The sequence below is a fragment of the Micromys minutus genome (genome assembly GCF_963924665.1).
Source record: "Micromys minutus genome assembly, chromosome: 5".
NCBI classification, from domain to species: domain Eukaryota; kingdom Metazoa; phylum Chordata; class Mammalia; order Rodentia; family Muridae; genus Micromys; species Micromys minutus.
Genome location: NC_137974.1, coordinates 9,518,668 through 9,662,846, shown reverse-complemented (window position 1 = coordinate 9,662,846; position 144,179 = coordinate 9,518,668).

Sequence of the window (144,179 nt, the reverse complement as noted above, 5' to 3'; positions counted from 1 at the left end):
AGACTGAGTTGGCTAGTGTTCTATCTAACTCTATTTTGTAGAATAGTTTGGAGAGTAGTAGGTTGTCACTTTTGATGACTGCTTCTATTTTTTTAGGTGTTATGGGACTGTTTAGATGGTTTACCTGATCCTGATTTAACTTTGGAATCTAGTATACATTTAGAATTTGTCCATTTACTCCAGACGTTCCAGTTTTGTTGAGTATGGGCTTTTGTAGTAGGATCTGATGAATTTTTCAATTTCTTCATTTTCTTTTGTTATGTCTCCCCATTTCATTTCTGTTAATTTGGATACTCTTTCTGTGCCCTCTAGTTAGTCGGACTAAGGTTTATTGATCTTGTTGATTTTTCTCAAAGAACTAGGTTTTGGTTTTCTTGATTCTTTTTATAGTTCCTTCTGTCTCTATTTGGTTGATTTCTGCTATGAGTTTGAATATTTCCTGTCGTCTACTCCTCTTGGGTGTATCTGCTTTATGTTATTCTAGAGCTTTCAGGTGTGCTGTCAAGCTGCTAGTGTATGCTCTCTCTAGTTTCTTTTTGGAGGCACTCAGAGCTATGAGTTTTCCTCTTAGTACTACTTTCATTGCATCTCATAATTTAGGGTACATTGTTCTTTCATTTTTGTTGAGCTCTAAAAAATTCTTAATTTCATTCTTTATTTCTTCCTTGACCATTTTATTACTGAATAGTCCGTTGTTGAGATTCCATGTATATGTGGGCTTTTTGTTTTTGTTATTTTATTTGTTTTTTTTTTGTTGTTGTTGTTTTTGTTTTTATTAAAGACAAGCCTTATTCCATGGTGATCTGATAGGATGCATAGTAGTATTTTAATCTTCTTGTATCTGTTGAGGCCTTTGTTGTGATCAATTATATTGTCAATTTTAGAGATGATACTGTGAAGTGCTGAGAAGAAAGTATATTCCTATATTATTTTTACATAAGTAAGTAAAGTGGTCTTTTTAATGAATTGGAAGTCTAGATAAAATTGAATGACAGCACATGGTATAATTCCTCTTTTGTAAAAACAACCAGAAATTTTTATTTTAATTGTTTAGCTATATAAAATCAGCCTGCTCTCTGTTCTATTTCTCAATATTATTAAGAAATGCACCACTTATGAATATTTAAATGGAATTCTGTTTTAATTGGTGCTATTGTAGATAAAAATGAATAAACGAATTTTACTTGCAAATATTCATCTATACCACTTTAGACAATCATCTTTTTAAAATCAAACCATGAAAGTACATATGCATGCATATAGTTTTGACTCAGTATTCTACATTTATTAGGATCTGAAATTTAAAACATATTCTTCATAGTATTTATCTTTTGATGTTCTACTACATAATATAGCTTATGTTGATGGATTTTCTAATTGATCATCAATTTGATATCGTAAAGCATGATTTTAAATTTTATCAGAAACAAGAACTGTGTCTTAAATTTTTAATAATCATGAAGATTTTGAATATGCTTATATATACATATGACAATTTGTTTTACTTAATGTTTATTTGTTTGTGTGGATGTGTGTCTATGTGTGTGCCTACACACAGGTATGTGTGAGAGTCTTCAACCACACACATGTGTTTGTATCTCTATTTGTGACCTATCCTGATTATTTGTTTTTTCAGAAATCTATTTCTGAAATTTATGTAAATAAATTTTGCTTTTTCTTAAAGTAAGACTTTTTTCTTTTTTCTTTTTTTTTTTTTTTTTTTTTTTTTTTTTTTTGCTAGCACCTTTCTTTTCATGAAAGGTTTGTTTTCTTCTGTTTCCTTGTAAGAAACTAATGAAAATGAAACATGTGTGGGATTTTAGGACACAGAGATACACCACCTTTTGAAATTGGAAATTTGCTGTTTGATATGTCAAATCTCAAATACATTGGAAGCTTAAATATGAAACAATCATTTGTTCTGTAAATTATTTATACAGAATAGAAAATCATGTGAAACAAATTTTCTACTTTCTCTTAAAGTTTGAAGAATTTCTCTGAAACTTTTAGGATTTTTACTGCTGTGAACAGACACTATGACCAAGGCAACTCTTAAAAGGATACCATTTATTTGGGGCTGGCTTACAGGTTTAGAGTTTCAGTCTTCTATCTTCAAGGTGAGAACATGGCTGCATCTAGGCAGGCATGGTGCAGTAAGAGTTGAAAGTTATACATCTTCATCTGGATGCTGCTACCAGAATACTGGCCTTCAGGGAGCTAAGACTAAGATATTAAAGCCAACCTCAATAGTGACATACCTAATTCAACAAGGTAGTACCTACTCCAACAAGGCCACACCTTCTAATAGTGCCACTCTCTTGGCTCAGCATATACAAACCATTACACTGCCTTTCATAAAACATTATAGTTTCATCATTAAGTTAATGAATCATGATCCACTAATTTTGTATTTTCAGTACACTTCTGTGACTAAGAACATTGGTAAAATAAACTGGAACAATGTGTACTGCAGAAAAGAAAAGATGCCACCACTAAAAATATACAAAAACAATTATGTTGAGCACTGTTCTTGATATAAGCATATGTGTATGCATATACATATACACACAGAATATATATATATATATATATATATATATATATATATATATATATGTATGTATATATATTCTGACTAAGAGGATCACAGATTTTGTGCTTGTAATTGTATACTGTGTGAGGAAATGGAAGACAGATAGAGAACTTTCCTTAAAAAAATACAATATAGTTACTCAGGAATATAATGTCATTCTTTGACTTGGCAGATCAATTGGTTGCTATTTTATTTAATGCAATTTTGGTTGCAATAAAAACTTCTAGAAACATCATGTTTATTTAAATTTAAGCAGAAAGCAGAGTTTTGTTTATCATAACCAGTTAACTTTGTATTTTTTGGAATATATCTCATAGACATTGTTTGCCAATGGTGAAATAAACCTTCCCTATGAAGTTAGGTTTTTACAAATGTAACATTCTTTAACAGATTCTAGACACTCAGAAATAACTCTAATGAATTAGAGATGCCATATATCACTTCTATTTTTAATGTTTCATAATAAGATATGTCAAATTTATCTACATATTTATAAGTATCTAGTTCTGCAAAAACCTTATAGATCATTTCAAATTCATATATTATGTAGATTATTCAATGTGTGACATGGAGTTATAAACCTAAATTTAAGTGTTTTAATGTATTCATCCTACTCACTGACCCCTTCCTGGTCCCTCTTTCCAAAAATCTTTCACCATAACACACCTTTCTTCTCGGAGAGGGCAGGGACCCCCTGTGTATCCTTACACCCTGGTACATCAAGTCTCTTCCACTGAGAATAGACAAGGCAGTCAAGCTAGAAGAACCTATCCCATGAACATTCAACAGCTTTGAGATAGCCCCTGCTCCAATTATTTGGGACTCACAAGAAGACCAAACTGCACATCTGCTACATATGTGGGAGGAGACCTAGTACAAGCCCATGTACGCTCTTTGGTTAGTGGTTCAATCTCTGAGAACCAAGGGTTAGTTCTGTTGACCTTCCTATAAAGTTCCTATCCCTTTCTGAAGCTAAGGGCCTTTTCTTCACTCTTCCATAAGAGTCCCCAGGCTCCATCCACAATTTGTCTGTGAATGTCTGTGTCTGTCTGAATCACCAGCTGGGTGAAGCTTCTCAGGGGACAGCCATGATAGACCCTTGTCTGCAAGTATAACAGAATATCATTAGTAGTATCAGGAATTGGTGCTTGTCCATGGAATGTATCTCGAGTTGGCCCAGTTATTGGTAGTCCAATCCCTCAGTCACTGCTTCATTTCCTATTACTGCATTTCCTGTAAACAACATAACTTTGGTGGGTTTTTGTTTGTTTGTTTTTTGGGTTGCTATCCCCATTGTTACAGATGGAGTTTCTCCTTGGTTATAGGAGGTGGCCTCATTAGGTTACAAATCCCCAATGCTGTGAGTCACAGCTCAAGTAAATTCCACTGATTCTTGGATCCCAGGTTTCTGTCACATTCTGCAGATACTCCCTCTGCCCCACTGCCCACATACACACATCCTCACCTCTGTCAATTGTATATTTTCATTCATTTTTATCATCTTACTTGCCCCTTCTCACACCTGATCCTGAACATGCCCAATTCCAGGAATATTTCCAGATACCTGAAATGGAACTATAATTTTCCCCTAAAGATCTATGAAGTTGAATTTGTGTAGTATAAGAAAAACATCATATCTCAATGTATTAGTTGAAAGAACATAAAAATTATAATTCTTTTTTCCCCATAAGCAATCTACTAAAGAGATTGGTTCAAAACAAATTGAACTTTTGATATTCGAAACTTTCTGTAAAAATGGGTCATAGGCCCTAGAGGAAATCAATTACTGATACTCTACAAAATCAATATACTTACTAGCTTTGTTCTAAATAATTATCTTTATATTTGCAGACTGCTTTTTATTTTAGCAAAGTTTCATCTCACAAGATTGGCCAATATGAGAATAAATGTATATTAGGTACGTATTACCAATTGATTCATCTAAAATGTAAATGATACAAACATAGCAAAGGAAAATTATAGAAGAGACATTGAAAATTGTAAGAGCAACAGGACCAGTGTACCTGTTAAAAAGTATCTCTTTTTATAAAACAGGAAACATAATTCAATAAATTATCTACAAAATGTTTGCATAATACAGACATGAATAAAATCACCATCAGTGGGCATGCTGATGTTTCTTATTGGAACAAATTTCAAAATGTTACTTATTTAGATGAATGGCTTTATGGCTGCGAAGGTATGGATAATCTAGTTTGCAAAAGATAAGCTCTCCTTGATATAGTATTCATTTTAAAGTGCTAAGCTTCAACATATGAACATATGAATAACACTAAATGGACTAAAATATAATTGGTAACATTATGTGGATAAAGCAATTTTTGTGTGAGTGTTTGTGTGTATACAAAAACAATATCAAATAAAAAGGGTCCATGAATTTGAAATTTGAGTGAGAGCAGGCAAATGTAAACCAGACATTGGAGTGACAGAAGAGAAATGGGAAATGATGTAATTATATCATAATTTAAAGAATAATTATAAAAATTATAGCTAAATGTCACAAAGGGTAAACAAACAATTTGATTTTCTTATTCAATAAAATTGCATGTCTCTATTTAAATTTTTAATTTATAATTTAAAGTTTAGCAAAAATACTAACAATTGGGTTTCCAATATTAGTAGCTTATTTAAGTCTTAAACTGAGTTATTAGTTGCCAACAATCAATCATTTGATATGCCCGTGGTTTGAGAACTCTCTTTTTTTCTGCTCATGTCTTTCTCTAAATCAGTTGAATTAGGACTATGCAGTATGAAAGAGACTCCTGGAAATTTGAAACCAAAGACAAACTACAAATTTATGGAAATATATTGTCAAAGTGTTACAGTTTTATAAATCATCTCATGCAAAGTTGGCTACATATTGCTCATGGTCAGTAGATTTGCCTTTTTAATTTAATTTTGCTCCTCTTTAATTTACCAATATCATCTACGACTATAGATATCTAGAATGCATTTTCTGCTTCACATGAAATAAGTAATTATAATGAAATTAATGCCTTACTGATTTCATTTCACTTAAAGCCTTCCTTAAATAGTTTCTGTAGTTTTGTTGACCTCGAAACTGTTGATTTCTGAGATTTCTTTCTAGGTAAAATTGGTGTTATTATATATGATGATAAAAACTTAGACTGTATATCCTTTTCTTTGTCTTGAAAATGACTGTACTCTTTTTTTTTTTTAACGACTTTATTTTGCAAAACAAAGATAAATGTAAAGATTTTAAACATTTTTTGCTTAAAATTATACATTTTTGTCAGTACTGTTTTTTTAGACATTAAAATAAATTTTACATAAAACCATGTGAATATGTTTTTTAGTCAGTACTTGATTTTTTTCAAGGGCTTGACAGTATGCATTGAAAACCTACTAGTTTCAATAAGCGTAAAGTACATGCAAAACAAAACGCAACATGGAAATAGTCAAAGTCTTCTTGTTTTGTGAATATATGTATATTTTTTGTTTTCTTTATTTCTTGGACTTCATACAGTCTGTGAGTTGTTTCTGGGGGAGTGCAAGCCTCTGGGGTTAGCATCCCACTATCAGTGACTGAATATTATGTCTGTTCTTTTGTGACTGGGTTATCTCACTCAGGATTATCTGTACTCTTAATAGATAAAAATCTTCAGTGTTTGGTTTCGTCAAGATTTATTCAACCTTATAATTCAATTTTTAGCTGATCACTTAATACATTTAATATAATACAACTCTTTTCTACATATGATGGTTTCAAACACATTTCATAGAACTACAAACTTTTTTAATATATTATATTTTTGACTCCATGTAAGATTACTTGATGACATCATTGCAAGGTGTTTATATCCAACTAAGACTTGCTTTGTGATCTAGTTTGATCCTTGATGTTATTAACAGAACAAACTTTTTTTTTCCAGGAACAGGAACAGTTTTTTAAATTCATGGAAAGATGTTATTTTTGAATTTATAGATGTTAAATATCATTACTTCAAAGTATGTTTAATTCACTTACACTTTTTCCCCTTCAAATCACTTCAGGATGTAGAAAGCACAAAAGGAACAGGGGCATCGCAGAGCATCTGCTTTCTCAGCTCTTGTTAAAACTTGTGCTTAAATCTAAATCATCAATATGTCAAATATTGTTATAGTTTCTATAAATGCATTTTAACATACTGTAGAGACATGCTTTTTTCTGCCTATTTTTTGATTTTATATAACACTTCTTCACCTAGATTAATGGGTAATCTGCTTTCATTTCCTGAACCTTTCCAAAAACTATTTTAAATCACTAATTGTTATATAGAATAGACACAACAGTGTTGATCAAAATTAGTTGTCTTAGTTTTTCTTCCTGTTGCTCTGAGAAGAAAATATCAGGATGAAAGCAATTTAACTGAGAAAACTTTTTCTGGATCACAAATCAAGTCTATCATGTTGAGGAAATCATGGCTGAAGAAGCTTGACAAGGGGTCTTGTTATATTTTTAGACAAAAAGCACAGAGCCAAAAATTCTTGTAAACACATTGGAACATAATCTCTCTGCAACATAAGGACATGGCACATGAAAGTATTTGATAGTGCTGTGCACTATACAAACAACTTCTTAAGAAGAAAATTGTTTGTTTTTAAGCAGATCTTGCCCTAAGTTTATTTGTAAACACAGGATAGAACACTGGTCATCTGAAAATAGTGTGTAGGTGGGCGTGTCACAGCAGTTCATCTGTCTTCATATTGTCAGGAGCCTTTCCTATGAACCTTCATGGGGTTCTGGGCACTTTTGAGAGCCTGAGATGGAGCTAAATCCTGGTCCTTAGTTGGAACTTTGCCTCTGCTTTGGTTTATACCTTGGATTTGCTTGGACCTTATCCATGTAACTTTGAATTCACATCTCAAGCTTGGAGTCAGTGATGAAAGTCAGACGGCTGAGAGTTAATCTGGGGGCCCTTTGACATTTGTGGTTTGTAGGCCTTAGGCTCCCAAGCACATTGTTGTCCTCGGCATGTACACTCTCTACCTTTGCATTGCTGGTGTGTGTTGACTTCCGTCTTTTCTTGTCAAAATGCATGTTTCGCATGAACTTCGAGTCAACATCATTAAAAAAAATTCATATCTTTGGGCCTGGGATTTCTTGATGTTATTTCTGTGCCATGTTTAGGACTGGTTGTGGGTGATATGGTTCTTTAACTTGGCCATGTCTACAGGATAACAGGAGGTACCTAGAGTGCCTCAAGATGGAATCTTTCTCAATAGGCAGCAGTAAAGAAAAAAATTTGCGGTGGTCTGTTAAAGGAGACCAGATGCCAAATTACGCAACACTAAAATATAAACTTAAGGAGAAGTCAAAGGTTGATGCAGAATATTTCTAGAAAGATCTGTATACACTCCTGTCTCACAGGTGTCAGAGATGGCCACTTTTACAATGTTGATCTTTTCAATCAATGAGCATTGGAGATCATTTCATTTTTTGAGATATTCTTTGATTTCCTTCTTTAGAGGTTTGCAGTTGTTGTCATACAGGTCCTTTACTTGCTTAGTTAGATTAACACCCAGGTACTTCATAATTTTTGTGAATATTGTGAAGGGTATCTTTTCCCTAATTTCTTTCTCCACATATTTGTCCTTTTAGTAAAGGAAGGCTACTGATTTATTTTAGTTAATTTTATATCCAGCCACTTTGCTGAACTTGTTATTCAGTTGTAGGAGTTATCTGGTGGAAGTTGTAGGGTCACTTAAGTACACTATCATGTCATCTGCAAATAGTGATATTTTTACTTCTTCCTTTCTGATTTGTATCCCTTTGATTTCATTTTTCTGTTACTTGATCCAGCCAGGACTTCAAGTACTATTTGAATAGGTAGGGGGAGAAAAGACAACTTTGTAGAGTCCCTGATTTTAGTGGGATTGCTTCAAGTTTCCCACCATTAAGTTTGATGTTGGCTGTTGGTTTGATGTATATTGCTTTTATTATGCTTAGGTATGGACCTTGGATTACTGTTCTTTCCAAGACTTTTAACATGAACGGGTATTGAATATTGTCAAATGCTTTCTCAGCATCTAGAGAGATGACCTTGTGGATTTTTTCTTTGAGTTTGTTTATATGGTGTATCACATTGATGTATTTCTGTACATTAAACCATTCCTGCATCCAATGATGAAGCCTACTTGACCATCGTGAATGATTATTTTGATGTGTTCTTGGATTTGGCTTGCAAGAATTTTGTTGAGTATTTTTGCATCAATATTCATAAATGAGATTGGTCTGAAGTCCTCTTTCCTTGTAGGGTATTTTTGTGGTTTAGGAACAAGGGTTATTGTAGCCTAAAAAATTACTTAGGTAGTGTTCCATCTGATTCTATTTTGTGGAATAATTTTGAGAGTATTGGTATTAGGTTGTCAATTAATGTCTGATAAAATTCTGCACTGAACCCATCTGGACCTGGGCTTTTTTGTTTAGGAGGCTTTTGATGACTGCTTCCATTTCTTTAGGTATTATGGGATTATATAGATGGTTTATCTGGTCCTGGTTTAACCTTAATATCTGGTATCTGTCTAGGAATTCATCCATTTCTTCAAGATTTTCCAGCTTCATTGAGTATATGCTTTTATTGTAGGATCTGATAATTTTTTAATGTCCTCAATTTCATTCATTATGTCTCCACGTTCATGTATGATTTTGTTAATTTGGACACTCTCTATATGCCTTCTAGTTAGTCTGGCTAAGGGTTGATCAATCTTGTTAATTTTCTCAGAGATCCAGCAGTTGTTATTGGTGATTCTTGGAATGATCTTTTTGTTTCTATTTGGTCTATTTCTGCCATATGTTTGATTATTTCTTGCTGTCCACTCTTCTTGTATGTATCTGCTTCCTTTTGTTTTAGAGATTTCAACTGTGTTGTCAAGTTGCTAGTGTATGCTCTCTCCAGTTTCTTTTTGGAAGCACTCGGAGCTATGAGTTTTCCTTTCAGTACTACTTTCATTGCATCCCATAGGTTTCAGTATGTTGTGTTTTTGTTTTGAATTGAATTCTATAAAATCCTTAATTTCTTTCTTTATTTTTTTTGACCCTGCTATCATCTAATAAAGCATTGTATAGTTTCCATTTGCATATGGGCTTTTTGTTGTTTTTGTTGTTATTAAAGATCAGGCTTAGACCATTTTGATCTGAAAGGATGAATGGAAGTAGTTCAATCTTCTTATATTTATTGAGGCTAGTTTTTTGACCAATTATGTGGTCAATTTTTGAGATGGTGCCATGAGGTGCTGAAAAGAATGTGTATTCTTTTGTTTTAGGATGATATGTTCTATAGGTATATATTAGTTCTAGTTGGTTCATAACCTCTGCTAGTTTTACTGTGTCCTTGTTTGTTTTCTATTTCGATGATCTGTTCATTGGTGATAGTGGAGTATTGAGGTCTCCCACCATTATTGTGTGGGGTGAAATGTAGTTATTTTGAGCATTAGTTGGGTTTCTTTTATGAATATGGGTTATTCTGTATTTGGAACATATATGTTAAGGTTTGAGAGTTCCTCTTGACAAATTTCCCCGGTAATGCGTTAAAAGTTTCCTACCTTATATTTTTTGATAACTTTTTTGTTGAAAACCTAATTTATTTGATATTAGAATAGACACTCCAGTTGGCTTCTTGGGGCCATTTGCTTGGAAGTTTTCTTCCCAACCTTTTACTCTGAGATAGTGTCTGTCTTTTTCACTGAGATGAGTTTCCTGTGTGCAGAAAAATGCTGGGTTTTGTTTATGTATCCAATCTGATAGCCTTTATCTTTTTATTGGGGGATTGAGTCCATTTATGTTAACAGATATTAGGAAATAGTGGTTGCTGATTCTTGCTATTTTTGCTTTTGGAGGTAGAATTGTGCCTGTGTGTCTTTATTCTTTTTGGTTTTTGCTTAGGAGTTTTCTTGTCTTTACTAGGATGTAGTTCCCCTCTTTGTATTGGGTTTTCCAAGTATAATTCGTTGTAGTGCTGTGTTTATCATCAGTTATTTTGTAAATTTATGTTTGTTTGGAATATCTTAGTCTCTCTATCTATGGTGATTGATAGTTTTGCTGGGTATAGCATCTTGTGCTGGCACCTGTGCTCTCTTAGGGTCTGCATAATGTCTTTCCAGGCTCTTCTAGGTTTCATAGTCTCTGTTGAGAAATCGGGTGTGATTCTGTTTGGTCGGTCTTTATATGTTACCTGACCTTTTTCCCTTTCTTCTTTTAGTATTTTTTCTTTGCTTTGGGCACTCTGTTTTGTGACTATTATGTGTTGGGAGGAATTTCTTTTCTGGTCCAACCTATTTGGAGTTCTGTAGGTTTCTTTTATGCTCGTGGTCATCTCATTGTTAAGGGTAGGGAAGTTTTCTTCTACAATTTTGTTGAAGATATTTACAGTGCCTCTTGGTTGACATTCTTTGCCCTTTTCTATTTGTATTATCCTTGTGTTTGGTCTTCTTATTGTGTCCTGAATCTCCTGGAAATTTTGGGTTAGGAGCTTTTTGGTTTTTGCATCTTCTCTGTCTGTTTTGTCTATGTTTTCAATGTTGTCTCTGGCCCCTAAGATTCTCTCTTCCATTTTTTGTAGTCTGTTGGAAATGCTTGCATCGGTGACTCCTGATTTCTTTTTTGGTTTTCTACCTCTAGGGTTGTCTTTTTTAGTTTTCTTTATGTGTCCATTTCCGTTTTAAATGTTTTCTTCCATTCCTTCTCCTCTTTGGTTTTGTTTCCTCTAGTTCTTTGAGTTGAGTGTTTTTCTTGTTTCTTCTTTAAATGATTCTAATTCTTTTTCTTTAACTCCTGTTCTTGTTTAAGGATCTCAATCATCATCATGAGATATGATTTTTAGTCTTAGTCTTTTTTTCTAGGAGTGTTTGGCATTCTGCTTTTTGCTGTGTTGGGGGAGGTGTGTTCTGGTGTTGCCAGGTTTCCTTGGTTTCCCTGGGGTACATTCTTTCGCTTTCCTCTTGCCAACTTGTTGTCTGTGTTTATAAGTGGTCTTGTTGTCAGTGATTGTTTCTTACCTCTCCCTTGTACCTGGCCTCTGTCCCTTGATCTCCAGGTGTTCCTGATGGCACATGCCCTGAGTGCCTGTTCTGCACCCAAGGAACGCTGGCTCTAAATAGATAGCCCAATGCAGGGTTTCTGGTTCCCTGAACCAAGCAGGGGGGGGGGCACACTTTCTTCATGCTTGGCAGGAATTTCTCTGCTCCTGGCTACTTAGAAAGCCTTCTCACCCGGCCTCAGTCTGTTGTTCCTGGTGGCAGATGGTATGAGCCACCATTTAGTTCTATTGTGAGAGTCTTTTTCCTTACAAAGGCTTTGAAATTTTGTGAGATCCCATTTCTTGATTGTTGATCTTAGTACTGCTAGGAAAATATTTCTCTATACCCATGTGTTTGAAACTCTTTGCCATTTTCTTCTTTTAGTTTCAGCATGTGTTTAGGTCATTTGATCCACTTGGATTTGAGCTTTGAGAATGGATGGATTTGCATTCCTCTACCTGCTGACCTGCTGTCTGCCAGTTGAAAGGGCAGCATTTGTTGAAAATGCTGTCTGTTTTTTTTTTTTTTTTTTTCTTTTTTTTCCCTTTTGCACTGCATGGCTTTAGATCCTATGTCAAAGATCATGTGACCATAGATGTGAAGGTTCATTTTTGGGTCTTTAATTCTATTCCAATTATCTATGTACCTTTCTCTGTACCAATACCATATATATGTTTGCAGCATTGCTAGGTAACACAGCTTGATATCAGAGAAGGTGATTCTCAGAGTTATTTTTTTGGTGAGAATAGCTTACACTATTCTGTGTTTTCTTTTTAGGGGGTATTCTAAATAAATTTGTAAATTGCTTTCTAACTCTATAAAATATTAAGTAATACAGAATGACTAAGAAGCACCTAAAGAAATGTCATCAGGGAAATGCAAATAAAAACAACCACCTTACACCTGGCAGAATAGCTAAAATCAAAAATTTAGATGACAGCAGATGCTGGTGAGGATGTGGAGAAAGCGGAACACCCTTCATTGTTGGAGAGAATGCAAGGAAATACAATCACTCTGGAAACCGGTTTAGCAATTTCTCAGAAAACTGAACAGAGTACTACCTGAGGAAACAGCTACACCACTCCTGAGCATATACCTGAAATATACTCCAACATATAAAGAGGTCACATGCTCCACCATTTTCATAATAGCCTTATTTATAATAACCAGAAGCTGGAAAGAACATAGATGTTCTTCAAAGGAGGAATGGATACAGAAAAATCTGTTTCAAGTACACAATGGTGAACTACTTAGCTATTAAAAATAATGACTTCATGAAATTCTTAGGAAAATGAATGGATCTAGAAAATATTATCATGAGTGAGGTCACCCAGTCACGAAAAGAAATTCTATTGTATGCATTAACTTATAAGTGGATACTAGCTCAAAAGCTCAAAATAAACAAGATACAATTTATTTACTACATAAAGCTCAAGAAGAAGAACGACCAGAGTTTAGATGCTTCTGTTCTTCTTAGAAGAGAGAACAAAATACTCCAGGGAGAAAATAGGGGACAAAGTGTGAATCAGGGACTGATGGAAAGGCCACCCAGAGACTGCCACACCTAGGGATCCATCCCATATACAGACACCAAATCAAGACACCATTGGAAATTCCATAAAGTGCTTAGTAACAAGAGAGGTTCTGCCAGAAACTGACAAATACAGAGGTGGATGTTCACAACCAACCATTGGACTGAGCACAGGGTCCCCAGTGGAAGAATTAGAGAAAGACAAAAGTTGCTGATGGGGTTTGCAACCCCATAGGAAGAACAATAATATCATTCAACCAGACCCCCTCCCTCAGAGTTCCCAGGAACAAAACCACATCCAAAGAGTACACATAGAGGGACCAATGACCCCATGTGAATATCTAACAGAGGATGGACTTATTGAACATCAGTGGGAGATGTGGCCCTTGATTCTGAAAAGACTCATTGCCTCAGTGAAAATAAATGCCAGGATGGGAAGGTAGTAGTGGTTCGGTGGTTGTGGGAGCTACCTCAGAGAAGCAGGGGGAAGTAACACATAATAGGGGATTTCCATAGGGGAAACCTGAAAGGGGATAACATTTGTTATGTAAATAAATAAAATATTCAATAATATATTTATTGAAATATAAAAATACGAAGGCAGTTTGACATATATGTTAATAATAATCATGATAAAGGCTATCAGAGGGTGAGGACTGAGCATCGAGTGAATCTGATGTAGAGGACTTGGGTGACTGGAGGAAGGAGAGAAAGAAAGTTATTTAATTATAATTTACTTAAAATTTTATACAATTGCAGTTAGCTGAAGAACTGTCAGTTTCCTTAGAGATTATAACCTGAGATTTGGTTTTATACCAGATTTACTATGAAAATGAAACCTAGAAACAAGTGTCAGAGAGAGGAAGAGTGAAAGGTAGAGGGAGAGGGAGAAGAAGAGGAAGAGAGAGAGGGAGAGGGAGAGGGAGAAGAAGAGGAAGAGAGAGAGGGAGAGAAAATAGAAAGACTATATGAAAAAAATAAAGACACAGTGGAGGAAAACTTCAAGTTATGATGAACAATTTACAAATTTGTTCATAGGCACTGAATTAGATATTTTTATTTCTTATAGATGGAAAAAATAAGAAAAGTATTTTAATCTAGTAATAATTTTAGCATTGAATTTATTTTTTGTTACTTATTTCATAAAGATAAGTAATTTAGAATAAACACTTCTCTTCATTGTCCTCTAGGTTTATTTTACCTTATGAAGATAAATTACTTCATTGCTGCCTGAAACAATTTTAGTGAATTCACATGTCTTGATATATGAAAGCAGATTTACTCATAGACCTATTCAATACTACAATTAAATAAGTTAAATTGTTCATATTTTTAACTTCAATCAATGTTCAATTCCGTGTAGTAAACTAAAATAATTTGTATGGATTTTAAAGTCAATTTTAATTACAAATAAATTTTTTAAATTACCAAACAATTATTTATTAAGTAATAGATTGTTTGTTGTCTATTATTGAACCAGACAATCTTCCATTAAACATACCATGTAAACAAAGTTATTAGATAAAATAAAATTCAGCCATTATAAACACCAAAATTAATCATCAATTTTTAAATAAAAGCTATTTTGATTGCATTGTACTCAGCAAGTTATTGGCTATGATTAGATTTCATAGCTATCATAAAATATAAGTAAGAAATTTGCTTTCTTGATTTAGTGAAGGTGAACAGATTGTACACCTGAATAAAAGATTGTAAGTCTTCAGCTTTCTGTAATAACAACAAAACTTCTCTCCATATACAAAGCAAGTTCAAATAATTCGGAAATGACACTCTCTTGCTCTCTCTCTCTCTCTCTCTCTCTCTCTCTCTCTCTCTCTCTCTCTCTCTCTCTCTCCATATACATATATATATATATGTGTGTGTGTGTGTGTGTGTGTGTGTGTGTGTGAGTGTGTGTGTGTGTGTGTGTATTGGTGTGTGTGTGTGTGTGTGTGTGTGTGTGTGTGTGGTTGTGTGTAAATTATGTTTGTTTCAGCAAAGGCTTGTTTTCCCAGTGTAAGGGAACACCAAGGTGCTGAGGCCAGGTGAGGGTGGTTGGGAGAGGAAGTACCTTCATTGAGGCAATGGGAGGGGGAGGCAGGATGGGATTGTGGAAAAGAGATAAAATCTGAAATGTAAATGCAGAAAATTTCCAATAAAAAATTTTGGGGGAAAAGAATATAAGTAATGTTTATAATATGAATTAAATATATATATATATATATATATAAACTGAATATATACAGTATATGTTTATAGTATATGTCTGACTAAATAGATATAGTGTGAAATATAATTTATGTATATGACTAAATATACATATGACACTAATATATTATATATATGTATATATGTATATATGTATATATGTATATATGTATATATGTATATATGTATATATGTATATATGTATATATGTATATATGTATATATGTATATATGTATATATGTATATATGTACATATATATATGTACATATGTATATATGTACATATGTATATATGTACATATGTATATATGTACATATGTATATATGTACATATGTATATATGTACATATGTATATATGTACACATGTATATATGTACACATGTATATATGTACATATGTATATATGTACATATGTATATGTACATATGTACATATGTACATATGTATATATGTATATATGTATATATATGTTTTGTTCACTTTTCTAACAATGACTGAGGTATCTCCAATTTTGTCTTGCTTCTTTTTGAGCTTCATATTTTCTGTGAATTGTTTCTTGTGTATTAGGTACTCAGAGCTTTCTGGGGCTAGTATTCACTTATTAGTGAGTACATACCATGTGTGTTTTTTGTGACTGGATTACTTCACTCAGGATGATAGTTGCTAGTTACATCCATTTGCCTACAAATTTCATGAAGTAATTGTTTCTGTTAGCTGAGTGGTACTCCATTGTGTAAATGTACCACAGTTTCTGTATTCATTCTAATCTTTATGAATATCTAGTTTCTTCCAGCTACTGGCTATTATAAATAAGGCTGCTATAAACATGGTGGAGCATGTGTCCTTGTTATATGTTGGAGAATCTTTGAGGTATATGCCCAGGAGTGGAATTGCTGGATATTCAGGTAGTACTATGTCCAATTTTCTGAGGAATCACCAGACTGACTTCCAGAGTTGTTGTACCAGATTACAACCCCACCAAGAGTGGAGGAGTGTTCCTCTCTCTCCACATTCTCACCACCATCTGCTGTCACCTGAGTTTTTTTATCTTAGCCATTCTAACTGGTGTAGGTGGAATCTCAGGGTTGTTTTGATTTGGATTTTTCTGATGATTAGGAAAATTGAACATTTCTTTAGGTGCTTATAAACCATTTGGTGTTCCTCAGCTGAAAATTCTTTGTTTAGATCTGTAACCATTTTAAAATAGGATTATTCAATTCTCTATAGTCTAGCTTTCTGAGTTCTTTGTATATATTGGATATTAGCCCTCTATTAGATGTAGCATTGGTAAGGATCCTTTCCCAATGTATAGGCTGCAGTTTTGTCTTATTAATTATGTCCTTAGCCTTAGAGAAGCTTTAAAATTTCCTGAGGTCCCATGTGTGGATTCTTGATCTTAGAGCATAAGTCACTGGTGTTCTGTTGAGGAAATTTTTCACCTGTGCCTATATGTTTTAAGGTTTTCCCCAATTTCTCTTCTAATAGTTTCTGTGTACCTGGTTTTATGTGGAGATATTTCATCCATTTGCATTTGAGATTTGTACAAGCAGATAAGAAAGGGTCTATTCTCATTCTTCTGCATGCTGAGTGCCACTTGAGCCAACACCATTTGTTGAAAAGACCGTTTTTTTTTTTTTTTTTTTTTTTTTTTTTTTTTTTTTTTTTTTTCCAATGAATGTTTTCAGCTCTTTTGTCAAAAATCAAGTGACCATATGTGTAAGAGTTCATTTCTGGATCTTCTATTCTGTTCCATTGATCTACTTGCTTATCTCTGTACCTGTACCATGCAGTTTTTAACACAATTGCTTTGTAATAGCTTGATGTCAGGGATGGTGATTCCCGCAGATTTCTTGTTGTTGAAAACAGATTATTGTATTCTAGGTCTTTTGTTATTCCAGATGAATTTGCAAATTGCTCTTTCCAACTCTATGAAGAATTAAATTGTACTTTTGATGGATATGGCATTGAATCTGTAGATTTCTTTTGGAAAGATGGCCACTTTTACAATGTTGATCCTTCAAATCCATGTGTATGGGAGGTCTTTATAATTTTGAGATCTTCTTCAATTTCCTTCTTCAGAGAATTGAAGTTCTTGTCATACAGGTCCTTCATTAGCTTATTTTGGGCCACACCAATATATATTTTATTGTTTGTGACTATTGTGAATGGTATCTTTTCCCTAGTTTCTTTCTCCGAATGTTTGCGCTTTGAATAAAGGAAGGCTACTGATTTGTTTGAGCTAATTTTATATCCAGCCACTTTGCTGAAGTTGTTTAACAGTTATAAAAGTTTTCTGGTGGAATTTTTGGGGTCACTTAAGTTAGTATCATGTCAACTGCAAATAGTGATATTTGGACTTCTTCCTTTCCAATTTGTATCCCTTTGACTTCCTTTGGCTGTCTAATTGCTCTGGCCAGGACTTCCAGTAGTATGTTGATTAAGTAGGGCAAGAGTTTCTCACTGATTATTTTGATGTTGGATATTGGTTTGCTATATACTGCCTTTAATATGTTTATGTATGGGCCTTAGATGACTGTTCTGTTCAAGACTTTTAACATAAAGAGGTGTTGAATTTTGTCAAATTCTTTCTCAGCATCTAGTAAGATGATCATGTTTTTTTTTTTCCTTTGTATTTGTTTGTGGTGGATTGCTTTGGTTGATTTTTCATATATTAAATTATCCCTGCATCCCAAGGATATGTTCTTAAATTTGCTTTGAAATGATTTTATTGAGTATTTTTTCATCAATGTTCATAAGGGAGATTGGCCTGAAGTTTTCTTTCCTTGTATGGTCTTTGTGTGGTTAAGGATTGAGGGTTATTGTGGCTTCGAAAAATGAGTCTTGTAGAGTTCCATCTGACTCTGTTTTGTGGAATAGTTTGGAGAGTATTGGTGTTAGGTTCTTTATAAATGTCTGATCGAATTCTGTACTGAACTCATCTGGTCCTGTGCTTTTTTGGTTATGAGGTTTTTGGTGTCTGTTTCTATTTCTTTGGGTGTTATGGGATTGTTTAGATATTTTATGTCATCCTGATTTAATTTTGGTATCGGGTATTTATTTATTAGAAATTTATCCATTTTCTCCAAATTTTCCAATTTTGTTGAATATAGAATTTGTAGTAGGTTCTGCTGATTTCTTCAATTTTCTCAGTTTCTGTTATGTTTCTCCTTTCATTTATGATTTTGTTAGTTTGGATACTTCCTCTGTGCCCTCTAGTCAGTCTGGCTCAGGGTTTATTGATCTTGCTAATTTTCTTAAAGAACCAGCTCCTGGTTTTGTTGATATTTTGTATGGATCTTTTTGTTTCAACTTAGTTGATTTCTGCTCTGAGTTTGATTATTTTCTGCCATCTACTTTTCTGGGTGTATTTGCTTCTTTTTTTCCAGAGTTTTCACCTGTGCTGTCAAGTTGCTAGTATAAGCTTTCTCCAGCTTTTTGTTGGAGGAACTCAGAGTTATGAGTTTTCCTCTTAATACGTCTTTCATTGCAAACCATAGGTTTGGGAATGTTGTGCTTTCATTTTCTTTAAATACTAGAAAATCATAATTTTCTTTCTTTATTTCTTCTGTGGCCATGCTATCACTGAGTCAAGCACTGTTCAGCTTCCATGTGTATTTGGGCTTTTTGTTGTCTTTGTTGTTATTAAGGACCAGCCTTAATCCATGATAATCTGATAGGATACTTGGGAGTATTTAGATCTTCTTATATCTATTGAGGCTTGTGAACAATTATATGGTCAATTTTGGAAAAGGTGTTATGAGGTACTGAGAAAAAGGTGTGTTCTTTCGTTTTAAGGTTAAACATTCTATAGATGTCTGTTAACTTCAATTGGTTTATAACCTCTGCTAGTTTAACTGCATCTCTGTTCAGTTTCTGCTTCCATGATTTGTCCATTGATGAGAGTGGGCTGTTGAAGTCTATGTGGGGCAATGAATGTTTTGAGCTTTAGTAGGGTTCCTTTTATGAATGTGGGTGCTCTTGAATTTGAAGTATATATGTTTAGGATTGAGAATTCATCCCCATACATTTTTCTTGTAATGAGTAAAAATTGTTTTCCTTATCTTTTTAGATAAGTTTCGGTTAAAATTCTACTTCATTCAATATTAGAATGGGTACTCCACCTTGTTTCTTGGACCCATTTACTTGGAAGATTTCTGTCTCAGACTTTTACTCTGATATTGTGTCTTGCTTTGTCTCTGAGATGAGCTTTCTGTATGCAGACAAATGCTGAATTCTGTTTATGTATTTAATCTGATAGTCTATGTCTCTTTATTGGGGAATTGAGTCCACTTATGTTAACAGTTATTAAGGAATAATATTTGCTGTTTCCTGCTATTTTTGCTTTTAGTGTTAGAATTATGTCTGTGTGTCTTTCTTCCTTTGGTTTTCTTGCTTATTCATTTTCTTACTTTTGCTATGGTGTAGTTTCCTTCCTTGTCTTGGGTTTTTCATATTTTATTTTTGTAGGGCTGGATTTATGTTTATTTACTGTTTAAGTTTCATTTTGTCCTGGAATATCTTTGTCTCTCCATCTATGGTATTTGAGAGTTTTACTGGATATAGTAACCTGGGTTGACATTTATGTTCTCTTAGAGTCTGTATGAGTCTGTTGAGGATTTCTAGCTTTTATAGTCTCTGTTGAGAATTTGGTTGTATTTCTGATTGGTCTGTCTTTATTTGTTACATGAATTTTTTTCTGCTTTCCATATTCTTTCTTTGTTTTAAGTATTTCATGTTTTGACTATTGCTTTTCTGGTCCACTCTATTTGGAGTTCTATAGGCTTCTTTTATGCTCATGGTCATCTCATTCTTAAGGGTAGTAAAGTTTTCTTCTATGATTTTGTTAAAAATATTTACTATGCCTCCTAGTTGATATTCCTCACCTTCTTCTTTATACTATCTTTAGGCTTGGCTTTCTCATTGTGTCCAGGGTTTTCTTTATTTTTTAGGTTAGGAGCTTTTTTGGTCTTTGTGTCTTCTTTGACTGTTTTGTCTATATTTCCTATGTTTTCTTCAGCCCCTGAGATTCTCTCTTCCATCTCTTGTCTAGTGGTGATGCATGCATCTGCTTTCTCTTTTAGTTCTTATATCTCTACAGTTGTCTCTCTTTGTGTTTTCTTTACTGTTTCTATTTCTGTTATTAATTGCTTCACCTGTTTGGTTGTTTTTTTTTTTTTTTTTTCTGTAGTTCTTTGAGTGATTTTTCTATTTTCTCTTTTGAAGCTTCTATTTGTATATGTATATTCTCCTGTAATTTTTTAAGGCAGTTGTTCACATTTCTGCAAGATCTCCATCATCATTGTGAAGTATGATTTCAAGTCTAATCTTGTTTTCTGGAGTGTTTGGCAATCTACTTCTTGCTGTGGTTAGATGGCTGGGTTCTGATGATGCCAGGTTGACTTGATTTCCATTGCTTAGGTTTTTGTGCTTTTCTCTTGCCATTTTGTTAGCTGTGATTATATGTGGTTTTGTTGACAGTGTCTGGTGCCTGTCTCTCCTGTGGATCTGAGGGCCCTTGAGCTCAGGAAAAAAAAATTGCTTTTGAGTGTTTGTTTTTTGTGGGCAAGCAGGGAGTTCTGATGGTAGTGACTCATCTCTGTCTTTGTGGGCTCAAGTGTGAGAGCTCTTGTGAAGATTCTCTGGGAGCTCTGCCCTCTGCCCATAGGTCCTCAGTACTACTGACAGGGACCTGGCTCTTTCTCAAGGCCAAAAAAGACCGTTTCCCAAAGAGCATAGCACTCTCTGCTCTCTGAGAACTCCTAGTGTGCCCTGCCTGTGTCTATATGTCAGGCTTACCTGTGGTCCAGCTGTAAAAGCGCCTGTGGAGCTGATCTGTGAGCACTGCTTTTCCAGGGCAGATCCTGGTTCCCTATGGCAGAGGCCAGGCCCAAGAATGTTTTCCACAAGTACTGCCAAGCAATCTGCAACCTGGGTACTCAAGGAATAACCTCACCAGGCCTGTGTCCCAGGTTCTCTGCTGGTCCAGGTGGAAAAGCAATAAATATCTTTAAAATAAAAAAAATAAATTTTCCCAACGTCATAGTTTTAACATAAAATAAAAATTAGCATAAATTAATAAGTGTTGAGTAATTAATGTTTCAGTGATGTGGGTTAGTTAAAAAATATGTCTCTATGTAGCATTCTCTGAGTCAATATAATTGTATGAAAGAAAATTTAAACTCCTCTAAAAGAGTTGGAAATTGACTGAAAGTGTATTTTACTAATAGCTTCCACAATAAAAGTTAAATTTGGATAAACACAAATATACTTTTTGTTTTAACATTAAGTAAAACTTTAATGTAATGTTAATACTACCTCCTGGAACAGTAAATTTTATACACATATATATGAATAATATTCAAAGTTGAATAGAATGTACATTGACAGTATATGTAACATTCTTAAATACATAAAATCTTTTCACTAATGAAATCAATGATATTGAATTAGCCACTTATTAAAATTTCATATTAATTTTATAAATTTTTTATAAGACAAATTATTTTACAAAACAAGGATAAATGTACAGATTTTAAACATTTTTGCTTACAATTATACATTTTTGTCAGTATTTTTTCAGATTTTAACATAATTTTTACATAAAACTATATGAATATATTTTTTAGTCAGTACTTGATTTTTTTCAAGGTTTGATTGTACTCCTTGAAAAATTAATAGTTACAATGAGCTAAAGTACATGTAAAACAAAATGTAACATGGAAATGGTTAAAGTTTTCTTGTTTTGTAAATTTTTTTTGTTTTGTTTTGTTTTTTTTATTTCTTGGACTTCATACAGTCTGTGAGTTGTTTCTGGGGGAGTGCAAGCCTCTGGTGTTAGCATCCCAGTATCAGTGACTGCATATTATGTATGTTCTTTTGTGACTGGGTTAACTCACTCAAAATGATATTCTCTAGATGCAGCCATTTTCTTAAGAATTTGGTTAAGTCATTGTTTCTGGTGGCTGAGTAGTATTCCATTGTGTATATGTACCACAATTTTTGTATCCATTCATCTTCTGAGGGACATCTGGGTTCCTTCCAGCTTCTGGCTATTATAAATAGAGCCACTATGAACATTGTGGTGCATATATCTTTGTTGTGTATTAAAGTGTCTCTGGGGTATATGCCCAGAAGTGGAATAGCTGGGTCTTCAGGTAGTACTATATCCAATTTTCTAACGTATTGCAAGACAGATTTCCAGAGTGGTTGTATTACCTTGCAACCCCACCAACAGTGGAGAAGTGTTCCTCTTTCTCCACAGCCTCGCCAGCATCTGCTATCACCTGAGGTTTGGATCTTGGCCAATCTTACTGGTGTGAGGTGGAATCTCTAGGTTGTTTTGATTTGCATTTCCGTGATGGCTAAGGATGTAGAGCACTTCCTCAGATGTTTCTCGGCCATTCGGTGTTCCTCAACTGAAAACATTTTGTTTAGCTCTGTACTCCATTTTTAAATAGGGTTATTTGATTCTCTGGTGTCTAGCTTTTTGAGTTCATAGTACACTTTGGACATTAGGCCTCTATCTGATGTGGTGTTGGTAAAGATCTTTTCCCATTCTGTTGGTTGCCGTTTTGCTTTCTTGACGATGTCCTTAGCCTTACAGAAACTTTGCAATCTCATTAAGTCCCATTTGTTAATCTTTGACCTTAGAGCTTGAGCCATTGGTGTTTTGTTCAGGAAATTTTCTCCTGTGCATATGTGTTCTAAGGTTTTTCCTACTTTCTCATCTAATAGTTTCAGTGTATCTGGTTTAATGTGGAGATCTTTAATCCACTTACACTTGAGCTTTGTACAAGGAGACAAGAAAGGGTCTATTTTCATTCTTTTGCATGCTGAATGCCAGTTGGACCAGCACCATTTGTTGAATAGGCTGTCCTTTTTCCATTGAATGTTTACTGCTCCTTTGTCAAAAATCAGATGACCATATACATGAGGGCTCATTTCTGGATCTTCTATTCTATTCCATTGATCCATATGCCTATTTCTGTACCAGTACCATGCAGTTTTCAGCACAATTGCCTTGTAATATAGCTTGAGGTCAGAGATAGTGATTCCCGCAGATGTTTTTTTGTTGTTGAGGATGGATTTTGCTATTCTAGGTCTTTTGTTATTCAATATGAAATTGCACATTGATCTTTCCAATTCCATGAAGAACTGGGTTAGAATTTTGATGAGGATTGCATTGAATCTGTAGATTGCTTTTGGTAGGATGGACATTTTTAAGATGTTGATTTTTCCAGTCCATGAGCATGGGAGATCTTTCCATTTTCTGAGATCTTCCTTGATTTCCTTCTTTAGAGGTTTGAAGTTCTTGACATACAGGTCCTTCACTTGCTTAGTTAGAGTCACACCAAGGTATTTCATAGTTTTTATGATGATTTTGAAGTGTACCTTTTCCCTAATTTCTTTCTCCATACGATTGTCCTTTGAGTATAGGAAGGCTACTGATTTGTTTGAGTTAATTTTGTTTCCAGCCACTTTTCTGAACTTGTTTGTCAGCTGTAGGAGTTCTCTGGTAGAATTTTTGGGGTCACTCAAGTACACTATCATGTCATCTGATGTTTTTATCTCTTCCTTTATGATTTGAATCCCCTTGATCCACTTTTGCTGTCTAATTGCTCCAGCAAGGACTTCCAGTACTATGTTGAATAGGTAGGAAGAGAGTGGGCAACCTTGTCGAGTCCATGATTTTAGTGGGATTGCATTAAGTTTCTCGCCATTAAGTTTGATGTTGGATGTTGGTTTGCTGTATATTGCTTTTATTATGTTTAAGTATGGACCTTGGATTCCTGTTCTTTCCAGGACTTTTAACATGAAGGGGTGTTGGATTTTGTCAAATGCTTTCTCAGAGTCTAGTAAGATGACCATGTGATTTTGGTCTTTGAATTTGTTTATATGGTGGATTATGTTGATAGATTTCCTTATGTTAAACCATCCCTGTATCCCAGGGATGAAGCCTACTTGGTCATGATGAATGATAGTTTTGATGTGTTCTTGGATTCGGTTTGCAAGGATTTTTTTGAGTAATTTAGCATCAATTTTCATAAGTGAGATTGGTCTGAAGTTCTCTTTCTTTGTAGGGTCTTTGTGTGGTTTAGGTACGAGGGTTATTGTAGCCTTAAAAAATGAGTTGGGTAATATTCCATCTGATTCTATCTTTTGGAATAGTTTGGCAAGTGTTGGTGTTATATCCCCAATAAATGTCTGATAAAATTTTGCACTGAACCCGTCTGGACCTGGGCTTTTTTTGGTTGAGAGGCTTTTGATGACTTCTTCTATTTCTTTAGGTGTTATAGGGTTATTTAGATGGTTTACTTGGTCCTGGTTAAACATTGGGACCTTGTATCTGTCTAGGAATTTGTTCATTTCCTCCAGATTTTCCAATTTGGTGGAATATAAATTTTTGTAGTAGGATCTGATGATTTCTTGAATTTCCTCAATTTCAGTTGTTATGTCACCACTTTTTTTTCTGTTTTTGTTAATTTGGATACTCTCTCTTTGCCTTCTAGTTAGACTGGCTAGGGGTTTATCAATCTTGTTGATTTTCTCGAAGAACCAACTCTTTGTTTTGTTGATTTTTCAATGGTTCTTTTTGTTTCTATTTGATCTATTTCTGCCCTAATTTTGATTACTTCTTGCCTTCTACTCTTATTGGGTATATCTGCTTTCTTTTGCCTAGGGCTTTTAGCTGTGCTGTCAGGTTGCTGATATGAGCTCTCTCCAGCTTCTTTTTGGAAGCACTTAGCTATTAGTTTTCCTCTCAATCCTGCTTTCATTGCATTGCATAGGTTTGGGTATGTTGTGTTTTCATTGTCCTTGAATGCTAGAAAATCCTTAATTTCTTTCTTTATTTCTTCTTTGACCCTGCTATCCATTAACAGAGCGTTGTTTAGTTTCCATGTGTATGTGGGCTTTTTGTTGTCTTTGTTGTTGTTAAAGACCAGCCCTAGACCATGGTGATCTGAGAGGATGCATGGGAGTATTTCAATCTTTTTATATCGATTGAGGCTCATTCTGTGTCCAATGATGTGGTCAATTTTTGAGAAGGTGCCATGGGGTGGTGAGAAGAAGGTGTATTCTTTTACTTTAGGATAGTATGTTTTGTATATATCTATTAATTCTAGTTGTTTCAAAGTCTCTGCTAGTTTTGCAGTGTCCTTGTTCAGTTTCTGTTTCCCAGATCTGTCCATCAGTGAGAGTGGGGTATTAAAGTCTCCCATAATTATTGTGTGGGGTGAAATGTATTTTTTGGACTTTAGTAGAGTTTCTTTTATGAATGTGGGTGATTTTTTATTTGGAGCATATATGTTAAGGATTGAGAGTTACTCCTGACAGATTTCCCTGGTAATGAGTAATAAGTGTCCTTCCTTATTTTTTTTTTTTTTTTTTGATAACTTTTGTTTGGAAATTTACTTTATTCGATATTAGAATAAATAATTCTAATTGCTTCTTGGAGCTGTTTGCTTGGAAGTTTTTTTCTCACCCTTTTACTCTGAGATATTGTCTGTCTCTGTCTCTGAGATGACTTTCCTGTATGCAGCAAAAGGCTGGATTTTGTTTATGTATCCAGTCTGATAGCATATGTCCCTTTATTGGGGAGTTGAGACCATTTATGTTAATACATATCAAGGGTTAGTTGTTTCTGTTTCCTGCCATTATTGCTTTTTTGGGTTGAATTGTTTCTGTGTTTTTTTCTTCTTTTAGTTTTCTAGTTTAGGAGTTTTCTTGTTTTTACTAGGCTGTATTTTCCCTCATTGTATTGGGTTTTCCACCTTTAATTCATTGTAGTGCTGGGTTTCTGGTCAGATATTGTGTGAATTTTGATTTGTCTTGAAATATCTTCATCTCTCCATCGATGGTGATTGATAATTTTGCTGGCTATAGCAGCATAGGCTGGCACTTTTGCTTTCTTAAGGAGTGCATGATGTCAGTCCAGGCTCTTCTAGCTTTCATATTCTCTGTTGAGAAATCGGGTGTGAATCTGATTGGTCTGCCTTTATATGTTACATGATCTTTTTCCCTTACTGCTTTTAGAATTCTTCTTGACTTTGGGCACTTGATGTTTTTACTATTATGTTTCGGGGGGTATTTCTTTTCTGGTCCAACCTATTTGGAGTTCTGAAGTCTTCTTTTATGCTCGTGGTCATCTCATTCTTGAGGGTAGGGAAGTTTTCTTCTATTATTTTGTTGAAGATATTTACTGTGCCCCTTAGTTGATACTCTTCTCCCTCTTCTATTTTTATTATCCTTAGGTTCGGTCTTCTCATTATGTCTTTGATTTCCTGGACATTTTGGGTTAGGAGCTTTTTGTTTCTTGCATCTTCTCTGGCTGTTTTGTCTATGTTTGCAATGTTTTCTTCTGCCCTCGAGATTCTCTCATCGATCTCTTGTAATCTATTGGAAATGCTTCCTTCTGTGACTCCTGATTTCTTTTTTTGATGTTCTGACTCTAGGGTTATCTCTTTTAACGTTTTCTTTATTGTGTCAATTTCTGTTTTAATTTCCCTCTTCCATTCCTTTATTTCTTTGGTTCTTTTTTCCTCTAGTTCTTTGAGTTCTTTGAGTGTTTTTCTTGTTTCTTCTTTAAAAGCTTCTGAATCCTTTTGATTTTCCTCTCTTTCTTGTTTATGTATCTCTATCAGCATCTTGAAGTATGATTTCAGGTCTGTGTCTTCTTTTTCTGGAGTGTTTGGAATTCTGATGTTTGCTCTTATGGGAGAGCTGGGTTCCTGTGTTGCTAGATTGTCTTGGTTTCCTTGGGATATACTCTTTATCTTTTCTTTTGCCATTTTGTTGTCAGTGATATGTTCTTGTCTTTCCCTTGTCTCTGGTCTGTGTCCCAGGTTCTCCACTGGTCCAGGTGTCAGATGGGCCAAACCCTGTTTTATGCCTCAGAGTCGTCGGTTGTGAGCAGAAGTTCCAAAATTCTGTTTCTGGTTGCCGGATCAGGCACGGCAGGGCAGGACATGTAGGGGGTGCACTTTCCGTGTGCACTCCGCAGAGATCTCTCTGCTCCCCTGCAGCCTAGGTCTCCCACTCACCAGTTGCTCAGCCTCTATGTGCCGCGGTTCCGGGTGGCAGATGGGCCAGGCTTCGCTCTGAGTCCTGAAGTTGCCAGTTGCTCAGCCTCCCAATTTTATAAATTTTTAATCTTATAGTATTTAATTAGAGTCTAGTAACAAATTATAAAAATGATCCCTGAAAGTATAGTCTTATATAGAGTGTGTTTTTGGGATTCTGTAGCCTTATATTTAGCTATACATCAATTTTCTTAAGTAGTATATTGGAAAGAAATATAAGGAAGATTTAAAATGGTGGTTGAAAAGGGGAAATTATATAATTGTAGTATAATATCAAAAATTAAAGAAACAAATACTACTGAAATTGTAAATTTAAAAAAAAATAATTTTGGACCTTGAATTTGAATCTTTTCTTAAAATCGCTCAATGCTTCCTAAATGAGCTCAGTTGCAAGTTAATGTTTATTTAAATATGTCTTATTTTGATAAGTTTTTTCACTCTGTCATCCCCTGTTTTTACACTTTTATTAATATACCTTAGAGAATTCAATGATAAATCAATTGGTTTAAGCAAGAGTTTCTTCCATAAAGATGAAAGAATTCAGATTTCTCTTATATATTTTTTTCTCTTCAGTAAAACTCACAGACACTGCTTAGGTCAGGGCTGGAAATCCCATACACTGTTCTACGTGTTGAATGTAATATAGGAACTTTGGATTGAAATGATATTTCTTCACATGAGTTTAAAGAGATAAATTAAGCAACACCCATTTCTCATAAAATCTGGTTGTCATTATAGAAGCCATGAGAGACAGAAACAAATGGAAAGAAAAAAAACCCATAAATAATATGTTCTTGTTTTCATACAGAAAATTTCAGTAAAAATATACAATAAGAATTTCTAAGAAACTACATAAATTATCCAATAAAAAGATTTTTTTTAAAAAAAAGAGCATCTGTTTTCTGTTTTTCTTTCTGCAATCAGAATTTTGTGGTATTTTAATAAAAGAAACAGTGATCTGAAATTTCAGACACATACACAAAAAAGATATTCGAATATTATTTTAAAAATCAACTGAAGAAAATTAGTATGACTTTGTATTGTAGAAAAAGACCTAGGACAGATAAAGCTGAATTAGAATAGAATGACTGCTTCTGGCTTATTACTGTAATATCTGAGAAGAACTTATTAAGCCACCATTGAATTATTAGAGCTAGCCTAGCACTTGAACATGCTGACACATGGTATCTAACTTGGAGAAAGTTTGAAGTGTGGTTTCAAGTCTTGACATGCTTGATTCTTCTAACAATGCCTTCATGCTAATTAAACTTTTATGGCCCCTCTTAATTGAATGCATTATTTATCATCTGAACCAATAAGCAAGCAAAAGTCTCCAAGCAGCAGAACTTTATGCATTGTGTACCAGGTGTCGGCTTATAGAAGTTATATATGATTGGGAACACTCATTAGATAATAAATGCTTTCTGAAGTAAGGAAAGGAAGTCTTACTGACATCAGAAGGGGCATAAACATATTGCTGTTTAAGATGTGAGTTCCTGTCTTCCAATATAAACTTCCAATGATATAAGAAGTGATTCAATAGGAAAAGATTTATTTTCTTGAATTGTTGCGAATAACATGTACTTTAAGAACACAGAATTTTTGTTTATCAGTATGTGCATGTGTGTTCCACTTGGAAATCTTTTTATTTTTCAAGTGCAATGATCTGTATTTTTGCCTTTACTTTCCTTTTACAGGTTCTCAGCAGTCCCTGGATCCAGCAGTTTTCTAGTTATGTGGTTTGTGAATAGAATCTCGTACTTAGAATTTACAGATTTGGAACATATAATTTAATATCCTAACACAGGTTTAGTAAATTATCATCTGCAAAATCAATTCCTTATTTGTGCCTCCAAGGAAATTTTCTAAGAAAAAGACTTCTCCTTCTGAAACATTTTCATTCTAAATGTTATGGTTCAGTGTTATGCAGAGGGAGAAAGAGATGTTGATAAAAGGAGGGTTCAGAATATGTTGAACGTTTAGCTTTCAGGGAGAGAAGATTGATTACTTCTTTAATCACCTTCTTTACATTTTCACCAATATTCTTTTGTGTTTTAAAGTCCATTGTCTGACATCAATGCGAAGAGAGGCCTTTGGTCCAGTGAAGACTCATATTTCCCAGTAGAGGGAAATGGCAAGGTGCTGAGGTGGGAGAGGGTGTTGGGAGAGAGAGCACCTTCAAGGAAGCAAGGGGAGGGTGATGGAAGTGAGAGGAAAGAGAAAAACATTTGAAATGTAAATACATAGACTATCCAATAGAAATGAAAAAATGGGGAAAAATGTTTCTTTTAGCCTTGAATTCTTTTATCCTTTGGTTGCTGTTCATAACATACATGCAGTTATTTTACTTATGATAAAGGACTTCCCAACTAAACTGTAATATGTAAATTCACTGAACATTCATGAAACACAATGAGCCTAGATTTAAACATACCTCCACTTCATTTACAGCATGAAGACGTCAGACATAAGAACCAAAGTCAACTTTTTTATGTTTCCACTATTCAGTCTAATAGTGATTCTAATGAACAAGAGTAAGATGATGACTTACTTTGAAAAGAACAACTACTTACTCAGAAAAGCTAATCTATCTGGCTATTACTCCACATTAAATATAAAGACGACCTCTACAATTCAGATTCTAACTGATGAGTCAACCATATAAACATCATCTGGTTCAGTGTACTCTGCCCTTCAAGTTCTCCCATGTATTTATTTAACATTAGAAAAATCAAACAAGTGTGTTAATAAAAGAACTCCTTTGTAGGATAGACATATAATATTTTGCTGTTAATGTATGCAGTACCAGGTCATAAGCCTAGACATATTGTGAATGTCACTACAAATTTAGAAATCTATTACATTTAATTCCCAGAGTAGAACCAAAGACAAAACATTAATTTTTATCCTATCTCTCTACAGACAAAAATACTTACTATGACTGCCCTTATTGGTCATACTAGAGAAACCCCTATTTTAACAGTATGTTATGACTTCATGTATATACAGGATAGTGAACTTAAATCTTTTAAATATTTTAAAGTGAAAATATTTAATAATATACTTAGTTAATATAAAGAAAGTTATCTATTTTTTGCATAGTAAAATAAGAATTTTGCTTCATGGAAGGTAAAGGCAAATGGTGTTCATATTCTCAGGGAATGTGAATAAAAAGGGGGTATTCCTATCTGTCACATAATTGAAAATCAAATTCTAGTAAGGCATTGACAGTTTTACTTCATCCTGTTACTAAGTCCAGTTTATGGAATATATATGCAATATATGGAAATTCAATATTTTGTATATAAAAACCTCATAAGTAGGAAATGCTAGAAAGTTTCTAAAATAATAGAGTTCAAGACAAACATTGTACAGTATCAAGTTTCTGAATTTATTTTGAATTTTGTTTCTCATATTTGGAGTTAAAGAAAGAGATAATTTGTGAATGACAATGAACAATATTAATTAGAGCTTTGCAATACAGAGAACTTAGAGTAAATTCTTTTTTCTTTTATTCTTTTTTTTCCTTTCTTCTTTCTACTCATTCCTGTTTTTCTTCCTTCTCTTCTCCCTTCTTTTTTTTTTTTTAAGTAGATTTCTCCCTTTCTCAGATGAAGCAGCAAAGTAATTGTGACCTACTGAGATGTCTGTCAATATCACAGTATACTCATCATATCTTCTGGTATAGAAAAAAATTATATGAAATAGGAATCAACAGAAAAATACAAATAAACTAAAAACAATAATAAAATCCTACACTAGCAGATTTTGCCAAGGGCAGAGTATTAATCGCATTATGTTATTATATATTATTTTTCCTATGAAATTGTCAAAAAACAAATTATTCAATAAAATATTTTCAAATCCTTAAACAATAGCTGATTTTTAAAGTTGCATATCTATTTGAATTGTTTTGTGTGTTCATGTATTGTACCTCTCTTGAAGGAAAACTGTTTTGCTTTGAAAATACACTGGAAAAAATAATAACCAAAGTAAAACAAAATTTTCCACAGGAAACTCCCATTAGAAATGTTATGGAAATGTTAATGTATTCAACAAAGAAAGTTATATACTAACCTAGAGAGAATTAGAAATAACTGTAGACCTAAACTTCTGGTTAAAATCTATTTCTTTGGGTCATGAAGTCTCTGCAGGACTAGGTACATCAAGAAGTAGTGTAGAGGGAGATGGCATAAGAAACTCTGGAAAAGGAGGAGGAGTGCAACACTCAGTATGAAAATAGATAAAGTAATTAATTTTAAAAATTTCAAAAGTTTAAATTAAAACTAAATCAGTAAACATCAAAGATGATTATTGGCAACATATCTATTATTCAGCAAATATAATTGTCATCTGGGAGGTTTACTGCTAAAAAAGTTCACCATTTCTAGCTCTTTCTGAATTCTGGCCAGATGCCTCAATTCAGTTCTGGCTTAAAGTCCTTTCCATGCCAAAAGTTTCAATGTGAATTCTCTAAGGTCTCTGTCTCCAACTCTGCCTCTGTCTCTCACTGTCTCATTTTCTCTGTCTTCATCTCTCCCTTGGGTGCTCTCATGAAACCTTGCTTTTTTTTTTTGTTGTTGTTTGTTTGTTTGTTTGTTTGTTTTCTCTGTTGTCTTGAGAATTGGGTGTATTTCATCTCTGACTCACTCTATCAACTCTTTTCTTGATTCATCTTGTTGCCCCTCAGTTAGACATTAGTTTCAAACTTGGCTGTTTCTTTCTACAAATTAACCTTAACTTCATTGTTTCAGACTGAAAGCAAGTACTAAGGGCATGTCTGTATTCTAACCAGAGGGATTTCAGCCAGATCACTCAGACCTAGCAGGTCTGTGGATATATAATCCCTTGCCAGTGCAACTATTTTGCTGGATCATTACAAATGAAATGTTAAAAGTATAACTAAATTAAACATGATCAAAAAAGATTTTGTCAGTTACTACAGGCAAAACATTCTAATAATTGACTTTAACATCATAAATAACTGAAAAATAGAAGGTAGCACATAATTAAATTAGTGTTTTATAAAAACTAATAAAAGGAACAAGAGATAAATCTCAGAGGCCAGATCGGGCCCACTTGCATGGGGACAGGTGGCCCACCTGAGCACAAGTCCCTGGGACCTCAGAAGAACAGCAGGAAATCTTTCCACTCTGAGCAGAAGGGTGAGTCAATTTCTTCTGCCCACGGTCTACCTAGGCAAAAGCTGCATAGAATTCTCGAGGTTCAAGCAGCAAAACTGAACTGGGGTTCACACTTACAATCCAAGGCCAGAACTGGCCCACTTGCATCAGGACTGGTGGCTCACCTGGGCACAAGTCACTAAGAGCTCGGAAGAGTGGCAGGAAGACTTTCTATCCTAAGTAGAAGCAAGACACAGTACCCGTCTGCACACAGCTGAGACCAAAGAGAAGCCTTGCAAGTGCTCTCCAACTTGAGCCCATGCAAGAGAGTCAGGTGACTGCCATCAAGACTCAGTACCCAACCGCAGACAGCTAAGACCCGGAACAGCCTTGCAAGTGCTCTTCTGACTGAGCACACAGAGAACTTGCCACAGACAATTCATGCTCTCCTGGGAGAGATAGCCTGGAGCCCCTGCAGGGCAAATAGCATAGTGCAATCCTGGACTGGGTCCTTTCCAGGGCATCAAGAGGGCAGGGTGATCACCATCAAGATTCAGGATCCACTAGCACATGGCTGAGCTCCCAGAACACCCTCACAAGAGCTCTCCCACCTGAACCCATGGAGACAGCACAGAGTCACTGCAATCAGAACTCATTGCCTGTTTGCAAAGAGTCAAACACACAAACAAGCAGAAAAACTACTGATTTCCAATACAGAAGCTGTAAAACTGCAAAATAAATATTTATACAAATATTTCATAGTATGTTATTTGTTACAGAAATTTCCATGTAAACAACAGTGGGAGCTTTCTCAATAGTTCTTGCATGTATATTGTATATGTTCAAGGTGAGCTGACTTGTTTAGCTTTCTTAGGAGAGGAAGCACCTAGTCTTTAAGAGACTTGAAGTACCAGAGTGGAAGGTTATCTTGGGAGCCCCAATCATCTTAGAGTGGAGAGGGAAGGAGAGTGGGAGAAGAATTGTGGGAGGGTGTGAAGAGAAGTGTGCAATGTGAGGAATGTAAAGAGAATAAGTTAAGTAAAATTAAATTCAAAAGAACTTTAATATATATTTTTGATATATTTTTTCTATTTTAAACTTTAAAAAACAAAGAAAAATGTACAAATTTTTAAGCATTTTTGCATAAAAGTATACAAATACATATTGTAAGGTTGTATTTAAGTATTTGTGGGTCCATTACATACACATATGTGTATAAGTAATAATAATATAGGAAAAGAGGTTATTAATTTGAGAGGATAGGAGAAAAAATGGGAGGGGCTGTAGGAAGGAAAGGGGGAAGTGATACAGTTCTATTTTAATTTAAATATGTTCTTTTTTTTTTTCGTGATGTTCACACAGATTGTGAGTTGTTTCTGGAGTGTTCAGAGCTTTCTGGGGTTAGTATCCCATTATCAATGACAGTATATTATGTCTGTTTTTTTGTGACTGGGTTATCTCATTCAGGATGATATTCTCTAGATGCGTCCATTTTCTTAAGAATTTCATTAAGCCATTGTTTCTGATAGCTGAGTAGTACTCCATTGTGTAAATGTACCACAATTTTTGTATCCATTCAACTACTGAAGGACATCTGGGTTCTTTCCAGCTTCTGGCTATTATAAATAGAGCTGCAATGAACATTGTTGTGCATGTATCTTTGTTGTATGTTGGAGAATGTCTGGGGTAAAAGCCCAGAAGTGGAATAACTGGGTCTTCAGGTAGTACTATGTCCATATTTCTGAGGAACCACCAGACTGATTTCCAGAGTGGTTGTATCAGTTTACTACCACACCAGCAATGGAGATGTTTTCTTCTTTCTCCACATCTTCGCCAGCATCTGTTGTCATCTGAGGTTTGGATCTTGGCCAAACTGACTTGTGTGAGGTGGAATTTCAGGGTTGTTTTGATTTGCATTTCCCTGATGGCTAAGGATGTGGAGCACTTCCTTAGAAGTTTCTCAGCCATTTGATATTCCTAAATTGAGAACTTTTGTTTAAGTCTGTACCCCATTTTTTAATAACGTTGTTTGATTTTCTGGAATCTCGCTTTTTGAGTTATTTGTATACATTGGATATTAGGCCTCTATCTCATGTGGACATGGTAAATATTTTTTCCTACTCTGTTGGCTGCAATTTTGTTTTCATGATAGTGTCTTTAGCCGTACAGAAACTTTGCAATCTCATTAAGTCCCATTTGTCAATCTTTGACTTTAGAGCTCAAGCTATTGGTGTTCTGTTTAGGAAATTTTCTCCTGTGCCTATGAGTTCTAAGATTTTCCCTACTTTCTCACCTAATAGTTTCAGTTTACCTGGTTTAATGTGGAGATATTTGATACACTTGCACTTGAGCTTTGTACAGGGAGATAAGAAAGGGTCTGTTTTCATTCTTCTGCATGCTGAGTGCCAGTTGGAACAACACCATTTGTTGAATAGGCTGTCCTTTTTCCACTGAATGTTAATGGCTCCTTTGTCAAAAATAGGTGACAATATACATGAGGGCTCATTTCTGGATCTTCTATTCTATTCCATTTTTCCACGTGCCTATTTCTGTACCAGTACCATGCAGTTTTCAGCACAATTGCCTTGTAATATAGCTTGAGGTTAGGCATAGTGATTCCCACAGTTGGTTTCTTGTTGTTGAGGATGGATTTCACTAATCTAGGTCTTTTGTTATTTCAGGTGAAGTGGCACATATATCTTTCCAACTCAGTGAAGAACTGGGTTGGAATTTTTATGGGGATTGCATTTAATCTGTAGATTGCATTTGGTAAGATGGCCATTTTTAAAATGTTGATCCTTCCAATCCATGAGCATGGGAGATCTTTCCATTTTCTGAGATCCTCCTCAATTTCTTTCTTTAGAGTTTTGAAGTTCTTGTCATACAGGTCCTTCACTTGCTAGTTAGAGTCACACCAAGGTATTTCATAGTTTTTGTGACTATCATGAAGGGTATCTTTCCCTAATTTCCTTCTCCACATGTTTGTATTTTAAATATAGGAAGGCTACTGATTTGTTTGAGTTAATTTTATATCTGCCCACTTTGCTGAGCTTGTTTATCAGCTGTAGGAGTTCTCTGGTTGAATTTGTGGGGTCACTTAAGTACAATATCATGTCATCTGCAAATAGTGATGTTTTTACTTTTTTCTTTCCAATTTTTATCCCTTTGATTTCCTTTTGCTGTCTAATTGCTCTGGCCAGGACTTCCAGTACTATGATCAATAGGTAGGGGGAAAGTGGGCAACCTTGTTGAGTCCCTGATTTTAGTGGGACTTCTTCTAGTTTCCCACTGTTAAGTTTGATGTTGGCTGTTGGTTTGATGTATATAGCTTTCATTATGTTTAGGTATGGGCCTTGGATTCTTGTTCTTTCCAAGACTTTTACCATGAAGGGTTGTTGAATTTTGTCAAATGCTTTGTCAGCATCTAGTGAGATAACCATGTGTTTTTTTTTTTCTCTGAGTTTGTTTATATGGTAGATTACATTGATGGATTTCCATATGTTAAACCATCACTGCATGCCAGGGATGAAGCCTACTTGATTAAGCTGGATGATCATTTTGATGTGTTCTTGGATTCGGTTTATAATAATTTTGTTCAGTATTTTTGCTTCAGTGTTCATAAGTGAGATTGGTCTGAAGTTCTCTTTCCTTGTAGGGTCTCTCTGTGGTTTAGGAATGAGGGTTATTATAGCCTCAAAAATGAGTTAGGTGATGCTCCATTTGATTCTATTTTGTGGAATAGTTTGGAGAGTATTGGTATTAAATCATCAATAAATATGTGATAAAATTCTGCACTAAACCCATCTGGACCTTGTATTTTTTTGGTTGAGAGGCTTTTGATGACTGCCTCTATTTCTTTAGCTGCTATGGGATTATTTAGATGGTTTACCTGGTCCTGATTTAACTTTAGTATCCTGTATCTGTCTCGAAATTCATCCATTTCTTCCAGATTTTCCATGTTTTCTGAATATAGGCATTTGTAGTATGATCTGATGATTTCTTGAATTTCCTCAGTTTCAGTTGTTATGTCTCCACTTTTTTTTCTGATTTTGTTAATTTGGATACTCTCCTTGCCCTCTAGTTAGTCTGTCTAAGGGTTTATCAATATTGTTGATTTTCTCAAAGAACCAGCTCTTTGTTTTGTTGATTTTCTCACTGTTTTTTTTTTTTTTTTTTGTTTGTTTCTATTTGGTCTATTTCTACCCTAATTCTGATGATTTCTTGCAATCTATTCCTCTTGGGTGTAATGCTTCATTTTATTCTAGAGTTTTTAGCTGTGCTGTCAAGTTGCTGATGTATGCTCTCTCTCCAGTTTCTTTTTGGAAGCACTCAGAGCTATGTGTTTTCCTCTCAGTACTGCTTTCATTGCATCACATAGGTTTGGCTATGTTGTGTTTTCATTTTCATTGAATTCTAGAAAACCCTTAATTTCTTTCTTTATTTCTTCTTTGACCCTCTATCATTTAATATAGTGTTGTTTAGTTTCCATGTGTATGTTTGTTTTTTTGTTGTCTTTGTTGTTGTTAAAGACCAGTCTTAGACCATCGAGTTCTGAGAGGATGCATGGGAATATTTCAATCGTCTTATATCTATTGAGGCTCATTTTGTGACCAATTATGTGGTCAGTTTCTGAGAAGGTGCCATGAGGTGCTGAGAAGAAGGTGTATTCTTTTTTTTTTTTTCTTTCTTTTTTTTTTTTTTTTTTTTTTTTTTTTTTTTAGGATGACATGTTCTGTAGATATCTATTAATTCCAGTTGGTTTATAACTTCTGCTAGTTTTACAGTGTCTTTGTTCAGTTTTTGCCTCCCTGATCTGTCTATTGGTAAGAGTTGGGTATTGAAGTCTCCCACTATTATTGTGTAGGGCACAATGTATTTTTTGAGCTTTTGTTGTATCTTTTATGAATATTGGTGCTTTTGTGTTTAGAGCACATATGTTAAGGATTGAGAGTTCCTCCTGACAAATTTCCCTTGCTATGAGTAAATAGTGTCCTTCCTTATCTTTTTTGATATATTTTGTTTGAAAATCCACTTTATTTGATATCAGAATGGCCACTCCAGCTTGTTTCTTGGGGCCATTTGCTTGGAAGGTTTTTTTCCACTCTTTTACTCTGAGATAGTGTCTGTCTTTGTTTCTTAGATGAGTTTCTTGTATGCAGCAAATTGCTGGGTTTTGTTTATGTATCCAGTCTGATAGCCTATGTCTTTTTATTGGGGAATTGGGTCCATTTATGTTAACAGATATCAAGGAATAGTGGCTATATTTCCTGCTATTTTTGCTTTTGGAGGTAGAATTGTGCCTGTATGTCTTTCTTCTTTTGGTTTTCTTGCTTAGGAGTTTTCTTGTTTTTATTGAGATGTAGTTTCCCTTGTTGTATTAGGTTTTCCACCTATAATTTGTTGTAGTGCTGGGTTTGTTGTCAGATATTGTGTAAATTTAGTTTTATCTTGGAATATCTTAGTCTCTCCATCTATGATGATTGAGAGTTTTGCTGGGTATAGCAGTTTGGGCTGGCAACTGTGCTCTCTTAGTGTCTGCATGATGTCTGTTCAGGCTCTTCTAGCTTTCTAATATATATTTTCTATAATTCAATTTATATGTATGAAGTTGTATGTATGTATTTAATAAGACACATGATAAAATCATATATTAATTAGCTATGCCAAATTTTTTTTGCAACTTTATTTATCAAGTTAACTTACAACAAGCAGATGTAACAACTGTTTGATTTTGGAGCTTTCGTCACATCAATATTTTAAAAGTGTTTGCATATGAAAAACCTGTATGCAAACATTTATTGAAATTCTACTTTACTCAAACTGTAAACAATTTAAATGTCCCCCAAGAGGAAAGAGGTTAAAGAAATGGCAGAGCACACACCTCTTAACTTTTGTGAATCCCCAGTGTGTTCTGTGAGAACAATTCTCAACATCCAGTTATATGATTCTGTATTTATTTAGGGGAGAGTCTTCCAATTACATTTTCTGACACATATTACTAGAGATCTAAAGATAAGATCAGGTGTAAGGAATTAGAAAAGAGGTTAAAAATTTGAAGTAAATTCTATCTCAATGATAGAAAATATTTTCTTTTATCTAGGTGGTTCCTGAATTCATTTATCAGCATTTTTAAAAAATGCCAAGACACAATCGCAAATGTATTGTATTTGGTAATGTGATTGTAACTATGCTTTAGCTTAACTTAAGGATATAAACATAATTTTTATTATTTAATATAACTTGTAAAAAATAAAGTTTAAAGAAATTAGATAAACTACATACATGGTTTTCTGTAGTATTTTCTTCAGATGTACTTGGTTCTGCACTAAAATAGTAGAAAAGCATGTGGTTAAAAGTAAAATGATGACAGTGATGGTGATGGTGATGATGATGGTGGTGTTTGGTGATGATGGTGATGATTTGAAAATTTTGAATGAGACTAGACCTACACTTTCAAAACTTCTATTACATTTTGTTTTCTGGTTAATAATACACATTCCAATTTTTAATATGTTCCTAGTTTTAATAGATTAACTGTATGTTTTATAGTGACTTGAAAAAAATGAATAATTTTAAGTGTTTAATTATTTCAAGATATGTTATCCATACTAATAATAGCATATTCCATATACTAACAGTAGTCTATTCCATAAACAGGTCTGCCATTACAACTGGATGTTGAATTTCCCATTTTTTTTTTAACAATCCATATGAAGGTGGATTGGTTTCTAGTACTTGTCTCCATTGGAAGATGAAGTTTGTGAGTGTGTCTAGAGGGGAATGATTCACTCAGAACATTGTCTTCTTATTTATTTCTTGCTTTCTGGACATCATAAGGTGAGCCCCTCCTCTACAATGTGATACCACCTCAACAGAAACTTAAAGCAGTGGGAAAATTTAACTGCAAATGAAAACTTTCCAACTGTATGACAAAATAAATGTTTCCTCTTCTTAAATTATATATTAAATATTTTGTGGTTAAAAATATAATTAAAAATATAATTTTGCCTAATATATTGCATAATATAACACTATCTTTTTGGTTTCTTTTTTTAAAACATTTATTAATTTTTTGTGAATTTCACATCATATACTCCAAGACTAGTCACCTCACCTTCCCTTTGGATCTGCCCTTCACCACTGACACATTCCCTCCAACAGAAGATGATGATGATAATAATAATAACTATTATTATTATTATAATAATCTTCTCAGGGAACCTGTAGTGTGTCACAGTGTGTTACATAGTACACCCTTTGGCCAACACTACTTGCAAATGTTCATTGCAATGAGTCAATGGTGTGTTTTGAGGTCTTTGATTTCCGATACTATATTCTTTGAAGTCTATACTCTCCTTTCACCAGGACTCTTCTTAGATATCCTGGTGTTTTCCTGTCTCATGGACATCCTGCTCTTTTGTGTCTGCAGGAACAGTCCTTTCACAACTGCCAGCATATCATAAATGGGGTGGACGTTGGGGTAAGTGGACCAACTTAATGCCATGGATCTGTGCCTAGAATATAGTTGATTTGCTCAGCTCCTGAGTTTACCTGTACCCCTACCACCAGGGCAAGCTGTTCAGTACTGCCCATGCTAGCTCACCCCATGCTGCATGAGCTTGTGACAGGGTCAGCTCTCACATCCTCCACTCATGTACTTTGGCAGTTTTGCCAGAACCGTCACCACCAGGACCAACCGCACGGCCACCTTTACTGTCCAGGCAAGTTTCAGGACCTGGTCTCCAAAGTACTCCAGATAGTGATATATGTGGCCTGTACTTCCTCTCTACAGGTCTACCTCATCTGCCTGCTACAGGCAGCAATGGGGGCAAGAGATCAGAGCATTTCATAAGCTATCCCACAGCAGACAAGTAACAGAGCAATGCCACTCTTGTACTCATGGCTTGGTGCCAGCTTACCAGTTCCCACTCTGCCAAGCTGACCCCTACGGTGGTGCTCAGGAAATCTGTAGGGCCAATACTCCAGAGCATGGGAGCTGGCAAGGGTGGGGGCCAACTCAGCACATTGCCTCTGATAGCAATCAAAACAAGGGATATTTGCTTGGGTTTTTTTCTGGAAACGAACTTGTAACATTAAGACAGACCAGAGCTGCCATAGAACCATAGATCCAGCAATTGCATTAACTCAGATGTCCCTATAACCTAGGTAGCAGCACAGGCCACACAAATCATTATGTTGCTACTCAGCTTCTTGGCCTTCGGTTTTCCACATTGTCTCCAGTAACTGCCCAGAACAAAGAATATTCACTTAGCCTTTTGGTGATAACTTGGGGTACAAACATTGACAAACAATCCAGCTGCAGTAGGACCATGGACCCAGACATTGTGTTGGGGGCAGCTTGGGCCAGCATCTCACCATGATCTCTTTATATCTTTCTCTTCCTCACTACCCTTGGGTTTCCAGGTTGGCTTCCTCCACAGTGTATGACCCAACTCGTATTGTTTTTTCTTCTATCTCTCCATCGTTTACTTCATCTTTCTCAGCCCTCCATGACACAAATGTCTATCATATTAGTGCCTGTGATAGGAGCTTGGGAGGTTTGTTCCAGCTGCCCCGTTTTGGTGTGACCCTGCTCTTGGTTCTTTCTTCTGATCTCCCAGTGATGGTAGGGCCAGGGTACATGCTTGGCTGACCTTAACATAGATTATGGTACCATGTCTTCTCACCAATTACATAACTTTAACATTCACAACTTAATTTGAAGAATTTATACATAAAGAACAACCATGCAAATTATTTTCTGTAATTGTTCATGTGCTTTTGATTGGTACCAATAAAGCCTTCATTCAATTACTCAAATATCACTGTCATTTTTCCTTCAGAAGAACCTAAATTATCAATGAGGCTTTGCTTTGCAAGATGACCTAAAACTTTACTTCAGAAGTGTGGAATCAGTATTACACATAGACTGAAGTGCTCATATTTTTATTATTGGTTGTTGTTTGTATTGGTGTTAACGTAAGAGCAATGTAGAATCAAATTATATACTTATAAACAGAGAACTAATGTTCTTTTTTTATTAAAAAAAAGAGTGAAAAATTTTAACTCACCAATGTTTAAATATTTACAATTGGACATTTTGGGAGGTAATTGGTTTACTTGATGTTATGAAATTTAGTCTCTGACAAACTCTTTTCATGAGGCAGGTATCACTGGGTTCTGACTATAAGTTTTGATTCTATCTTGTATTTAAAGGAAAACAAATTTTGTATTTTATTTTCCCCTCTTCTCAGATTCTTACATTATGATCTTAGGCATTCAGGTTCCATAAATCCTGAAGTGTCACAAAAAAAATAACTTGTTTGGTTTTACATGGAATCTGTCATCCTTTTTGAAGTTCTAAGTCATTTTATTTACTGTTTATCCACTGAAACATTCTGAAGACTTACCCAGCCCATTATCAGTGTCTGGGCATTATCAGAGAAACTTTTGCCATTGGGTTCCATCACACCTTGTATTTGATTGGCACACTCTAGGATAATACAGAGCTACACAGATATGTTTTGTATCCTGGAGCAATTGATGGAAAAAAAATTTTTCCCCTTCATTAATCTGACGAACCCCTAATAGAGATTGTAATATGGTTTATTTAATTAAAAAATTTTATACTAAATTAATAAAAAGATATTTAGTCTTCATGATAGAGTTTGTGTCTACATGGTAAAAGAAACACCTGTTAAACCCCCTCCCCCACTTTTTTCCAGCTAATAAAAGTTTATTTTGTTATTTTATTTCTTTAGTTGGATATATTTAATTTACATTTAAAATGTTATCCCCTTTCCCAATTACCCATCCATAATCTTCCTATCCCATCCTCCCTCCAACTGTGTCTATTAGAGTATACCCCAACAACACCTCCTCATGCTTCGACACTTGATATTCCCCTACACTGGGGCATCGAGTATTGGCAAGACCAAGGGGTTCTCTTCCCAACAAGGTCATCCTCCACTACATATGCTGCCGGTGCCATGGGTCTGTCTATCTGGACTTTTCAGATAGTGGTTTAGTCCCTGGGAGCTATGGTAGGTTGGTATTGTTGTTCTTGTGGGTTTCAAACCGCTTCTACTCTTTCAATCCTTTTTCTTACTGCTCCATTGGGAACCCTGCTTTTAGTTCAGTGATTGTCTGTGAGCATCCACCTCTATATTTGTCATGATCTGGCAGAGCCTCTCAGAAAACATCAGTTTCCGGTCAGCAAGTACTTCTTGACTATCAGCAATATTGTCTGGGTTTGGTGGCTTTATATGGGCTGGATCAGTCTCTGGATAGCCTTTGCTTTGGGCTCTGCTTCAGACATTGTATACATATTTTCTCCTGTGAGTATTTTTGTTCCAAATCTAAGAAGAACTGAAGCATCTGCACTTTGCTCTTCCTTCTTGAGATCCATGTTGTTCGTGAATTGTATCTTGGGTAATCTAAACTTTTGGACTAATATCTACTTATCAGTGAGTGCATACCATGTGTGTTTCTTTGTGATTGGGTTACCTTACTCAGGATGATATTTTCTAGTTCCATCCATTTCATGAATTTCATAAAGTCATTGTTTTTAATTGCTGAGTAATATACCAGTATATAAATGTATCATATTTTCTGTATCTATCCCTTTGTTGAGGAACATCTTGGTTGTTTAGAGCTTCTTGGTATTATAAATAAAGCTGCTATGAACATAGTGGAGCATGTGTCCTTGTTATATGTTGGAACATCTTTGGGTATATGCCCAAGAGTGCTATAGCTGGGTCCTCACGTAATCTTATGTCCAATATTCTTATGAGCTGCCAGACTGATTTCCACAGTGGTTGTACCACACACAACATTAGAGGAAGACTTCAACCCCACACTCTCATCAATGGACAGATAATGGAATCAGAAACTAAATAGATACAATTTGAAATTAACCAAAACTTTGAATCAAATGAATTTAATATATATCCATAGAACATTTCATCCTAAAACAAAAGAATATAGCTTTTTCTCAGTACCTCATGTTACCTTCTTCCAAAATTGATCATATAATCAGTCACAAAGCAGGCCTCAACAGATACACGAAGATTTAAATAATTCCATAGATCCTATCAGATCACCAAGGACTAAGGCTAGTCTTCAATAACACCACAAACTTTAGAAATCCCATATACATACACATGGAAGCTGAACAATGCTCTACTCAATGAAAACTTGATCAAGGAAGAAATAAAGAAAAAAATTAAACACTTTTTAGAATTTAATGAAAATGAAGGCTTAACATAACAAAACTTATAGTATATAATGAAAGCAGTACTAAGAGGAAGATAGATATCTCTGAGTGCCCCTAAAATGTAACTCTAGAGAGAGCATACAAAATGATAAAACATTTAAAAAGAAGTATAATTAAGTCCAAAGAGCATGATAAATATGTATAATATCTGCAATTATAAACTATTTCCTAATGTAAAATAAAAAGACATAAAATGCAAATGGATATAGGTCATTAAAAAAATAAAGTGATTAGAGTATTCACTAAGATTGTTTTGTTTTTCCATTTAGCAGTATATCTGGAATGTATCCCTTTGAACTGAAGAAGCTATAATTGAGAAGAAAGATCTTGCAATAGTATTGAGGGGTAAAAACATGTAAGTGAAGTTATTACATTGATAAAAGAGAGAGAGAAATCTGTTGTCAGTGATGAACATTGATATATAATTTGATGAAGGAATTACAATTACATGAAAGAATTTCAATTTCTTTAAAGAATTAAATACCACAAGTATATATTAGTTAAACATAAAAAGAAAATCCAATAAAAATAACACATTAAAGTTATTTTAAGTCCAAAATGCAACAAGCCATAGCACTAAGTAAAAATAAATAAACAAAAATATAAATAAATAAACAAAAAAACAGCAACAGCCATGATGACATGAAGATATGAGGATACACACAGCAAATGTAATATGTAAGAAGAGTAAGAACCAACAGTTCTGGTGGGTAGACGCTTTTAGTTATAATGCCTAACTGAATATAACTCATTTCTCTCTATACTAACACTCACAGCTCTGACTGCCTCCCGGATCTGTTGAAGTGTTTTCCAGTTTTTTGCCTGAAGTCCTACTACCACCATTCCTTCACTTATAATTGGAAGTATTTTCTGAACATTTGATTATTTAGGAAATAAAATGTCTCATTTTAACTTATTTCAGATTACGATTAAGATCTAAAATGCTGTATATATTAAGTTAATATTATCATTTTTATGTTTGTATATAACCAATATATTTAAGTATTATAATAATGTTATGGTATAACATCTCTGTAAAATATGATTTATTTTCGTATACGAGTTACTATGTATTTATGTCAGAACTTGGTACAATGTAGTTCACTAAATTTTATTAACAATAATTTGAAAACTTAAAAGGTTGTATTGAAAATTTTTACTTATTCATTCAAAATATTCAATATTAATTTTTTTCTATAAGCCTCCCACTATGGTAAAATTTTTACTTATGAATATACTCAACTAGTACACTAACTTATTTATCTTGCACATATATTAGTGTGTTCTCATTCTTCATAAAGAAGGGGTTTATTTAATTTCCATAAACAGCACAATAAAATATTGATATACTTACATAAAAATAGGATGAGAAATAACATCTCCTAACTTACTAAAATTATTAAAAAATTTAGAGAAAAATTTAAGAATATTTAAGGAAAACATTTCTGATAAAAATATTTCTATCTGTACATCTTTCTTTCCAAGTATTTAATTCCCCAAATGTTTTATATGATTGCTCCAAATACAATGTGTTTTTTTTACATTTCTATCTTCACTTTCTAATATATTAATCCACACACCATTTATCATGAATCTGCTCTAGAAAATGTATCTATATCTTCTTATCTAGTTGCAGATATATAATCTTTGTCAAGTAACTTGTATTATAGTTTCTACATTTAAAGAGCCATCTTTATCTATGCCCCTACAATACTTGCCCAGCATGTTGCATTTAGCAAAATTTTATGAAACTTGTTGATATTATCTTATAGAACTGATTCTATCAGATAAAACTGACAGTTTCTGATTACACTTCACTGACCATTATAAATTGAAAATAACCTTGTTCATTTCTCCTAGGAATCTGTGAAGTCACATATGTAAAGGTACAGTACCTTAACCAGTAGAAGGTGTGCATTGTTTGGTGAAATAATCTAATCCATGAAAGATACAATAAATGATTTAGTACACCTATAGTGTGAAATACTCTTTGAAATTAATATTAATGTTAGTCTAATAGGATTGTTTAACTGCCTTGGTACTCAGTTTAATCTCAGGTCATAAAAAGAAAGGTATCATTACAGAGAACTCAGCTGCTTTTGCCAATAGAGCTGAAGGGCAGAGTACTTAAAATATTCTAAGCATAAATGTTTAGTGAGATAACTTTTATAAATATAAGCACTGTATGACTTCTGACACAGCCAAGGACTTGGCCTTATTAAATATCTAAGGTATTAATTGACAGACTACTTCCAAGGAAAGACAAGTGTAATGCTTGCACTTTTAAAGAAATAAAAGAACTTTGTTGTGGGTTACTCAGTGTTGGGGAAAAATCACAATGGATCCACCAGACATGCAGTTTACTCTGTGGACTGTGTTGATTTAGAACATATTCAGGGTCATGTTAAAGTCCACAAGTTGAGGACAGAGGATAAAGAAACCTGTAACAAAGTAGACATAGAGGTCTGTGAAAAGGGCAGAAAATTAACAATATGTCACTGCACACTAAAGTATGTTAGGCATGAACTCTCTACTGCTATATAATTGTCATTTATACAAGAATATCTACTACTATGGCTTAGAGACTGTTCTCTTTTTCCTTATCACATAATGGATGCAACTATAACTTTATATATCACGTTCTAGATCCTTTCTTTAATTGAAATTTAAGAAACACACACAGAAAACTTAAAGACAGAAATTCTGGAATGGGAATCGTGGCACACATCTTCAGGTTCACCATTAATCTTTAATGCTCATGAGAGGCAGAAGCAGGCAGATCTTTGTGGATTTTAGTCCAGCATGACCTACATGAGATACAAGACAGCCAGAGCTATGTAGATACCCTGTTTAAAAAAAGAAAATAACAGCTATAAAATCTATTATCCTCGAGGAGGTCCATAGATATTCACATATCTAAATGTCCTGAAATTATCATTTTTGACCTAAGAATTTAAATTGAGGAGATGAAATGGGTCAAATACTGCCAAGTACAGGCTCTGTTTGGATGGGATATCTTAGAAAAGTGTGTCTGGTATCAGCGAAAAAGAAAGAGTGAAGTCAAACCGTGGATCAAATCCTGGGTGGTCCCAATTGTGAGACAACCTGTGCTCTGCTTTATCCAGCATGTCCAGTCTGCTTCTTTCTGCGTTCTGTTTTTCCTCTGGAGATTTCTCTATGTGCATTCTGTTTTCTTCCTACTCGAAGAAATCTCTGTCCATATCCTGCTTTCCTATGTCAGTTCTACAAGCAGTTCTCTCTTTTTATTCTAAAAATAGTTCTCTGGATAGCTCATCTCCTGAAGAACACAAGTCCAGTCTTTTATGCTACATATCAGCTCAGTCATTTGCTTCATGCTTATTTTTAATTATATTATGATTGAGTATTCTGTGACAGCAACTCTTTGAATCTAAGGAGTGCATTTTTTTTCTTTACACTGCAAAAGTATTGAGAGATCTGTCTGCCTCTGTTAAGCCCAAAAGATAAGTTAGCTGCCTTGAAATTATCATGGCCCCCACTCCTAGGCCAAACCTCTCTGTGACCTAGTTTGACCCTGAACTCAACAATCAATAAATAAATAATAAGCATAAATGAATATCTGGGTGGGATCTCCTACAATCTCTTTATATTCTTTATTAGTAATTTTCTAACATGTTGGCTCATAGCATAGCTGCATTTGTTCTTTTAGACTTGTGAAACCCCCCATATGATACATATTGTATACTTATTCTTCATGTAGTTGAGAAACTATATATTTTTGAACTCATAAACTTAGGGTTTTTACCGGTAACCTTAAGGATGATTTAAAGTTTCCAGTGTTTACTATATTGATGAGACATAGCCACACCCTCAGCTCCTGGACTTGTGCTGTTTCTAATTCTCCTGGATTCTATAATGTCAACAGGGAAGACATTCCTCAGAAAAAAAGTGTTCTCTATTGCTAGTACTATTTCTCACAATTATGAACATTAGTGCACAAACCGGCCTTACCCTTACAGCAGCCATCAACACTTGTGGAGGCTCACAGCAGTGTATGTGTGTAATCCTCCCTAGCTCTAGTCATAAATACTAAATGAAGGGGGTGGAGGAATAAGTGTGATTCTGGAAACTTAGTCTGCTGATGATTTCTAGAGAGTCTTCAAAGGATGGTTTATAATCATTTCTGTTATAAAAATCCAAGACTGCAGAGTCCAAATCTAAATATCTGTAAAACCTTCTTAAAGATGACTTATCATTTGCAATTTATCCTTAAGTTTGGAAACGGAAGATTGATTCATTAGACAGTTTGGAGGAATTTGTTGAGAGCCCAAATGTTTTCTTAACAACTCTTAGTATAGAAATCAATTCATATGATTTGTATTGCTTACACAAAATTTACGTTAAGTAATATTTACCTTTACTCCATTTATTTGTACACATTGAAATTTCTAAAAGTATACTCTTATTATTATTATTTTTTGTGCATTTGAAATCTTTTTACTGAAATATTTGCGTGCACTGAGGCTAACTATATAAAATTTTTATTAAAGTTTATTATATTTTACTGTTTACATTGCATGCAATTTTGCTCATATTTACCTCGTCTTCTGTTCTGTACATGAGTTTACTCAAATTTATTACGCATTATGTCCTGTTTTCTAGTTACCATCATTACTCAAAAAGATTACAGTATTTGCTTATACAGGGTTCTGTAGCCTAGTATTTACCACTATACAAAAGCATGTATTATTTTTGACTGTGTAAACTTAAATTACTTTTTCAGTGCTAGTATAATATTAATGTTTATACAAAACTTATGATTTGCTATAAAATTCTATTACACACTGTACTACATTTACATCAACAAAATGTCTTTTTTCTGCAACACAGCACTAAAATTAGAGAAAAGGTACTGAAATTTTATTATTGACAAAGAATTCTCTACATTTTTTTGAGAACTCCTTGTTTCTATATACTTAAAATCTTGGGAAACGTAGACATTTCTAACTATATTTTCTTGGAGAATGTGAAGACATCAGAATATTTTTTTAAGTTTTAGCTGTCATTATGTTATTTTTTGTTTATTTAATGTGTGTGTGTGTGTGTGTGTGTGTGTGTGAGAGAGAGAGAGAGAGAGAGAGAGAGAGAGAGAGAGAGAGAGAGAGAGTGTGTGTGTGTGTGTGTTCCATGGAATAAATATGGAGATCAATGGAAAACTGGTAATAGTTGGTTTTATCCATTCACCATGTAGTTACTAGTGGACAAATCCAGGCTGCCTGAATTAGCAGGAAGTTCATTTTCTCACTAACCCATCTTCCTGCCCCATTAGAGCTAGAAACGATTTAAACATTAAATTTTCAATAAATAAGAAATCCCAAATAAGTGCATACACAAACTAAACAGAAAAAAAATCATCTATATTGGAACATAAGGATGTTATGACATAATGAAGTATTTTAGATGTGTGTGTGTGTGTGTGTGTTTGTGTGTGTGTGTGTGTGTGTGTGTGTGTGTGTTTGAGTGTGTGCACACTTTTATTTTCTGTTCTTTGAAATCTTACAAATGTTAATCTAATCTTCTTAGTTCTGCCTTAAGACCCTTTAATTAACCTGAAGTCATCCACCTGGGTTTACTTTCTGCAAACCAACAATTGCTGAATGATCCAATCTTGAAAGACTTCTTGTCTCTAAATTTCTTCCCATCTTCCTGATCTTGCTTTCTGCACCATTTTCCTGTTTGTTCTAAATAATGAACATATAAAGAAAAAATTGAACTCGTGTAGCTTTGGATTCTAAGTCTCATGTCAGTAAACGCTTGTTTTGTATTAATTTTAAGGTTGAGAGTGTCCATGTGTTTAATATTCAGATTTTTTTTCAAGGGATAGTTTGTAGAATCTAGATTACTGAGGAATATAAAGGATTTATTAGAAGCCAATATAAAAATATACATTTAAAATAAAACTTTGATATGCCACTTAGAGAATAGTATGTCTCTTTCTTTTGCAAGTTAGATTCTAACATGAAGTATGCAGAAAATATATATTGATATGCCCAGTCTTGTTCCAGAGTCCAGAGTTTTTCAATTTCTGAGATCCTTTTCCTATCTTTACTTGAAGCCTTTCCTATACATATTTATTTATCATTTGGTGTTTGGTTACTATCTGTAAATCAGCCATTACTTTATACACTTGGTATTCTCAGTCCTACACATAGATTAATTTCTCTTATACTTTTGCCTATAAAAATACATAACCACTTATATATTTCAAACATCATAGCTACATGTTGCAATAGGAACATTTTAATAACCTAAGATTCTAACTTATTTACTCTTTAAAGAAAAACATCAAACTTATTGAATAATAGTGCAGAAATTCTGGATTTTAAAAAATCCTGTTTTACATGAAGATATGAATTATTTAAAATGAAATATTTTACCCTACATATCTATGAATGAAACAAATTATATTTATGCAAAATAATGCATGTAATTTTAAATATGAGCACTGTGATTATAATAATTATATCATTTATTCAGAAAAATGAAGATTTTATTTAAAAATTAAGATATTGATGAATATCAATTGAATATTTCTTAAAATGATGATCTTTAAAATTGTTGATTATAATTAAAGAAAATCTTAGATGAAGTTAATTAAAAGAGTAACTTTTAAAATGCTATATTTGCCTACTTTAACTTAAGATGCTAGAATATTGAGCAATCAGTGCGCACATACAGGTTGGATTGTAGTATCTTGTATTAGTTAAATTTCTGTTGGGTTGGTAAACACCATCGCCATGGAAACTTCTAGGAGAAAGAGTTGGATGGTAGTATCTTGTATTACCTTTCTGTTGAGTTGGTAAACACCATCATCATGGAAACTTAGAGGAGAAAGAGTTTACTTTGCATGGAGGCTCCAGTGTGTTACAGTACACAGCAATAGAACTAATGGCAGTATGCAGTAAAATGGCAGTAGAAACAGAAAGACGTGACCTTACATCTTGAGGCAGAGGCAAAGAGCACAGCGAAAATTAAAAATGACATGAAGACTTTAAACTCTCAAAGTCTGCTTCCAGTGACATACCCCTTTTTCTAATACCCCTTAAAACTTTCCAATTATAGGAATAATTGTGTCAAGTCTTGAACAATCTGAAAATGCCCAGTTTATCCCCACTCAAATTGCCTACCACAGGGATTATGTTAATAGAAATGATTTACTTTATATGTTCAACATATATTACAGCATACAGTCTCAGATCTTGAAGCAGCATCATTTTTTAAGATTATATACTAAGTCTTAGATGTTTTGTAGTGGTTTGGGGATTTATTTAAGATCAGAGATGAAATACTGGAATATTGTTTTGATTCCTCTTGTTAAACAATATAAATAAACTAGAAATAGTTCTTACTACACTAGTTGACATGAACTGTACTATTGAGTTCTTCCTAAGATATGGAAGTGAAAATTTCCTCCAGTACTGGAAACTCAAAATAAATCTCTGGACAACATTAGGACCCACTGTTCAGATTTGTATGAAAGTACAGGAAATGATTTTTTACTTCTACTAAACTATTCTCTTGTAATAAGATGTCTGCCATCTAGACATTCCCAATCCTGATGGTGGCAGAGGCACAAACCAGACATGCATGTCTCATGTGAGGGATAGGGACTTGTTTACATTAACCAGGCATGTGTTAGGGGTAAGCAAATTAATTAATTAATTAATTAATAATGTAGCTCTTTATTTTAGAGGCTGACACTCATTACATTTCTGCAAAAGTTATGTAACCAAAAGGAGAAGATTAAATATGTCTTATTAAGCATTTGAGATCTTGATTATTCCCGCTTTTCTTTCACACATTGTGATTTTAAGAATATAGATTTGAGTCTCCGTCCTTTATTTGTAAAGTTAGGGTAAAGTTATCAGAGTAAATAAAATTTTTGAAAAGTTTATATGAAGAATATTGAATATAAAACTGTTATTATCTAAAACATTACACAAAATGCCTTATATAAATAATTTATTACCAGAAACAGTTTTCACAGAACATATCTGCCTGCTTCTGGAGGAAGTATATGTGTATTTATCTAACTTTGCCTTTTCTGATATTTCTTTCATTAGCCATGTCACTAGATTGCTTACTTTTTTATCTCTCTCTATCTTGGTAAATAACGGCAGCAAGCAATAGTTTATGACCTTGATCCATCAGGTTTTATAGTCCTCTCTGATTCTTAGAAATTAAATACTTGAGGAATATATGAATGCACGATATTGGAATATTTGAAAGAGAACGTCAAAGACATAAGGGTCATACTAAATCTATAATGCTAGTTTTTAAAAATAAAATCAGTTTAGGTTGGGGATATGTCAGAACATAAACTAACAAGTTTTAAAGTGAGGAAGAAATCTACTTTCCTACAAGCTAATAATTTCCAACTTTAAAATTTTAATATATATAAATCTGAAACTCACAGTGCTATATTTGGTCAATAATTTTAAATATTTAAATGTATGGGTTCCCCACATATTATTTTGAAAGAAGGGATATTCTTACAGCTTACAGCTATCTTAACAATTGAAATCTGTATATCTGTCATCTTACAATGACTCCCATGTACGCCCATGTTGAGGTACTTGAAGGGGATAGATAAGACAGTCTTGACAGACACGGTCTACACAGTAACTTTAAATAGTAAGATTATCAGAGTCCCTGCCAAAGCCATTCTAATACAGATGAGGATATTTGCAGCTAACCATCGGACTGTGCATAGGGACACCCATGAACGACTTAGAGAAAGGACTGAAGGAGCTGAAAGGGTTTGTAACTCTATGAAAATAACAATATTATCAACCAAGCAAACCCTCCCAAGCTCCCAGGATCTAAAACATCAAACAAAGAGTACACATGGAGAGACCCATGGATCCACCCAGGGTCCAGTTGCATATGTAGCAGAGGATGGCATAGTCTGGCATCAATGGGAAGAGAGGCCTTTGTTCAATTGAAGGCTTCTTTTCCTAAAATACTGAGGTAGGGGTGTGCTCAGAACATCTGCCACTAAAAAGAGCGAGGATCTAGGGACACAGGCCTAGTGAGAAGGCGTTTCGACTAGCCGAGGTGCAGAGAGATCTCTGCAGAGAGATCTCTGCCAAGCACTCAGAAAGTGTGCAACAGCCCGCTGCTTGGTTCAGGAAACCACAAGCAGAGCATCAGGCTATTCCCAGCCAGAGGACTATGAGTGCAGTACAGGAGCTCAGATTACCCACCACCAGGAAGAGCAGAGATCCAGCAACACAGGCCAGGTACAAAGGAGAGGCAAGAACAAATCACAGACAACAAGATGGCAAGAGGAAAGTGAAAGAATATACCCCAGGAAAAAAAGACAACCTGGCAACACCAGAACCCAGCTCTTCCATAACAGCAAACATTGCAATGCCAAACACTCCAAAAAATGAAGACGCAGACCTGAAGTCATACCTCAAGATGCTAATAGAGATACTTAAACAAGATACTTAAACATGAGGAAAAGCAAAAGATTCAGAAGCTTTTAAAGAGGAAACAAGAAAAACACTCAAAGATCTCAAAGAACTAGAGGAAAAAAGAATCAAAGAGATGAAGGAATGGAAGAGGGAATTTAAAACGGAAATTGACACAATAAAGAAAACACAAAAAGAGATAACCCTAGAGGTAGAACACCTAAAAAAGAAATCAGGAATCACAGAAGCAAGAATTTGCAATAGATTACAAGAGATGGAAGAGAGAATCTCCTGGGCAGAAGATAACATTGTAAACATAGACAAAACAGTCAGAGAAGATGCAAAAACCAAAAAGCTTCTAACCCGAAATGTCCAGGAGATCCAGGACACAATGAGAAGACCAAACCTAAAGATAATAGGAATAGAAGAGGGAGAAGAATATCAACCAAGAGGAACACTAAATATTTTCAAAAAATTGTAGAAGAAAACTTTCCTACCCTTAAGAAAGGGATGACCATGAGAATAAAAGAAGCCTACAGAATTCCAAATAGGTTGGACCAGAAAAGAAATTCCTGACCTGCCAGGCGGAACGGCTGCTCATAGAGGCTGAGCAACTGCGATTGGGAACAGAAAAATAGAACTGTTTCCGCCCGGAGGCGACTACCAGACGCAGAGTGTAGCCTAGCCTACCTGCCACCCGGGTCAGCAGCTCATAGAGACTGAGCAACTGCGATTGGGAGCAGAAAATTAGAACAACTGTTTCCACCTGGAGGCGACTTCCGGATGCAGAGTAGGAGCCTGGCCTACCTTCCATCTGGATCGGCAGCTCATAAAGGCTGAGCAACTGGTGGGTGGGAGACCTGGGCTGCAGGGGAGCAGAAAGATCTCTGTGGAGTACACAAGGAAGGTGCACCACCTGCCTTGCCCTGCCATGCCGTGCCTGATCCAGCAAACAGAAACAGAACGTTGGAACTTCTGCTCACACCCTATGACTCTGAGGCATAAAACAGGGCTCGACCCATCTGGCACCTCAACCAGTGGAGAACCAGGGTCACAGACCAGATACAAGGGAAAGGTAAGAACATATCACTGAAAACAAAATGGCAAGAGAAAAGAGAAAGAGTATATCCCAAGGGAACCAAGACAATCTAGCTACACCAGAGCCCAGCTCTCCCATAACAGCAAACATCAGAACTCCAAACACTCCAGAAAAAAAAGACACAGACCTGAAATCATGCCTCAAGATGCTGATAGAGTTACTTAAACAAGAAAGGGAGGAAAAGCAAAAAGATTCAGAAGCTTTTAAAGAAGAAACAAGAAAAACACTCAAAGAACTCAAAGAACGAGAGGAAAACAGAACCAAAGAAATAAAGGAATGGAAGAGGGAAATTAAAACAGAGATTGACACAATAAAGAAAACACTAAAAGAGAGAACCCTAGAGTCAGAACACCAAAAAAAGAAATCAGGAGTCACAGAAGCGAAGCATTTCCAATAGATTACAAGAGATCGAAGAGAGAATCTCGGGGGCAGAAGACAACATTGCAAACATAGAAAAAACAGCCAGAGAAGATGCAAAAAACAAAAAGCTCCTAACCCAAAATGTCCAGGAAATCCAAGACACAATGAGAAGACCGAACCTAAGGATAATAGGAATAGAAGAGGGAGAAGAGTATCAACTAAAGGGCACAGTAAATATCTTCAACAAAATCATAGAAGAAAACTTCCCTACCCTCAAGAATGACATGACCACGAGCATAAAAGAAGCCTTCAGAACTCCAAATAGGTTGGACCAGAAAAGAAATACCTCCCGACACATAATAGTAAAAACAACAAGCGCCCAAAGTAAAGAAAGAATACTAAAAGCAGTAAGTGAAAAAGGTCAGGTAACATATAAAGGCAGAACAATCAGACTCACACCCGATTTCTCAACAGAGACTATGAAAGCTAGAAGAGTCTGGACATATATCATGCACTCCTTAAGAGAGCACAAGTGCCAGCCCAAGCTGCTATACCCAGCAAAACTATCAATCACCATCGATGGAGAGTCGAAGATATTTCAAGACAAATCAAAATTCACACAATATCTGACCACTAACACAGCACAACAACAAATTATAGGTGGAAAACCCAATACAGTGAGGAAAAATACAGCCTAGTAAGAACAAGAAAACTTTTAAACAAGAAAACTAAAAGAAGAAAAAAACACAGACACAACTCAACCCAAAAAAGCAATAATGGCAGGAAACAGGAACAACTATTCCTAGATATCTATTAACATAAATAGTCTCAACTTCCCAATAAAGAGACATAGACTATCAGACTGGATACATAAACAAAATCCAGCCTTTTGCCGCATACAGGAAACTCATCTCAGAGACAAAGACAGACACTATCTCAGAGTAAAAGGGTGGGAAAAACACTTCCAAGCAAACAGCTCCAAGAAGCAAGCTGGAGTGGCTATTCTAATATCGAATAAAGTAAATTTCCAACCAAAAGTTATCAAAAAAGATAAGGAAGGACACTTTTTACTCATTAACGGGGAAATCTGTCAGGAGGAACTCTCAATCCTTAACTTATATGCTTCAAATAAAAAATCACCCACATTCATAAAAGAAACCCTATTAGAGCTCAAAAAATACATTTCACCCCACACAATGATAGTGGGAGACTCTAATACCCCACTCTCACCAATGGACAGATCAGGGAAACAGAAACTTAACAAGAACACTGCAAAACTAGCACAGACTTTGAACCAACTAGAATTAATAAATATATACAGAACATACTATCCCAAAGTAAAAGAATACACCTTTTTCTCACCAACCCATGGCACCTTCTCGAAAATTGACCACATAATTGGACACAGAACGAGCCTCCATCGATATAAGAAGATTGAAATACTCCCATGCATCCTCTCAGATCACCATGGTCTACGGCTGGTCTTTAACAACAACAAAGACAACAAAAAGCCCACATACACATGGAAACTAAACAATGCTCTGTTAAAGGATAGCAGGGTCAAAGAAGAAATAAAGAAAGAAATTAAGGAATTTCTAGAATTCAACGACAACGAAAACATAACATACCTAACCTATAAGATGCAATGAAACAGGATTGAGAGGAAAACTCATAGCCCTAAATGCTTCCAAAAAGAAACTGGAGAGAGCTCACATCAGCAACCTGACAGCACAGCTAAAAGCCCTAGAACAAAAAAAAAGCAGATATACCCAAAAAGAATAGACAGCAAGAAATAATCAAAATTAGGGCAGAAATAGACCAAATAGAAACAAAAAGAACCATTGAAAAAAATCAACAAAACCAAGAGTTGGTTCTTTGAGAAAATCAACAAGATTGATAAACCCCTAGCCAGACTAACTAGAGGGCAAAGAGAGAGTATCAAAATTAACAAATTCAGAAAGGAAAGTGGGGACATAACAAATGAAACTGAGAAAATTCAAGAAATCATCAGATCCTACTACAAAAACTTATACTCCACAAAATTGGAAAATCTGGAGGAAATGGATGAATTCCTAGACAGATACAAGGTCACAAAGTCAAATCAAGACCAAGTAAATCATCCAAATAACCCTATAACACCTAAAGAAATAGAAGAAGTCATCCCAACCAAAAAAAGCCCAGGTCCAGACGGGTTCAGTGCAGAATTTTATCAGACTTTTATTGAGGATATAACACCAATACTCGCCAAACTATTCCAAAAGATAGAATCAGATGGAATATTACCCAAATCATTTTTTGAGGCTACAATAACCCTCGTACCTAAACCACACAAAGACCCTACAAAGAAAGAGAACTTCAGACCAATCTCACTTATGAACATTGATGCAAAAATACTGAACAAAATCCTTGCAAACCAAATCCAAGAACACATCAAAACGATCATTCACCATGACCAAGTAGGCTTCATCCCTGGGTTGCAGGGATGATTTAACATAAGGAAATCCATCAACGTAATCCACCATATAAACAAACTCAAAGACCAAAATCACATGGTCATCTCACTAGACACTGAGAATGCATTCCACAAAATCTAACACCCCTTCATGTTAAAAGTCTTGGAAAGAACAGGAATCCATGGCCCATACTTAAACATAATAAAAGCAATACACAGCAAACCAACAGCCAACATTAAACTTAATGGCGAGAAACTTAAAGCAATCCCACTAAAATCAGGGACTCGACAAGGCTGCCCACTCTCCCCCTACCTATTCAACATAGTACTGGAAGTCCTGGCTTGAGCAATTAGACAGCAAAAGGATATCAAGGGGATACAAATCGGAAAAGAAGAGATAAAAACATCACTCTTTGCCGATGACATGATAGTGTACTTAGTGACCCAAAAAATTCCACCTGAGAACTCCTACAGGTGATAAACAAATTCAGCAAAGTGGCTGGATACAAAATTAACTAAAGCAAATTAGTAGCCTTCCTATACTCAAAGGACAAACATGTGGAGAAAGAAATTAGGGAAAACGTACACATCACAATCGTTACAAAAACTATGAAATACCTTGGTGTGACTCTAACTAAGCAAGTGAAAGACCTGTATTACAAGAACTTCAAACCTCTAAAGAAAGAAATTGAGGAGGATCTCAGAAAATGGAAAGATCTCCCATGCTCATGGATTGGAAAAATCAACATCTTAAAAATGGCCATCCTACCAAAAGCAATCTACAGATTCAATGCAATCCCCATCAAAATTCCAACCCAGTTCTTCATGGAATTGGAAAGATCAATGTGCAATTTCATATGTAATAACAAAAGACCTAGAATAGCGAAATCCATCCTCAACAACAAAAAAACATCTGCGGGAATCACGATCCCTGACGTCAAGCTATATTACAAGGCAATTGTGCTGAAAACTGCATGGTACTGGTACAGAAATAGGCATGTGGATCAATGGAATAGAATAGAAGATCCAGAAATGAGCCCTCATATATGTGGTCACCTGATTTTTGACAAAGGAGCAGTAAACATCCAATGGAAAAAGGACAGCCTATTCAACAAATGGTGCTGGTCCAACTGGCACTCAGCATGCAAAAGAATGAAAATACACCCATTCTTATCTCCTTGTACATAGCTCAAGTGTAAGTGGATCAAAGATCTCCACATTAAACCAGATACGCTGAAACTATTAGATGAGAAAGTAGGGAAAACCTTAGAACACATAGGTACAGGAGAAAATTTCCTGAACAAAACACCAATGTCTCAAGCTCTAAGATCAAAGATTAACAAATGGGACTTAATGAGATTGCAAAGTTTCTGTAAGGCTAAAGACATCGTCAAGAAAACAAAACGGCAACCAACAGAATGGGAAAAGATCTTTACCAACACCACATCAGATAGAGGCCTAATATTCAAGGTGTACAAGGAACTAAAAAAGCTAGACACCAGAGAATCAAATAACCCTATTAAAAAATGGGGTACAGAGATAAAAAAACGTTTTTATTTGAGGAACACCAAATGGCCGAGAAACACCTGAGGAAGTGCTCGACATCCTTAGCCATCAGGGAAATGCAAATCAAAACAACCCTGAGATACCACATCACACCAGTCAGATTGGCCAAGATCTAAAACTCAGATGACAGCAGATGCTGGCGAGGCTGAGGAGAAAGAGGAACACTTCTCCACTGTTGGTGGGGTTGCAAGCTAATACAACCACTCTGGCAATCTGTCTGGTGATACCTCAGAAAATTGGATATAGTGCTACCTGAAGACCCAGCTATTCCACTTCTGGGCATATACCCCAGAGACACTTCAATACACAACAAAGTTATATGCACAATATTTTCATAGTGGCTCTAATTATAATAGCCAGAAGCTGGAAGGAATCCAGATGTCCTTCAGAAGATGAATGGATTCAATAATTGTGGTACATATACACAATGGAATGCTACTCAGCCACCATAAACAATGACTTAACCAAATTCTTAAGAAAATGGGTGCATCTAGAGAATATCATCCTGAGTGAGATAACCCAGTCACAAAAAAACAGACATAATATGCAGTCACTGATAGTGGGATCCTAACCCCAGAGGCTTGCACTCCCCCAGAAACAACTCACAGACTGTATGAAGTCCAAGAAATAAAGAAAACAAAAAATATACATATATTTACAAAACAAGAATACTTTGACTATTTCCATGTTCCATTTTGCTTTGCATGTACTTTACGCTTATTGTAACTATTAGGTTTTCAATGCATACTGTCAAGCCCTTGAAAAAAATCAAGTTCTGACAAAAAAATATATTCACATGGTTTTATGTAAAAATTATTTCTATGTCTGAAAAAACAGTACTGACAAAAATGTATAATTTTAAGCAAAAAATGTTTAAAATCTGTACATTTATCTCTGTTTTGTAAAATAAAGTCATTTAAAAAAAAAAAGAAATTCCTCCTGACACATAATAGTCAAAACACCAAGTGCTCAAAGCAAAGAAAAAATATTAAAAGAAATGAGGGAAAAAGGCCATGTAACAAATTAAGGCAGACCAATCAGAATCACACCCAAATTCTCAACAGAGACTATGAAAGTTAGAAGAGCCTGAACTGACAAAATGAAGACCCAAAGAGAGCCCACTTGCCAGCCAAAGCTGCTATACCCAGCAAACCTCTCAATTACCATAGATGGAGAGAATAAGATATTCCAAGACAAATCTAAATTTACACAATATCTGACCACAAACCCAGAACTACAACAAATTATAGGGGGAAAACCTAATACAACAAGGGGAACTACATTCTAAAAAAACAAGAAAACTCCTAAGCAAGAAAACCAAAAGAAGAAAGACATAGAGGCACAATTCAACCTCCAGAAGCAAAAATACCAGGAAACAGCAACCGCTATTTCTTGATATCTGTTAACATAAATAGACTCAATTCCCCAATAAAAAGATATAGGCTATCAGACTTGATACATAAAGAAAACCCAGCATGTTGCTACATATAGGAAACTCATGTCAGAGATAAAGGAAGACACTATCTCAGAGTAAAAGTTTGGGAAAAAAAAAAAAAAAAAAAAAAAAAAAAAAAACCTTCTAAGCAAATGACCCCATGAAGCAAGCTAGAATGCCCATTCTAATATTGAATAAAGTAGATATTCAACCAAAAGGTACCAAAAAAGATAAGGAAGGACACTTTTTACTCATTACAGAAGAAATTTGTCAGGAGAAACTCTCAATCCTTAACATATATGATCCAAATAAAAAAGCACCCATATTCATAAAAGAAACCCTACTAAAGCTCAAATAATACATTGTGCCTCACACAATAATAGTGGGAGACCTCAAAACAGCACTCTCACCTATGGACAGATCATGGAAACAAAAACTGAACAAGGACACTGCAAAACTAGAAGAGGTTATGAACCAACTGGAATTAATAGATATCTACAGAACATATATCATCCTAAAACAAAAGAATACACCTTCTCCTCAACACTTCATGGCACCTTCTTGATTGATTGTTGACCACATAATTGGTTGCAAAATGAGTCTCAGTAGATATAAAAAGTTTGAAATACCCCCATACATTCTTTCAGATCACCATTGTCTAAGGCTGGCCCTTAATAACAAAAAAGACAACAAAAATCTCATATACACATGGAAACTAAACAATGCTCTATTAAAGGATAGCAGGGTCAAAGAAGAAACAAAGAAAGAAATTGAAGGTTTTCTAGAATTCAATTAAAATGAAAACACAACATACCCAAACCTATGGGATACAATGAAGCAGTACTGAGAGGAAAACTCATAGCACTGAGTGTGTCCAAAAAGAAACTGGAGAGAGCATACACAAGCAACTTGACCTCACAGCTGAAAGCTCTAGAAAAAAAGAAGCAGATACACCCAAGAGGAGTAGAATGTAAGAAATAATCAAACTTAGGACAGAAATAGACCTAATAGAAACAAAAAGAACCATTGAAAAATCAACAAAACCAAGAGCTGGTTCTTTGGGAAAATTAACAAGATTGATATACTCTTATCCAGACTAACTAGAGGGCAAAGAAAGAGTATACAAATTAACAAAATCAGAAAGGAAAGTGGAGAAATAACAACTGAAACTGAGGAAATTCAAGAAATCATCAGATCCTACCACAAAAACCTATACTCATCAAAGCTGGAAAATCTGGATGAAATGCATGAATTCCTAGACAGATGCCAGATCCTAAAGTTAAACCAGGACCAAGTAAACCATCCAAATAATCCCATAACACCTAAAGAAATAGAAGCAGTCATCAAAAGCCACCCAACCAATAAAAGCCCAGGTCCAGATGGGTTCAGTGCAGAATTTTATCAGATATTTATTGACAAAATAATACCAATACTCTCCAAACTATTCCACAAAATAGAATCAGATGAAACACTACCCAACTCATATTTTGAGGCTACAATAACCCTCGTTCCTAAACCAAACAACGACCCTACAAGGAAAGAGAACTTCAGACCAAGATCACTTATGAACATTGATGCAAAAATACTCATGAAAATCTTTGCAAATCGAATCCAAGAACACATCAAAATGATCATTCACCATGATCAAGTAGGCTTCATCCCTGGGATGCAGAGATGGATTAATATACAGAAATTCCATCAATGTAATCCACCACATAAACAAACTCAATGAAAAGAATCCACAAGGTCATCTCACTAGATCCCAAGAAAGCAGTTGACAAAATTCAACAGCCCTTCATCTTAAAAATCTTGGAGAGAATAGGAATCCAAGGTCCATACCTAAGCATAATAAAAGCTATATACAGAAAACTATCAGATGTCTGTTGTAGTTGTAGATGTAAAAGCTTGTTAAGAAAGAAAGGAAGAAAGAAAGAAATTAAGAAAGAAAGAAAGAAAGTAAGAAAGAAAGAAAGTAAGAAAGAAAGAAGGAAAGAAAGGAAGACATGGAGCCACATGGAGCCTGTTAATATTTTTTGCACAACCTGTAAAGCATTCTTGGGAGTGGCCTGTAACAACTGAGAGGGGTCCATTTATAAAAATGTAACTGTGCCATTTTTTACATATGTAACCCTTACCCTGTATTCATTACACCTATCTGGCAAAAAAATGTAGACACAGTAGTTCCAGCTTTAAAATAAATAATCATTTGGGTTGAAAAAACAATGATCTAAGGTGGGAGTAGGGGGTTGGGAGAGGGAGCAACTATATGAAAACCAGGGGAAAGGTAGGGGAACGGGTGTCTGGCAATGGAAATAACCTTGAAATACAAAGAATGTACAATAAAAATGAAAAAAAAGAAAAGACAACATGGATACTTTTTGCATGTAATCTCCCAGGATGGATGCCTTTTCAATGGGCTCCTTCATTATTTCTCACAAATTTTCATTTTTAAGGCTATATATACATTTTATGACTCACAAGTAAACATTTGTTTGCTAATATGAAACACAGCACTATTTATCTTCATCTTAATTCCAATAAAGTATAATATAATTCTAACCACCCTCTCCACAAAAAAGGATGATATGGGTAAAACCTTCATGGAATGCTTCAGTTGCCTTGTCACACAGATGCTATAGACATTTTATCCTTACAAGTATAAGGCTAAGGAGGTGATGTGTGCCTCAAGTGGACAAGCCTGAAATTATAACTTCAAATCGCATCACTAATCCTGTATTCTAGAATCTGTCTTCACTAAACATCTCAAGAGGCCTTGGATTGAAATGTAGCTTATTAGAATGATGAAGGAGCCACTCAGCCGGAATATCCTCCTATATCTGTTTGAAATGCTCTATTTTCAAGTAGAAAAATTTAACATTGTATTTTATTCATTCGTTTATTTTTATTTCTTTTGTAAATGGAGTCAGTGAACTTTTAAAACATTTTGTATTATCTTACTATTCCCTGGTGGGATTTTCTTAGTAGTTGGCATTGTCTAGAAAAAGTTATTTTTATTGTTTTGATTTTTTTAATTTTAACATTATTTCAGAACAGGTATGCAGTTTTAGAAGATGAATTCTTGTGAATATCGCTTTTAGTCATTTAAATAATTTACAAATTTTAGAAGGATTTGTTTTTATTAAAACTGTTGTAATTGACTGAACTTGAGAACTGTTAAAAATTTAACAAATCCTAAGAAGTAAATTTATATTTATTAAAGATTTAGTTAAAAATACAAATAAATCAATGTGCATGAATAGTCTAATGTGATTTTGGAAGAGCAAGTATTTGGCAGAACAAAGACTCCATGCATGATTTTATGTAAAGATGAACACATTAGTGATTAGCTCTGTCACCAGTAATGCATCAAAAATACTTTAATATATTAAAGAATTATACTTGATATCATTTGAACAAAAGCAAACCCAGATTCGATCTATACTGTGAAATCTCTGCTTTCTGTCTTCTGTGTGAGTCTGAATCTTTGCCCACATGAGGGATGTCTTTGTGTGTCTGTTTGACACTGTAACTGTATTCAATATGTATCTAATAAAGGCTGTGTTTTACTATGAGCAGTGTTTGTTCCTAAGAAAAGTTTTGGCTCTGTATTTACTGAACAACATCGATGGCATCATAAGGGCTGAAAGTCCTGGGTCTGTCCTTTAATGAAAATTTATAAGGGATTATGTCACTTATTCCAACTGATCTCAACTGACCCAGACAACAAACATCATTTTCATTAATCAATATCCATAAATAGTTGTTTCACTCCTTTTGACAGATTTTAGGAAAGTCTACATTTATTGCTCACATAAAATGATACACATGTATTTTTCTGGGTCAGGAAATTGAAGAGCACATAGTATAGATTATTGCTGTGCATCAGCCTCAGTTGGAAAAACTGACTGCCTGAGACATCCAAAGAAAGGTTGATTGTTACATTGTTTAATAAAAGACAGGTTAAATAAATAGTTTGAGTACACAGTTCTCCAGAAGTCTAAATTTTGAGTGATGTTAAGATATATTATTAAGTCTGGCTGTGAGGACTAAAGAAAGTTCCAGTCTCTTAAGATGTAGGAGACATTTTCAGACGTTTGCATAACCATTATTTAATTTTAAGTATAAAAAAAATCGACCTGGTAACAATGACTAAATTATGTCATGGAATTCTATCCTGTATACAAAATCTAAAGAATGTGTAGGTTAAAAGTTTAAAGAAAGAAAGAAAAAAAGAAATGAATGTAAATTATGTCACAGGAAAAAAATACACACACACTTTATTTCACTTAAATTAAAATTCCGAGCACCACAAGAAAAATTACCGAGAAAAACTACAGCTTAAAAACCGGAAGACAAAATAAAACACCGGAAAGTCATATTTGAAGGGAAATTAATGTTCACCACGTATGAATAGAAAATTTATAACATCTATTTACAAAACCAAGTAAAATTAACATATTGACCATGGTCTTAATTAGACATATATATCCACAAAATATACAAATAGCATAAGGAAAATTTTCAAATTATGCATGTTGGCTTGGCAAATTCAAAACCACAGAAAAACAAGGATTTGAAGTTACTAAAGTGTCATTGCACTGGTGGTTGTAATGCGAAATAATAAATAAAAAGAATACTAATGACTTTAAGTACAGTGCTGCATTATATGCTAAGTATAACCCTTTTTGGAATGGATTCAGAAGTTGTGGTACATTTTCACAATGTAGTACTACTTAGCTATTAAAAACAACGAGTTCATAAAATTCCTAAGCAAATAGAGGGAACTTGAAGCTATCATCATGAGTGAGCTAACCCAGTCACAAAAGAACACCCATGTTATGTACTTACTTAAAAGTAGATACTAGCCCCCAAAACTTGGAATACCCAAGAAACATTTGACAGAACTTATGAAGCTCAAAGAGAAGGAAGGCCAGAAGGTGGATGCCTCAGTCCTTTTTAGAAGGGAGAACAGAATACTCATGGGAGAAAATAAAGTGACAAATACAGGATCAAGGATTGGAGAAAAGATCATCCAGAGACTGCCTCACCTGCGGATCTACCCCATATGCAGCCACTAAACCCAAGCACTATTGCTGATGCCAAGAAGTGTTTACTGGCAAGAACATGATATGAATGCCTCCTCAGAGGCTCTGCCAGAGTCATTCTGATGCAGAGGATAATGCTTACAGTTAACCATCAGACTGAACACAAGGGCCCCAATGAAAGGGCTAGTGAAAGAATTGCAGGAGAGAAAAGGTCTGCAACCCCATTGGAAGAACAAAATTATCAGTTATCCAAACCTACCACAGCTCTCAGGAACTAAAATACCAGCCACACGGAAAGACCGATGACCCAAGGTACATATGTAGCAGAGGACAGCATTTTTTGACATCAATGGGAGGAGAGGCTTCTGGTACAGCAAAGGCTCAGTTTTCCATTCTAGGGAATGTATAGAGGTGGGAAAGTGTGGTTGGGAGATGGAGCACCTTCACGGAGGCAATGGGAGGGGGAGGGGTTATGGGATTGTGGAAAAGGAATAATACCTTAAATGTAAATACAGAGAATTTCCAAAAAAAAAAAAATAATAATAAGAAGAAGAAGAAGAATGCCTTCTCAGAGGTTCTGCCAGAGCCATACTGATACAGAACAAGATGCTTGTAGCTAATCGGCTAATTAGCATAAATATAGAGTCTCCAAAGAAAGATAGAGAAAGGACTGAAGGAACTGAAAGGGTCTCCAACCCCATAGGAAGAACAAAACTGTCAACTACCCAAACCCACCACAGCTTCCAGGGACTAAAACACCAACCAATGAGGAGTTCTCACAGAGAGACCCATGGCCCCAGGTGTATAGGAGAAAAGGCCTTTGGTTCAGCAAAGGCGTGTTTTCCCAATGTAGTGGAACACCAAGGTGCTGAGGTGTGAGAGGGTGGTTGGGAGAGAGAGTACCCTCATGGAAGTAATATGAGGGGGGGAGGATGGACTATAGGAAGGGGATAACACCTGAAATGTAAATGCTGAGAATATCTAATTTTAAAAAAAGCATAGCCCTCTGTATTTATTACAAGAATTGAGCAAATGTTCTTGAAAAGATAATTTTTCACATGTATGAGTAGTGGTGCTCTACACACTGCTTATAGAAAAGCACTTTCTATAGATAAAGGGAGATGCCTCCTTCCATATGCTTTCTGATTCCCACAGCAGTTGTCTTGCTTCATAAACTCCTAAAAGAGAATAATTCATATGAGCTGTGTGTAGACCAGGTAAGTAGTTACAGTTTATGCCAGCAGATAAGAGCCCGAAAGCAGAAAGTACATTCCCCAAAGTAAAGGCTAGGCTGAGTCAAGGGACCATAGGAAATGTCTGACTCTAAGATATAAAGGTGCAAGATCTCATCTGATCTCCTCAGGCATCAAACACACACAAGATGTCCATAAAGACATGCAGGCAAGATACACATACACATGAAATAAAAGCTATCTAAAAATTGTCTCTATTAAATAATTCTATACACAATTTGCTGAAGTACTCTTGTGATGCTTGTATTTCAATTATTTTTAATTTTTGAGATTAGAGTATAACTAGACCATTTCTTATTTTCCTCTCCTCCTTCCAATCATGCACACCATGCTTGAGTTTTGTAAACTTTGTCTTCAGTTGACTTTAGTTGTTTATACTTCGATCCATATGCTTCACTGTATCTGTTCAGTCTGCATATGTTGATTTATATGTATATGATTTCAGGACTAGCTGTTTTATATTAGATAATTAATGGTCATATTTTGATTGTTAATTATAATAATATATGTTATATTGAGAAATCTAACACCTTTCAACAGAGTTAAATTAGGTAGTATTCCTTATTTTATTGGGATCTACTTCTTTTATATGGCTTCTCTTCTCTTTATTTCTTTTTCTTTTCATCCCAAATGCTGTCCTCCCCTTTGTACAATACACACACACACACACACACACACACACACACACACACACACACACACATACACACACACATATCCATGATACAAGAAGTTAGGCTAAGATTTCCTGATTAAAAATAATATTGGTCTAAAATGTAGGGTTTCTGCCTTACAATTTTATAGATAAATGGTTGCAACTTACATACTAAAATTTCTTAGTATTTCCTTATTTCATCAAGTAGAATGATATTGTAGAAAATAAGATACCATTTTTGTGATATTTTGTAAGTATTAGTATATAATATTAAAAATAAAATGCAAAAAGTAATTCAATATTGGTTAAGTACCCATTGCGATACGGTTAGTTTCTTACTTTTATATATTTATACTTTGTAAGATATAGATTTATGTTGAGGCAATACATGATTAGACAGGGAGAGGAGGTGGAATAAAAGGAGAGGAAATGGAAGGGGAGGAGTCAGGAATTAAATGAAAGAGGAGGAGTCAAAGTAGAAGGAGGGGAGGACAGAACAGGAACAAGAGGATGGTTCACAGCAAGTAAGAGAGATTTCTTAAGAGAGGAATAGACCAAATAGACCAAAGCTTGTTTTCCTAATTACTGAGTTGTGTTTTCATTCAATGAGTTTATTTGGGTTGAAGAGGAAAATGCAACTAATTGGCGATTGGGTTGAAAGGGATATTGCAACAGTGAAATAATAGAGATATAACATAAAAGAAGATAATAAAAGTTCAAATTTCTTTATGATATTTGAAAATGAATAACATTTTATTAAAAGAAAGAGCTATACAAACATTTGTGCTGTATATAATATATGTGCATAAGATATGGTTTCTACTTTTGCAGAACCTAGAGAAGCTTGGTTTATCTTTTGTCTTTACATTTGAATAAAATTTATATTTTGCAACTAATGAAATATTTGACAATCTTATGTGTAATTCCCGTTTAAATTGACATAAAACATACCTACTCTGAAAATATAACCTTTCATATACTGTGTTTTCTTTCCCAGTGGGAACATCATCTGAGTAGCTGTTAGCATTTAGATTTTGACAGCTCCTTTAAAAATAAACTGCTAGTCTCATGTTCTAAGCTACCCTAAAATATAATTTCTATACCTTTAATTTTTGTCAACATTTTTTTACTTCCTCATCTAATAAACTGGAAACAGGAAAGAAGCCCCAAATGCCAACAGATTAATGGAAATACACAACCTCTGGGAGTATATGGTGTGGGAACCATCTAGAATATATCAGAGACCTAGGAGGTAAAAGATGCTCATGACTCAAAAGAAGAAACTTCAAATGAAATGGCCAAAAATGGAAAGAGTGAACTTGGAGAGTCCACCCCCAGTAGAAAGGCATCAAGTATTGCGATAGCTGCTATTCCACAGTCAAAAACTCTGACAGAGAATTTTTCCTGTCTAAAAGAACTGCAGGGACAAAAATGGAGAAAAAACTGGGGGTAAGGAGGTCCAGTGACTGACTGAACTGAACCTGGAATTCATCTCAAGTGGAGATTCCAAGGCCATTCACTATTACCTATGCAATGGTGTGCTCACAGACAGGATCCTAGCATGACTGCCCTCTGAGAAGCCCAACATGCAGCTGACTGAGACAAATGCAGATAAACACTCAACCAGTGGACTGAAGTTGGAGATCATTGTGGTTGAATGAGAGAAAGTCTGGAAGAAGATGTGGAGAAGGGCAACCCCACAGGAAAATCAGCAATCTCAACTGACTCAGACCCCTGAGATCTCTCACACACTTAGCCACCAACTAGGCAGCATACATTAGTTGGATAGAGGCCCCTGACTCATATACACCAGAGGACTGCCTGGCCTAGACTCAGTGGGAGAAGTTGTGATTAACCCTCAAGAAACTTGAAGTTCCACGTAGTGGGGAGACCAGTGATGAGAGGATATATATGTACTATACATGTATGTATATATGGAGATGTAGGAGAGGGAGAGGGAGAGGGAGAGAGGGAAACAGACAGACAATCAGACATTTTTTTTTTCATTTCAGATAAATTACTAGACTATAAATATTTTAGGACTTGGGTACATTCATTCTAATATCAAGCTATATGGATTTTGAGGGGGATGAAGATCACTTGGCATTGAGCTTTTAAGTCTCACCGGGGTGTATGAATAACTGTCATAGCTAAAATCAGATTTGGTAATCATTGAATTTTGCTGATTGGTAGAGACTCACTGTTGGGATTTTCAGTTTTAATGTTAAAAATAACCACATTTTTGTTTTCAAGTTTATTACTTAGGTTCAAGTGACAGGTGCTGATAATATGTTTTTTCATCAGAATGAATAGTATCAAATGATGATATTTTCATGGTTATAAACTAAAAGACACATAAATTTCTTTTTAACTGTTTGGTCATAACTGTTTTGCTTAATAAAATGTTTGTGATGGTAAATAATCAAGAAAGTAAAATTTGATCCTAGTTCAGTAAGTTTTGTCCTCAGTTGATTTCTATAACTGGCCATATTCTTAACCATTAACATTTATAGGTGTAAAAATTATTATTTATAATTTTATTATGTTTTATAATGGAATTAAAGAATTTAATTTTGTGCATACTGTCCATGGTTAAAATAAAATATGTAACACTAATGGCATATAGTTATCATTTAAAAGCTTAAACATGATGACATTATATATTATATACACAAACACACACATATATACATATATATATACTTGTATACATATATATACTTATATATATATATACATATATTTGAACATTTAAATTTAGATTTGTAAGAAAGAAAAATAGTTTATTTTATTCTGACTGCTTAATTTTTTTTAAATATCTTAATTGAATTTTTCTGAGCATATTTTTTTCTTACTTGAGCTAGAAATTTTCACTGCATTGGCTCAAGATAATATGTGTAATTTTATTACATTTGTAACTTTCCAATAAGTGCAACGGGATTTCTGCACCAATGCATACAGAATGCTAAATATCAAAAAAAGATTACTTCAAATTAAGAACTATTTGTATTATCAAAATTAAACACAATGTATTACAGTGATAGTGTCAAATTTTAATCTACATAGATATAATATTACATAAGTACTTAATAAGCAATTTATACAGAGCATTACATTTAGCATTTTGATACTTTATTATGCTTCGTATTTCTTTTTGTAAACATGATTCAAAGAAAATGTAGAGTGTTTCTGAGTAACTTTAAAGAGGTTGCTGATCAGATAAACTGATCGAATAAACTAGAACAAAAAAACTTTATCCTTGGACATTTTTACAGTAAAAGCATACAGCTTCAGATATGTACACTCAATACTAATCAGACCATGAAGTTCCCATATTCCATTTCTCATAAAATGTAGTATTCAGTATCTGCTTTAGCATTTACCACTAACTTAAAGGAAAATACAATGAGTTTTGTTAAATGTTAGATTTCCTTAGTGTCCCTGGAAATTAGATCTTTGCTAATACAATGGATAAAAATAAGTTTATAGCAGGGCACTGGTAGTGATTGTGAAGGAGTGCTCAGAATTACTAAAAGAATTTTAAATTTATGTTCATTATTTATTTTCTTCTGTTTCTTCTCAGTAATGGGCAATAATTTCACTAATCATGTCCATAGTGTATACACTGGTGAGAAAATAAAAGCCAATATTTCCTATATTTCTAACTTGTTAATATGTGATGCACTGTTTATTTTTCTGAGTTTAATCGAACCACTGAGTAATATTGACTAGGGACTAGAAATTATATATCTTACAATGTTGAGCTGAACATAAGAGATATAAAAACTGGCTTTTCTAAGAGTCAGATTTGACACTAATGGAGCATGTTAAAAGTGTGGAAATTTTATATTTACTTTCTGAATCCTGTAAGATAAATCTAAAACCCGAGGAAAATGTGAATCCTCTGTCTTCATGTTTAACACATGTGATGATGCTGAGGAATAAGTCTAGACTGATCTGTGTAAACTTGACTTTCATCATTAAGTAAATGGCAGGGGGGCATCTAAACTAATAAACTACTTGGCACATAAACATGAGGATAGGAGTTTTTAAATTAATTCTCTTTTTGAAATTATACTATAATTACATTTTCTCTCTTTCCACTTCTGATCTACCCTTTGAACCTCTCTTAGCTATCTTTCACATTTATTGCTTCTATGACAACAATTAATATAAGAGGCAGTCAAATTGAAAAATCAATGGTCAGTATATGGGAGAATTTACAGGGAGGAAAAGGAAGGAGGGAATGATGTAAGTATACGATAATTTCAAATATTAAAGAAAAAAGAAGGCTTCTATATAGGTGCATGCAGAGATATAGTGACTAGATCAAATTGTTCACATATAAACTCTTGTGAAGAAATTCATATCATAACCTGTGAGTTAGAATATGGCTGTGCTCAGACATTATGGATGAAAATTGTCTTGGACTAAGTTCTCAGATATATAATGTAATATATACAGACTTTGTTTTCTACATATATGAATTGGAGAGTCAGACCTTCCCTGTGAAGAACATTGTATGAAGAATCTACTCACCTACAATATACATCCAAAAATAAAATCCTATGTTATGGAGAAGAGACATGGGATCCTTAGTTATCTAAATAATGAAATTAGCAGAAAGCTAGCAATTTTGAGTATGAGGTTAGAGTACATAATGAGGTCAGATATCAGACATGAGGAATTTAGAGATTCTCAACAAGTCAGGTCAAGTGTCTGGAGTTTCCATTGCGCTAAGTTTCTAACCCATACAGATATGCCCCCAGGTGGGTTGATATCTATATGCAGGTGAGAGCAGGCACAAGATAAGGGAAGGCCTGTGATTTCAAAGTGAAATAGGAAAGGCAAGCTGAGGATTTTGAGACAGGACAGATAGGAGAGGAGGGAAGGAAGAATCAAGATGGAGGAAGAGAAGGACTACTCAGATCTGTGTAGCTTTGAATAAGCCACGTTAATATTTTAAAAGGAATAAATGATTACAGGACAATTTGTCTTATCTAGGTGGACAGTTTATAAGAATATGGATTTTATCTGAGTTTATGGAGTAAACATTTTCTGGGGTGAGAATTTACTGATATAAATCTGATTGATAAATTCCAAACCTCTAGAGTTTTCATTTTGCATGCTTACAGGGATTTGTGACAGCTAACTGCAAGATGGAGATGGGCAGTTGTCGCATGGGGCTGACATGTTAGTGAACCTCCAGAGAGTAGCTGGCAATAGTGTAGCATGGTGCCTTTTGCATTTTGTTTTTAATATTTACTGCAACACCCCCAGTAGTGTTTTCCACTTTTCACTTCTAGTTCTCTCTCCCAGTATCATTTCTCTCTCTGATCCTTCTTGTTATGGTCCATACTTCCCATCTAGACCAACGTTTCAGTCTACCCCACAATGTCTGTTCTATCTTTCTCTACAGTGAGATTTATGTGTCCCCTGTGCCCCTTGAGCTCTTCATGTTACTTAGCTTTCTGGGCATTTGGACTGTAGCATGGTTATTAGCAATGGACTTTTAGCTACTTTATTGGTTTCTTTTTCCTACCATCCTTCTCCATTCTTCAAAACCCTCAAAGCTAGTATCATGGTTTATAGATTCTTGGCCAAGGGAGTCAACTTATTTCCAGGTATACCCTTGTTGCAATAGGTTTGTCACTGTCAGCATGGGATTTAAGACACTCATCCTAACTGCCCAGAAGTCAGTATTCTGCTAGCAGCCTTCAGATGAAGACATAGGATCCTGATCTCCTTCTGAATCATGCCTGTCTGAATGCTGCACTGTTACCACCTTGATGATAACGGACTGGAGCTCTGAAGCTATAAACCAGCTCATTAAATGTTATCCTTTTAAGGGTTGCCTTTTTTCATAGTGTGTGCCTGTTAATAGCAATAAAACATGGAAGAATGCAACTAGATAAAAGGAAAAGAGTGAGATGGGAAAAGAGGGTTTTAAGCAACATCCTAATGATCAAAAGTGTTTATTCCAATTTGTTTTACTTAAGTACTCATGGTTTTCTTATAAACTACCAAATTGACTTCTAGAGTGGTTGTACAAGATTGCACTAGCAATGGAAGAGTATTCCCCTAGCTCCATATTCTTGCAAGATACTTGGAAAAACTTGGGTTATTTTATCTTAGCCATACTGATTGGTGTAAGGTGGAATCTTAGGGTCATTATAATTTGCATATTCCTGATGAATGATGACTTTACACCTTTAAGGACTCTTGATTATTCAAGATTCTTCTGTTGTTAATTCTCTGCTCAGCTCCATGGCCCATTTTTAGTTGGGTATTTGGTTTGTTGGTATCTAAATTTTTGAGTTCTTTATATGATTTGGATACTAGTTCTCTGTAAGATATAAGATACTTTTTATTCTGTAGGCTATTTTGCCCTATTTGCTTACAGATATTTTCAATTTCATGAGTGCCTATTTGTTAGTTGTTCTGAGCACCTGCATGACTGTTCTTCTGTCCTAGAAGTTGACTCCCCTGCCAGTGCTTTCAAGGTTATCCCCCACTTTCTATTTTATTTGATTTAGTGTATCTATTTTTATAATGTCTTTAACCCACTTGTACTTGAGACAGATATGGATCTATTTGAACTCTTTTACAGAGAGATACACAAGTAGACCAGTATGATTCAATGATGCTTTCTCTTTTCCATTGCTTAATTTTGGATTTTTGGCAAATTCAAGTGTCCATATATGTGTGAGTTTATTTCTGCATCTTCAATTCAGATCCATTGATCAACTTGTCTCTTTTCACGTGAATACAATGCATTTTATGCTTTTGTTTGTCTACTATTGCTTTGAAGTGTAGCTTGAAATAAGGGATAATGAAATGTTCAGTTCATTTATTTTGCAAGATTTTTTTATTTTATTAGATGTTATCTGTATTTACATTTCTAATGTTATACACTGTCCCCCCACTCCCCTCCATCCTCCTCCTATACTTGTTTCCATGAAGGTGCTCCCTTGCCCAATCACTCTTAACAACTCAGTGCCTTGGCTGATGGTGATGTTGTTCTTCCCATGAGAGTGTAAATCTTTAAGCTATTTTAGTCCTTTCTCTAGCTTTTTTAATGGGGTCCCCATGTTCAGTCTGATGTATACCTGCAAGCATCCCCATCTGTATTTGTATGACTCTGGAAGAGCCTCTGAGGAGACATCCATAACTGATTCCTGCCAGTAAACACTTCTTGGTATCAGCAGTAGTGCTTGGGTTCGGTGGCTGCATGCTTGGTTCTCCAGGTGAGGCAGTCTGTAGATCTTTTCTGCATTCCCTCCTACTCTACTTGGCCTTGTATTCCTCATCTACCCTCCTGTTTTGCTCTTCCTTCTAAGAAGGACTGAGGCATCCACATTCTGGTCTTATTCTTCTTGAGCTTCATAACTTCTGTGGATGATTTCCTGGGTATTCTGAGCCTTTTATTTGGGGGGGGGGGGTGAGATGCTAGTACCCGCTTATAAGTAAGTGCATACCATGAGTTTTATTTTGTGACTGGGTTACCTCACTCAAGATGATAGCTTCAAGTTCCATCCATTTTCCAAGGAATTTTGTGAACTCATTGTTTTTAATAGCTGAGTATTATTACATTGTGCATATGTACCGCAATTTATGAATTCATTCCTCTGTTGACGACCATCTGGGTTTTTTCAGCTTCTGGACATTATAAAAAAAGGGCTACTATAAACATTGTTGAGCATATATGCCCTTGTTAGATATTGGAGCTACTTTTGGGTAGATGTCCAAGAGTGGTATAGCTGGATCATCAGGTAGCACTATGTCCAATTTTATGAGGAACTGCCATGTTGCAATTTTCTATTCGGCCCAAATAAATCCATTCAATGAAAACACAACTCAGTAATTAGGAAAAGAAGCTGTACATCTATTTTGGGCAGATTTACTACTACAATCTCGATTTCTTTTCCTTATCACTTGCCATTAACTATCCTCCTGTTCCTGTTCCTTCCTATCCTTCTCCTCCTCTGACTCCTCCTCTCCTGTTTTCTCCCTTTTTTGCCACCTCCTGTCCCTGTCCAATGATGTATTGACTTAACATGAATCTACACAAGCAGACTGATTTCCAGAGTGGCTGAACCAGTTTACAATCCCACAAACAGTGGAAGACTATTTTTCTTTCTCTACATCCATGGCAGCATCTGTTGTCACCTGAGAGTTTTACCTTACCATTCTGACTGGTGTGAGGTGAAATCTTAGGGTTGTTTTGACTTGCATTTTCCTGATGACTAAGAATGTTGAGTATTTCTTTAGGTAGTTCTCTGCCATCTCATATTCCTCAGTTGAAAAGTCTTCATGCAGCTCTTAATCCCCCTTTTTTATATAAGATTATTTGATTCTCTAGGGTATAACTCATTGAGTTCCTTTTATATACTGGATACTAGCCCTCTATCAAAAGCAGGATTGGTAAAGATCTTTTTCTAATCCGTTGTTTGACATTTTGTCTTTTTGACTGTGTCCTTGACCTTACAGAAGCTTTGCAATTTCATGAGGTCCCGTTTGCCGATTTCTTATCTTAGAGCATAAGCCATTCGTGCTTTGTTCAGAACAATTTCCCCTGTGCATATGTGTTCTAAGCTCTTCCTCACTTTCTGTTCTATTAGGTTCAGTGTACCTGGTTTTATGTTGAGGTGCTCAATCCACTTGAACTTCAGCTTTGTACCCAGAGATAAGAAAGGATCAATTTGCATTCTTTTATATGCTGCCTGCCAGTTGGACTAGCAGAATTTGTTGAAGAGGCTGTAATTTTTCCACTGAATGTTTTTAGCTCCTTCGACAAAGATCAAGTGACCATAGGTGTGTGGGTTAATTTCTGGGTCTTTGATTCAATTCCACTGGTCTACCTGCCTATCTCTGTACCAATACCAGGTAGTTTTTAACCATAATCAATTTGCAATACAACTTGAGGTTAGGGATGTTTATTTCCCCAGAAGTTCTTTTATTGTTGAGAATGATTTTTGCTATCCTGCTTTATTTATTGCTCAAAATGAATATGCAAATTGCTCTCTCGAACTCTATGAAGAATTGAGTTTGAATTTTGATGGGGATTTCATTGAATTTGTAGATTGCCTTAGAGAAGATCGTCATTTTTATAATGTTGATCTTTTCAATTCCTGAACATAAGAGATCTTTCCATCTTCTGATGTCTTCTTTAGTTTCTTTCATCAGAGGCCTGAAGTTCTTGTTGTACAGATGCTTCACTTGCTTAGTTAGGCTCACACCAAGCTATTTTATACTCTTTGTGGCTATTGTGAAGGCTGTTGTTTAATTTTTTTTTCTTGGGCTCTTTGTTCTTTGAGTAGAGGAGTGCTACTGATTTGCTTGAATTAATTCTAAATCTATCCACTTTGCTGAAAATTTTTATCAGATGTAAAAGTTTCCTGGTGGAATTTATCGGGTCACTTAAATATATTATGTTATCATTTGGAAATATTAATATTTTGACATCTTCTTTTCCAGCTTGTTTCCCTTTGATCAATTTTGTTGTCTTATTGCTCTGGCTAATAATTCAAGTACTATAATGAATAGGTAGGAAGAGAGTGGACAGCTTGTCTTGTCCCTTATTTTATTGGTATTGCTTCAGGTTTCTCACCATTTTCTTTGATGCTGGCTAATGGTTGCTGTATATTGCTCTTACTAAGTTTAAGTATGAATATCTGACCTTTCCAAGACTTTTTAACATGAACAGATTCTTTCTCTGCATCTAGACAAATAATCATGTGAATTTATTTTCTTTGAGGTTTTATTTTATGTAGTGGATGACATTGATGGATTTCTATATATTGAACCATCATTGCATCCCTGGGATGAAGCCCACCTGATCATAATGAATGATTGCTTTGATATATTCTTGGATTCAGTTTTCAAAAAAAATTGATTAATATGGCATCAATGTTAATGAGGGAATTTGGTCTGAAGTTCTCTTTCTTTGTAGCATCTTTGTATGGTTTAGGAATGAGAGTAATTGTGGCTTCAAAGAGTGAGTTGGGTAGAATTCCGTCTGTTTTTATATTGTGGATTAGTTTTGAGAGTATTAGTACTAGCTCTTCTATGAAGGTCAGATAAAATTATGCACTAAACCCATTAGGTCCTGAAAATTTTTTGGTTGTAAGCTTTTTGATAAGTGCTTTTATTTCCTTAGCACGTTATGGGGCTGTTGAGATAGTTTATCTAATCCTGATTTTGCACTGGTACTTGACATCTGCCTAAAAAACTGTTCATTTCCTCTAGATTTTCTAGTTTTACTGAGTATAGGCTTTTGTAATAGGTTCTCACAATTTCTTGAATTTCCTCAGTTTCTGTTGTTGTGTCACCTTTCCTTTCTGATTTTATCTATTTGGATACTCTCTCTGAGCCCTCTAGTTACTCTGGCTAAGGAATTACTAAATCTTACTGATTTTCTTATAGAACCAGATCTTAGTTTTGTTTATTCTTTGTAAAGTTCTTTTTGAGTTTGATTATTTCCTGCTGTCTACTCATCTTGCTTGTATATGCTTCCTTTTGTTCTAGAGCTTTCAGTTGTGCTATCAAATTGTGAGTGTATGCTCTCTCCAGTTTTAATTGGGAGTTGCTCAGTTCTATGAGTTTTTCTCTTAGCACTGATTTCATTGTATTCCATATTTTGGGTATGTTGTCCCTTTATTTTCATTAAATTCTAAAAAATCTTTGATTTCTTATTTCTTCCTTGACCAAGCTGTCATTATGTGTTGCATTGTTTAGCTTTTATGTGTGTGTGGGATTTTTGTTGTTGTTGTTATTATTATTGAAGAACAGCCTTAGTCCATGGTGATCTGATAGATGCATGGAATTAGTTCAGTCTTCTTGTATCTGTTAAGGCCTGTTTTGGGACCAACTAAAATGTCAGTTTTGGAGAAGGTGCCACAATGTACTGATAAGAAGGTATTTTATTTTGTTTTAGGATAAAATATTTTATAGATGTCTGTTAAGTCAATTTGTCTCATAACTTCTGTTAGTTTCAATTTGTATTCATTCAGTTTCTGCATCCATTATTTGTCCATTGATGGGAGTGCTGTGTTACACTCTCCCACTATTAATTTGTGCTTGTAGTATATGCTCTGGGCTTTAGTAGATCTTCTTTTATAAATGTGGGTGCTTTTGCATTTGGAACATAGATGTTCAAGATTGAAAATTTCTCTTGATAGAATTTTCCTTTTATGAGTAAAAACTATCCTTTCTTGTGTTTTTTGATGACATATGGTTCAAAATCAGTTTTACTTGATATCAGGATGGCTACTCCAGCTTGTTTCTTGGGAACATTTGCTTGGAAAGACTTTTTCCAACATTTTCCTCTGAGGTAGTACCTGTCTTTGTTGCTGAGATGAGTTTTCTATATGCAGGAAAATGCTGGATCCTGTTAATGTATCCAGTCTGATAGCCTATGTTATTTTGTTGGAGAATTAATCCCACTGATGTCAAGGGATATTAAGGAATCATGATTGTTTCCTGCTATTTTTCTTGTTACAGGTAGCATTTTGTTTGTGTACTTTTCTTCTTTGGTGTTTGTTGCAAGAGGATATATTTCTTGATTTTCTTAAGGTGAAATTTCCCTCTTTGTGGTGGTCTTTTACATCTATATCCTTTGTAGGGCTCAATTTGGGGACAGATATTGCATAAATTTGTTTTGTTCCAGAACATCTTTGTTTCTCCACCTATGGTGATTGACAGTTTTACTGGATAAAGTAACCTCCCTAGAACTTGTTTTCTCCTAGGGTCTGTATGGTGTCAGTCCAGGATCTTCTAGCTTTCATAGTCTCTGTTGAAAAGTCTGCTGTAATTCTGATTGCTCTGCTTTTATATGCTACCTGTTTTATTTTTATTTTTTTTTCCTCTCTCTTACTGGTTTTAGTATTCTTTCTTTGTTTTGAGCATTTGTTGTTTTGTCTATTATGTATCAGAAAGAATTTATTTTCTGATTCAGTCTATTTGGAGTTTTGTAGGCTTCTTGAATGCTCATGGTCATCTCCTTTTTTAGGTTAGGGAAGTTTGCTTCTATAATTTTGTAGAAGATATTTACTGTACCTTTCAGTTGATATTCTTTGCCCTCTTCTATACCTATTATCCTTAGTTTTGTTCTTCTCATTGTGTCCTGGATTTCTTGAACATTTTGGCTTAGAATCTTTTTGATTTTTGCTTTTTCTCTGACTGTTCTGTCAGTGATTTCTATGTTATCTTCTACTCCTGAGATTCTCTCCTCCATCTCTTGTACTCTGTTTGTGATGCTAACATTGCCTCCTGATATATTTTTTTTTTTGTTTTCTAATTTAAGTGTTATCTCCTTTAGTTTTTTCTTCATTGTTTCTATTTCTGTTTTCAGTTCTTTCACCTGGTTGTTCTTTAAGTGATTTTTGTCTTTTTCTAAGATCTTCAACATGTTACCACGGATTCTCCTGGTCTTCCTGTACTTCTTTAAGTGTGTTATTTATGTGCTTCTAAAAAACCACCATTATCACTGTGAAGTATCATTTTAATTCTAAATCTTTTTTTTTTTCTGGTAAGTTTGGGTATCCTCTATTTGCGTGGGTGGGAGAACTTGGTTCTGATGTTTTCAGAGTGTCCTAGTTTCCATTTATTAGAGTCTTGCACTTGCCTCTTGCTATCTTGCTATAGGTGATTATGTTGTCTTTTACCAGAGTTTGTCTCTCTTGAGGGACACTGGGCTGGTGTTCTCTATAGGAAGATTGTTTCTGGGTGACTCTCTCACAGGGTAGGTTGTGAATTTCATTGGCAGCGCCCAGTCCTGGTGTACCTGGGCTCGAGATGGCTTTGGGCCAGAAGTGTGCACTTTCAGGCAGTACCTCTGCCTGTGCTGTGAGAGTTCTGCGAGGGCTTTCCTGAGGTAAAAAGTGGGTAGAAAAAGTTGACTTATCCTTTTTCTTAGTATCAAAAGCACTCCTGGAGCTCTATTGTGCTCCCAGGGACCTGTGGGCAGGCGTGCCACTGGTCCTGATGAAAGTGGGTCAGATCTGGCTTTGAGCCTGAAGTGTGTACACACAGGCAGGTCTGCTGCTTGAATTTCCAAAGTTCTGGGTGGCCTCTCCAAGCTTAGAGTGTGAGCAGAAAATAGTGACTCACCCTTCCACTTAGGATGGGAAGCGCTCCTGCAGCTCTTCTGGGCTTCCAGGCCCTGTGGGTAGGCGAGCCACAGGTCTTGATGAAACTGGGTGGTTTTTTTGGTTTTATTTATTTGTTTGTTTTTTGTTTTTTAATGATATTGAGTTTTGTTCTTTCGAGGCCCTTAAACAAATGTTGTGGAACCTTGGGCCAGAAGTTCCACACAGCTTTTTGACTGGAGAAGGGTAGCCTCCACTACCTCCACAGGTTGGGCCATATGTACAACAAGCTCAGGTTTGGATTCATGAGAGCAGTGCTCAGCAGGGCATGGTAACTCAGCGCTTTGCCACTGATCTTAGCAGGGTGTAGCAGAACGCAGTTGCCATTGGGTGCCAAGCCCTGATGACTTTGGCTCCTGAGAGGCTCCATTGCAGGATGTAAGAAACTTTGGGAGAGAAAAAGGTATCATCAGCTCTTTAGAACAATGGAACTCAGGCAGAGGAATGATTTCTACAAGCTTTACTTTCATTCTTAGTTTATGTATAATTACAATTTTTGGAATGGTTCAGAGTTTGACAACCAGCTTCCTATTGGATTCACCACAGGGCTTGGGAAGACTTTGTCTACATATTTTGGGGGCGGTCCTGCTTCTGCCTAGAGCTTATGCGCAGTCACATCTACTTGAAGGGCAGGGACTTGGGGCTTGGCCAATTTGGCTGAAGTCCACATCACATTCTCTTACAGAGGCAGGGATTGGAGCATGACAGAACAAGCACTGTTTATTGCAGCATGAATGCTTCTGATTTCTCAGGAGTCCCAGAAGCTCCTACCATCTCATTTGCTACCTCCAGGGCTTCAAATTGGTCTCAATCAAGAATCAGGGTTCCCTACAGGTGGCCTATGTTTCAGACAAAATGTGTTATAATTTTGATGGAATTTGCGTTGAATATGTAGGTTTACTTTCCTTAGGATGCCCATTTTTGCTACATCAGTACTGCTAAGCCTTCTAGATAGGAACTCTTTCCAATCTTTGATATTTTCATAGAATTCTTATCCAAGACTTAATGTTCACTTTATATACATCTTTCATTTGCCTGGTTAGATCCACACAAAGATAACCCATCAAGGTCTAAGCTACCAGCCTCATTCCCATAATATTTACACTTCCACACCTTCTCTACCATAAAGGAGTTGATTTTTAAACTATTCAACCAAAACTAATCCTTCATGTCTACTGTGATTTTCATGATAAACCACTCAGGCAAAATTGATTATTTAAATACTTGGTCCCCAATAGGTGGCCTTATTTGTGAAAGACATAGAAGTGATTTACTGGACGAAGTACATTACTAAGCACTGATTTTGAGAGTTAAAGCCTCGGTTTCTTTCTAATGTATTCACTCCTTAGTGCTTTGTATTTGGCAATGTGAACTCTTGGCTTCTGCTTCTTCCAACATGCTTTCATGCTGTCATTTATGCATGCCATTCTTCTGGAAGTGTAAGTGATCCTGAACATTTCTTAATGTAAGTTCTCCTCAGTTATGGTGTCTAATAAAGATAAAAAATATATTGTCTTAAACTACTTATGTGTTTGATAGCTATATTGAAAAGGGAATCAAATACAGAAGTACATTCCAGAGTATACAGAGACAAAAGAAACAGAACTGGGAATCAGTAGATTAAATCAGTAGATTAGCATTTGTTCACAGTACTGCTTTGCTGCCAGTAATTTTGAACTTGTATCAAGCAATTTTCAAATCAAGAAACACATTTTAATGGTTGATTAATTTTGTTTCACCTCTATTTTGGAGGTAAACATTTGAAAGTTCCATTTTATGTAAGGGGATTAAGGACAAATGGCAGGGTGTATTCAAATAAGGGCTTAAGACAGATGACAGTGTCTATTCAAATAAGAACTTCCTAAAAAATGATATATCATAAAAATATGTCAAATTCTATGCTACATTGAGTCTGGTCAGATAACCATTATGACAAATTATTAGATACATGCAGATTAAATATCAAGTATCAAAGCACTATATTCTATACAACCTAGTATCAAAAAGAAAGATGTCTTTTGCCATGAAAATTTTATATAGCATACTTATAATGCTAGAACACCATCACATCAACATCACTGTGGGAAAAATTAATCAGAGTGTGGTGGTGAAATACAAATTGTCACATCCAGCAGTTATATATTCACAAATTTTGGTGTTCGTGTTAAATGAAAACTGACACAAAAGTCGGTTATCACATAGATACTAGCCAAGCTACATATTTGCTATTGATACTCACAGGTTTACCCATTTTAATTTCTTATTCCCTATAGGCAGGGAAAATATAAAGCTGAAATTTGTGACACCCTGCTTACCCTTGTCTGAAAGTTATTATCAAACCTGAATAAGATTCCCTATCTATTCCCTTAATGAAATTTTACTGGGCATTACTAATATCAGAAGCAATAGATGACAAAATAAAATAGAATGTAAACATACAAGTTGTTATTTATTGGAGGAAGAATAAAGTAAATCTAATATGATATGGAGAAATATAGTTTATGCTAGAGCTAAAAGTAATAATACCCTCTAGGAAGCTAAGGATTGAGCTGATGCTTAAATTTTATATATCAATGTGAGATATTCTTCAGGTTTTATTTGGAAAAAGGGATTAAAATGAATGAAACATATATTTTACATAAGCCATGTCTTTCAAATTGTATAGATGGTAGTCTGCATTCCGAATTAAATAACTCAGCCTACAAAATTTGAACTATATGTGGGTATAAATTAGTCATTAAGGAATCATTCTTAAAATATGAAAAGATCAATGTCAAATCATACACTGTTCTTCAGATAATAATTGAACAGTTACAGACTGGTTTATAGAGGAAAAGCAATGCAGACTTTTAAAAACCACCTACATTATAAAGATAATAAAAATTTGACAGACTTGTAATAAAATGAAACAACTGAATAAAACAAGATAAAGAATATTGGTATTGTTTATATTTGAAGAAAAAAAGGAAAATGCTGATCAAATGTAGCCCATAATAACAGAAGTACATATGAGTCCTCATTGAAAAATATTCTAAATATCTAGAAAGAAGTACACTATGTATGAGAATAAAATCCAAGTATCTAAGAGAGTTCTATGTATCAAAAATCTTAAATCTGGCAGTATATTAAGTCTTTTGAGACATATCTATGTCTATTTGTATGTCAATATCAATATTGATATAAATAAAGATATAATAAACACACATGCTAATATAACTTTAAGGTTATTGTATTTTTACTTCAATAATTACATTTGTAACTTTGCAAAAAAGAGTGCAACTGTATTTCTGCACCAATGCATACATAATGCTAACTATCAAAAAAGATTACTGTAAATTAAGAACTATTTGTATCATCAAAATTAGAACATAATATATTACAGAGAATGTGTCAATTTTTAATCTAAATAGATCCATGAACATTTTTACAGTAAAAGCATGTGACTTCAGGATATGTACACTCAATACTAATCAGCCTATGAAGTGCCCATATTTTATTTCTTGTAAAAGGTAGCATCCAGTATCTGCTTTAGCAATTATCATTGAGCTATGGGGATGAATGAAGATGTAGAACTCTCAGATGCTCTAACCACACATCTGCCTAGATGCTGCTGTGCAACTGCTTTGATAATAATGGCCTGAACCTCTGAACCTGTAAGCCAGCCCCAGTTAAATATTGTCCTTTATGAGATTTCTTGATCATGGTGTCTATTCACAGCAATAAAACCTTAACAAAGACATCTTTTAACAGAATTATTAGAATGTACCAGGACTTTTATATGTACATTCAAGCATTTTGAATGTAACAGAATTTTGTCAGATGCAACACTCACAAGACAGATTTTAGAAAGTGGCAATTTGTAGACTTACACTGCTTCTAGTTCTCCCAGCATGCATAACTCTCCACTCTGCATCGATTGAAGCTTTACTTTAACTTATTTGTAACATAGTTAAGTGCAAACATTCAATAAGAAAAATAGGAGATTCAGAAGAAAAACCTGACCATGGAAATGGTTTGTTTTCCAAGACAAGAAAAATAAAAAGATAACAAAGTGAGAGTCAAGAAAGAAGAAAGCCCCTTTTGGCCAAAATCAAATGCTTTTGGTGGGAAATATAAAGTAGTGACAATTATTTTCTCCTATAGCAAGAAAATTTGGAAAGTCATTGTCTAAAGAATGGTAACCAGGGTGTAAATAAAATGCTCACTTACTTCCATGAAGGTGCTCCCTCTTCCAAGCCCCTCTCCCACCTCAACTCCCTGGCATTCCCCTTCAGTTGGAGAACTTGCCTTAACTGACCATAGGAATGTTTTCCCATTGATGCCAGACAATGCTATAATCTAATACATATGCAGCTGTAGCAATGGGTCTTTCTATGTGTGCTCATTGGTTGGTGTTTTAGCCCCTAGAAATTCTGGGAGGTTTGGTTGGTTGGTATTACTCTTCTAGAGCATCTGATGAGGCATCCATTGCAAAGTTCCTTTAAGGATAAGGAGACTGTCAAAAAGACAAAATAACAGCCAAAAAATTGGGAAAGGATCTTTTCCAATCCTACATTTGATAGAGGGCTAGTATCCAATATATAAAACAAACTCAGAAAGTTAGACTCCAGAAAATCAAACAATCTTATTAAACTGGGTTACAGAGCTTAACAAAGAATTCTGAACTGAGGAATACTGAATGTCTGAGAAGCACCTAAAGAAATGCTCAACGTTCCTAATCATAAGTGAAATGCAAATCAAAGCAACCCTAAGTTTCCATCTCACACCAGTCAGAATGGCTAAGATAAAAATTTCAGGTGCCAGCAGATGCCAGCAAGGATTTGGAGAAAGAGGAACACTCCTCCACTGTTGGTGGGGTTGTAATCTTGTACAACCATTCTGGAAATCAGTGTGGCAGTTCCTCAGAAAATTGAACATAGTACTACCTGAAGACCTAGCTATTCCACTCCTGGGTGTATATCCAAAAGTCACTTCAACATATAACAAGGACACATGCTCTATCAAGTTTAAGCAACCTTACTTCCAGTTCAGAAGTTGGAAAAAACCGAGATGTCCTTCATTAGAGAAATGGATACAGAAATTTTGGTACATTTACACAATGAACTACTACTCAGATATTAGAAACAATGATTTCATGAAATTCCTAGGCAAATGGATGCAACTAGAAACTATCATCCAGAGTGAGATAACTCAATCACAATAAACACATATGGTATGCAGTCACTGATTAGCAGATATTAGCACACAAAAGCTCAGAATACCCAAGATACAAAATCCCAAGATGTTCAAAGGAAAGGAAGTCCAGAATGTGTAAGCCACATCCTTCTTAAATGGGAGAACAAGACACTCACAGGAGAAAATACAAGGTCAAGTATAGTAGTAGGTGTTGAAGAAAAGATCATTCAGAGAGTGCCTCACCTGGTGATCCATCCCATATGCAGCCACCAAACTTAAGCACTATTGCTGATGCCAAGAAGTGCTTATTGGCAGGAATCAGTGCTTTTAAAAAGTCATAGACAGTAACATGCATAAACACATGAGATATACACATGTACAAACAGACATGCATGCAAATGTTTGTATTTACATATATATATATATATATAACCTGATGGGTCCACTTAATGCTCATATGTAGAGATTTTTATAGCTGACCACTTCATGATGGATAATGAACTAAGAGGCTCACTCTTAAGGAAGGATTACTATTCTTCAAGGGGTACACATTCTCTAGTTATGAGGCCCCATAAGCTTTAGTTCATCTGTGATAGAATATCAAATACAGGTGGATTTGTTAACATCTTATTTAGGCAACTATATTTTTGACATTTCATGGGTAGTGCTGCTGTGAATATCTAGAAGACTTAATACTATAGCTCATTCCTGGGTCCTCTATATTTTATTTTAGCCTTTCTTCTTTAACAAGGTCTTGTACTGTAGATGCTTCAAATCCAGATTTGCACCACAGGGTTTTTATTATTTGTTTGTTTGTTTGTTTTGTCTTGTTGAGTTTTGATCAGTTCTGTCTTTATGTAATGATTACTTCTTGCCTTAAAGCAAAAACAAAACAAAAGAAAAAAATCACACCTGTACTTATGAGGCTTAAGAGCAAGTTATTTGTTGACATAAGTTTCAGTACTTAGAATGCAGTTAAGAAATATACTGGTGTAATAAAATGGAAGTTGTTTATTTCTCCTATGAATTTAATGAACTGATTGTCACTATGTACTTTTTAGTTTTCTACTAGCAGGCAGGTTTTTCCTACCGTTGAATAGATTTTGAGACTAATTAAAGAACTACTGATTCCAGTAATATATGGAAAAATATTGCATCTACACTGCTATATATATTCTTAAATTGAACAACTTTATTTTAAAAAAAACAAAGACAAATGTTCAGATTTTATGCATTTTTGCATAAAAGTATATGAATACGTTTTTATCAGTACTTGATTTTTATTTTAAAGTTTAATAGTATGCATTAAAATCTTACTAGTTACAATGAGCATAAAATACATGTAAAACAAGATGTAACCTGAAAACAGTCAAAGTTTTCTTGGTGTGTAAAAATTAAGCAAAATTGTTTTTCATTTTCTTTTTTATTTTATTTTATTCTATTTTTTTGGCTGTTGTTTTTCTTGAACTTCATATAGTCTGTGCTGTGTTTGTAGGGTGTTCAAAGCTTTCTGAGATTAGTATTCAATTATCGGTGACTGCATATTATGTCTCCTTTTTGTGACTGGGTTACCACACTCAGGATGATATTTTCTAGATGCATTCATTTATTTAAGAATTTCATAAAGTCATTGTTTCTGATAGCTGAGTAGTACTCCATTGTGTAAATATACCACAATTTTTGTATCCATTAATCTACTGAAGGACATCTGGGTTCTTTACAGCTCATGACTATTATAACATGGGTGCACGAACATGGTAGTGCATTGTCTTTGTTGCATGTTGGAGCTTCTCTGGGGTATAGACCCAGAAGTGGAATAACTGCGTCTTTAGGTAGGATTATGTCCCATTTTTTGAGGAATCGCCAGACTGAATTCCAGAGTGGTTGTACCAGTTTACAACCCTACCAACAGTGGAGAAGTGTTCCTCTTTCTACACATCCTTGCCAGCATCTGCTGTCATCTGAATTTTTGATCTTAGACATTCTGGTTTGTGTGAGGTAGAATCTCAGGGTTGTTTTAATTTGCATTTCCCTGATGGCTTATGATATTGAGCACTTCCTTAGATGCTTCTCAGCAATTCATTTTCCTCAATTGAGAACTATTTGTTTATCTCTATACTCCATTTTTTATTAGGGTTGTTTGATTCTCTGGTGGCTATCTTTAAGAGTTCTTTGTGTACCCTGGATTTTGGGCCTCTATCAGATATTGGTTTGGTAAAGATTTTTTCTCAATCTGTTGGCTGCCATTTTGTTTCCTTGACAGTGTTTTTTGTCTTACAGAAACATTGCAATCTCATTAAGTCACATTTGGCAATATTTGACCTTAGAGCACGAACAATTGGTGCTTTCTCTTGTGCCTATGTGTTCAAAGGTTTTCCCAATTTTCTCTTCTAACAGTTTCAGTGTATCTAGATTAATGTGGAGATCTTTTATCCACTTGCACTTTAGCTTTGTAAAAGGAGATGAGAAAGGACCTATTTTTTTTTCTTCTGCTTGCTGAGTGCCAGTTGGACCAGCACCATTTGTTGAATAGGCTGTCCTTTTTCCATTGAATGTTTACAGCTCCTTTGTCAAAAATCAAGTGACCATATATGTGAGGGCTAATTTCTGGATCTTCTATTCTCTTCCATTGATGTACATGCCTATCTCTTTACCAGTACCATGTAGTTTTTAGCACAATGGCCTTGTAATATAGCTTGAGGTCAGGGATGGTGATTTTTTTCTTGTTGTTGAGGATGGATTTCGCTATTCTAGGTCTTTTGTTATTCCAGATGAAATTGCACATTGCTCTTTCAACTCTATGAATAATTGGGTTGGAATTTTGATGGGGATTGCATTGAATCTGTTGATTGCTTTTGGTAAGATGACCGTTTTACAACGTTGATCTTTCCAATCCATGAGCATGGGAGATCTTTCCATTTTTGAGATCTTCCTTGATTTCTTTCTTTAGAGATTTGAAGTTCTTGTCATACAGGTCCTTCACTTGCTAAGTTAGAGTCACACCAAGGTGTTTTATATTGTTTGGGACTATTGTGAAGGGTATCTTTTTACTACTTACTGACTCAGCATGTTTATCCTTTGAGTAGAGGAAGGCTACTCATTTGTTTGAGTTAATTTTATACCCAGCAACTTTGCTGAACTTGTTTATGAGCTGTGGATTTTCTCTGGGGGAATTTTTGGCTTCATTTATATACACTACCATGCCATCTGAAAACAGTGATGTTTTCACTTCTTCCTTTCCAATTATTATCCTTTGATTTCCTTTTGCTGTCTAATTCCTCCGGCCAGGATTTCCAGTTCCAAGTTGAATAGGTAGGGGAAAGTGGTCAGACATGTCGAGTCCCTAATTTTAGTGGGATTGATTCAATTTTCTCACCTTCATGTTTGATGTTGGCTAATTGTTGCTGTATATTGCTTTTATTCTATTTACATATGAGCCTTGGATTCTTTTTCTTTCTAATATTTTTAACATGAAGGGGTGTTGAATTTTATCAAATGCTTTTGTAGCATATAGTGATATAACCATTTGTTATTTTTCTTTGAGTTAGTTTATATGGTAGATTATAGTGATGGATTTTCATATATTAAAACATTTTTGCATCCCAGGGTAAAGCCTACTTGATCATGGTGAATGATTGTTTTGATGTGTTCTTGTATTCGGTTTGCAAGGATTTTGTTAAATATTTTTGCAACAATGTTCCTGAATGAGATTGGTCTATAGTTCTCTTTCCTTGTAGGGTCTTTGTGTGGTTTAGGCACGAGGGTTATTGTGTCCTCATAAAATGAGTTGGGTAGTATTCCATCTGACTCTATTTTGCAGAATAATTTAGAGAGTATTGGTATTAGGTCGTCAATAAATGTCTGATAGAATTATGCTCTGAACCCATCTGGACCTGGGCTTCATTTTCTTTGGGAGGCTTTTGATGACTTCTTCAATTTCTTTTGGCATTATGGATTATTTGGTTTACCTTGTCTTGGTTTAACATTAGTATCTGATATCTGTCTAAGAATTAAAGCATTTACCCCAGATTTTCCAGAGTTGTTGTGTATAGGCTTTTGTAGTAGGTCCTGATGATTTCTTGGATTTCCTGAGTTTATGTTGCTATGTTTCCAGTATCCTTTCTGATAATGTTAATTTGGATATTCTCTCTTAGTTCTCTTGTTAGTCTGGCTAAGGGTTTATCAATCTTTTAATTTTCTCAAGGAACCAGATCTTTGTTTTGTTCATTCTTTCAATGGTTCTTTTTGTTTCGATTTGGTCAATCTTTGCTCTGAGTTTGATTATTTCTTGCCATCTACTCCTCTTGGGTGTATCTGCTTTCTTTTGCTCTAGACCTTTCTATGCTTGTCTTGCTGTCAAGTTGCTAGTGTAAACACTCAGGGCTATGAGTTTTCCTCTCAGTACTGCTTTCATTTCATCCCATAGGTTTGAATATGTTGTGTCTTCATTTTCATTAAATTCTAAAAAATTCTTAATTTCTTTCTTTAATTCTTCTTTGACCATGCTGTCATTTAATGGAGCATTATTTAGTTTCTCTTGTATATTGGCTGTTTGTTGTCCTTGTTGTTATTACAGTCCAACCATAGACCATGGTGTTCTGATAAGTTCTGTTGGAGTATTTAAGGCTTCTAATATCTATTGAGACTTGCTTTGTGACCGATTATATGGTCAATTTGGGAGAAGGTGCCATGAGGTGCTAAGAAGAAGTTGTATTCTTTTATTTTAGAATGATGTGTTATGTAGATGTCTTTTAACTCTATTTGGTTCATAGCCTCTGCTAGTTTCACTGTGTCCTTGTTCAGTTTCTGTTTTCACGATCTGTCAATTGATGACAGTGGGGTGTTGAGGTCTCCCATTATTATTGTATTTTTTGCGGGGTACAATGTATTTTTTGAACTTTAGTGGTGTTTCTTTTATGAATATAAGTGCTCATGTATATGAGTTCTTCCTGACAAATTTTCCCTGTAATGAGCAAAATTGTCCTTTCTTGTGTTCTTTGATAACTTTTGGTTGAATAGCTACTTTATTCGATATTAGAATAGCCACTCTAGCTTGCTTCTTGGGGTCGTTTGCTTGGACTTTTTTGCCAACCTTTTACTTTGAGATTGTGTCTTTGTCTCTGAGATGAGACAAAATGTATGCAATGTATCTGTATGCAACAAAATGCTGGATTTTATTTATGTATCCAGTCTGATAGTCTATATCTTTTTATTGGGAATTGATTTCATTTATGTTAAAAGATATTAAGGAATAGTGGTTGCTGTTTCCTGCTATTTTTGCTTTTAGAAGTAGAACTGTGCCTGTGTGTCTGTTTTCTTTTAGTTTTCTTGCGTAGGTAGTTTCTTGTTTGTACTATTATGTAGTTTTCTTTCTTGTATTGGGTTTTACACATATAATTGATTGTAGTGCTGGGTTTGTGTTCAGATATTGTATAAATTTAGTTTTTTCCGGAAATATTTGGTCTGTCCATCTATGGTGACTGAAAGTGTTGCTGGGTATAGCAGCTTGGGCTGACACTTATGGTCTTTTAAGGTCTGTTTGGTGTCTATCCAGGATCTTCTAGCTTGCATAGTCTCTGTTGAGAAGTCAGGTGTAATTCAATGTGTTTTATTAGAACCATAAAAATTTACTAGTACAGTACCTTCTATTATTGCATAATATGTTCTTCAAGGAGAAGGCTTCTAGTTCTATTTAAGTTGGATTCCTCTGAGTTCTGTGCTTGGTATTATGGCATTTTAAGGATCAGAGATTTACCATCAAATTCTGAAAGACAGATCACAAGTCAGCAGTAGTCTATATTATTTGGTAAGTTGCTTGGACCAGGACCAGTTGCTGGAAAGGAAGTTTCTCACATCTGTCACTGAGTCTTTGTTAAATATTCTATATCTCATGGAAAAATATTAACACTTCACATTCCATAACTTGATTTAATTTGTTATGTTGGAATCAGGTTTGACTTATTGTGTTCTCCAGTCTTATTAAAATTAACAGTATATAACATCTGATCATTATTATATGTATAAATTTGAAATGAATAAAAATTAAAATTTCAGTTTGTTATGGTTGTTGAAGTACCTATACATTTAAAGAACAATGTTCATTGAGACAGTTATTCTAACTCATATTTTGTTTAATTTACCAATTTTACTATAAATCTAACTTAATTTTATTTAAGTTATAGAGGTTATACCAATAAGAAGATTTTTTTCACATATCTAGATATATACTTATTAAAAGTAGCATAAAATTTCTGAAAATAATTTTGTACCAAAAATAATCAGTATTTGGATACCCTGCTCCTTAACTACATTATTAGTTAAAATGTTTGATTAATAGTAAAACCTATATGAATTATTTGAAACATAAAAAAGATTATAAAATGTCTTTTGATTTGACATTTACCCTCAGAAAATGAAAACTCCCAATTAGAGTAATGCTCTGTAAATCACATAAGTGTTTTATTTTTCTCATCCAAATAATATTCTATTTTGTTTCTATGTACATTTCTCAAAGAATGTCTTAACCTAATGGACAAATGTTGTCAGGTAATATTTTATTTGACTATACCATTGTAACTGAGGCCAAAGTTTACATTGTCAGAATGCAGTAGAATAAATATGAAAGTGTTGTACCAAGGTTTCTGAGTCTTCCAACAAAGAATATGTAGTTCATATAAAACTCCGCCCCAAATTAAATAAATTGATATTTTTCTTTCCTATTTTGACAAATTTTTTTCTCTGCATTAAGAAATACAAAAAGCTTAATTTGTTGTTTTAAATCACTTACTATGCTCAAAAATCAAAGAAACAAGTAGTATTCTCAACCAAATACTATAATTCTAATATCGTCATGTCAAACTTCTTGTAGTAAATTTTAAATAAACTTCAATATTAATGCACAATTATTTTCTCTATTATAGAAAAAGTAAACAATTATCTTCTTTGTTTTTGAGATTAGTAGTAATGATAAGAAAACCACAATAATTTCATTTACTACTTCTATACTTCTCGTGATGATTACCACAAAAATTAACAGAATTGATCATGTTATGTAGAACAACTTCATTTATAAAATTATTCACTTGAGTGGATGACCTTACATGGACATGGTACATACTGGACTCACTAAGTTGATTCCATGGATTAAAAATTTATGAAAAATAAGTATATGAGTTTGAAAGTGTAGATGCTTCAATGGGAAAAGTGTGTGGAAGGTCTGGAAAGGAAAGGAGTGGGAAGTAGATAATAGCAAAATATGATCTACACACACATAAACTTCTTATAGAACAAATGCAAATATATTTAAAATCATAAAAGCTAGGGAAGAAAAACAAACAAACAAACAAACAAACAGTATGTAACTATATAGTGGAAGGGCCAAGCCTATGGGAATAAGAGGACAAAAAGTGGGGTTTTGAGGTTTCAAAAGTATGAAGTTGTACAGAGGAGTCAGGAAGTTGAACAAAGAGGAGTCAGGACAGTGTGTAGCAATGGGGGATGAGGAACTGAGGTAGCCAACAGAAAGTCCTAAACACCAGGAAAGCAACAGGCTCCCAGGACAAAGTAGAAATGATGTTAACTGAAATACCCAACAAAGGAAAAAGAACCTGTAAAGGCCATATAGAGAGGTTAGGCACTGCCTCAGTTGAGGGATGGGACCACCCTTTCTTCTGAAAAATTTAACTCAGAATTGCTTGTGTCTAAAAGGTACGGGGACAAAGAGTAGAGCAGAGACAGAAAGAAAGGCCAACCAGACACTGCCTCAACTAGAGATTTATCCCATATATAGCCATCAAACCCAGTCACTATAGATGCCAAGAAGTTCATGCTGACAGAAGCCTGATATGGATGTCTCCTGAGAGGCTGTGCCAGAGGCATACTGATACAGATGCAGATGTTTGCAGCCAACTCTCAAACTGAGTACAAGGACCCCAATGGAGAAGTTAAGGCAAGGACTGACGTAGCTGAAGAAATTTACAACCCCATAGGAAGAACAACAATATCAACTAGCCAGGCACCTCAGAGCTCCCAGGGAATAAGGCCCCAACCAAAGAGTACACATTGCTCAAATAAAACATGTGGCAGAGGATGGCCTTATATTGCATCAATGAGAGATGAAACTCTTCATCCTGTGAAGGCTCTATGATTTAGTATTGAACAATGCTAGGTGGAATCTCAGGGTTGTTTTTATTTGCATTTCTCTGATGACTACAGATGTTGAGCATTTTCATAGGTGCTTCTCAGCCATTCAATATTCATTCTTCAATTGAAAATTGTTTGTTTAGGTCTGTACCCCATTAATAATAGGATTGTTTGATTCTCTGGAATCTAACTTCTTGAGTTCATTGTATATATTGGACACTAAACCTCTATCCGTTGTGGAATTGGTAAAGATCTTTACTAAATCTGTTGGCTGCTATTTTGTTTTTTTGACAGTGTCCTTAGCCTTACAGAAACTTTGCAATCTCATTAAGTCCCATTTGTCGATTCTTGATCTTAGAGTACAAGCCATTGTTGTTCTGTTCAGAAAAATTTTCCCTGTGCCTATGTGTTCTAAGCTTGTCCCCACTTTCTCTTCAGATAATTTTAGTGTATCTGGTTTTATGTGGAGATCTTTGATCCACTTGAACTTGAGCTTTGTATAAGGAGATAAGAAAGAATCTATTTTCATTCTTCTGTATGCTGACTGCCAGTTGAGCCAACACTATTTGTTGAAGAGGCTGACAATAAGTGTATAGCACCATCTCAGAGTAGGGTACACCCAGACCTTAAATCATTAATAACTCAAGAGCTACGAAGATGGCCTTGTGGCAATTTTTGTTATTTAAAAATCATTGTTTAATTTTTATGTCAAGAAAACTTGGACTATTTCCATGTTATGTTTTGTTTTACATGTACTTTATACTTATGGTAACTAGTAAGATTTCTATACATTCTATCAAACCTTTAAAAAAATCAAGTACTGACAAAAATATATTCATATAGTTTTATGCCAAAATTCTTTTAAAAATCTGTACATGTATCTCTGGTTTTTAAAAGTAAAGTTGTAAGAAGAAAAAAGAAGAATGCTAGGGCGGTGAGGTGGGAATGGGTGAATGGATGGTGTACAACCTCGTAGAAGTAGGACATGAAGTGTAATAGGAGGAATGCAGTGGAGAAACTTGGAAGTGAGATAATATGTAAAGTGTAAATAAACAAAATAACCAATAAAAATGTACAAATAGAAGGGGTTAGAAAATAATGAATATGAAAGAGATACAATGAAATTCTACTCATTGTTCTTAACCTATCAATATGCAATTCCTATTTTATTATATACTTATTAAATCAATTAACCTAAAAAGTATGAAGTTGTGGATGGAACATGTATTAAAAAAAATACAGGGAGCTGTTGTAAGAGTTGGCTATGATCATGTTTTACTATATTCACATATAACATTCTTTATGATAAATAGACATCTTATAATATTTATGAACTAAAATTTTCAGGTTCTTCTCATATAACTACATTATTATAACTAACATTTTAACATAAAATCTTGCAAAAATAAAATTATACTAGTCAGGTCCTTAAAAAGGTAACTTCTTTTCCTTTCTTATTTTATTTGTTTGCTTGTTTTTATGACAATGCAGAGTAAAGAATTAGGTCTCAGCATAGACATTTCTAACTTGTATTTTTTGATTTCTTTAAAATATAATTCAGTGCTTTCCATACATAAACCTCTAGTTAATTGAAAGAAAACAAGAGAAGGCTAGAGAAATTTCATTCTGTATTATGTATTTAGTATTCATGAGAAACCTAAAATCATTTTTTACTTGATTTGTAATTTCAATGTTTACAAAGTGCGGGAGAGAGTAGGTAGGGAAATAGAATATGTATCTAGATTGGTCCAGTAGGTAAAATATGATAATTATTATCATTATAACATTGTAAGTCATATATCACATTTATGCAATAACTATATGATTACATGTCTATATATATATGTATATATATATATATTCTTATATATTCTCATTATATATCCTTCATAGGTAAGTATGAATATATGAAACTATATTGTAGTTCTGGTTTTCTTAAACTATTATGGTCTCATAATCCATATTTCCTCTTGGATATGGCAGCTATAAGCTTTTGGATGCTGTCTTTTATGTACTAATTAATGTTATCTTTTCTTTTTAACATAATATATTTAGTTGAAATTATTTTAGCTTATTAATCTTGCTGTATAAGGTACCATAAACACATTAACAACTTTTTCCAATACAAAATTAAAATATTTATTTAGTGTATATAATGAGTACACTGTAGCTGTCTTCAGACACAGCAGAAGAGGACATCAGATCTGATTACAGATGGTTTTGAGCCACCATGTGGTTGCTGGGATTTGAACTCAGGACCTCTGGAAGAGCAGTCAGTGCTCTTAACCCCTGAGCCATCTCTCCTTTGCTCATTATAACTAGTAAGACCTTAATGCAGAGTATCAAACCTTAAAAAAAAAAGAAAACAAAAAGCCAAGCACTGACACAATTGTATTTGTATACATTCATGCAAAAATGTTTAAAAGTTTTTTTTCCTTTTATCTTTGTTTTGTAAAATAAAGTTTAAAAAAATTTAAAAAAAGAATATGTAGTATATTCCAACAGAAGATGTTTCAGGCTTGTCATTGGAAGAAAAGTTGCGAAGATTACAAGAAGAAAGGAATTGTGAAGTGTGTATGGACAGAGAGGTTTCTATTGTGTTCATCCCTTGTGGGCATCTGGAAGTCTGCCAGGAATGTGCCCCTTCCCAGAGAAAGTGCCCCATCTGCAGGGGGACAATCAAGGGACTGTGCATACATTTCTCTCATGAATGAAGAATGGTCTGACATCAGGTATTGTTGGACATCAGAAGTTGTTTGAACAAACAATGGATTACTTATTCATCTATGCAGCAGAACATTCATATTCTACTCTTTTTCAAGATTAATAATCTTGCTTTATGTAATATCGTATGTTTAATCTTTGTCTGTTGCAAGAGAAGGTCTATGGGATGAGCTACAGGCATGTGTATGTCCCAGAGCAGGAGGGGGTTGTTTGCTGTGTGTCCTTCAGGACTTCCTGGATTTGGAACTTGTAAAGGCTTTGGAATCAGTTGATGTGGAGCTCAGAAATCCTGAAGCCAGTGGTCCTGGCACTCAGCAGTTTCGGTGCCCTGTGCTTCTTGGTGCTTTTCCCTTCTGGAAAAAAAGGATTTTTCTGTTACTGGTAAATATTTCATGTTCATGAGAAACATACTAAAGTGTTTTTAAAGGCTTTGCATCATCATAGTGTGTGTAAGGATGTGTGCAAGCAGAACATTGTGTCCATAGTAATAAATGAATCTTAAAAAGTGAAAAAAATTAAAATATTTTAAATACTGGAGAAAAATAAAAAGGGATAGCAAAAGAATGTGGTTTGTTTCAATAAAACAAATACATTCACTATTGTTTCTTGGGAGGTATGTCAGTTATGCCATACAATGTACCTTCAAATACGTTTATTTTTTGTATTTATCCATTATTTAAAAAAGTTAAATGACATCTTAAGTATCATTATCATTCACATATATTGTCACAAGTATACTTTATGTTTATATACATTCCCTATATTTGTTTTAATCTATTAGTTAAAACTATTTGTATACACATATATGAGAATGATGTTTGTATTAAGAGTTAATCAAAAAATTAACTTCAAAAAATAGAAACTTTGATGTATCTACAAAGTATGTGTTACAACAAATATATAAAATTCTAGATAAAACTTTAAAATAATTTCGCTTTTATTATTTCTTTTCCTTTTATGCGTTTGATCACTTTGCCAACCTGCATGCCTTTGTACTCCCTGCTTATAGTACCCATAGATGCCAGAAGAGAGCATCAGATATGCAGTTACTAGCTGGGCACTGAGAACCTAGCTGCAAAGAACAGCTAGATAAGCTGCCACGTAGCATTTTGCAGAGTTAATAATTTAGCTATCTCTTCAGCACTTGGATACAACTTTAAAAACTGAAGCTTTTTTAAAATTTCATGTATTTAAAATTATTCATAAAATAAGAAAAGAACAAAATCAGGATAGAAAAGATATATCTGCATATACTTAATATGTGTAGATTTTTTTCAAAATACAGTATCAACTCATGTTCAAAATAAATTTTGCAGATTTATAAAGTCTAGGAGAGAATGTAAAAGGCATGATTAATATCTGCAGAGGTACAGGTGAGTAGGAGAAAAAGCTTCTAATTTTCTAATACCTTGCAGAAATACCACTGCAGACAATAATTAAATATTTAAAATATCTAATACAACGGGACTTATTATTTGTATTATAAAAAAACAACAAATGTTTAATATTGCTCTGCTTTAATTATTTTATTATCTTCAAATATTGAAATAGCGTACAATACATATGATTATTTATAATCATAGTATCAATTAAATAAATATTTATTTAAAAAACAAAAATCCAGCAAAGCTGTATATTTGTGGAGTGAAAAATATGTTACAAGAATATGCTCCAGGCGGAAAACCTGGCCCTTTGGTTCAGTCGTGCCAGCCCTCTGGCACAGGGGCTTGGGAACTGCTCAGAAAGTCGGTGGGCACAAACCAAATGCTCAGGCCATTTGTCACCTAGAACAGTGAAGATCCAGGGACACAGGCCTGATGATACTGCATTGTGAGTAATGAAAACAGAGAGAAGGCTAGGCAGAGCACACAGAAAACGTGCTCCTCCAGTTTAGTGGAGCCAGACCTCTGGTATAGGGAATCGGGATCCACCCTGAAAGCCCGGGATCAAAGTCTAGACACACAGGCCAACAGTAAGGCACAGGCCCTTGTCAGTGGGCCGGTACAGGCTGTGCTTAAAGTTTAACTCTACAGACCCTCTTACACCTAGATCAGAAAGGAGCCAAACACATAGGTCCTGGGAGAACACATCTGGAGTCCTCATAGAGCAAAAAGTACTGTGCTATCTGGAAGAGCATCTGCTGATCCCTAAAGAAAAGAACAGGTCTCTGCCAGTAGTAATTAGGAGTGTAAGTAATTAGTAAATAGTAGTGTGAGCACAGGGCTGAGCAACAAGAACAGCCTTACAAGAGGTCCTGCATCTGAGCCCAAAGACCCAGCCGTGTCACTGCTTCCAGAACTCACTGCTAGCCCACTACAAGCAAAACACTGAGAAGTGATTTTCTTCTTGAAACCATGGGCCCTAAGGTCCACGGGAAAGATGGGTACCAATCACAGACAACAAGATGGCAAGAGGAAAATGAAAAAACTTAAGCAGTGGAAACAAAGACCACCTGGCAACATCAGAACCCAGCTCTCGCACAACAGCACGCAGTGGATTGCCAAACACTCCAGAAAAAGAAGACTCAGACCTGAAAGCATACCTCAAGATGATGATAGAGATCTTTGAGAAGAGCATGAATTGTCCCCCTTGAACAAGTACAGGAGGACAATCATAAACAAGTAGAAGCTTCTAAAGAGGAAACAAAACAAAAAAAAAAAAAAACATTTAAAGAACTCAATGAACTACAGGAAAACAGAAACAAAGAGATAAAGGAATAGAAAATAGAAATAAAAACAACAAAGAAAACTCAAAAAGAGACAACCCTGAAGATGGAAAACCTAAAAAAGAAATGAGGAGACACAGATGCAAGCATCTCCAACAAATACAAGAGATGAAAGAGAGAATTTTAGGGACTGAAGACAACATTGAAAACAGACAAAACATTTAGAGAAGATGCAAAAATCAAAAAGCTCCTAACCCAAAATGTCAAGGAGATCCAGGACACAATGAGAAGACCAAACCTAAAGATAATAGGAAAGAAGAGGACAAAGAATATCAACTAAGAGGCACAGTAAATATCTTCAACAAAATCACAGAAGAAAACTCCCATACCCTTAAAAATGAGATGACCATGAGCATAAAAGAAGCCTATAGAACTCCAAATAGAGTGGACCAGAAAAGAAATTCTTCCTGACACACAATAGTCAAAATGCCAAGTTTTCAAAACAAAGAAAAAATACTAAAAACAGTAAGGGAAAAAGGTCATGTAAAATATAAAGGCAGACCAATCAGAATTACACATGACTTCTCAACAAAGTCTATGAAAGATAGAAGATTCTGGACAATGATCATGCAGACCCTAAAAGAACACAAATGTCAGTTCAGGCTACTATACCAAGCAAAACTCTCAATCACCATAGATGGAGAAAACAAAACATTCCAGGAAAAAACTAAATTCACATAATATCTAACCATAAATACAGCCCTACAAAGAATAATAGATGGAAAACCCAACACAAGAAGAGAAAAAACAAGAAAATAACTAAGCAAGAAAAACAAAAGAAGAAAGACACACTGACAAAATTCTACCTCTAAAATCAAAAATATCAGGAAACAGCAACAACTGTTCTTTAATATCTGTTAACAGAAATGAACTCAATTCCTTAATAAAGAGACATACATTATCAGACTCAATAAATAAACAGAACCCAGCATTTTTTTACATACACAAAACTCATCTCAGAGACAAAGACAGATATTATCACAGGGTAAAGGCTGGGGAAAAAAAAATACTTCCAAGCAAAAGGCCCCAAGAAACAAGCAGGAGTAGCCATTCTAATATCAAATAAAGAAGATTTTCAACCAAAAGTTATCAAAAAATAAGGAAGGACAGTTTTTACTCATTAAAGAGAAAATTTATCAGTAGAAACTTTCAATCCTTAACATATATGCTCCACATATAAAAACAGCCATATTTATTAAAAATACTACTAAAATTCAAAAAATACATTGTATCCCACACAATAATAGTGAGAGACTTAAACACCCCACTCTTGTCAATGGACAGATCATGGAAACAGAATCTGAACAAGGACGCAGTGAAACTAGTAGAGGTTATGAACCAATTGAAATTAATAGACATCTACAGAACACTTTCTCTTAAAACAAAAAATGCAACTTCTCAGCACCTCATGTCACCTTCTTGAAGTTTGACCATACAGTAAGTAACAAAACAAGCCTTGATAAATATGAGAAGATTAAAATATTCCCATGCATCTTATCAGATAACTATGGACTAAGCTTGACCTTTAATAACAGCAAAGACAAAAAAAATCCCATATACACTTTGAAGCTGAACAATCCTGTACTAAAGGAGAGCACAGTCAAAGAAGAAATAAAGAAATTAAATGAAAATGAAAGCACAACATACTCAAACCTATGGGATGCAATAAAAGTAATGCTAAGAGAAAAACTCATATCTCTCAGTGCCTCCAAAAAAAAAAAAAAAAAACTGGACAGTGCATACATTAGCAACATGACAAAACAGCTGAAATCTCTAGAACTGAAGAAGCTGATACACCCAAGAGGAGTAGACGGCAAGAAATAATCAAACTGAGAGCAGAAATGAACCAAATAGAAGCCAAAAGAACCATTCAAAGAATCAACAAAACCAAGAGCTGGTTCTTGGAGAAAATTAACAAGATTAAAAAACCCTTAGCCAGAATAACTAGAGGGCAAAGAGAGACTATCCAAATTAACTAAATCAGAAAGGAAAGTGGAGACATAACAACTGAAACTGAGGAAATTAAAGAAAGCATCAAATCCTGCTACAAAAGCCTATATTCATCAAAACTGGAAAGTCTGGAGAAAATGAATAAATTCCCTGACAGATACCAGAAACCAATGTTAACCAGGACCAGTTAAACCATATGAATAATTCTATAACACCTAAAAAATAGAAGCAGTCATCAAAAGCTTCCCAAACAAAAAAAGTGTAAGACAAGATGGGATCAGTGCAAAATGTAGTCAGACATTCATTGACGACCTAATACCAATACTCTCCAAACCATTCCACAAAATAGAATCAGATAGAACATGAGCCAACTCATTTTTCCAGGAGACAACACCCTCATTCTTAAAACAAACAAAGACCCTACAAGGTAAGAGAACATCAGACCAATCTCCCTTATGAACATTGATGCTAAAATACTCAACAAAATTGATACAAACCGAATCGAAAAACAGATCAAAATGATCATTTGCCATGATCAAGTAGGCTTCACCTCTGGGATGCAGGGATGGTTTAATATATGGAAAACCATCACCGTAATCCACCATATAAACCAAATCAAAGAAAAAAATAAGATGGTCATCCTACTAGATGCTGAGAAAGCATTTTACAAAATACAGCACCACTTCATGTTAAAAGTCTTGAAAAGAACAGAAATCCAAGGCCCATACCTAAACATAATTAAAACAATATACACCAAACAAATAAATTACATCAAACTTAATGGTGAGAACTTGAAGCAGTTCCATTAAAATCAGGGACTAGAGAAGCCTGCCCACTCTCCCCCTACATATTCAACATAGTACTGGAATTCCTGTGCGGAGCAATTAGACACCAAAGGAAATCAAAGGGATACAAATCAGAAAGGAAGAAGAAAAAATATCACTGTTGAAGATGACAGGATAGTGTACTTAAGTGACTACAAAAATTCACCAGAGGAATTTTATAGCTGATAAACAACTTCAGCAATGTGGCTAGATATAAAATTAACTTTAAAAAAATCAGTAGCATTCCTCTACTCTAAGGATAAATATGTGGGGAAAAAAATTGAGAAAGATCTCAGAAGATGGAAAGTTCTTTCATGTTCATGGATTGGAAGGATCCACATTGTAAAAATAGCCATCTTACCAAAAGCAATCTGTAGATTCAATGCAATCTGAATCAAAATTCTAACTCAATTATTCATAGAATTGGGAAGAGCAATTTGCAAATTCATCTGGAATAACAATAAACCTCTGATATTGAATTCCATCCTCAACAAGAAGAAAACATCTGCAGGAATCACCATCCCTTGTCTCAAGCTATATTTCAAGGCAATGTGATAAAAATCACATGGTACTGCAACAGAGATAGGGACATTAATTAATAAAACAGAATATAAGATCCTGAAATGAACACTCACACATATGGTCAGTTGATCTTTGACAAAGGAATTTTAAACATTCAGTCGAAAAAGGACAGCCACTTCAACAAATGGTGTTGCTTCAAATGGCACTCAGCATTTAAATGAAAATAGACTCTTTCTTTTCTCCTTGTACAAAGCTCAAGTGCAAGTGGATAAAGATCTCCACATTAAACCAGGTACACTGAAACTATTAGAAGAGAAAGTAGGGAAAACCTTAGAACACAAAGATACAGGGGAATTATTTTTGAACAGATCACCAATGGCTTGTGCGCTAAGGTCAAAGATCGAGAAATGGGACTTAAGGGATTACAAAGTTTCTGTAAGAATAAGGGCACTGACAAGAAAACAAAATTATAGCCAACAAATTGGGAAAAGATCTTTACCAACCCCAAATCTGATAGAGGCCTAATATCCAATGTATATAAAGAAATCAAGATGTTAGATATTATAGAATGGAACAATCCTATTAAAAATGAGGTACAGAGCTAAACAAAAAGTCTCAGTTGAGGAATACTGAATGGCTGAGAAGCATCTAAGGAAGTGTTTGACATCCCTAGTCCTCAGGGAAATGCAAATCAAAATAACCCCGATATTCCACCTCACACTAGTAAGAATGGCTAAGGTCAAAACCTCAGATGACAGTAGATGCTGGTGAGGATGAGGAGAAAGAGGAAGAGTCCTCCACTGTTGATGCGGTTGTAAATTGGTACAATCACTTTGGAAATCAGTCTGGTGTTCCTTAGATAATTGGACATAGTCCTAACTGAAGACCCACTTATTCTACTTCTGGGAATCTAACCCCAGAAGATGCTCCAACATACAATAAGGACACATGCACCACAATGTTCATAGCAGCCCTATTTATAATAGCAAGAAGTTGGAAAGAAACAAGATGTAGTTCAGAAGATGAATGGATACATATCTGTGGTGTATTTACACAATGGAGTACTACTCAGCTATTAGAAACAATCACTTTATGAAATTCTGAACAAAATGGATCTATCTAGAGAATAATATCCTGAGTGAGGTAACCCAGTCACAAAAGAACAGACATTTTATGCAGTCACTGATAATTGGATACTAACCCCACAAAGTTCTGAGCACCCCAGCAACTACTCACATACTATATGAAGCTCAAGAAAAACAAAGGCTAAAAATTAAAGCCTCAGTCCTTCTTAGGAAAAAAATGTATAGCACCCTTTCAGAGTGTTGTACACCAGGACTTTAAATCATTAATAATCCAAGAGCTACTTATATAGCCTTGAGGCAATTTTTGTTATTCAAAGATCATTATGCGTAATCTATACTCACCAGGAAACCTGACTGTTTCCATGTTACGTTCTGTCCTACATGTACTTTATGATTATGGTAACTATTGGGATTTCAATGCATGCTATCAAACCTCTATAAGAATTAAGTACTGACAAAACAATTCATATAGTGTTATGCAAAAATGCATTTAAAGATCTGTACATGTATCCCTCTTTTTTCTAAATAAAGTTGTAAGAGCGAAAAAAATTCATAAAAAGTGTACAGAAAAGAGAATATGCTCCAATATATTACTATGGCTCATTTAAGAAAACTTTATGGTTCATTGACGATTAGATAAAAACAGAAGTTAACTAAAACACAAAACAAAACAATAACAGGCAACCGAGAATAGACAGAAAAGAGTATCAAAGAATACTTCTTAAATTACTTTTAACCCTATCATTTTTTCCTAATTTTAATGAACCGATAAACTTACAAGTAGAAAAATAAAACAGATGCACCAACTAATCAAAAAATAAATAATACTGTGGTTTTGGATATGAATCATTGTAAAAGAAACGCTTCTTTCCTCCCTGATGTCATTGGCATATTGAGACTTTCTGAATAATTTCAACCTTTCTAGTTCCTTCTGATCTCTGGCTGGCTGGGTCATCTCAGGTATTCTGGCTCAAATTCTTCGCTAAGGTGCATCCTCTCTGATCGAGTCTAGACCCGGCAGTCCTCTCTTGTACACGTGTTGGGGGCCTCATATCTGTTGGTGTATACTGCCCGGTTAGTGGCTCAGTATATTTGAGATCCCTGGGGTTTAGCGTAGCAGAGATTTTTGATCCTATAGGGCTGCTCTCTTGTCCTGTCCTTAGCTTTTTTGAACTTTTACCTAATTCAACAACAGGGGTCAGAAGCTTTTGTCCATTGGTTGTGTTTTAAGACCTCAACTGAATCACCTGCTTGTTTGTTCTTTCAGAGGGCAGTCATGATAGGTATGCGCTCGACAGCCTCAGTAGTAGTGTCTGGTCTTTATGGCCTCCCCTTGAACTGGATCACAATTTGGGCTGTATGGAGACCTCTTTTTCCTCAGGCTCTTCTCTATTTTTGTTCCTGCAGTTGTTTTGGTCAGGAACAATAATGGGTCAGAGATTTTGATGGTGGTATGCCAACCTTATCCACCCTCTTGATGTCCAGTCTTTACAAGTTCCCTTTCCCCACTGTAGGCACTCCATTCCCTCCCTTTGAGTCCTGAGAGTCTCTCAGCTCCCTGGTCTCTGGTACATTTTAGAAGGGACCCCCACTTCTACCCCTTGTCTGTTTCCTTTCTTTCACCTGCACCTCGGGGCTTCATTCCTTATTTTCCCACCCAATACCTCATCATGACCCCTCTTCCCCTCCCTGTCTCCGTTCCCACGCACGTTCCTCTCTCCTCTTCCTCCGTGTGATTGCTATTTTTCTCCTTCCCAAGTAGGCTTGAGGTGTCCTCACTTAGGGCCTTAGTCTTGTTAATATTCTTGAGCTCTGTAGAATGGATCCTGGGTATTCTGTACATTTTTTAAGCTAATATACACTTATGAGTGAGTATTTGCATGTCCTTTTAGGTCTGAGTTACCTCACTCAGGATGATATTTTTCTAGTTCCACCCATTTCCTACATAACTCATGATGTACATATTCTTACTAGCTGAGTAGTATTTAGCTCTGTAATGAACCAAATTTTCCGTATTCATTCTTCTCTGATTCAACACTTTGCCTGTCATTTAATTAGACTTCACTTTTAAACATGTCTCCTTCCTCCTACCAGCTAGTTTTACTTAAAGGTGTGTACTAAAGATGTGTCTGTATTTCAGCCTGAGGGATTAAAGTTGTGTGTTGTGTCTTCATTTTATCCAGATCACAATAAAATGAGGATTATCAGGATAACAACTGTAGGCTTCCATATGCATGTACACATAGAATCTTATGCACCTGTATATATACACATTTGCAAACACTCATATCTGCAGGTAGACATACTCCTATACACAAGAACACATAAATATGCACATTAATCCACCATTTTGGATGGGATTCCTGGTGAGAGCAACCATTGCTAAATTAAAATCTCTCTAAAAATTGTTCTTCATTTCATCATTCTTAAAGGTTTAAATTACCATCAGGAGAAGTTATCCTTATAAAGTAATTTAAGGAGAGCCCTAATTATATCTATACATTTAGTAATTTGAAGACATTAACGAGGAGAGGGCAAATCAAGATGTGATCACTCTTATAGGATCTGATTCCTGTACATATGACTTTAACATCTCTGTCTGTCCAGATTTTTTCTTCTTTCTTTTTTCTTTTTTTTTGTTTTTGTTGATACTTCTGTCTACCTCAGACCTAATATAAATTGAGTTACTTTGATCCAGAGTATGTCACACTCTGTTTTAGTTTGCTTCACACATGATCCAGAGCCAGTGGCATCAAAAGAAATTTCTAAAGTAGGGAGAGTAAATTATTCTTTTATTAAATTGTTTCTATATATATATTGTTACTGCTATAAAAAGACTAACATGAATTTTAAATAGGAAACCAAATATTCATTAAGAAAGAATTTTTCTTTATGTTGCTATTGCATAAGTTACTATATTAGCAGAACTTGGAGACTAACCAATTCTATTCTAGAAGTATAATTTGTTTTTTATCATAAAATATGATCGCAAACCAATTTACTGACACTCAGTGGTGTTTCTATAAACTTAATATATATTATGTAAGAAGGGGATTACTTAAATTATGAGGAAAATCTATAGATTGTTTTCTTTTCAATTTTGCTTTGATATTCTTGTGTGTGTGTGTGTGTGTGCATATACATGTGTGTGCTTGTGTATATGAGTGTGACTACCTATATCTATGAATGTTTGCAAATGTGTATTATGCAGGAGCATGATATTATGTGTGTATATCATATGGAAGTCTACAGTTGCTTTCCTGATTTTTGTCAACATTTCTTCCCCTTGTTCATTGACGAAAAGTACTATAATTAAACGTATCAGCTTCTGTGGTAATTAATAATACCACGCACATTGGTCCTTTCTCTGCCTTCCTATATAGTGCCTCATTTTCATTTTTCACAGCATGGTCTAGAGACTCCATTTCTGCTCCTCAGGCATGAAGGTAAATACTTTCAGCACTGAACGAATCCCCATGCCTCAAAAATGTATAAGTAGAATTTGTAAATTTATATTGAAAAGGATTATTTCACATTTTTCAGAAATAATATCTTACATATTTTATTGTTGGAAGAACAATATGAAAGTTCTTGCACCCACAGATCTTAGGAGAAACTAGGAATGTTAAGCATGAAGAATTGTTTTTCAGTGGAAAAGACATTAAGAAAAATACCATACTTCAACCCAGAAATATGGGATTTAGAAGTATGTTAATGTGACTTTATTCACCAGATATAGTTGCTGTCTGGTGAATCTTACTGATGAATGAGCTTACCCTTTCTAGTTCTTTCTGAACTCTTACTAGGTAGTTCAATTTAGCTGTTCTGATTCAATGTGGCTCCTCTTAGCCTTTCACTAAATTGCTATGCTTTGCTTCAACTAATCCTAGAAATTTGTTCTAATCTCCTGACTCTTTATTTTCTCATTTCAACTGCCCTGGTTGACTTGCACTGAACTGGACAAACTTAACGTCTTTACTTGATCTGAACTTTACCAAACTCTCTCAGTGAAACATCACAGCACTGAACAGCACTAACTAACTGCATGGACTAAACTCAGCTGAACTCAATGGAACTGAGCAAAGACAACTGAACTCAAGTACATTCAACTAAACTGCACTGGTTTAAAACTGAAATGAACTCCACTGTATTATCTGAAGAAACGGAGCTGTCCTCCAAGGACTGCTCTCCCTCCTGACTGCTCTTAAAAATACTCTCCTGTCTTTTTGGAGAGTGGTGTATATCTTATTATCTCCGACTCATTCAGTCAAATCTTTCTCTCATGCCTCACTTTGTCTGCCCATCAATGAAATGTCACTTTCAAACATGAATGCTTCCATCTACAGACTAAACCTACCTACACTGTTTGGGATTAATGATATATACTAAGGGCATATCTGTGTTCCAGCCAGAGGGATCAAAGCTCTGTCATTCCATCCAGATCACACAGACCTAGAAGGCCTTCAGTTATGATCCCTTGCCAGAGCAACTATGTTGCTGGTTTAAAATTTCTCTACAGAAATATTTAATAGCTTGTTGATCTATGTGATTTTTTCACTCAGGCCATATTGAACTACAATTAGTGCTAGAGATGCCTAATTGTCTAAATGATGCTTACAACCAAGAGCTTCCCAAGCTTCCACAACAATAACCAGATGTAACTAATACTTAAAATGACCTTCACATTATCTGAATAGTCAGAGGCTCTCCTAAGTTCTCATAACCAGGACCAGTGGTGGCTTATAGCACAAATCACCTCTATATAGTCTCTATGACAGAGGCTAAACCAGTCCTGGTTTTAGGTCCTGTAAGCTTATACAGGTAGGCTGTCTCCAGAGCTCAGCTTCAACAAAATGACAAGAAAACAGATTTGAGTTTTGATATTATTATACTTCTTTGTGCACCATGGATTATAATAAACCAGGAAACTGTTACTCTTTTTTTTTTTTTTTTTCAATAATACTGGGTTTATTTATAATGGCAAAAAAAAGCATGGCATCAGATGTTGAGATATAAAAAATAAAGTTTTAGGGGCTCTGAGACTTTTCCAAAACATCCATTCTTGAAAAAATCGTCAAAGACAGAATGTACTGGAATGTGAGACCCTAAAAACACAGAAATGGCTGAAGTCAGACACAAAGACTTTCCAGTCATCCCAAGAATATGAGATTCCACCTGTGTCTGGCAAATAAAAACAATGGCCCAGAATAATGATAGCCACTTGGCCCTCTAGAAAGCCCTACACAGGGTCCTGACACATGCCATAATTAATTCATGTTCTAATCACCTAAATCTGAGAAATAAAACAAGAACAAAGCCCTACAGAATTTAATGGCTGACAGACACAAAGCTTCATAGAAACATCTGAATATATGTCATCATCAGCCTAAACCCCTTAAAGTTTTGAAATATATATAGACAAAGTTCTGAAAATGTAAAAAACAAAGTTTTAAGACAGGTCAGACTATGCTGACTAAGCTGAGTTAAGACAAAACAAAAATGACTGCTTTAGGAACAGCTCCACTACCCCCTCCCTGTACTGAATTCCAAGAACACAAATTGTCAAAACCTTTACTGCCAAAGTTTTTCCCCCATTTCCTCTCCCCTTCCTCTCCTCTTTCTAAAAGTTATAATGCTGACCAATGGTAAAATAGTAGTTTACCCCCCCTCACAAAAAGTATAAAATATGTATGCTTTTAAATTTAGGGGTTGACTTTCCTGCAAGGATGAACAACCCAATACATACGGAATTAAAAGTAAATCTCTTGTTATTATAGCAGCCTATCATCTAATTGTGTTCCATTGTTCCAGCTCCTGAGCTAAGACTCCTTAGGGTCTTACAACAATGTCTTCTTTGAGAGATTGTCTCCCTGTCTGCCATGACTCTGCAGGTTCCCCTTTATTCATAGTCCTTACATATTGAAGAGAGCGTGAGAAAGCCTAAATAATACCCAATTTCTAGTAGGTTTATATCTTTGTCATTAAATACCAGTATGTGAATGTATATGAATAACTGCATAAATTATATGACAAGTGATGATAATTGTTTCAATAAAGAACTAGGTAGTAATTAGGAGTAAAAATAAAGTGTCAGAAGAGTGTGGTGCTATTTTATGTTCACCATCAAGGAGTATAAAAGCAATTGTATGTCAAGAAAGACATGTTATTGTAAATAAGATATAATTGTTAAACTGAAGAGAGACATTATGGGTTATCTAAAGGCTAGATTCTAAATTTCTGAAGCTGGAGATTTGACTTAGTTTATGATAATTTTTATAATATTATACCTTAAAACAAAACTATATGTAAGCACATAGCTGTGATTTTCCTAAAATTTACTTTATTATTCCAAGCTTTCAATGGATAATACAAGCAATAGTGATTCAAAATAATCGGTAGGGTAGGAGAAGGGTTATTCTGCTCATATGTTTAATTTAGAGTTAGATCATACAATATGCCCTAAAATATACTAGTTGTTAGCTTTAAACTAATATTAGTTTTAATATGTTTAAATATAATTTAAGATAATAACTTGTAATAAACTTCTTTAGTAAAAAACTCAAAAATTGTATGTCGTGCATCCACAAACTGTCAAAATACAAATTTAGAGACTGAAAATCTATCATTTATTTATTGAAATTGCTTATTTTTGTTGAAATACTTGATCAAGTATAGTATACAATAACTAAATAGAAATTTATATTGTTTGATTTTCTGATAATAAACAGTATATGGATATTAAAAATTATTCATTCTATCTGTATTTCTCAAAATAATTTTACTAATAATGAATCAGGCTAGACTGAGCACCTAATTTGCACTATTCAAGCACCTGAAAAATGTGAGTGTAATATATTGTTTACTATATGAATAATGTTTTAAAAGACAAGGTTTTCACTATTTCTGTAGATAAGCACCTTTATATTTTTAACCAGTAATGATAAAGTCTTTGTTTCTTTGAAATGTAGTAGCAAATGTTAATGTTCTGTACTATGTTATTCTAATTTTGGAGATTCAAAGTGCCTTTGCTAAGAAGAATTGTCCTCATTTTGCATTAAAACATGCTTCCTGGCTTTTATATCTCAAGAATCCCTGCTGTGCTCTGTGCTTGTGACTAAATCCTAATTAATACTCCACTGCAATTCTAACCACAAGTGAAACTACTAAATAAAACTTGATTCTCATGTCCTATTTCAGACTTCATAATAAGACTGAAAAAAAGTAAAATAGAAATATTAGAGTTTTTCTCATGTAAGAAGCTTTTTTCCCCCTTTTTCTTAGATTCTCTCTGTATTACATTTGAAATGTTATCCCCTTCCCCACCTTTCCCACAGTGCTCCCATCCCCCTCTCCCTTCACTTGTCTCCAGGAAGGTGCACCCTCTTCTAATCACCCTCTTCTCGGTGCCTTGGCTTCCCCTACATTGGGAAAATGCGCCCTTACTGGACCAAAGGCCTCTCCTCACACTGATGCCACACACTGTTATCCTCTGCTCCATACTGGAGCCAAGGGACTCTCAATGTGTGCTTCATTATTGGTGTTTTAGTCCATAGGAGCTCTGAGGGGTTTGTAGGAAGCTTTATAATCACATTTGAAGAGAGAAAGTTCCTGCTGGGTCCTTATTTGAATGACTGGAAAATGACATCTTGAATAGGCTCAGATGGGAAGATACTGCAAACTTTAGGAATTGCCTTAGAGCCACTGAAGACAGCGACATGCTTTGTAATTTCAGGTTTTTTTTTTTTTTTTTTGTATATCCGTTTTTAAACTACAGCATCTCAGACTAAAAACACAGGTCAGATCCGTTGTCTTTCTGTGATCTGTTGTATTCTTACTCACCTTTCTTTGTAGGGATCATTCACAGTGGCTAATTATAGGTCTTTATAGAAGCAGAGAGATATGTGAAAATAGGTATTCTCTTCTTTGGGTGACTGATGTAAATGGAATTTCAGTTCATTATAATTCATAGTGACAAATGCTTTTGGTTTTTGGCTTCCTACTGAGTGTACAATTTTTTTTTCATCTCTGCTATTAAACAATATACATGCCTGATTAATTGACACTTCTAGCTTTAAGGGATTCTGCATTTAATAGAAACTTGGCTGCTATAAAAAATTCTTTAAAACTCCTTACTATTTAAATTTATGTTGTATATTTACTTTTTTTTTAAGTACAGCTATACACTTTTATAGTCATTTATATTAGGAACAATATTTTGAAATTTTATGTGGCAATATAAAATTCTCAGTAATATCTAATTATAACCTAGATTAAATAAATGTTTACTAAAAATAATTCATAAAAATTAATAATTAGGTCTTTATCCCATCTTTCTCAAGCTTGCTCTTGAAAACAGCCAGGAGCTGCAACCATCCCCATGACCTGAGAACCAGACTATTTCCATGACACCAAATCCAGATCTTTACCCAACTCTTCATCCATGAGGACATGTGACCTACCTACTATTCAGGGTCACTTTCTTTACACTCTCTTTAAGCAGACACCTGACTCTCATAAACAGCTAAACCCATCCCCAAAGTAGAGGACCTTTTGCTCCAGGGAGAAATATTAGACTCATCAGTAATCACATGAATGTTATAGGGCTCACTATTTAATATTGGCGAACCAATGTGTCTGCTCTTTGCATGGTTGCCTGCCATTCGGTGAGTAGAGCTGAGGCTTTCTGTGCTTTCCTTTTTCTACTTTGGCAAGGCTCCTGTTGCTGTCCTGTTCAGTTCACATTCAGATAGTCATGTTCGTAAGACTCTCCAGGTGTAGCTCTGACATTCCTAGGAGACAGAGTTTTACAGCAAACTCCCTGATCTTATAGTATGTACAATCTTTCCACATTTGATCTTAGCCAAAAGGCTGAGAAGTGATCTTTCCAATCCCTCTTGCACAATATTCATTAAACCTTAATTGCAGGGATTATTTTGTAGATGTAGCTTTGGTCCTGGGCAGCACAGCCCTGATGTTTGACTGGTTTGATTTTTCTGAATTATCTTCATTTGTTGCAAAGAGCCATTTTCTTGATGCAAGGAGAAGATGGCATCTGAAGTTTCAATCGTTCAAATTGCCAGATATTCAGGATATCAGTGTAAGATAACTAGGTAAAGTGAACTTTTTAAGTATAATGCAGCCTTACTTGTCTTTTAAAGATAGTTTAATAGACTTCCTACTAATTTAATAAGCTAATACTCTTTTAATGGAAATATATTTGCGTGGAGATAGATAAGTAAACGAAATGATACATGACAAAAAATTAAATGCTTGTCTATTGTATTTGATAGCTATGTACCTAAAAATATTTTGATGTACATCAGTATAACTGGATCATGATGTAAGTTTTAAGTATTGTTTTGTTTCAACTTGCTTTCTATTAAAAATTAAAGTAAGAATAGTTGAATATTTTTAACAAAAATGGAATTCTTTATTGACCTAGAAATGGTATAAATTAGACAGAATCTGAAAGCATTGTTTTTTTTTTTTTTTTTATAATACATTCACATTTCTCTCACTTAAGGCTTACATATCTTGAATTAATATGAATAAATTTCAAGAAAGCAATACAAATCACAATAAACAAAACAGATTAATGATCAACTTTTATTAGTCTTGAACAATATATACTTTGGTTCAATAACATAAGGCACTTAATACTCATCCATAGTTTGTATAATAATTGCTCAATTTAATTAAAAATGGTCATGCTAAATGTTTACATTAATATTAATGCAATAAAATTTCTCATAGAAATTGGAAATCTAAACCTTGTATGTTTGGTGTATGGTCCAGTTTTTCATGACCCATGCTCCATCTTACTAAATGGAACTATTGTTATGTTGCCAATTCTACCCCATCTGACCACTATCATGTGAAAGTGTTGGGGACATGATGGAATCAGTTATATTGCTCATCCACTTCACAGGTTTAAATCTGTTCCCTGTCACCTGTTACTAATTACCATGGTTCCTATTTATGGTTTCCATTACTGTGTAAAGACACCATAGGCTCACAACTCTTACAACGGAAAACACATCATTGGGGCTGACCTACATTTCAGAGGTTTCGCTCATGATGGCCATGGTGGGAGATGCAGGCAGACATGGTACTGGAGAAGGAGCTGAGTGTTCTACACCTGAATTCTCAAACAGTCAGAAGGGAGAGTGACACGGGGCCTCACTTGAGCATTTGAAACCCCAAATCCTACCCCGAGTGGCATACTTCATCCGGTAAGGCCATACCTTCTTCAAGGCCACACTTTCTGATAGTCCCTCTCCTTATGAGATTCCTGGAGCTACTGTCATTCAAACCACCATATATGATATTGATGTGACTTCTTTTATTTATCTGATAGTTTATATTTGGGGTGATAGAAAAGGGGCCAACTGGGAAAGGGAATAACATTTGAAATAATATTTGAGACATGAATTCTTCTAAGTGAACTATATGGAAGCTTGTGAAGATAGTCTTCAAATCAGTTTTTTTTTTCTTTTTTTGCATGATTATGGATTTTGAAGACTGTATCTCACTGTGCCAGACAGTCCTCATACTCATGAGCTTCTGTGCTTCTATCCTTTGAGTTCTGGGAATTCCTCTTATCAACGGCATGACATGATTTTAATTTTACTTTTAATAAAATTATTAAACAAATTTTTTATTCATGTTACATACTCTGACTTTTCTCTGCCTGTGTGACTATGCCCATTAACAGTTTATATGTAGTATAACAACTTCCTATCACAAGGTCAGGATTCGAGTTATGTTTCCTTGACAACAGTATCTTCACAGACCCAAGAATTTTATACTCAGTACCTCAAGCGAAGCACATCAGGAGTCCAGTTTGGGTTCTACTTGCAATGTTTTGTCAAGCTACAAATAAGGTACCAATTGATTTGCAAATGTCACCTCATTCTTGACTATGGACCAATCTCTGGTGAATCTCATATGATTTTTCATATATTTCTCTCCTGAAAGCCTATGGGTTCTAGTACCAATATTTCTAATAAATGTTTTTCTCTAGCTAAGGGTAATAGTGAAGCTGTCCAGATAGTTTCTTGTCCCCCTCCATCCCCAGTTTCTAGGTGTTTTATCAAAACTTCAAGATAAGAAAGACTTTTGGCATTAGAGAAACAACATATTTGAAGTGTTACTGAAATGGGACACATATCACTTACACATTATATCTTTGATAAGGCAGGTCTCTGTCATCTTGCATATTAGATTGCAAGTACCCAAACACCAAGAATAAGAATGTTTGATTAAATTTAAAAATATAATATATAAGATCTTACATAGCTTATTGTTGACAAAAATGCTTTTAAGCTGATAAGTAAAAACATACTTCTATGCCAGAAAGGAAATTTGGCTAAATAGTGTAATTATTAATCAACGTATACATTGTTACTTATTGTTTTTTTTATATTAAGTCAGAAGATGCATTATATTAAAGTTTACAAGCTATCTCACATTTGTTTCAGGAAAAAAATGTTTTTCTCTTGAAAACTCGGGCAATGTGAGAGTGTGAGCATTTGTAATGAAAGATGTGTGTATTAGTAATTTTCCAAGTAGGGTCTATTCTGTTCTCCGTGAAGAGATGATAGTGATATACCAAGTCATGCTTGTAGACTGGTAGGTGTCAGTCACTTTAGGCTTGTTTAATCTTGTTCTTTGTCGCTTGCAGCTCATCATAAAACCAGCAGGATTTCTCTGACCAAACTTACATCATAAAAGTAAATATCACATATTGCTTGAGAAGATATTTTTCTTTTAAATAATAATCTGTCAATTTAAAAAGAATATAGCTCAGCTATTGTTCTTTTAATATAGGCATAAAGAACAATATGAAACACACAATTAAAAGAAAAGTAATATAGTCTACCAAGACATTTAGAATCTCAAACTATCAACTTTAACTGCAATAAATTACCTTAAGACATTTAAAAAATAGAATATTTAGACACAAATTCAATTTAAATTTTAAAATATTACAAGAAGAATTAATAGAAATAATAATAATATATTGATGGTTTTTATCATTAAAATATGAGGAATTTCTAAATTGCAATCATTTCATTATTACAATCTATGTGTTTTTTAATAATTTAAAAGTACATTAATACATGATATTATGTGTATATGTTTAAAATGTACTACAATTATTTAAAACGTTTCGTCAGTGTTGCAGGAATTTTCATTAATTTGAACAAAAATTCAATACTATTTTAAAATGAAGGACATATGTAGAGATTTTTAAATTTCTTGAATTAACTTAAAATTTTCATATATTATTTGCATAATCAAGTAGATAAAATTTTCATTAATTAAGACATCTGTCACTGTGAGGACATTTACTTAAATACCACGTACAATAAAGTGTTTGAAGTTATATCTAACTAACTTCATATAATATATCTTTATGCAATGTGATAATATAAAATGATTTTGATTATGTATTTTCCAAAGATAAGCAAATAATGACTTTCAATGGATCTGGATATTTTAATAAATATTCAATGTGAACGTTTGTGATTTCCTGTAAAGATTTTTAGTAATACTTTAGTAAGAGACAAGAATGGCTCATCTTTTTTGTGTACCATTAGACAGGAAAATATTCTTACTTAGTACTTCAGAATTAAAAGCTCCTCTGTATAGAGATCATAGGCCTGTCTTTTCCAATATGATATTCATACATTTGATGATTCAATTGTACAGACCACTTTTCACATTTGGACAGCCCACCAAGTTCTTAGTTTGTTAATTTCTTCTGAGTATACATGAATGACAGCTGCAGTTAGCTACATTCATTATCATTCATGAAATTAACCGAAATGCCAATCATAGCGCCAGACTTTCACAACATTTATACATTGGTTCATATTGACTTTTACAGCAAGCGAACTAGATTTTATTTGCAAAATTGTTGCTGAAAATTGTGAGCATGAATTGTTTCACTTATGAGTTATTAAGAAGAATTGTTAAAGATCCAATACAAATAACTTATAATTACTGAAGTCTGTACTTTATTATATAATCCAAATTCAATTTTCAGTTTTTTTCTATTTTCAATTACTGAGGTATTGTTTTAATAACACAAATAATCAGATTAATATTTTCCTATATTTTAGAAATGAGAAAATTACCTGCTGATAGTGATTAGAATGTTGTTCAAAATTGAGGCCCTCAGAAAGAATCTCTTAGAGTGTCAAATTTCTAAGATAATCAAACCATTTATAGAAGCAGTAAATTAAATAAATTCACATTGAAAAAAACTGCTAAGCATCTGTAACATCACATTGCATAGACTTATTTTGTTACATTAAATTAAGTGAGCAAATATAGGGCAAGCCTCCATCTTTAATAAGTAACAGTATAATGTCCAAAGAGTGAAGATAAAATATACAACTTCTTAAAGGTTTAGTGTCCTTAGTAAGGCAACCACTGTCACCTAGACACCAGTCTGCCCTGATTTCATATTTACTCAAATTATAGCCACTTTCAGCATCCATTACAGCTTATACACTATATTCTGTTTATTTCCTACCTTGTTCAGGTATTCAGAATTGTATAGGAATTATATTTTTCTTAATAGTGTGTGTGTGTGTGTGTGTGTGTATGTATGTATGTATGTTTTTCTATGCAGTGCGTGATCAAGTATTTGACTGTGGGTATTTATATGTAGCTGTCAGAGTTGATTATTTTCTTGCATTGTATTTGTGGTAGGGTCTTTATGTTTTACCATGTGTATCATAAGATAGTTCCTTCACAGCTTTCTAGAGATCACACTGTCTCTGCTCCTCGTATTCCTGAAGCAGCATTGTGATTATAAACGTGCAAGACTTAAACTTAGGCTCTTATGCTTCTCTGACAAAATCTTTCCTCAACAGGCCACCTCCCCAACCTGGATTGTGTTTTGCAACAGTCTTTAGTTTACCCTCTCTTCTGAAGAATGTAAATATATTAAATTTAATCATGCTATAGATTTGTTTTTCCATTTTGTCTTAATTTCCAATATTATGTGGTACAGCATAATATTTATCTTATTGATTTCTCTGTTAACACAACCCTTTCCTAACCACTGTGTTGAACTAGAAGAATTAAAGATGTCATACAAACTAAAAGAACATGTCTTACAGATGAAGATTCAGAAAAAAAAATACGGATTCTCGCTCTCTTTCTCTTTCAGTAAACTGGAAATCCCTAATTTTAGGTATTTAAAGGTTACATGTTGCTCAGTGCTGTACTTACAGGTTTAAAAAACCCATTAGATTATGCAAGGTAAAAGTGGTATAGATCATGAACATATAGCCAAAAGATGCTCCAACATATTAACAGGAACATAGGATTTCCACTAAGCTCATAGCAGACTTATGCTCATAGCAGACTTATGCAGAACAGCCAGAAGCCGGTAAGAGCCAGATGTCCTTCAACAGAGGAATGAATACAGGAAATGCAGGATATTTATACAATGGAGTACTACTCAGCTATTATTAAAAACAATGACTTCATGAAATCCTTGGGCAAATGAATGGAACAAGAAAATATAATTTTGAGTGAGGTAACCCAATCACAATGAACGCACACAATGTGCAGTCATTGATAAGTGGATAGTAGCCCAAAAGCTTGGGAAACCTGAGATATAATTCACAGACCATATAAAACTCAGGAAGAAGGCCCAAAATGTGGATACTTCAGTCCTTCTTAGAAGGAGGAACAAAATTCTCACTGGAAGAAATACAGGGACAAAGAGTAGAGGAAAGACTGAAAGAAAGGCCATACAGTGACTGTTCCACCTGAGGATTTATCTCATATGCAGCTACCAAACCCAGTCAATATTATTGATGCCAAAAAGTACTTGCTGACAGCAGCCTGAAATGGATATCTCCTGAGAGGCTCTGCTGGAGACTTACTGATACACATTAAGAAAGATGCTTCCAGCTAACCATCAGACTGAGCAGGGGAAAAACAATAGAGGAGTTTGAGAAAAGACTAAAGGAGCTGATGGGATTTGTAACCTCATAGGATAAACAACAATATCAAACAAGCAGAATCTCCCCCCTCCCACCCGGCATAGCTGCCATGGACTAAACCACTAAGAAAAGCATATATAAGGATTAACCCATGACTCCATCCAATTATACAGCACAGAATGACTTGTCTGGCATCAGTAGGAGGAGAGGCCCTTGGTCCTATGTAGGCTCATTTCACCAGTCTTGGAGAATGCCAGGATGTTGAAGAGGGAGTGGGTGGGTGGGAGGAGGAGCATACTCACTGAGGCAGGAATAGGGGGACGGGAGGGGGGACCAGAAAAAGGGGTAACATTTGAAATGTAAATACATAAACTATCCAATAAAAAAGTAAAATTTCAGAAGTAATTTAATTTATTTTTAAATAATATAGATTAAATGAAACATTTTAATATGTTTTTCCTCCTGAAGTTGAGTGTTATACTTCATTTGCATTAGGGTAAAGAGTGAATCAATGCAGAAAAAGTCATAAGCAGTAGATTTTATGTAAAGGGAATTGGGAAAACAGTATATGAAAGTGGAAGAAATAGGTCAGTAAATTGTAAAATGTTCCTTGACTTCTGATGAACATAAAATGGTTCATTTCCTTTTACTTTTCAGGTTTGTTATGATGCAATGCACCAATCTACCAAAAGGCTTAACTCATATTTTAAATTTTCTTCTTTGCTAGAGAGAGTGTAACTTGAAAAAGAACTTTCCATTATAATTTGGTAGTGACAGGAAATTTAATATCCCAGTATGATATACAAACAAATGGTTAATCAGCCAAAACTGTACCCTGTACTGTGACACAAACCTAAGGCAATGACTAGGGTTACATTGCAGTTATTGAAATGTATTTGGTTTTTTACTCTATATTTTTCTAGTAAATTCAGAAGCATCTTTACTTTCAAATCTTAGAGCCAGAGGCAAAGAAAATGGAAATTGTCAAAAATATGAGGGGCTTTGATATAGACCAGTTAATAAAAGCTGTGTTTAGCTGGTATTGGAACCTGAATGTAATTTCCATCTGCAGAATCAGTGTCAGTCTAGGCATGGTGGCAGAGGCAGCTAGAAGTCATAGCACAGGTGGGGTAGAAAATGAAGCCTCTCTGAAACTCCCAGCTCTACCGGAATTGGTGAGTCATATATCCCATTGAGGGACTCTAAACTTAAGGAGGTATTGTTAGGGGAATAACAACTGAAGTTGACCTCAGGCCCAGGTATGTGAAAAAACATGATGTATACTTTCTCAATTTTATGGGTTAAGGTGTGTGTGTGTGTGTGTGTGTGTGTGTGTGTGTGTGTGTGTGTGTGTGTGTGTGTGGTGTGTACAAAATGTCAGTCAAGGAAGAAGGCTCTGAAGTATATCCACAATTGCTCTGGCTGACTGCATATATAAAATAGTAATCTAAAATGAGAGGACATTCTCAGTTCCCTAACTAAGAAATAAATAAAATAAAATAAAATGAGATAAAGGATAAAATTTAAAACAGCGAACATTGAGCCAGGTTTGTTGGGAAATATTTATAATCTTAGTAATGGGGATTCATAGGCAAGTGGATCTCTCTCTAAGGGTTCAACGCCAGAGTGATCTACAGTGCAAATGCTAGAAGTACCAGAGCTATGTAATGAGATACTGTCTCAAAACAAAACCAAGAGTAGTTGCAAAAGAAACTGGACAGAAACTTAATTTGAATGAGAATATTTTAGCCCAGTATTAAGAGTAATGATATGGTGAACACAAACATCAAGGATTTATAAACAATATTAATCTATTTTATGCTTTTGTACTTTTAATGCTGAAAACTCTTTATAATTGGTTATTTCATTTATTTACATTTCAAATAATTCCCCTTCCCAGTTTCTGCTCTGCAACCCCCCTATCCCATCACCTCCCTCCAACATTTATGAGTATTTTCCCTGCCCCCCACTCCTGCCTCAGCACCCTAGCATTCCCCTAAGCTGTGGCATCTAGCTTCCACAGGACCAAGGGCCTCCCCACGTGAGAAATTTTAGTGTACAATGTAATGTTTCCAAAATATGTTGAAATATTGAAATTAAGATATGTCCTGAAATGATGTCCTGTTTATCTATCAAAAAAGAGCATGGTCTACAAACTCTATAGTAAATGCAATATATATTTTTGAATAGTGTATTCTTGATATTCAGATCCTATGTATGCATGGAAATTACCTGGGGGAGTGTTAGGTAATTTTCTACTGCTGTGCAGAGATACCAGGACAAAGGCACCTATGAAAGAAAAAAGTTAATTGGGGACTTAGTTACAGTTTCAGTGAGTTAGTCCACTGCTATCATGGCAAGAAGTGTGGCTAAGGAAGTCAGGAATGACACTTCTTCTTTTAAATCTTCTTTTTCATTGGATATTCTCTGTATTTAAATTTCAGATGTTGTCCCCTTCCTATTTTCTACTCCCCATTTCCCATCCCCATTTCTCCCTCTACTTGCCACTTCCAACCATTCATTCCACCTCAGCACATTGGCATTCCACTACACTGGGAAAATGAGCCTTCGCTGGATCAAAGACCTCTTCTCACATTGATGCCAGACAATGCTATCTTCTGCTACATAGGCAAGTGGAGCCATGGGTCCTTCCGTGAGTACTCATTTATTCAAAATTAGAGGAATACAGAAAGAACCTGGGCCTGTCCTTGGCTGTTGAAATGTCTATGCCTACAACTCAGTGACATTATCTCCCCAACAAGATTATATTTCCTCTCCTTCTTACCACATTTCACCAAACAAAGAGTAATTGTTCAATTATATGGAATTATGGGAGCCATTCTTATTTAGACCGGGAAAGGAATCCAAGTTTCTGATATCCCACAAAAGCTTACTGAGTCCCAGAGAAATCTAAAGAAGTATTTTTCCAAATTGAAAAAAAAAATCAAGAATTAAATGCTTTTGCCAATAAATGATGGTTTGTGCAATGTGATGATTCTGTGATAATAAGGAGCACTGTGATAATAAGTAATAATAAGGATTATTACTGCAAAATTAAGAAAAACTAAATAATGAAGTCTAGAATATTCCTGTTTATATTTTATTTAATATACAAATGGGTGAAAAGATTCCTGGTAGAGTACAAAACATGTCTCACTGCATTCTATATAAGTACATCGGACCATGCTATAAAGAAAAGTATGTTATAATTATTGCCTAAGCAAATATATGTTTCATAAATCTTAATGTATAATTATAATGTGAATATAACCTTATTGACATTGCTTTCACAGGAATGATTACAGATTAATCAACAATTTTAAACTGAATTGCTGAACAAATCCTATTATTTAAGAAGAGTAAATTAATGATCTTTATCTCATAATCTTTTTTTATTTTATAACGGGATATTTTTTAATTGAACAACTTTATTTTAGAAAACGGAGATAAATGTGTAGATTCTAAGCATTTTTGCAGAAAAGTACGTGAATACCTTTTTGTCAATACTTGTTTTTTTTTTTAGGTTTGATGGTATGCATTAAGATATTACTAGTTAAAATGAGCAAAAGGTACATGTAAAACAAGATGTAACCTGGAATTAGTCAAAATTTTTGTGGTGTGTAAAGATAAAGCATAATGGTTTTTTTATTTTCTTCCTTTTTTTTTTCTTGAACTTCATATAGTCTGTGAGGTGTTTCTGGGGTGTTCAGAGGTTTCTGGGGTTAGTATCCAATTAACAGTGACTGCATATTTTGTCTGTTCCTTTGTGACTGGGTTACCTCACTCAGGATGATATTCTCTAGATGCATCAATTTTCTTAACAATTTCATAAAGTCATTGTTTCTGGTAGCTAATAGTACTCCATTGTGTAAATATACCTCAATTTTTGTATCCATTCATCTACTGAAGTACATCTGGGTTCTTTCCAGCTTGTGGCTATTATAAACAGGGCTGATATGAACATTGTGGTGCATGTGTTTTTGTTGTATGTTAAAGCTTCTCTGGGTTATATGCCCAGAAGTGGAATAACTGGGTCTTCAGGTAGTACTATGTCCAATTTTCTGAGGAATCACCAGACTGATTTCCAGAGTGGTTGTACCAGTTTACAACCCCACCAACAGTGGAAAAGTGTTCCTTTTTCTCCACATCCTCACCAGCATCTATTGTCATCTGAATTTTTGATCTTAGTCCATCTGACTGGTGTGAGGTGGAATCTCAGGGTTGATTTAATTTGCATTTCCCTGGTAGCAAAAGATGTCAAGCACTTCTTTAGATGCTTATCAGTCATTCGATATTCCTCAATTGAGAACTTTTTGTTTAGCTCTGTACCCCATTTTGTAATAAGGTTGTTCAATTCTCTGGTGTTACTCTTCTTGAGTTCTTTTTGTACTTTGAATATTAGGCTTCTATCTGAGGTGGGGTTGGTAAAGATCTTTTCTCACTCCGTTGGCTGCCATTTTGTTTTCTTGACAGTGTCCTTAGCCTTACAGAAACTTTGCAATCTCATTAAGTCCCGTTTGTCAATCTTTGACCTTAGAGCACAAGCCATTGCTGTTATGGTCAGGAAATTTTCTCCTGTGCCTATGTGTTCTAAGGTTTTCCCTACTTTCTCATATAATAGTTTCAGTGTACCTGGTTTAATGTGGAGATCTTTGATCCACTTGCACTTGAGCTTTGTACAAGGAGATAAGAAAGGTTCTATATTTATTCTTCTGCATGCTGAGTGTCAGTTGGACCAACACCATTTGTTGAAGAGGCTGTCTTTTTTCCATTGAATATTTACAGCTCCTTTGTTAAACATCAAGTGACCATATATGTGAGGTCTCATTTCTGGATCTTCTATTCTGTTCTATTAATTTATGTGCCTGTCTCTGTACCAGTACCATGCAGTTTTTAGCATAATTGCCTTGTAATATAGCTTGAGATCAGGGATACTGATTCCTGCAGATGTTTTCTTGTTGTTGAGAATGGATTTTGCTATTCTAAGTCTTTTGTTATTCCAGAAGAAATTGCACATTGCTCTTTCCATCTCTATGAAGAATTGGGTTGGAATTTTGATGGGGATTGTATTGAATCTGCAGATTGTTTTTGGTAAGTTGGCCAGTTTTACAATGTTGATCCTTCCAATACATGAGCATGGGAGATGTTTCCATTTTCTGAGATCTTCCTCGAATTCCTTCTTTAGAGATCTGAAGTTCTTGTCATACAGGTCCTTCACTTGCTTAGTTAGAGTCATACCAAGGTATTTCATATTGTTTGAGACTATCATGAAGGGTATAGTTTCCCTAATTTCTTTCTCCACATGTTTGTTCTTTGAGTAGAGGAAGGCTACTGATTTGTTTGAGTTAATTTTATATCTGTTCACTTTGCTGAACTTGTTTATCAGCTGTACAAGTTCTCTGGTGGAATTTTTGGGGTCACTTAAGTACACTATCATATCATCTGCAAATAGTGATGTTTTTACTTCTTTCTTTGCAATTTTTATCCATTTGATTTCCTTTTGCTGTCTAACTGCTCTGGTCAGGGCTTCCAGTAATATGTTGAATAGGTAGGGTGAGAGTGGGCAGCCATATTGAGTCCCTGATTTTAGTGGCATTGCTTCATGTTTCCCACAGTTAAGTGTGATGTTGGCTATTGTTTTGCTGTATTTTACTTTTATTATGTTTAGGTATTCGCCTTGGATTCCGGTATTTCCAAGGCTTTTAACATGAAGGGATTTTGAATTGTGTCAAATGCTTTATCATCATCTTGTGAGATGACCATGTGTTTTTTTTTTGTTTGTTTGTTTTGTTTTGTTTTTTTGTTTGTTTGCTTGTTTGAGTTGATTTATATGGTGGATTACATTGATAGATTTCTATATATTAAACCATCCCTGCATCCCAGGATGAAGCCTACTTGATAACAGTGTCATTACTCTTGCACCATAAGACTCTCTGTATCCAGGTAATGGTTACTTTCATATTAGCACTGTGATTCTTCTAGGTTATACTGACAAGAAGGAATGCAGGCAAACTGTAGCACCTGATTTTCTTCCTCTTCCTTCCTTCCCTCCTTTCTTTCTTTCTTTATTCTTTCTTTTTGTTTTTCTTTCATTTTGACCAAGGGATGATTGACATTCCAGAAGCAGAAAATAGATTTAGCAATTTAGTTAGGATTCTATGGTTTAAACCCTTGTACTATTACCTATGCCACGGAATGCTTCCTGACAGAAATCTGATATGGATGACTCTGCCTTAGCCATATTGATACAGAGTAAGATGCTTGCAGCTAACCATCGAACTGAACATGGGCACCTCAGTGAAGGAGCTAGAGAAAGGCCTGAAGGAGCTTAAAGGGTCTACAAAACCATGGGAAGAACAAAGTTATTTTTTCATTATTTTATTAGATACTCTGTATTTACATTTGAGATGTTATCCCTTTTCTTCTTTCCCCTTCTATACCTTCTCCACCTGCATTTGCCTTGATAAAGTATACTCCCTTTTAATCACCCTCTCCAACCCATTGGCTTGGCATTTCCTTACATTCGAAAAGCATACCAGTCACAAAAGAACACAGGTGATATGTACTCACTGATAAGTAGATACTAGTCCCAGAAAGCTCTGAATACAAAAGAAACAATCCACAGACATTATGAAGCCCAAAAAGATGGAGGTCGAAAATGGGGATGCCTCAGTCCTTCTTAGAAGGGAAAACAAAACACTCACTGGAGTAAATGCAAGGTCAAATAGAGGAACAGGGATTAAAGAAGAGATTACTCAGAAGTTGGTTCCCCTTAGGATCCATCTCATTTGCGGTCACCTAACCCAAGTACTAGAACTGATCCCAAGAAGTACTTCCTGGCAGGAACCAGACAGAGATGCCTCGTTAGGGACTATGTCCTAGTCATATCGATACAGCTGAGCATGCTTGCAGGTAACCATAAAACTGAACTCAGGGACCCCAATAAGGGTACTAAATAAAGGACCTAAGGTGCTGAAAGAGGTTGCAACCTCATGGGAAGAACAACACTATCAACCAAACCCTCCAAAACTTCCAGGGACTAAAACATCAACTTTTGTGTACACATTGAGAAACCTATGGACCCAGTTGTGTATGTAGCTGAAGAGGGAGGTTGGGAGAGAAAGTACCTTCATGGATGCAATGGGAGGAGAAGGGGGGATTGGATTGGCAGAAAGGGTATAACATCTGAAATGTAAATACAGAGAATATCCAATTTTAATAAAAGGGAAAAGTTTCTCTGATTAAACTTTGTGGTACTTTTTTTTGGGACTTTATTTTAACATTTTCTGGTCAGAGATTCACTCTAGAAGACCAAAATCATAGAAAAAGAAAGTAAAAAAAAAAAAAAAAAAAACAAACAAAAAAAAAAAAAAAAAAAAAAAAAACAAAAGGAAAGAAAAAAAGAATAGATTTTAGTATACAGATAAAACAAAGTTCATGAGAAAGACATTAAAGTAGTCTTTTTTTCATATGTATACTCAAAAGGAGTTGGGCAAAAACAGTTGTGATATAATCTTTTTCCTGGGCTGTAAAGTAAGCAAAGGATGTAGAATCTCAGCACAGATCATGTCAGAACACCCTACAGGAAAGGAGGTACAAAAAAAGGCTTTACGGAAGTGAGAGAGCAAGGGACTTTATGTGAATTGGATCATGGTAGGATAACTAAAAATGCTGAAATGGAAGAACATTATTAACTGACTCAACCCTCTGTATCTCCCAGTGACTAAAACACCAACCAATGAGTACACCTGGAGAGAACAAGGCTCTGTTTGCATCTGTAGCAGAGGATGGCATTGTCTGGCATCAGTGGGAGGAGAGGCCTTTGGTCCAAGGAAGGTTTATTTCCCAGTATAGAGGAATGCCAAGACAATGAGGTACAGAGGGTGGTTGGGAGAGAGAACACATTCGTGGAAGTAAGGAGAGGAAAGTGGGCATGGGAGAAGGGGAAAACATTTGAAATGTAAACAGAGAGAATATCCAACAAAAACGAAAGGTTAAAATATTCGTAGAGAAAATTGACACATAATAGGGACCAAGATTGTGAAGAATAAAATCATGGATAAGAGAAATCCTTAGAAATAGGAAGTTAAACAACCTGACTTTTTTTTTTTCCCTAAATGGCTGAGTATGGTAGTTTGGTTCAAGAGCTGCTAAACTAAGGATTGAAATTATATATGGGCACAGACTTCAACTCACTTAATATTTCTAACATTCCAGTGAATGTTTTCAAATAGATTCAAAGTTACACAATAATTAAAGTTGCTTGATATGTAACCTTGGCAATAATGATATTTAAACTTCCATCAGATTTTGTTTAGTGTTGACAGCAATAACAGGGTTTCATTTATTTTTCACTGTTTTTTATCCTTCCATGTTGAATGTTAAATCCTCATTGATTCTGACAAAACAGTGAACAATCATCTTTGTATTATTTCATGAGGATAAAAATTCTATGGGATGATATAGGTTTGTACTGGTGACAAACTTTCTCTAGATAAGACGATGGAAACAAATAGTTTTGTAAATGTCAAAAGTGTTAATACATTATTTAATGAAAACACGAGGTAAAATATAATAATCCTTAAACATAAAGCATTATATCACATGATCTGGATTTCTTTCACTAGATAATGGACAGTTATTCCACAAAAAATGATCAATAACTGCCAAAGTTTCTTTTCAAAGATATTGATCTGCTGAAAACATTTCTTAAATGACTTTAATTTCAGTTCCAACAAATGACTCATGCAGATTTAAAAAGGAAGTTCGGGTCACATAAATAAATTTATTCTGGTCTTATGAAACTGCCTGTTATGACCTGTTGAGAGTACTTTAACATTTAATTTGTTTAATAGAAATAAGTGAGAAACACTCTGAATAATAAATATGATACCATACATTCTTTAGAAATTAAATCCTTTATAATTGATATAAGATTTCTAAACTGTTTTATTCTGATAAGTATAAAATATTAATGCCCTGTAAAATTCCTTTTACTATTTGTAATGTTTCTTTCAGTCAACTTTTGGGGCACTGCAAGATTTTTGTAGCTTTACACTGTTATATTTTATATATCATTATCTTTTTGCACAATGATTAGTTAAGGCAAAAATAATTCACACATGTTAAATTCCAGTGTTACCTTATTTTACCACATCATGTCATTTCATATGTATTATTTATTTATTGTATTTACTTGTTTAAGACAGCATTTCGTTTTTTCTCATTTTTAAAATACTTTTTATTTTAAAATTTTTTTGCCAAAATAAAGCATATAAAGATAAAGGAAAAACTTTCATATTAATGTTGGACATGGAAAAAAGGATAAAAGATTCCTGAGAGTAGGCAATAGAGTCAGAGACATATTCATTCTCAAAGTCAGGAGTCTCATAAGAATAGTAAGCTGATAATTGTAACATATATAAAGGACCTGGTGGAAACCCATGTAGTCCCTGTGCTTTCTGCTTTAGCTTCTGTGAACTCTTATGCTCCTTGCCTAGTTGATTCCTGGGACCATGTGGGTATCCTCTACCCTCTTCTGCTTTTACAATTTTCTGCCTTCTCTTTCACAGTATTTCTTGAGATCTGAGGGGACAGAATTTATAGAGACTTTCAAATTAGACTCTCTTTTACACAGCATGTCTGCTTGTGGGTCTCTGCATTGGACCCTATCTGTTGCTATAAGAAACCCCTTTGAGGAGAACTAGACAAGGCACCAATCTATGTGTATAGCAGAATATTACTAGGAGTCATTTTATTGATCTTTTTCTTTTCTTCTTCTCTTTTCTTTCTTTCTTTCTTTCTTTCTTTCTTTCTTTCTTTCTTTCTTTCTTTCTTTCTTCTCCTTCTCCTTTTCCTTGTCCTTCTCCTTCTTCTTCTCCTCCTCCCTCTCCTTCTTCTTTCTTCTAATCATGCTTGTTTTTAATCCCAGTTCTCAATTCATTTTTTGGTTGATAGCAAATATCACCATATCTATTTGTTGGCATTTTTTTTTTATTTCATACCCGATATCCTGCAATAAAAACTTCATTTGCTTGGATATTTTAAACATGGGTATAAATTAGTATCTACAACTTAAATGAGTAACCAAAAGGAGGAGGAGTATGAGGAGGAAAAGGAGAAAATGATAATGAAGGAGAAAGAGGAGGAGGGTGAGGAAGAGGGGGGGGTGAGGAAGAGAAGACCCAGAAAATGGTGCCAGCACTCAGGAAGCCAAAGCAGGACAGTTTCAAAGTTTGAAGAAAGCCTCAGAACAATTTTCAGGACAACCAAGGCCACATTAACACCTACCAGAAAAATAAAAATATACAGACAGGCATCTTCTCTATATGTGTTCTTCTAGAGCTGTAGGAGAACATCAGCTGTAGCCTCCCTTCCTCCAAGCCCACTTTCCCTTCTCTCATACAATAATCCTGATCAGAGTTTGTTGTCACTACACTCCTCCCAGTTCCTTCATACCTCAACTCTCCCATATACCACCCTGCCTGTTTCTCTTTTAAAAATTGTATTTGTTTTCACTGCTGCAGATGCTGGTTGAAATAGTTGTTATATTGGTATAGACTGAAATTGTTCCATTCTATCTCTAACAACATCTTAACAGATATTAATTTAAGACACAGTGCTATGAGGGAGGGTAGTGGACACTTGTGAAGTTCACTGCACTCAAGAATTGTTGGCTGACATCAGCCTGCTAGAGGACAATAATGAAGAGTATTATATGGTTTGAGGGACAGGGGGTGGGCTCTCAGGAGTGTCAAAATTCCTGTAATGGGCTGAAGGTTTAAGATACTGAAATGTGTCATTAACATAGCTCTGTATGGAATCTTAGTTGTTAGCTGAAAGTCTTCTTACTGGGAGAAAGGAACTTGAACCTTTAATCAAAGTACCCTTTAATCAAAGTAAGTCTATGCAACATTCTGCAGTTAGATTTACATATTTTCCCCCTTTCTAGACAAGGTCAGTGAAGGAGACACCCTGCTAGTAATGGGGAAGTCCTCCAGTTCCTGCTGAGAGCCAAAGGATACCTGGACAATGACAGCCTTTGGCCTCATTTAGCAGGGCAACTGACAATGACTAAAGTAGTTCTTGTTGAGATGATATGAAAATTTAAAACCAAGGGAAGAAAACAAAATGTGTCCAGCTTGACGAAGATGTAAAAAGCCAAGAGGAAAAATTAGTGTGAAGACAACACACTATGTAAATTGTTGGCAAAACATTTTCTCATTAGAATAACAGTGGATGAAAAATTTATCAAGTTCAAGCAGTAGCCTAAAGAGAAAATGCTGAAAATTGGACCTGACGCATGGCCCCTTCAACACAGAATAAACATTGAACTAACCTTAATGCTATGAGCATCTGGTAATTTTCCAGAAACAGTTGAATCATTATCATCACAGCAAAATATCATTTAAAGTGGTGCTGAAAAAATTATTATTCACTATGTGTTTATACCATTGTTTCTTTTACTTTCTACATAGCCAATATTTGATCTAACTTAAATCTAAGTGAGCCTCTTTGACTTGTATTGCATGCCTTCAAAATTTACAAAGTTACATAATTTACTGGGATTAAACCTCACATTCTCTATGCAATGGTGGTTGGACATAGTATGTTAAAATGATATTTTGAAGTCTGTTCAATCATGAAAACATTAATGGTACCATTTATTAATATTGGGGGATTTTTTTTTAATTCAGTCACTTTATATATTCATACAAATTATTATTGAAAATGAAATCTGGTGGAACTGGCCAGATTGGATTTTTAAATATTTGTTAAAATACATAAATTATCTATAATAAGGAGGTCCTTATGTCATACTCACCCACCCCTGTTGTGCTCTCTTATGCTTCTTCTACTCCCATTATTTCCTTTTCTGTTCCCAACTACTCATTTCTGCTTTCATGACATTACCTTTTAGTAAAGCTATACATTTTATTAGCGTTGTTTAAGAAACAGTTATAAGCATTTCTTTACAGGAACACATATCCATGAACAGCAGGAAAAATGAGGGGCAAGGAAAATGTCTCCTTCTTTGCTATAAACCATTACTCAAATGTTAATTGTTTTGAGAAGTAGGACCCGGTAAGATCTTCTTCCATAAGGAGTTTTTTACCCCAGTGTTACGCAGAACCTTTGCATGTAATGGGAGCTGCTTAATATCAAGTGTGCAACAGAAACACCTTATCATGGACTCAATGATAGTCCCTTTCTCTTCTTTCCCCTACTTTATCCTGGCTTTCTATGCCTTCTTATACACTTCTTCTATAATAAAAGGTATACTATAGATATTTAAATCATGACAATATCTTATATTTGTGACATTAAGAGGAAAACTGTGAACAGATGTATTTTTTATTTGAGAAACATTTATATTTTGTAATAATTTTCAATTATTTCCTGAGGCAACTACATGGGCTATGGACCAAAAATTTTATTTTAGAAAAAAGAGAGAGGGGGATGATGAATTTACCATCTATTCCAGGTTCCAAAACCAAGTTACCTGCTGAAATAGAAAAATATTTGATTAATTTTTATGGCATTCTTACATATTTCAATGTCATCAAAATGCTATGTTGATATTACATCTAAATAAACAATTAAGTACTGATGTGTCTCTATAAGCTTATCATGATTAATATGCCTCTATACAAATAGAATATTAAAACAATATTGCTGTTCACAGTTGCAGTTATCCAAAGATAGACATCAATCACATGAAGTTCTGAGAAAAAAGTTTTGCATATCTCAGATTTAGCTGTTCATTAGATATCCTAAACTCAGAATAACATTACTTTCAATATTCTGTTCCTCCCCCTTTAAAAAAACTATTTTTGAGAATATAGTATAATTTCATTTTCAATATAAATCATTTTATTTACTTATACTTTAAATGTTGTTTCCTTTTCTGGCCTTCCTTCTGTAACATCCCACCCTTTGACTCTATGAGGGTACTCCTCAATTCACTCACACACTCCAACATCACCCCTCTAGAATCCCACTTCAATGGGATAACAAAGCACTGCCCCTCCCACTGATGCTAGATAAAGCCATCCTATGCTGTATGTGAAGCAGGAGCCCTTGACTCTCCCATGTGTACTCTTTGTTTTGTGGTTTAGTGCCCAGGAACTCTGGAAGTCAGGGGGTCTGGTTGGTAGATATTGTTCTTTCTATATGGTTGCAAACCCCTTCAGCTCCTTCAGACCTTTTCTTGACTCCTCTATTAGAGTCCACAGGGCTCAGTCCCATAGTTGGCTGTAAGCATCAGCATCTGTCTTTGTCAGGTACTGGTAGAGCCTCTCTGAGGACAGGCATACTAAGGTCCTGTTTGCAAGAATTTCTTGACATTAGCAATAGTGTCAGAGATTGTTGTCTGTGAATGAGATGGATCCCAAGATGGGGCGTTTATGGGTGGTCTTTTCTTCAGTCTCTGCTCCACTTTTTATTCCCTATATTTCCCTTAGACAGGAAAAAATTCTAGGTTATTATTATTATTTTTTGATATGTGTCAATGGAACATTCTCTCAACTGGGGGCTATGCTTATCCACTGTAGGTGATCTCTTTGTGTTCTATCTCCTCTCTGTTGGACATTTCATTGAATAACATCCCCACTGGGTCCTAGAAGCTTCCCTGGTGTCTAGGACTTTACAGTGGTTCCCTCTGCCTCACCGTGTTCCCCAACTTTTCAATTCCTCCATCTAAACCTCCTTATATAACCCTTCTTGATCTTTTATAAATTCATGGAATTTTTTACATTAATCATTGTTACAACCATGTATATGTATATATTTCTAAATATATTGTTCTCTGTGTACTACTACTGGGAAAAACAATTTTATTCACTCTTAAAATGCATTAGTAGCTTGTAGCTCTTTGTGTAGAGCTGAGGCTTGAAAGCTTTTCCCCACTCACATTCGCACATCAACTGAAGTCTGTCTTCAGCTCACTTTTTGGTAGTCATGTTAATTAATTTCATGGCTAGCTTTCACCATCACTAGAAGACAGTATACCCCTGATCTTTTACACTCTTTCTTTTACCCTCTAACTTTTACAATTTTCAGCACCTTCCTCTAGAATGCTCCCTGAGACTTCAGTGATAAAGAATTTTGTAGCTAGGTGTATCGATTGACACTGGAATCCAAATCTCTGTAGTTTGAGTGGTTTGATTTTCTGTTAATGTACTTTTGATGTTCTTGTTCCATAATTGCCTATATATTTGGATGTAACATATACTTCTTATAATCTGCAATATTGATGCATTGAAACATATTATATTATATTATCATTATCTCTATGTTATACATGTATACATACTGGTATATATAATATGTCTACACAAATATATATTATTGAAAAAATATAATTGGAATATATTTTCTGTCTCTAAAATATAGATTATTATTCACTCTAATATTATTCTAGATTATAATCTCTTTAAACTTGATTTGTAATACTGGTTTTTCTTCATCAACATTCATTATCTACAATTTTCACTCTTTAAACCCAGTTGATTGACCAGTATGTTATTTTGCCTTGGTTGTACTATTTATTTAAAATCTATTAGATATCTAATATTCATTGACTAAAATCAGAAAATAGTTCCAATTTTCCATGAATAAATATTATACTTATGCATACTATACACATGCACACGCGCACGCACACACACACACACACACACACACATATCCATTGTTTGTTTAATGAGCATAGGATTGATTTTTGACTTTTGTCTTCTTCCATGTTCACTGGCAAGCACCCATATTCATTTAACCATCTTGTTCACCAAATTCTCCACCCCTCCCCTCTAATATTCTTGATTTTATAATGCTTGTGAAGTCAACTTATTTCTTTGTCAATTAAAATTTTCAATTTGACAGATCAACATCCTCACTGTTGAATTTATACACAATGACCATGATCTATTAAAATTCTTCTCTTTCAGAAAATTTATTTTCATGATTTGTAGAAAATTAATTAATTAATTAGTAAAAGAAAATATTTAATTCCATAGAGTTGAAAGAGACAAAATATTAAAATTGTGTTTTAGCATCCAAATCTCTTTTTATCATTTGCAACTGAAGTACAAAACTAAATTTTATAAAGGAAAATATAAATGTTACATTGAGACAACACAAGTACACTATTTGGAAGTCAAAATACCTTGGAAATATTTTTTCCAATTTCACAGGAAGCAAACTATGGTCATGAATATTAATTTAATGACAACTCTGAGCTAGCAAGGGTAGATCCAGAGCTGACCCACTTCCTGGTACTCCTGGCCAGAGGAGATAACAGAACCAAAGCTGAACTTGTCTCTGAAATTCTTTAAGGTCTCCCCAAAAACTTTTGAACTAATATAGTAACCAATAAAAATTGTACTAGAGTCACTATTCTCTACTCCCAATCATTTTAGAGCTTACCTAATCTTTATGAAAAAAATTCTCCTAGCCATACATGAAAATGCTCCTGTGTATGCCTTAATTCTCATTTGTGTTTTCATACTATTTGAGTGTGTGGTCTGCCTTCAGTGAGCCTTCAGCCCTAACACTATAATCACGTTGTTTCTTTACGTCATTGTTGTTTCAAATGAAAACTCTTTTTATTTATTTTATCATTCAGGTTTACATATCTAGGTAATCTTTAACTTCTATTAATTCACTACATACTGTTGAAGACCATTGAAATATAAAATAATTTCACAAATAATTTAGCCAGAAATGATTTACGACAAAAAAATTTTCCAGTGTTAGATTTGTTTCTAGAATGGAATGACATTTTCAAAATAAACTAAATATAGTTAACTATCTGCAAATAAATACATTTCTGTAAAGAAAACATAACTATATATTTTCATACTCAGCATTGCTAAAATACTAGAGAAATAAAAGTAACTGGGAGTCTCTGGTGGAAGAAGAATGTGATTGGGTAGAGTGAGAGGGGTGAGGAGAATGTTATGAAAATGCACTCTGTACGTGTATGAAAATAACAATAAAATATACAAGTGTATTTTCAAATATTGCTCTGCACTGCATATCATATAACTTTTCTATTCACCCATCAATATTAACAGTTATGTCACATGGTAAATAGTGAGAGAAAGAATTAAATCAGAAAAATATTACAAAATCTGGGTCAGTCCTCTTGGGTTTAATTAGTCTCTGGTTGGTGTCCAGGTAAGTGTGAAATAACCAACATGGTTTGAAATCCTCTATTTCTGGGTCTACTTTTAGAAACTGAAAGCTGTTGTTTTATGGTGAGCTCCAGTTTCCTAGTGTCTCACTGTTTCTTGTATAGAAAGCTGTTAAAGATTTATAAGAAGCTTCTCTTGTATAGGAGTTCTCAGAGGCTAAAATCTTTTATCTTGGAAGACTGTAAATTACTGAGAACTAAGCAGACAAGCTTAGGCCTCTCTCTTCACTGCCTGTATATGTTGTAAGAAGAGCTGAGAATCAAACCTAGGAAGCTGAGCTGCCTAGAAGATTCTCAGACATTAGAACATGCCAGAAAGACGCACATCAGTCAAATAGCCTTGAAAAAACAGAGTAAAAGAACTTGGAGGAAGTAATAGCTCCCTATAAGAGGATCATAAAATTAAGGTGGTGAACAGGACATCTTCTAAACTGTTGTTCTCACTGCAGATTGTGCATCACAGCCTAGATACACAAATTTGTCAGTAGTCAACATATTGCTCTGGACTTTTGTTGAAGTGGCTATAATTTCTCCTGTAAGTGACTGCTCACTCATATTCTTATTTATATCTCCAATAAGGCCCACTGGGTAGCCAAATGAACTTTTAATTTAATTTTGTTTTTTTTTTTGTGCATTTTCTAACTGGTATCTATCAGTAGACATATGTTCATGTCTCCCTAGGAATAATGTTATACAGCAGCTGTTAAGCCTAGTCACTCAACTAGAAAATATACTGTTCTATTACTTTTCTGTAGCAATAAAACTTGTTCTCATGTAGACTTCTAAGGAATGCACACACACACACACACACAGACACACACACACACGCATACACAAACACACACACAAACACATAAATATATATGTTTCAATGGGTCTGATAGATCAAAATAATTCTGAAACACATCCTCACTTTCATCAGCTTAACTAAACTAAATAAGATATTAAATATGTGTATTTTATAATGTAAATAAATACTTAAATATTTTTCATTTAGGTTTTTCTATTCTATTTGTCCTGACAACTTGATTTCAGTTAATAATAATAAAAATGATCAGTTTCATAACCGCTCTAAATATTCTTTAAAGTTACTACTTATTATTTATTTCTTAGTTACCATCTGAAATATTATAATTATTGTCTTAACTCTCAATATTTTAGGACTTAAGAAGATCCCTGGAAACAGATGCAAACATAAATTACATATTGCAATGTCCCTATAGCTACCATAGTATTCTGGAAAGTACTTCATCCAAGTTAACTCTGCTTCCTACTTATAGAAAATCCCATAATAATGTCCAGAGATATTATCAACACAGTATTACTAATTTTGTTGTTTATAGGGTGTTCAAGCTCCTCTGAGGAGAAATTTTAATCCAGCAACATGCCTGAGCTGGCAAAGGAACACATCCAAGACCTTCTAGGTTAATATGTTATGTTTGAAATGAAAAGCTTTAGTACACACCTTTTATCCGTAACAGGAAGGTGAGGTTAGTTTATAGAAGGAAGCACCCATGTTTGAAAGTAATGTCTAATTTTGGGGAAGACAAAATGACAAGAACAATTTGACAGAATGAGTGTGAGATCAGATATGCTTAACTGACACATTAACAGCACAAGGAAGAGGGGATACTTAAGTGCAGGGAGAGAGAGAGGGAGGGAGGAAGGGAGGGAGAGAGGCAGGGAGGGAGGGAGAGAGGGAGGGAGTGTGTATGGCAGTTTTATAGGGAGAGATTTTACAGAAAAAGGACACAGAGAAAACATGCAAGGCATACAATAAGACGACAATCCAGAGAATGAGAAGAAGACATATGATTAGAATATTGCAACGTTAGTATGAGGCTAAGAAGAATAATTCAGTCAAAAGCTGGGAGGAGCTGATTTAACAAGTCAGATTGTATTGAGGCTAGCAGCTTCCAGACTGAGATCAAGAGGTAGTTAGAAGATAGAGAAGCACTCTTGGCTCAGCTCAGACCATCAAGTCACAAATATTGTGTATTGCTCTCACCTTCTACTTCATTTGAGGAAATAAAAGTCACAGTTACACCTCTTCTTGATTGTGCAAATTTTTTTCTGAGACTTTGTTCTCTTTTGTCTTATGTTCATAATCTCCAGTCTTATTATTGTTACAAGTATGGAATCTGCCTTGAATTAAGTATATTTTGAAAATAGTAATATACGGTACAAAAGCATTTATAGGACATAGGGCTTTTGGCAGACTCTTACAACCTATGGTTTCTATGTTCCCTATGTTCCTACTTCATCTCGAACCATTTCGTTTCATCTACTGTTTTCAAGTTACTTTTACATCCTTACTATTCATCTATTCACCAATCAAGTTACCCTTTTTTGAGATTTCTTTTTCTTTCTCTCTTTTTCTTGCTTTTAAACTGAATAGGGATTATCAATATTGACTTATCTTTCTGTTCCTATAACTCAATGATTCATATGCTGGATTTGAAGTATGCTGCTTCCCTACAGCTATCACTGGGCAAAATCTCCAGATGTTTCTGATTCCAAAGATGAAAACAGGGAATATATTACTATTTAGTGGGGTGAAGTTGGGATTAGTGCTAAACAGCCCATAAAATTTAGAATATCTGTGTAGCATGAAGAGGTATTGACTTAATATCACAGTTGGTTGAGATTATGATACCTTAAATTATCACAAATATGTATTAAATTATTGGAGTCATTAGAGAAATAGAAAATATCCACCTAAATTTTCCAGTGTCCACATGTAAAAATTGCATTTATTTTACAATGGTCTACTGCAAAATTACTGTATTCTGCCAAATATATTGTCTTTTGTTCTCTTTCTACATATATTAACAGCTATCAATCATCCCAGTGGTAAAGTTTTAATGTCTTACTTGCTATTCAATCCAAAGCTGGTTTGTCATTACAGGAATTCTTTATCTGTTTATAAATGTAAAAAAAAACTTCATTTCAGGCATCTTTCTCCTTTCATTGCAAAAAACAATGATATTTTTATATGTAATGTATTCATATTTTGTAATTGTTTTCTAAGGAGTAAGGTCCCCAGTTAGAATCTTAGTAGATGACACTGTGTTGTACAAAGTATGCACAAACCTAGGGAATTCACTATCCTATTGAATCTCTCATAGTCTTGATATGCTTTTTACATATTAAGAAATGAACAATATTAGATTCTTTGTTTGATCAAAAACAATTATGTTAGAAATAAAAATAAAAATATTGAATATTATTAATTTTACATATGTTTTAAGAAGACACACAGTTGGGATACAAAGCACTGACTCAGATACAGGAATTGGAAGAGTAAGAACAAAGCATATTTCCTGTATGAAACAAAATATCTTTAGAATCACTCACATACTACTAAATTGTTTAAGTAAATTGTCAATAATTAAAATTTGTGTGTAAAAAAAAACAGGAGAAAACATGAGGTGCCACTCAACATACTTTTTAAATTGAACTAGAAACTGTGTAAATGTAATCAGATCACCTGTACATTACTTGTGGTTTTTGTTTTCTCTTTCACAGTGCAATGAAGATATGTTGAGAATATCTTGTAGAAACTGACATATCACTGTGAATATCCATCAGGTAAAGCAATTTTTCATCCTATTAGGAGGTCTATCAAAAACATGAAAAGACAGGAAAAATAATTTTAGGTTGAAGATAAATCTGTATATGGTGTTAGCATCTGCTTTAAAGAGAAGTCATAGAGATAAGAGTAAAAATCCATCTGACAGTAATGTCCTGTAAAAATTGAAATAGTGAAATTTTATTTCTTAAAGACAAACTCAATGATGCTTAAGAAAATTGGAAATGCCAAGCTGGCAGCCACCAAGACAGACATATTGTCTATGTTAAAAACAGACTCTCACAGTGATAGACAGAGTTCTTCAGCTGAATTGGCTACAATGTGAGTCAATGCTGCATATATTATATGACATTACTCACTATAATGAGTACAACTGCAGACGGGAAATCAAAAACTCTTCCAAAGAATACTTCTTTCTTTCTTTCCTTTTTGAGGTAAATTAAATCAAGCTTTCTATTTTAACCAATAATAACTTGTTTGGCCATAGTTTATTTTGTCACATTTACTTTGACTCCATTTTGGATGTTGAACTGTAGAGAGCTGGCAAGCACCTCCTTCGACTCTGCCTGGAAACCAAAGAAGCCTCTGACCACTTTGGAAAATACACTTCAGCTTTGTGATAACTAACAACCATGAAACCTGTGGCCTCTCCTGTCACCTCTATAGTCACTAAGCAGGCTGCCACTCCTTTCCCTGAAAGCCTTATATGTAAATACTGAGTCCATATCTTCTTGATGGCTACGTGGTACACACTGTGACAACATTACCTGCAGAGTGACTACAGTACATCTCAATACATACATACACAGGAGAAGACTGATAAACTATATGGCAGAAGTTGTAGATTGTTGATATCATCCTAATGTAATATTTATTATATATGTTAACTTAAAAATAATTTCATTGAAGTTTTAAAAATATTTAATTATTATCTCCTTGGACACACAGTTAAATTCATTATACTATCAATTCAATATTATTTTTAGTATGTAGTTTTAGGTATTGAAATAGAAATAAAAATTAAAACTTCAAATATACCAGTTATCTAGGTAAATACGACCATAAGGTTTATAGAAAGTAATTTATAAATGTGTTGTAAAGATACAAAATCATTACACTGTACAATTATCGGAAAAAAGATAAGAACAAAATCACTAATTTTTACCTTGGTATGGCCATTCATTATTAATGTTCACTAGTATTTGCAATAAGCACTGTCAGGAATTCATGATAAAAAATAAAAATGTTATTAAATATAGGCTTACTTCTGTGTATATACAAGTGGACTACTAGCTGCCTGGTATGGCAATTGATATGTTGGTTTACTATTTATCCACTATGATGTTGAAAGATTACCTAAATCTACATAATGGTATTTTAAATTGTCAGTGAATGGATGCTCAAAATGAAAGTAATGTTTCTAGGTACATGTAGGCATAACACAAATTATAAATAATGAACATCTGTATTAATAGACCTATGAATCAACACATATATATGTATGCAAATCACATTAAATATGAACATACATCTGGTTCTTCTGTGTTTAAATAAATATATAGATATTGAAAGCTCAAATAACAACTAGAAATATATTAAATTTTATATATTAATATTAGCATATCTAGAAAAATACTGATTAAATAGTTTGTTACTGTTTTGAGTTATCAATTTTTCATAAAGGTTGTAATAAAATGTTCATTTTAATGTACATATTATTAGTAATAATTTTAAAAACAGACTTTTTAATTTGAGAAAATATTGAAATAGTCAGTGGTAGTAAGAATGCCTTTTCAAACCAATGAATTTTTGGTTTGTATTGTCCCTTTTAGTGAGAGTCTGAAAATTGAAAAACAAGTCTTTATAGCAGCAGCAATGAACCAAACTATTACTGAGACTTCAAGGCGCTCCAGCTGCACACGAAGGAGGTGTGAAAAAATGAAAGTTCAACACTCTATAAAAAAGTAGTGTCTTCCGCACTCTGTGGGCTGCTGGTGGCTGTGGGGCACAGGGAGTAGTACTCACTCGGTGGGTGATTTTTGCAAAGCAGTCTGACTTCAGTCTAAATCCTAATCCAAAATTAAAACTCAACATGTGTTTTATTGCTTCTGAGCCAACATTTTCCCAAGCAAAATTCTCTATTTGAGGTCTCTGGAGTCTCTGTCACCTTAGGTTTTTACCACATTTCAAATGTCAGGCTTTAGAGCACCCCTTTTCCATGCATAAAAGAACGATTCTTAGAGGACATCTGCCTGAGTGATGGCTTTTTGCGGTAATTACTTCCTTTGGAATATTGAAAACATTCTGTTATGTAAAGTGAAATGGTAAAGATTATGAAAATATTTTGTGAATTTCCTGTTTCTATATTTTCCTAGGAGAGTATATAATGTATAGAATACAGCCAGAAAAGATTTCAGTTTTATATGTAACTTGTGGTACAAAGAATAATAAATTTTGGTTGAAAGTAATAGCTGAATGTTCTTTTGATTGCAACACAAAATAGTTGATTTTCTTTCTTTCAGGTGGTAAGTGATAATGACAAATATAATTTAATGATTTTTACTGATATCTTGCACTTATGCTTTGAGACAAAAATTTTACTTTGTGTACAAAAAATAAACTTTTTGTAATTGCTAAGTTATTGAATAAATGTTAAACGTAAGTAAGATACTTGTATGGCATGCTTGATTAAAAAAACCTAACAGAACTTTTTTTTCTGAAACATAACAGGATGTCTCTTAATGTATAAGGAGCAACATCTTTACATGAAACTGCTTGACTGGCCCCAAGATTAACATATATAATAGGGTAAAATGGATAAATTCCCGTTAGTAATCTTCTACCTTATAATAGCCACTAAACACAATTTAAAAAGAGAAAGACCATTATTTGATACATATCAGTTTAGTGTTCTTGAAAGAATATTCTTTGGTTTTTGATACTTCTCTCTATTAATTTCTAAATTAAATAATATTTATCTAGCAGTAAGGTAACTAGTTATTGATGACCACTCAGTAAATTATTTAAGGGAATCGAAACTATGTGAAGAAGAAAAAAAGATCTTAATGTGCAATGCTGGCCTCAAACTCACAGGATCTGGATTTAAAGGAACTATCCTGTTAAACTTGTTCAGTGCTGAAATTACTGACTTATGCTACAACCCTAAATGAAGATATTTTAATCATTTAATCTTAACTCCTTCAGAGATTTGTACAATATAATTTAATAATATTTATGATTTCCACAACTTCTACTTTGATCCCCTAACTTCTACCTACCAAACTTCTTGTTCCCTTTCTAGTTTTTCTCTTTCCTTCCATTCATTCCTACTTGCCTCTCCCCAACCTCATGATAGTTAATTCATGTTGTCTAATGACTCTTGTGTATAGAGCCTGCCCAGAGGCATATTTGACCTAGCTTTGAATATTTCCCTACAGAACACTGTTTCTCAATCTCATAGAAGTTATTAAATGTAAATACACCCTAAGCTAGGGTTTAGGTTTCTGGGTCCTTTCCAGAAAAATAAGATAAAACCTTATTTTAAGAGAGAGAGAGAGAGAGAGAGAGAGAGAGAGAGAGAGAGAGAGAGAGAGAGAGAGAGAGAGAGAGAGAAATCATGGGGAAAGATTTGATTATGTTTTTGATAAAGATTTGAGAAAGCCTATGAAAATGTCAGTTTCACAACCTAGGCAAGCTAGGGCATGGCAGAGGGGTTTAGATTTGAGATGTTGTAGATATGTCTAATTGTCATTTGATACATGAGCAACCAATTAGCTAGACACTACAATGAATAATATTAAAACAGTGAAAGCATTATGTGTAATACTCTGCTATCAATAGTAAAGATCCAAACTATGTCTAATACTATTAGTTACATTATTATCATAATCAGAAAAATCTGGATAATTGTTTGAAATAAGGAATCATTAGTACTCACAGTGTTTGTAAGATGTTATACCATATGAATGTAAATGTTATGATATCCTATAAAAATAATAAATAATTTAAATCCCAAGGATAAAATTAATGCAGTCATTTCTCCAGCTAAATAAATAATACTGTAATGGTTCAAAGGTCTAGTTATAAACACAGTCATTAATAAGTATAAAAGGACCTCATTCTATACAAAATAAAAGTTGAAGCAAAGGAGGATAAGAACATATTAGTAATACATTGGTTACGAGGCACTCATGACAGATGTCAAAGCAGTTAGCATTGCCAGGGGAAGAATTTGAGGTAACAATAGGCTGTGGATGCTTTGCAAATAAACTCCTTCTTAGTACATAGGCTTTATCTGGGCTACAAGTGGACATACTTGACTTTTAACAATGTGGTCAATATCTCATTTTGTCTGTTACCTGGAGAATTGATAGTTTTCTGGTGACTTCCATTGCCTTCCCCTGCTCTCACCATTTGTGCTTGATGGACCAGGACAAAACAGCTGAAAAAGATTTCAGAACTTTGGCAGTGGATCCATCTGCAAAGACAAATGTCAACACCTTCCTTATTTTCTTCTAAAAGGTAAAAACGGGACAGGTTAATGTACCAGCTTGCATATTTCCTTCTTCAATAAGACCAAAGAGGTTAGAGTGTGCATGTGTGCCAATCTATTGGTGGAAATAATAATCAACATAACAGAATCTGAAATGATATAAAAAGGTTTGTTTGTTAACTCTAATAGATCAATCAAAACATTTCCACCTGTTGGGATCAGGAAAAAGATATATTAAGAGACTGATGAATATATGGGCCAGTAATTTCTCATATACTTATAGACTAGCCATCAATAAAATAGGATCTACCTGTGTAATATGAGAAAGTTGGACAGATTTGCTAATCACACATTTAGTTTGTTGGAGAAAATCCCTTAGCTTATAGCGTATCAGCCAGATAAGGATTTCCTATCCCCCATAGTAATCTGCAAATGAAAATGTGAAAACCACAGGAAAGTATGTTCTAAAGTTGTTAAAAAATTGTTACTTAGAGGTAATATAACAGAGCAAAAATAAAGTCCATGTCATTGTTGACATTAGCTCCTAACCTGATTTACTAATTGAGCAAGAAGTGTATGATAAGCAGTTAGCTTGTAGAAGTAAATCAATTTCAAAGGGTCATCTTCTTGTGCTATAATACCTGTAGCACATAATTTATTTGGGAAAATGAGCAATTTTAAAGGAAGTAAATGAGTCACACAATCTTTATTCTGAATTTAAAGTATTGCCTCTTGAGGGAGATAATAATGTAAAGACTATCAAATACATCTTTCTTCTAGAACATAAAATAGAGCATCATTTAGAGCGTCAGAAATACCAATAGCAGCCCATGGGATAAAGGAGGAATTGGCAGACAAATTCCTGATCTCTGCCATGCCCTACCTTGCCTAGGTTGTGAAACTGACATTTTCATAGGCTTTCTCAAATCTTCATCAAAAACATAATTAAATCTTTCCCCATGATTTCTCTCTCTCTCTCTCTCTCTCTCTCTCTCTCTCTCTCTCTCTCTCTCTCTCTCTCTCTCTCTCTTAAAATAAGGTTTTATCTTCCAGTTTACATTTCTTCACAAAATTAACCATGTCTTCCTCATGTTCATTATTTTGCTTAACTTGATAAGCATTTTGATAGCTGTTTCAATTAATAACCAAAATGACCCAAAACTGAACAAAATTTTCTTCTTGTCTGTTTGCCTTTTGATAATTTTTTTTAGCATTCAGTCTAATACTTGATTTTCTAACATTTGTGTTACTGTTACACCAGTAGCTTGTCTCGTCATAAATGATATTAAACTAGAAGACGACACAACAAAACACAATTAATTATTGTTTGCTTCTCTTTATGAACTTAGAAAACATTTTATTTCAAGAAAGTACAAACTGAATTCCAAAAGATTATGAACCAGCATAATGTGGGTACTTTTAAAAGAATCCCAAGAGCTAAGAATATAGCCTTGTGGTGATTTTTGGC